This window comes from Phodopus roborovskii, unplaced genomic scaffold (assembly GCF_943737965.1).
Source record: "Phodopus roborovskii unplaced genomic scaffold, PHOROB, whole genome shotgun sequence".
Taxonomy (NCBI): domain Eukaryota; kingdom Metazoa; phylum Chordata; class Mammalia; order Rodentia; family Cricetidae; genus Phodopus; species Phodopus roborovskii.
The window spans coordinates 4,407,671-4,551,849 of record NW_026125489.1 but is presented as its reverse complement, the minus strand read 5'-3'; positions in this window follow the sequence as shown (position 1 = coordinate 4,551,849).

The window sequence follows — 144,179 nt, the reverse complement described above, 5'->3', positions numbered from 1 at the left end:
CCTAATATTTTTGGAATTATAATAATCTTAATTAGCATACTTGTTTTCATGCAGATATAGACTCATCTGTTTTAGGATGCTCCTATCAGAAATAGGGCAAGACTATATAAACACCCGTTTTGTTTCAGTATCTGTTTTCATGCATCCTATTTTGAGAAGACCCAAGAGAAGAAGAAATATCCTACTCTCTTCATGTTACAAGAGCAAAATATCTGAAATATGGAAATGTACAAGAGATAGAAATTTGTTTCTTACACAGCTCTGGTGTCTGGGAAGTCTAAAGTGAGGGTACCAGCGGTGTCTCTCAGCTCTGCTTTGGGATGCTGGCTTGGCTGCTGGTGTGTTCTCATGAGGCATAAGAAGGGAAAAAGATTCCCTTGTGCTTTTCCACCAAGGTCAATCACCCCCATCTTATCCCTATGAACTATTGAGCCCCTCCACTTTTCATAATGTTGTAACTAGAATTTTGGAAGGGGCATGAACTATTGCAATAGCCATCTCTAAAATTTATTGCACATCTGGAAACAGGGAATGAATCCAAGGTGATCGATTTGAAGCTGCAGCTTTCATCTTTCTAAGACATAAAGACACTTAGTAGAATTACCTTGCTCTAAGTGTCTTAGAAAAAACAAGCAAACAAAGGAACACCACCACCCAGGACTAGTCTTTGAAAATCATGGGTAGGAAAATTTCAAAAGTGTCAACTTCCTCTGTTTGTAAGCTGAGATCATTTGCATAGGTCTTTCGTGTTTTCTTTAGTGGAAGTTAAAAAAAAAAAAAGGCTATTTTGTCAAAGATACAAATGACGAATAATAAGATAAAGAATTTGAGTGGTCGCTCCTTGAATTGGTCATGCTACTGAATGTGAGCAATTTCATGGCCTTATTGTATCTAAGGTGAGGGCCAGTTTATCCAACACCTGTGTTTATGGTGTCTTTCCCTTTTACACAGTGTTTCATTCCCTTACTCTTTTTTCGTGTGTATCGTATGTGGTGTTTATGACGTCTACACATGGGTGTATGGGTATGTGTGACCATACACACATTAGAAAGCAAGAAAAGGATTACTCACTCTTTTCCTCTATCCTTTCTGCCACAATACCTCTTGACAAGCTTTCTCACTGAAGCCGAAATTGTTTATTACCCTGGATGACCATGACCTCCCAGCATCTGCCTGGCACCACTTCCCAATGCCGAGGTTTCCTTGACTTCTTATAGGCATGGGGGGGATCAGAACCCAGATTCTCTCGCTTGCACAGCAGCTGCTCTTTCTCACCTAGCCATCTCTGTAGCCCCAGTTTATTGACGGCCCTCTGAAACTGTTCTCAGAATAGAGCATACTTTAAAGCAACAGTCCCTTGCATATGCTTTAGAGGGCAGGACAACGTTGGGACCAGTCAGAAGTAATAGACCTAACAGAGACACTTAACTCTGAAGAGATATATTTATAAATGGATAAATAGTTGACAGTTGATGGAAGCTATGGTGGTATGCTTTTTGGGAATCCATGAGAAATATCATTGCCTGGCACTTGAATAATTCCTTCCCCACTTATTTCTGTGTCCTGTATCATGCACCACCACCACCCCTGTGAGTTTAGTGAATGCCTAACAGCCTCCTATGCCTTTCCCGCCTGCCCTCCTTCCTGCCCTCCCTCCCCTCCCTTCCTTCCTTTTTTCCTTGTTTTGCTTTGCTTTCTGAGTCAACTTCTGTTATGTGGCCTTGTTTGGCCTTGGGCTCACTATGTAGTCCAGACTACAACTCATAGGAATCTTCCTGCTTCAGCTTCTGAGTATTGGGATTATACGGTTCCTGCCTTCAATAGCAGAGCATTCTTGCCCAATTTAAATTGTGTATATGGAACCATTAAAGGCCCAACCTTGTACTTGCAGCCGGTGATATGTAAGATTAACCAGCCACTGGCTAATCCTCACAGTGTAGAGATCAGAGCAGGACAGCTTGCCTAAAGTAGTCTTGCTTGGGATGCGTACCTTGCTTTTCTCAAAGTTTCCCAAAAAACAGCAATTCAGATTATTCAAGTTTCCTTCGTAATTGCCTCTAGAAAAAAAGAGACAGTAAAAACCCTGGGTGAAGCTACCAATGTAATTGCACCAGAGACACCAGGATTAACTTCTTAGCATAGAAATCCAGCTACTTTTAAAGATAAGCCCAAAGCCCAACTTAATCGAATGCCACTTTGACAGCTGCAATGATAGTCTAGTTGCTTAGGTGCCTTTCCAGTCCTCAGTGAGTAGAGAGAGAGAGGATCAATAGCTAGCGTGGCATGTTAAAGGGGGACGTGATCTCTTATCTTTGTAATTCCTGAGCAACTTCCCTTGCATTAATACATCTTTCTCAGAATATAGACTGAGAATTTAAATGCTGTCCCTCGGGGAGATCTGTAACTTTGTCTCAGATATGCGATTCCAGACGTTGGTCTACCTCAGCCTAGATACATTCGCTGACTCTTTAGACCACTAGCAGGTGACCAGGAAGAGTGGCAGCAAATTAAAAGTCTGTAGTGCATACAAGGCTGTTTAAATCACCTGTTTTCCTTTTAAATCAGCTGTTTTCATTTATGAAATCAATGTATCAGTTTAGACAGCTGTGAAAAGGAACGTTTGTTTGTGTGTGTATGTGCATGTGAGATTAAGAGTGATTAACGAGGCTGGGGAGGGGGCTCCGTCAGAAAGTGTAATGTGAGCCTTCTGGCCCAGCAGGTCCCACGCCACCGTCGCCCTCCTCCAAAAAAAAAAAAAAAAAAAAAAAACACCATGATGCTACATTAGTTATAAAGCTGTTGGCCGTTGGCTAAGGTTTTCTTATTGGCTACCTCTGTCTTAATTATTAACCCATCACTGTTAATCCATGTATTTCCACAAGGTCTTGGCTTACTAGGGAGCACTCTACCTGCAACTCCTTTACCTGCCACAAGCTAACTGCTCAGCAGAAAAGAGAAGAAGAGAGTGATTCCTGTTTGTCCCAGCTTATATTCTGATTCTGCCCAGCTACCTTACTTTCCTGACTGGCCAACTAGCCAATCAGTGTTTCATGCATTAACCAATCAGAAACAAATATACAGAAGAACCCCCCCCCCCCAATAAGAATGCTTGCAGTGTGAGTGGGAAGAGCCAATTTCAGACCCTCAATGTAAAAGCCGAGTGGGTTTGCAGGCCGTTCCTGTAATTCCAGTGCCTGAGAGGTAGAGACCGTGCAGGCTGGCTAGTCAGGGAAGCTCTATCTGCCTGCTCTGGGCTAATGTGAGAGACAACCCCCCCCCCAGCCCCGGGTGAGAGGACACCCCCCCCCGGGTGAAAGAGACCCGCCTCTATGAATAATGTGCAGAAGGATTGAAGACAACTCATGACACCAACGCTGGGTCTCCATATGTAAGTGTATGCATATAATACATGTATTCATGGGCACACCTGCAAACACAGTATGCCCTGCCCGACACATGTGACCATGCATATACACATTTAAGCACGCACACAAGAGGAAACAAAAATGATTAACAGAGCATGGAAGAGATCACCTACACAGGACAGCAAACTCAATTATGTTTCTTAAGTTCACATAGAAACAAGTGCTTCCACTTTATATCAGTGTTTAGCCAAATATGATCTTTTACAGAAGTGAAACCCTTTTGATAGATGATTTTTTTAAAAAGATAATATAAAACATTTATTCTGCCAACTGCAGGTACTGTAATTATTGGTTCCAGTAAGCAGGTTTAATTAAATATAATTTATATCATCTTCTTTTACCCCCTCCTACCTCTTCTATGTATCCCCTTTGCTTCCTCCCTCATATTCATGTCCTCTGAACTCTTTATTGCATGTATGTATGCATGCATGCATGCATATATGTATCCCTAATATGTAAATATAATATGCTTCATCTGTATAATGTTACCTATGTAATGTTATTTTATGTTACTTGTGCATGTGATTCCAGAGCTAGTGTTCTTTACAAAAGTACTTTGAAAGTGGAATTACTTAAGTTACTTTTATATTTCACTAATTAAAAAAAGTTTGAACAGTTCTTTTAAAATCTTTTGAAATCCCTCAGTTTGGGAAAGGCGAGTTGTTTTTGCCATGAAAATTGTGCCCTTTTTTGTTATCGTTTAGCATTGAATACTTTTGCTTTTCTAGACCCAGCCAGCTGTTTAACAGTTATTTCTCTCCCTTCTGTGGCAAGTGTGGGGATAGGCTTTGGAAACACATCGATGTTTAAGAACGAAAGGAATTCCTTTCTTCCAGATTTACATTCCAATGGGAAAACAATGGAACAAAAAATAAACTGAACTGAAGATGTTAGGCTACTGGGTAAAGGCAACAGGTAACATACCAGTGACTGTGACTGCCAAGGGAAACTGAGATCAGTCAGCTTTCCCTGACTGACCAACTCCCCAAGGAAAACAACTGAAGGGAAAAACTTTATTCTGGCTCAGTTTCTTATGTTTCAGAAATGGTCAGAACATCCCCCATGCCTTGGGTATGTTTCTGTGTAGCTGATACCTCATGGTGACCAGGAAGAGCAGAGGAAATGGTCAGTGGACACATTTCACCCTTCAGAAGTCATGGCCCCACTCAACAGTGGTCTCCTCCTTTGTATACACCTTTCCTGAAGTTTCCACCTTCTCTATGGAAAAAGGCCTTCAACATATGAATATTCTAGACCTGAATTATAAGGCAGGGGGGTAACCCTATGTACCATGGTCATTTAGGGATGAAGACTAAATAAGGGGCCAATTGCAGAAGTCTCCGCTGATGCCAGAGCATGTTCCTGTTGACAGAGCAGGACCACAGAACAGGCCTACACACGCTCAGGCATCACTAAGGAGGTGAGGAACAAGAGTGTCTTAGTTGAGGTTTCTATTGCTGCAAAGAGACACCATGAACATGGTAACTCAAAGGGAATAATTTAACGTGGTGCTGGCCTACAGTTTCAGAGGTATAGTCCATTATCATGGTATAACACAGTGGTGTGCAGACAGATGTGGTGCTGGAGAAGTAGCCAAGTGTCCTATATCTTGACTTGCAGACAACACGAAGTGATCTGAGACACTGGGTGTGGCTTGAGCACACACATATGAATCCTCAAAGCCCATCTTCACAGTGACACACCTCCTCCAAGGCCACACCCACTTCAATGAGGCCACACCTCCTAATAGTGCCACCCCCCTATGGGCCAAGCATTCAAACATGAGTCAGTGGGGGGGGGCATACCTATCCAAACCATCACAAAAAAAGGCTAGGCCATATTTTCCCTGTTCCTTTCCTAAATTACTGATACTGTAATTTAAAAGAATTTCTTAGGATGGGGATTCGGGGAAATCCTTATATGCTCAGAAAGTCAGACAGAAATAGTTCTCTATCCTCAATAATCAATATGGGTTTCCTCCTCAAGAGAAAGAGAAGCAACTAGGAGGGGGTAAATTGAGCAAAGAACATCCTTTATGGTTTTGAAGAATCACCATGCTGCTTTCACACAGAGATTAGAGTGGCAGCAAGGGACTCAGTAGGAAGCAAGGTGCCCATTGGTGTGAGCCAGCAAAGGATGATTTCCAGGTCAGGGTTGTGGTTGTGATTAGAACAAACAAGACAGGTAGCTTAGGCAGAACCTGAACACAGCGGCTGCAGGAATAAGAATATTCTTGGTTCTCTACCAAGAATGCCACATAGGATGTTATGTATACACACACACACACACACACACACACACACACACACACACACACACACACACACACCCCTCTTCCTAAATAAACTCCTTTACCTAGAGGCTACACAGAGAATATGGCTGAATTATTAATCCAGACACCAATCCCTTCTGGTGAACAGCTTTGGAATTGCTTTTCTTAGTGAAAGTGGACTATATGTATTCCCCACTTTTTAATCCATCTCTATCTAATCCACCTCTGCAGAGGGTGGGTATTATAGTAGGCTTTGACCAGGGCTGTGTTGAGTCCCATTAAGGAAATCCTATATTTACTTGATTAAAGAAAGGAATAGATCTCTGGCCTTGAACAGAGACCTAATGCTCCATCCTAGAGTTATTTAAGAAGCCACTTTTCTTAGGATAGCTGATTCTTTCCAGCCAAGTTAAAGAGAGCAGAAGGAATGATTGATTTTCTCTTTTATGTAATTTTTATTTACATTAGAAACAATCTTATTTTACATATCGATCCCAGTTCCTTGTCCCTCCCATCCCACCAACCCCCCAATCCCCAATCCCCAATCCCATCCCCCATCCACTCCCCAGGGAGGGATAAGTCTTCTCATGGGGGGGATCATCAATGTCTGTCACATCATTTGGGGCAGGGCCTAGGCCTCCCCCCCCCCCATGTATCTAGGCTGAGAGAGTATCCCTCCATAGGGGATGGGCTCCCAAAGTCCATTTGTACACTAAGGATAATTGTTCCTTTTAATGTACTTTCCCTTCCCAGAAACCCTGGATTCAATGTAGTCATTTAGAGACATGATCTTGCTTTCCTAAGACCTGCCCACTTTTCTGAATTACTCCGAAAACCAGTACCTTCCCTTTATCCTAAAATCTGTTTTGACCTCTTATTACTTCCCCAAACCTGGGCTTTCCCACTCTGTTTCTAAAGCTATCCACCCATACCTCTTTGTGCCATATGGCTACTTACAAAAATCCACGGTTTCCCCTCCAGGTTGCTGCTGAAATGGAAAAGTTGCCTTTCCAAGAGTTTGTTTTGTTTTTCTATTGAACTTAAAATTATACTCTGGTGCCTTAGGATTTGTACTGATGCAACAAAACAGCATGACCAAAAAAGCAAGTCAGGAAGGAAAGGGTTTTTTTTTTTTTGTTTATGCTTCCATATCGCTGAAGAAGTCAGGACAGAAAATCAAGCAGGACAGGAACCTGGAGGCAGGAGCTGATACAGATGCCATGGAGGGATGCTGCTTACTGGATTGCTCCTCTAGCTTTTGTTTAGCCTGCTTTCTTATAGAACCCAGGACCACCAGCCCAGCGATGGCCCCACTCACCAAAATGCCTTGTAGCTGAGTCTCACCGAGACATTTCCTCAGCTAAGGCTCCTTCCTCTTCGATGACTCAAGCTTGTGTCAAGTTGACATAGAACCAACCAGTTCATTTTTCTTCCTTCAGAGTTTTAAGTCCCCTTAATGAGACTAAAAACCTAAACAGGGGACCCCAATTTATAATGTGACACATTTCATACACAGGAGATCACCTAAATTTCCAGTAACAAATTCTAGAGTAGTGAGAAGGGAATGAATTCTATGCTAATATTTACTAGCATGTAGGCTTACCTGTGGCTCCATTTTGATAGACTCTGAAATAGAAATGTTAAAATCCATGTCTTTTCCAACATAATCTAAAGTAGAAGATGAAGAGACTAAGACAAATAAGCTTTGTTGTAGAAGATAGATCCAAAGTGTTTCTTGATGGATGTGCTGTGGGATGAGGAGGAAATGGCAGGCATTACACACTCCTGATAACACTGATAAAGTCATCTCACATTCAACTACTGGCAGTCTGACTCTGCTGTGCACCTATTTATTTATTTATTTTTCTGACTCTAGTGACTATTGCTATGCTGCCTAGTTCAGCTTCCTTAAATCTGGCTTGCTTAATACCTACTGCTCCTTCAGGTTGTAATTAAAGTGTCACTTGCTCTGTAAAACCTCCCCAATCTGAATTAGATACTCCTCTTTGACCTTCTAAAGTCTCTGCACATGTACTCCCCTGAAAGCAATTACCATGCTGAATTACAATTGTTGATTTACATTTCAGGACCCCCACACCAGCTAGTATATCCCAGCGAACAGGGATTATGTCTTCTACACCTCCATTTTCTTACATTCCCTTGGAAGATGGTATAAGGTTATTATATGATTTCATTACTAAATTACCTCCTAATAATTTGTCCATTTTTATGGAATACAGATTCACTTTCATACAATATATTTTGATTATGGGTTTCCCTCCTTCGATTCCTCTTAGATCCCCTCCCCCTGCCCACCCAAATTTATACCTTCTTTCTCTTGCTCATTACAAAACAAGGGTCTAAAAATAACACAAAATAAAAGTAAGCAAACCAGTAAAGGACAAAAGAAACAAAAGCAAAAAAAAAAAAAAAACAAAATTAAAAAAAAAAAAACCATGAAAAACATACAAATGCTGAGACACATTTGCACATACAGACAACCCATAAAAATAAAATCAAATCATATATAAACAAAAGCTTTACAAGGTTTAAAAATGCCCTGACAAAGATAAAAGCACTGTTAGAAAAACAAGAACCTCCAATATCACCATTGAGTTTATGTTATGTTGACCGCCTATCACTGGGCATTGGAGCCTTTTCTTAAGTATGGTTTGTATATCCAGTGAGAGTCCCTTGGAGAAAACCCCTTGTCAGTGAAAAGTTAATTATCAGTTGGAGATAGCTTCTGGGTTAGGCATGGAAGCCGGTGTCTTTGTCCTTTCTCAGCACTGGGGTCAATCTGGTTTAGACAGGTGTAGGTTCTGTGCATGCTGCCACAATCTGTTCATATGGGCATCAATCCTGTTGTGTTCAGATGCTGTGCTTCCTTGGCATCTTACACTCCCACTGTCTTCTTCAAACAATCATTGCACCTCTTCCACAGAGGCCTGAAGGGGATTATCTGATGGAAAACATCCCATTTAGGACTGAGTGTTCCAATGTCTCCCTCTCTCTCCGTATAATGCCTGGCTGGGTGTCTCTGTTATTTCTTCCCATCTACTGCAGGAGCAAGCCTCTCTGATGATGGCTGAGCAAGACACTAAGCTAGGAGCACTGGACGATGTTAGAAGTGGTTTTGTTGCTACTTCCCTTAAGCAGAACAGTAAGGTTTGGTTTTCCTTTAGGCCTACGGCCTATCTTGTCTCAGGTTCTTAGCCCCTAAAGCAGTGTTGGGCATGGGCTCTGTTGCATGGAGTGGGGCTTAATTCTAATCAGATATTGATTGGTTACTATCAAAACTTCTCTGCCACTATTACACCAGCATGTCTTGCAGGTAGGTCACCCTTGTAGCTTGAAGGGTTCATGTCTGTTTTCCTTCCTCCTATGGTTTACAAATTACCTTCTAGTGTAGTGAGATAGTTCTGTGGCACTCACCACGCCCATTGGGGGGGTGGAGCCATGGGCGGAGTGACCTGTGGAAGGAGGTCGGAGGGGGCCAGGAAAGGCGCTCTCTTTCTGGCGTGACTTGGACAGGAGAGGATCGGGTTGAATTTCCTGGTGTTCACCTGTCTAGGTTGTAAGTTATTTCTCCCTGAATAAACATCTATTCAGCCTATTTGTTTATCCTGATCCTTATTTACCGCGATATTCTAGTACCACAAATGCCCACTTGGTAGGGGTGAAGGCTCTAGGGAGACACCAGCTCAAATTCTTCATTGTTTAGAGTGTTAGGTAGGTATTGTCTTCAGCAATTACTTTATGAAGAGCAACCAATAGCCTAGATTGTTTGAGATATTCCATTGTTAACAATTCAGATATAATTCCCAGCCCCGGTGGTTTTGTTTGGTTTTGTGTCTTCTGTTATTTTGTAGTTCCATTTAGATTTTGTTCATATACATACACATTTTAAGAAGCATCTACTCTACTGGGTTTCCATATGACCCCTTCAATGTCCCTTAGTTTTAGTTTTTCCGCCCTGCTTTCCCTTTCTTGTCCTCTATTGCCCATCTTTCTTTTTGATCCTCCTGTTTGTCCTTACCCCCAGTCTGCCCAGAACAATCTGTCCTTCCTTCCACAGACCCTTATTGTATACCTAACCTGTCATATGGATTGTAGCCTGCTCATTGAAGGCTTGACTCACATCCACATAAAAGTGGATTTATCATTTTTTTGCATGGATTACCCCACTCAAGAATTTTTTTTTTTTTGCCTAGCTTCATCTATTTCCTTTAAGTTTCATGGTTCCATTGCATACATCTACCACATTTTCCTCCATCCATTCATCCACTGATGGATATCTGGGTTGTTTCCAAGTTCTGGTTATTATGAACAGAGCAAGTAATGAGTGAACACAGTTGAGCAAGTGTCTCTGTGGTAGATGAAATTTCCTCTGGGTTTATTCCTTAGCATATCTATTTCCCCAGGTTCCTGAGGAACCAACACAGTGATTTACATAGTGGTTGTACTCCCACGAGTAATAAACGAGTGTTTCTTTTATCCCACATTCTTGTCAGCATCAGCTGTCATCTGTTTTGGCCATTTGGTCAGGTATAAAAATCTCAACGTCATCTTGATTTGTACTTCCCGGATGACTAAGATTGTTGAGCCTGTTAAAGAGTCTTTCAGCCACTGTACCCTAATTTTTAAAATGGGTCATTTGTTTTCTAAATTCCAGGGTTTTAGAGTATGTATGTAAGTGTCCAGGGTTTTAGAGTATGTATGTATTTGCATATATATTAGATATTAGCCCTCTGAGATGTGTAGTTAGTAAAGATCTTTGCCCATCCTGAAACCTGATGCTTTATCTGAATAATCGTGATGTTTGCTATACAAAATCTTGTCTGTTTCAAAGCTATCACTTAATAATTGTTATTAGTGCCTATGATATTGGTATTCTGTCCAGGAAATCTTTTCCTGTGTCAATGAGGTCAAGGCTATTTGCTACTTTCCTTCTATTAGATTTGGTCTATCTGATCCTATATTGAGGTCTTTGATCCATTTGTTATTGAGTTCTCTACAGGGTGATAAATACAGATCCATTGTTTTTTAACATGCAGAGCTATTCATTTTTACTAGCCCCATTTGTTGGAAATGCTATCTTTCTTCTAGTGTTTATTTCTGGCTCCTTTAAAAATCATGTGCATACAGATGTGTAGACTTATATCTTTGTCTTCATTTTGATTCCAGTGATCAACACCATGTTGCTTTTATTACTATAGTTCTGTAGCACAATTTGAGAACAGGGATAGTGATACCTTCAGCATTTCTCTAACCCAGAAGTTTTATATGTTCATTGTGATAGTAATATAGTTGTTAGGATCATTTGGGAAAACCCCCTTCTTGCTACTTTCCTTTAGTTTTACATGTGTTAGAGCATGTAGATGTGTTGACTTCATGATAATTTGCATAGTTAGGGATTTATGTCAAAACAAAAATTGTACTGTACAAATTCAGACAGATAGGTGTTACTAGTACTTTCCTGCCAGCCAGGTCCCAGAGCCTTGTCAGTCCCAAAATAACACACAGAGACTATTAATTATAAAGCTGTTGGTTGGTACCAGCATTTCTTATAGGCTATCTCTGTCTTAAATATTAACCCATAATCACTAATATATGGTCTCATCTTACCAAGAATGATACTCATCCTCTTCCTAAGTTTACATCTCAACTCTCCCGCATTTCCCAGAATCATCTCCCTCTCCTAGTCCCACCTATTTTGCTTTCCTATAGGCCAACAGTGCTTTATTCATTAACCAATAAGAACAAAATGCCATCTTCCATCATCTTTTTTCTGTTTAAAACAGTGTTTTAACTTCAACAGTAATATATATGAAAAACAGCTATCAAATAAGAACTATAGTTAATATTTAGTCCATTAATATTATCAGGAATTAAAAAAATCCTGTCATCTATTATCTTTGTGAGTCTAAAGTCTTATACGTAACATATTTTTAATCCTAAAGGAAAACTATAACCACAACTATCTTCAACTCCATCAAAGACCACAGAAGGATAATATATAAACTCTAGAATGACAGCGTCATCTTGCTGCCTGGTCAGTCACCTGAAGTTCTTCTGTAAGGTTTCATTTTCAGTCTATAGGCCGTAGTGTGTCTGGAAGTCTCCTCAGCAAAGCAGGGAACTTTAAAATATCCCCCTCTATTTGCAGTTACTTTTATTATGTGTCCTGTAAGACTGTCAGACTCTTCCATGAAGCAGAAACCCTATAGCAATGTCCATCTGGTGTCAGCAATCACTTTCCTGTGGGTTCTGTACATCTATTTTATAAAGTATATAGTTAAACAGTCTAGACAAGAGCAGTATCTTACCCAAATGGCTAGTCTTGCCATATTAGAAGCAAACTCCATAATGAATTTGATGTCCATCCTCCCTTCTGATACACTAGTGTTGCCAGGAGCAGTTGTGCCTAAATCTTTTTAAATACCATATTCTGTAGGTCTTTGAAAGGTTTGAAGCATGCCTATCCAATTGAAATATATCTCTATATCTATGAAAACCTAACAAACCTAACTATAAGTTTTAACTATTATAATCTGTACTAAATTATACATTACATTTTTATATGGGCTATATAACTACAATACTTAAACAAGAGGAGAAATATACATACCACAAAATTGACCTTAAACTTGTATCAATAAATGAAAATCAATTCCAAAACAAAGTATTCAGTTCTATACCACAATCCCCTCTTTACCTTTAAACAGATTGGTGATCATTAACAATTTATAACCAACCCCATTTAGATGAAAACAAGTATTTATAAATAATATTTGGGAATTTGGGCATCGTTCTTTCCAAATTGCTTTCTGCTGGTTGGGGAAGCTGTAATACATGAGAATCCTAAGAAGAGTCAGGAAGAAATCTTGGCTGTAGTCTGCAAGGTTGCCTTGTCCCAGCTGTTTAGAATGTTGGATCATCTGAGACACTGTTTCAGGGGGGATCTTGCTTGATCAAACCATGTTAGTCTGGAAGGAATCCACAGCTTATTTTCTGTGGAACAAAAATAGAAATTCTTTTCCCCAGTAACCTGTCCTTAGACTTAAATTTTTGAAGTCAAAGCACTATTAAAATATATAAGTTGAATTCAGCAGCATTGATAAGTGTGTTTTAGCAGTTGTTCATTTCTTATCAATTGAGCAACATAAAGGCAATGCAATAGCAGAACATCTCCCATCAGGTAGGGAATGTTTTGTTCAAAATTATCTCAGCAGCTAAGCAAGAGCAGAACTTACATGTGAGCTCAACATCACTGCAGCAAAAGGTGGAAGGGATTCTAAACTTTGAAGTGGGGAGATTAGGACACTCACCCAAAAAGCAAGCTTCCTCCAATCTGCATAGTAGGAAGTAGCCACACAATTAGGAGAAGGTACTAGGCAGAAGTTAGCCTTCCATATTCCTGCAGAGATTGGGAGATGTGGGATGACTATCCTTGAGGTTTACATTTAAACAGAGCTCACCCCCTGGAGAAATACTTCTGGTTTGTAAAATTGAACAGAGACTTTAACAAAGTCTCTACACACCAATAGGACAGAGGAATGTAATTGGCTCCCAGTATGCTAGGCAAATATTCCATCGCTGAGCTATGTTACCAGTCATATATTTGGTTTTTGTTTGTTTGTTTGTTTTTTAAAGACAAAGTCTATTTACATAATGCAGGCTGGCCAAATCATCCCGTCTCAGCATCCAGGATGCTGAGATAACAGGTATTAATTGCACCAATGCCTTCCTTGCCCAGGTAAAAAATTATATAGTGTTTATTAAGTTTTCTAATTGATGACTTCATACAGGTATAAATTATATTCTGATTGTTACTCCCACATCTCGTCACCTTCCCACTCCATTATTCCCCTCTTATTTATAAGTCCTTTCCAACATTAGTGTTGTAAAATGTTTTTTACTATATAGGTGCTTGCCTTTATTACAGTGTGCCTGGTTCTCTCAGACACCAGAAGAGGCGGTCACATTCTCTGAAACTGGACTTACAGATGTTTACGAGCCACTGTGTGGGTGCTAGGAAACTGACCCAGGTCTTCTGGCAGAGCAACACATGGCTATTAATGGGTTAGCCATCTCTCAAGACCCCATTCATGTCTTGTTTAATTCTGTGCCTGACCGAGTTCAACCAGAACTGTGTGTAACAATGGGTTCAGGAAAAGCTTTGGCACCCAGCAGGTGCATCTGTGAGCATGCAACTGAGAATGTCTGCATGGGTTGGCGACAGATTTACCTAAGTCCAGTGGGTCAATCACAAAGGCCCCTGGCTCTTCTAAAGTCAGAAGTTCACACCATCAGCGAATTAACTCACTGCCACATGTTTAATCTGTCTCTGCTTTCGAATCTACTCACTGAGTTTAAAAAACCCAAATTATCCCATTTTAAGACTCAGATAACCTGTGGGTTTTTCTACACGGCCTAGAGATTTCCAACCTGTGGGACTGACTACAGTCTCTGGCAAAAATAGAGTCTACTACTCACAGACCTACTTACTGCACTTTGGTTTTGCTTGTGGCTTATCCTAGAGAAGAGGTAAACTGTTTGGGATGCCAGGTTTTAAAATGTTGATTCAGAAATTCAGATTTGGAAAGAGGTTAAAACAAATAAACAGGATGTTCGGGGAAGGTAAACTCTCTTGATTGGATAGGAGACAGTGTTGGCCAGATTTAAAACAGGACAATTATGGATACACATGTGCTTCCTGGGACAGAGTGGCCCTTGGGGAGTCACGGACTAGAGCCCATCTTCCCTGTAAATCGGCCGAGGCTGCTTTTGAGTGGCCTGTGATATGGGAAACCCGAATTCCTTTACTGGGCTGCTTCGCCCCAATTCAAGTCTTCCCCTTTCTCTCTTTGGGTTTCTTTCTTACTGTCCACTAACAGTCTTACCCTGACTTATCATTTTCTTTCCTTAGTTTCCAATAAACTTGAAAAACATACAACTTTAAATAGAACTTCAGTGTAAGAGGAAATACTAGAATTGCTGAGTGGAAGAATCATTGCATACTGAAGAAACATTTCTAAGAACTGGGACACAGTGGGTCAATGCCACTGAAACTTAATTCAAAGTGTGGTAGCTCAGATATAGTTTTCTGTTACTCTAACAAACGATCTCAGAGGTCATGGCATTTAAAAAAAAGGCATATTTACATGTGCTATTTTTTAATTAAAACTTCACTTATGGTCTCATTGGGCTGAAATGAAAAGTATCCCCAATGCCTGAAGGGGTCTAGTTTCCTGGAGTTTGGGTTTCTCAAAGCTACTGGGATGCCTTGTTTTGTTACCCTTCCTTCTTCGAGCCAGCATGCTGCAGTTCAGTGAGCATTGTTCTCTGATCTGGTCACCTGCTGGCTGTAAGAAAGGTTCTTTGAAGGATTCATATCAGATACACCTGGATAATTCAATTCCAGATGCATTTTCCATCCCAAGTCCTGAGCCCTAGAAGCATCTGCAGTGTTCCATTTTCCCTGCGAAGTATCAGTCATAGGTTCAAGGGACTGAGGCCCGATGCCCTGCAGGTACTTTTGTCTGTCACAGCTGAAATTTCTGTCAACCACACCTGGGTGTCCCGTGGTTTGTGAGACATCCTTAGGTTTTACAATGCATCAGCAAAAGATGGAATTTTATTATGTGTCTTGAGTTAGTTTCCATTTAAGGAACTTTCCAGAAGTTGTGAAGTAGCTCATACCCTTGGCTTTATTCACTTTGAAAAATAAACTTGATTCAGACATGCCCTTTTCTGATTCTTTCCCTCATTTTGTGGACTACTCGTTCTTTATTTCTGATCGAATTGGGGTTGGGTTATCTTGGGAACTGAACAAATGTTTTGTGAAGAACACGCTCATCCACAGATGTAGAGGTCATGGAACTGTAGCATCATTTTTTTTAAACATCCTCAAACATAACTGATTTCTTAAAATGGATCTGAAATTTTCTCTTATTTTAGGCTAAAAATGTACCAAGTTCAAAGGAAATAACCTGTACCAAATGCTTGTTGACACAGTTTTAAATGGTCGTCGTTTTAAAAGTCAGAGCTCTACAGGCATGGGGAACTGAGTCTTCAGTGCCGGAAATTTTCCCAGTAAACCACAGTGGCTATCCAACAGCCTGTGAGTGGAAAGGGATTTACAATATGGAATCCAAAGTAATCCCTGCGCTTCTATAGACATACTGGGACATATTAAATTTCTGCCTTAAGTTGAATGTCTTATAGTAATAGATGTCATTTACATCATTGTTACCTTTAATTGTCACAGAAATATTCACTGAAAACTTAACGTGACTAATAGCGTATGAACAGACTAATATCCATAAATCATCATCCCCTAAGATTTTGCAAGGATAATTTCATATGTTCGGTAAAAACATGTAGCCCAAAGTTTTCAATATCAAATAATGGCCTACATTTGAATTAGATCAAATTTATTAGGATATCAAAATTTAAAGTAAATTCCTCAGATACTATGTATTTCTATGACATTCATAAGAAGAAAACCACAGTTAGGTGGAGAGTAGAGCAAAGGATTCTTAGACGAAATAAAACAGTGGATTTATTGAAGACGGCTGTGTTGCTCAGTGGACTGTAGGTTGTTGGGTAGTGACAATTCAGGAAGAGTGACTTGAAAGAATTTTGTCATTGAAATGATAGCCGATGAGACTTTTACTTTTTGAGCATTCACTCCTTTTTTATGTGTGCTTAGATGTTGATCAGTTGTTGACATTGCTTGTGAAACTACCGATGTCTTTTGGTAGGCACCACACTGAAAATATCTAGGAGTAAAATGGAAGCATTTATTCGGTTACTTTCTTTCAGGTGGGAAGAATGGGAGTAAATACATAATTGTCACAAGAATCAAAGTGACACAGAAAATAGAAAGTGAACAGTTCAAAACCAACTGATGGTCCCCACTGAAGTACAAGGTAAGTCCACTCACAAGCCAAAGCCGGAGATTCCTTGGTATCCATTGTTTCTTTCCTCCCGTGTGTTAACACTCCAAATATCTTGCCTGTCAATACCTTTCTCTGCAAGATGACCCTTTTAAAATCTCTACTTGTCCATATGATCATGTTCAACATGGGGCAGGAGTGTTGTGTGTGATTTCTGGATCATGTCAAAAGAATAGCAGATCCCCCCCCCCCACCTTTGTTCTAGCTCTGGCATACAAAAATTCAAAAGCTGGGAGAGTTATTTTGGCTGCAGGGTGAACTCTTCCTCTCAAGTGTGAGCCAGCTGAGGACAGGGGTAGCCAGTTTCTGAGGGTCACAGATCTATTCTACCATTCCACACTGCCTAATTTCCATTACATAAGGGATAACTTTTTCCCCTCTTTTTTCCTCTCCAATTAATGGCATCCATTTTGGATTTTCTGGGTCTAATGTCTGAACTAAATAATGCCTTATAGGGGAAGTTTTAAAATCTGATAGTTTTGCCAAGTGGTGGTGGCGGCGGCGCACGCCTTTTAATCCCAGCAGTCAGGAGGGCAGAAGCAAGTGGATCTCTGAATTTGAGGCCAGCCTGGTTTACAGAGCAAGTTCCAGGACAGGCTCCAAACTATCCAAACAGAGAGACCCTGTCTTAAAAAAACCAAAGCCAAAGCCAAAACCAAAACCAAAACCCTGATAGTTCTATTCGCTATTGATGCAGGAGCAAAAGGCACCTTCAGGAACAATTAGTAGTGATTGGATCAGTAGTAGTGAGCAAGGATGCAAAATGAGAATTTTATACTTGTATATGTTTTTTGTTGTTGTTGTTTATTCTCCCAAGGAGCTCTGCTCCTCCCTTCCAGTTGGTTGTGTTCCAGTGGCTATTATCAACCTCATACCTGCTTGTTCTCTTCCTCCTCCTTTCTAGCATCCAGCAATATGAATGGTAAGCAGGCTTCACAGTGTGAGCTAAGGTTTTATCTAGGCACCCTTTGCATGCATTGGGGATTTTAATTGGTCTTAAAAAGCCCTCATTTCGCATGTGTAGAATAGAAAACTAAAAGACACTCTGCATCTTAGTTCCTGGCAGAATTGTAGACAGAATCTAGGGCTCTCAAATTCGTGGCCAGTGTTCTTTTCACATTTCAATTTTGGGATTTCCTATTGATATGGGGCTTTCTCAACTTTTGCAGGCAAGTTTTGTAAGTTTTGTAAGTTTTGTAAGTTATTAAGGATGAAGTAGTATGTTAGAAGTGTTTCTTTAACCAGTTACATTTGAGAACTCAAGAACTACTACTAATCATGTAGTGCACACAGTGGTAGCCCTAACAGTGACCAGTACTTAAATTTGGTAATAGCTCCCTGCAGTATTTCTCCAAACAGAATTTTAGTGGAGTACAGACTATGGTAGAGGAGATATATGTGTCAGTGCAGGTCAGCTAAGGACTAGGTTGTCAGATTAGGAACTAGCTCTGAGTTTTCCAACCCAAGGGACCTAGAGCACTGAGAAGAAATGCCGAAGTGATAGAAATACCCTGGGTTGATTGGAAGCAGTGAATAAAGAATAGGAGAAAAATCTCTACTTTTCATAGGCCAATGCTTGTAATTCTCCAGCCTGGCCCCACCCTCCAGCAGCAAACTTTTAATAAATCACTGTAAAGGGTGAAGTGGCTTGACTCTCAGGAAAAATAAAATCATTGGGCCCCAGAAAACCAAAGCAGATGGCAATGCCTTAACAATTTCTTTCTTTCATTTTTCAATTGTTCAAAAATACCCTCTGTAAAGCTGGTGTGCGTTTTGTAAAGTGTTTTTACACAGTGAGAAAGTAGGACTAAACGAACCAGGGAAGGCAGGTTAGACTGCTTGAAGCATTTTATTTTCATTGCAATAGAAAGATTTTTAATTATTTATTTACAGTGTTTGACTTCAGACTGCCTGCTTATGTGCCAGAGAACACCTCAGCTTCCTTAGAAAGTGCGGACCGGTTTCCATGATTTTTTTTTAATGATATTTCAAAGTTAATTAAATTTTATGTTCCAACCATAGTTTTATTCACCATCTTTGATAGAATTTATACTCTTATCGAATGCCCATCACTGATGTTAAAATGATCATGAGCTTTTCTTATTGTACCGGGGGCTGTGCTTGATCCGAGAATAAGAAAGATGAGCTTGGTGATCTCAGGAGACTTAGAATGTGGTCAGTGGAGAGCATATGCATTCTGGAGGAAGAAGGGGGAGGGATGAGGTTTTCCTATAACAAGCAAAGATTGCTTGCCTGAATGAAGAAGGGAAGAGTCAAGTGAAAGTTTGCAAGGCAAATGAAACTTTAGGAACAGTGGAGCAGTATGGAAAGCAAGCATAAGCCATGTTTTGGTTATAGTACATCTTTCTATGTGTTAGAAAGTTTACCACTGAGAGGAGTTAAGGAGAAAGGCTTATGTCTCCTGTAGAAATTACACTATTCCTTTACCGAAACTCTGCATCTCCTAGGCTTATATTCCACCCTTCACCACCCTCTCTCAGCTTTCTGATCATGAACTCATTTCATGTTAAGTGAGGACAGTAAGCCATGAAACTGATAGTTCCATCATTCCATCACCGCCAAATTTTCAGATGTGCCTCAGCCAGGATCCAATGATTTCTTCTAAGAGAATGCTCACCAGAAAATTTATCAGTGGTCAGTTCTCCTGGCTGTTGGAATCTATTCCCTGTTGTGTTCTCAGAAAACATTGATGTTTGAAATATCTTACATTCATAGCATCCTCCACAGTCCGATCCCCGCTCAGATTTTTGCCATTGAATGTCAAGCGTGCTCATGACTCTCATCTTAACAATTGACAAAATAAACCAAGGGAAATGTCAAATGGTCCTTGCCCCTGAATCTTGTTTCCATGTCTTTGGAAGCAGCTGTATGTATATGTGTACAACAAATGCTCTCAGTGTACACTGGGAGAATTCTCAATTTCTCTGACTGTTTCTAGTCCATTGACTGAGTGACAGTAGCTAGTGGGCATCCTCCATGGATTCTTTCCTCCCACAGCGAACTTAGAGGCCACATATTCCAGATGGCAGAATCACAGGATGGGCTGTGGGGGGTCATGATCGAACACTGCATGAGCAAGACATAAACATTTATTATGTAAAGCCCTTGGGTTTGTCTATAATGGCAGCTTGCATAAATCATCCTGATTAATAGAATTACCAGTATTTCTCTGCTTGTTTCCATACTCAAACTTCTGAAGAGTTTTTGGAAAATTACTTCAGTCTTATTTCTGTGCACCATACGCCTTAGGTTTTAATTCTTCTTTTGTTAAAACATTTAAATGACTGCCAAGGTACAGACAGGGATCAGGGATCACTGAGGATGATGATGATGCTTGTGTGTTACTAGATCCAACACTGTGTAATATTGTTGAGCACTGTTCTTTGGAATAATATTTTTTCATGTTTTCTAGTGGTCCACTGACTTACTTTGTTTCTCCCCAACTTCACAATTCTCAAAAAATGGGTCCACAATGCTCTTGTTTTCTCTTTCTGTAACTCTTTCTCCTGATTAATTCAGGACTACTCTGTTGTGAAATCTATTGGATACTGATTCTTATTTTTCCAAGTCAGGCATGCATACTGAGTTATGCACTATGCATTCTTATAACCAAATAATTTCCCCATCTTCACCAGTATTCCTATAGGTCTTAAATTTATGCCAAAATAAGTTCAACATGCTTTGATATCCATTTCCTAGACTGAGTATATTTTTCCATGTAAGAAAATTTTGTTCCCATTGAATAAAGTTTTGATATCTGAAATGCTGGAGTCGTTCTTGTTAAATCTGTCAGTCTAGTTTATTAATGATCCTTTATTTCAGTTAAGTTCAAATGAGCTTTAAATCTACTTCATTTGCTTTTCCACTGTCTGAATACTGAACCATTAGGGTCTTTTGCCTGCTGTTTTTACTCCTGTCCCCATCAAACTCATTTCCCATTTGGCAACTGGTCTAATAGTTAACTCTCTAAGAATTTGATTGTTTTCAAGGAAATGGCATTATCACAAATAACCTGTTGTACGAGAGATCACTTTTGACAAAGTAGTAAATAATGAAAGGACTAGATGGCATAATTACTAAGGTGATCGGGAAATGCCATTAAATCTGCAAGCACTGCACCGTATTTAATGGTGTATGTCACCATAGTATATGCTCAATAGAAAGACAAAACATTTATCCTTTTTTTTGTCTAGACCATTTTGTATTTAATGTAGCAAAAGTTACATAGGACCTGACACAGTCAAATTTCCAACTATGAGATAGTATGTCTTGGGAACAAAGCATTATTGATCTGATGATGGTACCTAATTTCACATCCTTGATACTCTTCCCATGATATCAAATGGCAAGAGCTGTGCAACAAGTTGCCTCAAAATTACAATACAGATTGCTACACAAATAACTGAATGGTTGCCATTAATGTCTCCAACAAACTCAGAAATGTACAGCGAGCTGAGGTCATGATGCAGTAAGCTTTGATAGAGTCAAACTTTGTGGCAGCATAATCTGTGATAGAACTCGACATTTTTGAGGAGGATGTCACTGCTCTTTTGATATGATTCACACACAAAAGTGAGGCAATTTACATACATACTACTTGCTCTGAAAATTTCATCATGTATTAATAGTTTATTTCCCCCTCTGGGAGTGTTTCTAAAAAAAATATGTATGCGTTGGTGTCTTAGGCTAGTCTTCGCAGGGACATGTATCATCCTGTTAATTGTAATCAAATTTGTAAATCTTTATCTCTAATGGAATATTGTTTTCAATCAATTGAAAAATTTGACCTTTGTTCCCCAGAGGAAAAAATATAAAGTATGGAAATTTTCATAATTATTGCTAAAAATTACTGTTATATATCCTTCATTCTTCCTTCTAATCACACACAGTACAGACATAAGTACTGTCCAGCTCTCCTCCCCAAATCTTCCTATCTGTTGTTCGTCTCCATCCGTGTCTCTGAATAATGTAATAACAGTCTTTGTTAACATAATGGTGGGTGAACTACAATGCTGTATTTAAAAACTCTCTCACCTATTAGGGCCAGAAATGTGTTTCATCTCCTTTAGCCAGGTTATATAGATTTGCTTTTTGGTTTAGATATGAAGGTATAATAGATCTTATACATGTACCAGACTTTCCAAAAATGGTGAGCACTTAGCAAGTAGCATCATGTATTTCAGGATTTACATTCTGAAGAGATTGATAAAATTTTTTACAGATAGATTTGCTCTCCGTAGCCTTCACCTCTCCCAAGAACTGGGTCTTAATAGAGAAAATATAAATGCATGTGACCAGGAGACATTTGTATAGCCCTGAGAGAAGCACCAAGCATTGGCAGCACACCTAGATACAACCTAGATATATGATGGCTTTGTGACTTACAAGGATGTATTTTCTTTCAGACCATTGAAGACAACTAAATAATATGAAAAATAGAAATAGTGACAAATTATTCATGGGGTGGTTGGGAGGATAAAGTTCCTGCATATCTTGGAGAAATATTTAGCTGAATTCCTCTCATTTGGTGGGTTCTCGTAACATTGATCAAGAACAGATCTCATAGGACTGATGCTAAAATGTTTCATAACAGAAATGGAATGACAGCCTTTGGGAACTGTCAATCTTTGCATAATCCCAAATAGGAAACTATCAATTTATATTTTCCTTTCATGCTGCTTATCCACAGAAGCCATGGAAGGCAAGAGATGTGTTCTGGTGCTTGTTTTTGTTTTTTAGTGTTTAGCCACAGATAGGCAGAGCTGTCTGCCTGTCTATTTTAAGACCAAAACGACCTCCAAAGGGAGATTGCTTTTAATTGGCTCTATTTATATTCACCTTCATTTCAGTTGAGGCGCTGACCCATGCCAGGAGTACGTCTGCCTAGTGGCCTGCCCCAAATTGATACTGAACTTGACCCGTTACACTCCATTTCCTGAGCTCCAGTCCCGACAGGGTCTATTTCCATAACCCTCCATACCCGACACGACTGGGCTGGCACACTTTTCCATCTAGCAGTTGCCTTTCCTCAAACCCACTTCCTGTATAGCTACTCTATTATGAGCTATATATATATATATATATTTATATTACTACAGTTAGGTGATAGTGAAGTATTTTATAGAAGTTCCTTAAACTGAGGCTGTATTCTGCCTTCAGGCCTGTTCGATAGTGAGGGACTCCAGCAATATTTTGAGTCCCTTAGTTTTAAAGGTATATACTCATTTTTGAAACAACCCTTGATAGTTTTTTTTTTTTATAATCAAGACTGGAGGATATACAGCAAAATCTTGGTAGAGATTTTTATTATGGTGGCCACGTAGTGATAATGGTCACTAGTTTCAAAGCAAATTCTGATATTCTTACAATTGATCATAGGTGTTTTTCTCTTGGGGAGACATAGGTGTATACTGCTACATTATTACATAAGGAAAAAACACTTCCTCATTTAAAACAGACATACAGGTATACATATAGATCCAAATAACAAGCAAGATCCCAGTCATTTCTGTGGGATGTAATTAGGAGGGTATACTTTTCCTATCTTATGAGTTTAATAGTTTGAATATTTGTAGTGGGCAAGTCTCATAACTTAAAAAGTAGGTTTACATATGAAGACATAAGAATCTGGGGTTTTGAATAAGTGAGTACTGTTCTAAAGGGGTGTTTTACTCTTGAGACAGAGGGACTACAGTGGAGAACAAAAGGCATGTTAGCATTTCTTCCTTTAAATATTTATTTATGATTGTGTTTATATGTATATGTCTGGGTGTGGGTATGTGCATGTGACTGTGTGTGTTCGAGGCTTTGGATGCCCCAGTGCTGGAGTTACCTGTGGCTGTGAACTAACTGCCTTGTGCGGGTGCTGAGAGCTAAAATGGATGTCTGCAAGAGCAGTTTTATGCATTTAACCATTGAGATGTCTCTACAGCCCATGTTGCCTCTCTTTCACATCCCTCCTTCAGTTTCTCCTCCCTCTTCTACTCCCTCCTTCCTTCTTTTCTGCTGCTATCCCCCCCCACTCCTCCCTCCTTTCTCTTTAGAAAAGGGCAGGCCTACCATGGATATCAACCAAACTTATCAAGTTGCAGTGAGACTAGGCACCTCCCCATCCAATTAGGCTGGGCATAGCAACCAAGTAGGAAGTAAGGGTCCCAAAGAGGCAAAGACTCAAATAGCCCCTGCTCCCACAAGACGACCAAGATACACAAATTGCAGTTCAGTCCCATGATTGGTCCCATGCAGGCTCCTGGGTTGCCTGTTCAGACTTGGTAAGCGCCTATAAGCCAATGTTAGCAGATTCCTTGGGTTTCCCTGTGGTGTCCTTGAACCCTCTTGGCTCTACAAATCCAACCTCCTCTTCTGTATGTCAGCATTTCTTATGAGAGATTCTTAATAGTGACATTTTATTTTAAACTGTATTTGATTTTGAGCCCTTACTGTTATTCTTTTATACAAAAAACCATTTGGACATCTTTATGTAATTTAAAGTTATTTAGCTGGGCACTTGGTACACTTGGAATTTTTAAAACCTCTACCAGCATTGAATTTAGAGATGAAGAATATTAGTTGATGATTAAATATTCAGTGCATAAAATCATGGAAAAAAATCCTACTTCTAATTGCTCAAAAAAATAATTATGTTAAAGATTTCTACAATGAAATCTTGAAGACACTGTAACGCACTAATAAGTTAAAGGTGTCACTGATATTGAGTCTATGTATATATGAAGCCACTGGGCAGTGGGTCCAAGGTAACTCGAGTGCACAAACTGACTTATTGGAGCCTAGACACAGGGATGTGGGGAATGGAGAGGTGCCTTGGTTCTGCCTCATACACTTGAACTGGCAAAATTAGAATTGTAAAATTGGCCCAAGTTACAGCTGAAGAGTGTTTCTGAAATACTCCTTTTGTGTTTCATGAGCTCATGGTACTTCTAAAACCTTATATCTTCTTAATTTTAAAAACACATCAAGGACTAGAGAGATAGCTCAGACACTGAGAGCACTTGCCTCTCTAGCAGATAACCTGTGGTTCAGGTTCCTGTGGTTCAGGTTCCTGTACTTACATCTCACAATCATCCAGAAATCTAATTATGAGGAATATTATACCCTTCTTCTGGCTTCCATAGGAGTACCAGACATATACCCAGTACACATATATACATGTAGGCAGGCACTCACAATTAAAACAGCATAGTTATGTAACAGGTTAAGTTCAAATGGTGATTTTAGTATTTCATAGACACCTACACACAACAAATAGTGTGAGTGTTGTATGTGCATGTAGTGTATATGCACATATATGTAGTGATACATGCATCCCTGCATGAATCTGGAGGTCAGAGGAAGCTATTACGTACCCTATTCTTTCATTTTCTGCATTTCTCCTGTGAAGGGTCTTTCACTGAACACCTGGAGCCAAGCTGGCACCAGCAATCCCCTAAAATTCACCATTTTCTTACCTCAGTACTAGGATTACAGATGCATAAGGTCATGCCCAGATTTTTATATGGATGGTTGGGATTTGAACTCGAGACCTCAAAGTTTTGCTTAGCTGCTGACCCATAACTTTGCCTTTGTCTTCTTCAGCTCTGTATTTCATTGGTATGCTTTTGGATTAAATCAGATTACCTTTAGTCTGGATTTAAATGCTTAATATTGAAATTTTCTCTTTCAATATTGTTAAATTCATGTAAAGTGTTGGTCATAATTAAAAGCATTTATGAGGCCCTCGTGGCTAAAGTACTTGTTTTATACATAGGGCATTTGTTATAGAATCCCCCCTCTAAATCTCAGTGAGGATTTTATCAAAGGGAAGTAGAAGATGAGCGCTAAAAGATGAGAAAGGATGTGAAATACCATTATATGAGTGAGCTAATGGAAGACATCCTGGGATTGCACAAAACCAAGTTTCTCAACAGTAAGTCTTGTATTCTTAAAGGGACCACATGCCCACCACCCTGTCCCTGCTGAACCAGTGAACGCTGAAGGGTTCTGAAGGAGATCCTCATTGTCTTCCATTGTGCACCCATTGATAAACCCACCTGTATCTAATGCATTGTTTCAAATTCATGGCCACACAAACAGCTTTTGTTTTGTGACCCATCGATTGAACCAAACAGAAATGCATGTACAAAGGAAAGGGACTTGTAGGGAGTTAGAGTATTGATGTGGCCAGGATGAAGATAACAGTAGACATGAGAGCACTCACTGCTTTTTATTCCTTTTATTAACCATTGATTCTTTCCTCTTACTATATAATCTGACAATCTTGTTCCCTCCCCTCCACTCCTCCCAGTTTCTCCCTAACATCTCTCTCATCTGAATCCACTCCCTGTCTGTCTCATTAGAAAAGAACAGGCTTCTAAAGAGGAAACAAAATAGTAAGAAAATGTAAAAACCATACTATATCAGAGTTGGACAAGCCATGCCAACAGGAAAAAAAAGGAGCCCCAAGAGAAGGCACAAGACCAACTCATGTACACATTCAGAATGCTATTGTATGTATGTGTAGAGGTCTGGATGCAGACAAGAGAGCACCCAGAATGCACTAGATACATTCATGAGGTTGTCAAACAAACTAATGAAAATTGGTTCAAATTCTGGATAAATACAAACATTTTCCTAATCTACAGCTATCACTCAATGTGTGTTCTGCCTGTGTGAAAAGGACTACATTAGGACAACATAGGAGGCAACACTACGGTACTTCCTATAAAGTTGTGGTACTGGCATTTTCTCTTGCCAGCTCTCCCTTCTCTGGAAATGAAAGAACTAATTCCTACTGTTTTTTAGTCTGCTTTCTGAGTCTGATATGGACCTTTAGGATGAGCAACATTAACTCAAGTCTAGCCAAATTGAAAAGGCAGGTAAAGTTTCTAGCTTCAATGTGGAAGGTTGACAAGCCATTCAGTCAGGTCAGTCTGAACATTGGAAGACTGGAAAGTGACGGATATCCTTTTCACACTTTTACTTGCTGGAAAAGGATGAAGTCAGAACAGAATTAATGCAGCTGAGAATTCTTGACATTACTAGCCTTGTATCTGATCAGGCTTCAAGAAATATTTTCCTTTTAACTTAAGCCATCACAAGATTCTCTATAAATTTAAGGCAATAAAAATTATACTGAAAACTACCTGGGGGGGGGATCAGTTAACTCAATGTTGAGTCCTTCCTAACAAATACAGAAAAATTTTGGGAAATATTTTAGAGGGTTACAACCATTTCCCACTTGAATGATTGCTGGAAGTAAATGGCTCAACCTGTGAGGTTGAACAGCTGTCAAGACAATCACTGGAGGGTTCAGCCCTGCAAAGCCAAGAGAAGAGCATCAACAGCAATCCTTCACTTTCTGGAGAGGTTTTAGAATCAGTCTCATTTACGGTGTGTCCATTTGGAGGCAAAACTCAGATGTAACATAACTGTTACTTGGCTTTTAACGGTTAATAAGGCCACTGTAACAGTTGCAAAAAATGTCCAGTGGGCAATTTATAATGAAGAGGAACCACAATAGTTCTCTGTGCCTCAAACAGGACAACTGAGACCAATGTGTGTGTGCAATAGGAAAAAGACACTGCTATTCTGAATTAGGAGGATCTTTCCTGAAATCAGACTGTCTGATGTAGACTCTGGGTAGAGAAATGTCGCCACAGCATATTCTTTGTAGGCCCATCGGGTGTGAAGGCTAAATGATGATAGGGCTGAGATAAACATCTTCCCTACTCTTGTCTGTCCTGGACACCAAGTTCTGCAGGATTGGTAATTTAATTTGCATTGGAAGTAATTCTACCTAGAATTTGAAATTTCTCATTCTTTTAGGAAAAACATTTACATCAATGGTATTTTTCACATGTGTATTGAAATAAGTTAACATGGAGAAATAACAGATTTTTAATGCATGGTGAAATAAAATGACTAGTGAAATGTAAAACAATAGCAGCCTTAAAAGTCTCTAGCTGGTGTTTTAAGGCAATCTCACATATACATGGGTCAATAGAAACTGCCTAAAAGATTTAGGTAAATAAGTAATTTGGATAGTTAGGTCAATAAAATTAACCATGTAATTAGCATATTCTTATGCGTTATCATGCTGATAGTTGTTCAATTGCTATGCCACTTTTAACGTGTGAACCCCTGATTCTAATTAAAATTCTATGCTTAGTTATTAAAAGTAATAAGGACATGGATTTTTGAAGTGTATACTATAAATGTGAGAACATTGATTTAAATGTGTGCTTAGACTTTGTGGAGAAAGGCTACACCTTTTCAGAGTTTAAGGAACAGGTTGGAGTAAAATGGCTATAAGTTGAGTGTCATTTTCAACCAATTACACTGAATGGTTGGCTACTGAATCCAACCTCAGTTTCAGTATCTGAATTTCACTTTCTGACTCAGTTCTGAGAATACTGTAGACCCTTAGGGCATCCATTCCTCTGACTTTTGTCTGAGCCCCCCCCACATCTTAACGGCCAATGTTTTCATCTCTAGTCATATATCCACCAAATCACCCCCAACTGCTCTGTTTTTCAAAATTATTTTAATTATAACTTAACTACTCTTTGCTCTGATTGGAGTCTATCTGTCCTAATCCTTCTGATAAAAGTCACTTACACTGTGCACAGCATAGAATGGAGTAGTCAATATTCATTTGCAAAAAATAAAGGAGTAAAAATTCAACAAATGATGTGAAAAGGCATTTTATTCTTATGATAAACTGCTCTTGAAACAGATTCTCTTTTTTCCACCTAGAGTCTTGTCAGACATCTTGAAAGTATAAACAGCATCCAGTTAGAATTCACTACAAGTAACATTTATGAAACTTTTTTTTTTTTAAATCAGATCTGTAAATTGCAGAGCTTCTTATGCATTTATTCCCCTGCCCTTCAGGGAAGATTGCAAAGCCCTCTGAAGGTAGGGGTGGCATGTGTATTTCTCCTTGCTGTATTGCTAGTTTGTGGTAGAGTAGTATGTGGTAGAATTTGATTTTTCTTAAGGACAGTTGAAATCCCTCATACATGAGAAGCCTGTGCATGACAATATCGTACTCAGTAACCAAATAGACAACTCTAGTTGCTGCTACATCAACCTGGGTCTAAAGTGTTTATGCACAGAGCAGCTTGGGGATATTGCAACTTTCTATGTACGAAATTAGGATGACTCAGGTCAGAGTGTATGGGTGAGCCAGACTCAATCAGATTGAAGGTACTTGTTAGTAGGATAACAAATACAGTTTGTAACTTATAATGATAGAAGAGACATGTAAGTGATTAATTATTAACAGAAGTTCTAAGAGCTTAGATTTTTTTATGATTACTGGTTGCATATATCTGCCAAGGGGAGAGTTTATCAAGGAAATATTCATAAACATGTTTTATAGACACTAAAAAATGTAAGTAGGATCAGCAGCCAGGCTTCAAATAAGATTTTTTTAAAAATTAATAACAGCTTTCAGAGGTATAATTGATGATCTGAAAAGCAACCTGTCTCTGTACCCAGTTTTGAGGAGTTTGGACATGTGACTGTTTTCATGAAACCATCCCTACCATCACAAGAATTCTGCAGTTTTGCTCAATAAAATGTCTGCTTTTTGAAGTGTGAAGAGCACAAAACATAATACAGCTGTGGCATCATACAATAGGTCTTTGTATGACAGAAATGTTCCATTCTCGCATAACAGAAACATTACTACCTTCACAGAGTACTGAATGTACATTTCTCTTTACCCCAGACCCTGGCAACTTACTATCTACTTTAAGACCGTTTTTACATTGCCAGATTTCAAGAGCATAAAATAATCTTTAAATGGTGTGTGTACAGCATATGCTTAAGTATAAGGACACTGTTTTCTGTGTGCAAGAAATGGGTTATCCAGTAAATAGTCATTTCTGAAATAAACCCAGTGGGCTTCTCTTTCCTTCATTTTCCCCTGGGCAAACGAGGCTGGGCTCAGATGGAGACACAACCCTATGACTTGTGCATTTGGATGACTGGCATATCTAGGGTGAGAAAATATGAGCCCAAGGAGGTCACTGACATTCCCAAGACAATCAGTACTTTGCCAAAATAGACCTAGGGACCAAGGAAAGAGAAAAGGCAAAGATGGAAAAAAAAAAAAAAATGCTTTCTCTGAGGCTGTGGCCGGTTAGTGGGTAATGATGGGATAATGATGGGGTTCAATAGGGATTGGAGTCAATTTCACTGTGGAGGAGGCCAGGAGAGAACTGTGCATGGGATCCTCTGCTCCGTGACAGGTGGTTGACAAGATGTTTGCATTCACTGTCGAGTTCGGGCCGTGTTATATTCTTGTGCTAGGTTTCATTTCTATTTTGATATTCCCGATAAGGAAACAGATTCAGGCTAGTTTCGTCCCTTGCTTATGTTCACACATTACTCGAGTGGCAGAGGCTGGACTTGTTCCCAGGTTTGTCTAATTCTAAAGTGTCATAAAAAATTTTGTTTTTCAGTTGCCAACTAAAGATTCTTAAGAAAGGCGTGTAACACAAATGAGCAAACCTGGCTGGAGAATAAGGCACTGGGTGGAGGAGGACACTGTCAAACATGGAACGCCCTTGCTTCATTCACAAAGGGCAGCTGCAGTTAGCGACAGGAAGGCCCTGGCATGTGTGTGGGGGGAGGGGGGCGGGGGTTCAGTGTTGTCAGAACTTCAAACATCAGAAGACAAACTGAGAATTTGTGTTTCTGTGTGAAATCTCTTAATTTGTACATGCTGCTAATTAATTCGGTATTTCAGAAAGCCTTTGATCAAACAAAACTCACCGGGCTGAGCCCAGCTGGTTGACTGCAGTTCAGTGACAACATGCTTCACCTGCCGCTTGGGGGCCGCTTGGTAGTTTAGTACATTAAGCCCTTGTCACACCATGGCTGGAGACCTGCAGACAGCTCTGCGGTCCTGCCAAAACTGGGGACAAATGGAAAGGAGAGAACAAGAGAAGCAAAGCCCTCTGCACCTGTCGACGGGCGGATGCTGGCTGGAGCGAGAATGCACAGCAACAGCGCACCTACTCACAGCGGTCTATGCTTAACCTCGCTTCTGCTTTCTGTAGCTTCCGGCTCCTACAAGTTGACGACTCTGGTTTGTGAATACTAGATTGGCGCCTCACACGATTTTTCTCCTACAGCATGTTACAATGCTGCTCTCATGGTGTTAGTATTGTTAACATTCCTATGCCTCGCCTCTCAATGGAACAGAGTCGTAGCTCTGCAATAGGAAAATTGTAAATAGGGTATATACCTTCTAGTACTCCGCAGTTTTAGGCATCTGAACTGGGGTCTTGCCTTATATCTTTCATGCGAAAGGGACAGCCCTGAAAACATCTAGGAATGTTGTCAACCTACAACCAAAAACAGCTTAAAAAAACATGGCAGGAGAATTTATACAACAGCCATCTGCAAGCACTAAAAATTCGATTTTTTTTTTTTTTTTTAGTTTTATGGCTGGTTTGTCAGCACAGATCTATAACTTATGAAAACAATCGACTATTTGCTAAATAAGGCATTTAAAATGTACTTACACTATCATTTGGTTAGCCTCTAATAAGCCATGTGTCTCTCAAGTACCTACTCTTCATAAATATTCATGGATTTGTGCATGTTAACTCAGCTTATTGCCATGTTGGTGATGCTACAAGAATGATTTTGCGATGAAAGTTATAGAAGGAATTAAAACAAAAACTGTGGATCACACAGAATTCCTATTTTTAGTACCTGCTAATTTTATAACCTATGTCAATACTAGGCAATATGTACTTCTGAGAACATACTTATGGATTGTTGTGTGGTTTCTGTGGTAGCACTCTATAAGGCCCATATGCATGTGTTTTAGTGCATTTGTTGTTGCTGTACTCAGTGCAGACTGACAGATGTGATGGTGATAGGCGGTCTTGCTATATGCTTGGTCCTGAAGGCTAGCAGTTGGAGAAGAGCAGAGCTCATCGGTAGAAGTTAATTAGAGATTGGATACTTGTGTCTGCTTGCCTCTAATCATAAAAGCAATTTATTTGTTTTATGAAAAGAGATACCATCTGTGGCATTATTTCCTTCATTGAATTTAAGATTGATTTTATGCTGTTCAGTTACAAGCACCATAAACTCTCCTGTGACCTTGCCGTCTAGTCTCATGCAAACATACTTGGCTAGAGTCTAGGCATTGACAATGCATAATGCATTGCACGAAGTCATTGAAAATACGCCACCAGGCTTTGTTCCAAAGAGGTATGTTCACTGCTGTGTGGATGACTTTTCCTTGTTCAGTCCATGCTAGAAGACATGAGCTGCCCTGTTCTTCCTTCACACCCAAAGGGTACGTGCTTTTGAGAACTTATGTATGGGCCGATGGCACAGCAAATAAACAGGCAAAGTTTCTGTTGCGGACCCCCTCATTGCCATGGAAAAGTTCGAAGCTGTGTGTGCCAGATATGGTGTTATCTACTGACCACACCTTACTTCTAAAATACATGGATTGCAAGGTGATTGTGCCAGGAAATTTGTTCAGTTTTAAAAATAATCCACAATCGTTGCCAGGGCTTTTGCCTCAGAAAGGAAAATACATACTTTAGTGAGATACTTTATTACCATAGTAGAGCTATACACTATTCAAGGGATAAAGTCTTGCAACAATGAATTGAATGGACCTTGAGAAATCAGGACAGCTTCTGAGGTGATAAATTCAGTGGGTTCAGCGGGCAGCAGGGAGGACCTTAAGATTAAGCAAAAAGCTGAAGAGATGGTGCATCAGTTAAAAGCACTTGCTGCTCTTGCAGAGGACCTGACCTGGGTTCAGGTCTCAGCACCCACATTGAGTAGATCATAACTGCCTGGAACTATATTTCCAAGGGACCCAGTGTAATCTTCTGGTCTCTGGACACCAGGCATGGGTGTGAATGTGCGCGCGCGCACACACACACACTTTGTACTTTTAGTTATCAGTATCTTCTGGTAAGTGGGTTGCAAAGGGCTCGTTAACAACAGAACACATCAGCAGCACACTTTTGATTTACTTAGAACTACTGTGTCTCAATCTTAAGTTATTCATATCATAAGCTGACTACTTTCAATTGGAAGATCCCACTAACTATGAAAAGGTGGCACTTCAAGTATGGGATGTGTTGGAATACGACTATACACTTAACTCAGTTCAGACAGCCTTTAAAGAGCATCCACATTATCCTGTTTCCTATTCAGTGGTCTGACTGGCTGGCTGGACAGGAGTCTCAACTCATGCAAGCATTGTGTTAGCTACTGGAGTATCAAGATGATCAATGTTCCCCACAGTCAAGGTCTGTTGGACTGTATGTAACTGGCTGCAGGAGAACTACCATAGCCCTGAGTAATGTGCTCTGAGTAAATGATAATTTCAACCACAAAATATGGCGTGTATGTTTTAAACAAAAGATCATTGTAGTGAATGACGGTTTGATTAGGACCAAAGTACCAACATCATTAACAAGTTTAAGATCAGCCCAGAAGAGGTATTGTATCTGATGATTATCAGAGGTCTCTCTGCCTCCCTAGGACTTGCACTTGGTGGGGGGGGGGGATCTTCCAGGTGTGAAAGACTGTCTATTCAACCTGCATTCATAGATGTGTAGACAACTGTGGACCTTGTATTCATAGAATAGATGTGTAGATCCCTTGTGACACTGGCCTAGGCAGGACTGTGGTGGTCATCTGGGATCTATAGGTCTCATTCTCAATGAGGCCCACGATTGTATTTTAATTTTACATCAGTAGCAGTTATCTGTCTCATCTAAAGTCTTTCAAGAGATTTAGGTTCTTCTGTCCTACATGATAGTTTCTCCAATGAATGCATTTGGGTCACACTGGAAAAGAATACTGCTGTAATCTACTTACGAAATTTTCAGTTTCTTTCAGGCAAAACCTAGCTTCTATTTAGTTGGCCAATTTTGTGTTTCAGAACAGTCTTAGGTCCCTTCCCTTCTCTGTCAAGTTTCTGACCTTTATCATTGGAAGAAAGTTTCCAGGGCTCCGAGTCCTGCTACATTTGTAATGAAATCCTTGGAATCACATCTTGAGCCCGATTTCAGGCAAATCTTCCCTTTGCAGATGATGATCTCTTGATATCTGGCTTGTTTTTGTCATTTGGAGACATTTGGATAATGACATCTGCCTACCAACTCTGTAATGATTGTAATTACCAACGTCCCTTATCTTTTGTTGGCTAGAACATTACATGCAGCCTGTGCCTGCCTCCCATTGCATCTCACACAATGTGCTACAGTCAGATTGTTAATAACCTTGTTTCCCTCATGGTGCACATAGCAGTGACATCCTGTCTGTTGTCAGCTGATCTCATCTCCCCTATTTCCACCTTAAGGATTCTAGGTCCTAGGAATGCAAAGACCTCAACTGACTTAGACTAGGTTTTCCCCCAAAGATTACAAGACAGGTTGACATACAGTGTAGTGTATTGGAAGGGATCCTAAGAAGTATTGTTGGAGGAAAAGACAGGAAAAATAAGCAAAGGTTATGGGCAAACATCACAACACTGAGGTTCAGTTTGTCTGGGTTATCTGCTATGTTATCTCAAAAAGCAAGGGCATTGCTGTGCATTTATCTTCACTTGCTATCATTTATACATGACAGGCTACACTTTGCAAACAAGTTGGAATTACCCTATGTTCAACTTGAAATTTCTTCCATAGCCAGAAGCAATTATCAGGTAGAGTTATAGGAAACAGATACGTAGAAGCTATGTACAAGGGAATGACTGCTTCAACTAGGGTTCTGGTATTGTCTCAATTGGTCGTGACCAGCAAGGCTTGGGATACATACCAGGTGTGAGACTCGCAATGTGAACCTGTGCCATGGGCCGTGTGTGCTCCCTGCTAGTTCAGTGGAAGCTAGATGCTTCATATTGTCAAACTGCTGCCAACACTCTTTCCTCTGAGCCTGCAACTATGAGAACGGGACAGCAGGAATTCTTACCAAGCAAAAATTTTACAGAAAAGTAGATTAAAAACAAGGCAGTGAAAACACATCTTTAGTGCATGTTATTTCATAGTCTCTTAATATGTATGGAGTCTCCTTAGCATATTAAGTAGATTCTCTTTTGAGAATCCATGTTACTACCAATTATACTGCTTACATTGGCACAGACTATTTTTTAGTAGAACGATTATCTATTCACAGTGAAGGGTATCACACTTAACTTGGATTCCATGACCAAATGAACTGGCCAGAACAAGGGCATCACAGTTTAATCTAAAGAAATTGAAACAAAATTAGTATTTTTCAAGCACCTGCTATTTTTTCTCCCAGGCTATGTGACCAGAACCTCACATGACTTTTCACAATTCATATTAGTTCTTCGTATCTTGATGTAACCAAATACTATTGAGGGAACTTAGGGGAGTTGCTTTGGTTTACATTGGAAGAGGGTATCCTGCTTGTTATGTTTCAAAGTCACTCTGTTAGGAGCATCATTATTGCATTGCGTCAAGGAACAGACGATGGCTGTGTTCACTCTGGTTTTCTCATTTCCCCGTTTTTACTTAGTACATCACCCAAGCCAGTGGGCAGTGATGCCCACACTCAGGGTCATCTTATCTTTCCAGTTAAAACTCTTCTCACATCCTCACAGACATGCCCAGAGCTTTGCTGCAAGCCTAGGTGATTCTAAATGCAGCTTTGTTGATAATGACCATTAACCATCACAGTCCCAACTCTTGTCAACTTGACACCTACACATACCTCAAAACTGAGTCAACTTTCAGGCTACAAAGCAGAATGCATGTATTTCATCTCTTAATTTTGCCAAACTCTTCTAGTGTTACTTGAAGTTTAGGGTCCTTACTGAGATGTAGAAACTCTAAGTATGGGTGTTTCTGTAGAAGAATAAAAGATGGAAATAGACTCAATATGCAATGCCACAGAATGAATATTTCCATTCCAAATGGGAGGAATAAAAAGGAGGACTAAAAAAGACTAAAACCCATCAGGGCAAACAATAAACACTGCAGCTCCATGGCTGCCTCTGGGGATCTTGCTGGCATTTCTGTGTTCTGACAGTTTTAAGTAGCCATCTCTCTTAAGTTCTGGTGCCTGTACCACAGAGTTTTGCTCTTGGGCCAGTTTTACTCTATGCCTATAGCTTTCCTCAATGGATACCCTATGACTTCATCTGTAAAACTCTGGAGTCTTTCAGTGTAAGCCTCACCTTTATAGCTTGACTTAGTCATGGTTCTATTGCTGTGAAGATACACCGTGTTACCAAAGAAACTCATAAAAGAGGGACTTCTCGGTCTCAGAAGATTGGCCTGTTAGAGCTGTGAGCATGGCTACACACAGGCAGACCTGATGTGAGCAGTAGCTTAAACTCTACATCCCAATCAGGATGGGGGTGGCTTTTGAAGTCTCAAAGACCACCAACCCCAGTAACACACCTCTAACAAGGCCATACCTCCTAATCATTCCCCAATAATTCATCAATGGGGAAAGGGGGAGGGACACTAAGCCTGCAAATATGTATGAGTCACCTGTGGGGGCCATACTCATCCAAATCATACAGCTTCATGCAGCATAGCCTCTCATGGACTCCTTGAATGAAGCTAAACCTACCACCACAGCTTGCCTGACCTCAGAGCCTTTGTTGAGTGTTGGTGAAAGCCTTCATAATGCTGTCAGTCTTGTAATGTGTTCGTCTGCAAAAGTAGCAGGTTGAATGGAGATGCCTGCAGAGATCTGAGATTGAGATGGTGACTTGTGGCCTTCTGCCATACGCCTAGTGGCCTCTATGAGCCTTTCTGGGAAGATCTTGGTCACATAGTGGCCTCTATGAGCTTTTCTGGGAAGATCTTGGTCACAGTTTCCTAGATGATTGTTTTCCCACAGATAGGAACTCCCGCAGTTGGTGTCTCTCCTTCCAAATGTTTTATGGTTTTATAAGCTGGAATCTTTGATGCTGGTGGTGGTATGTGACTCGAGGCACCATTTCTGGTGTGTGACTCGAGGCACCATTTCTACTGTCCTGCTACAAATTGCAAGGGTTCTGCTGATGGGAGAGGTCATTCTGTAAATGTTTCTCGTATTGGTTAATGAATAAAGCACTGTTGGCCAATAAGAAAGCAAGATAGGTGTGATTAGGAGGCAAGGAGGAGAGAGGAAGGAGTAAGGGAGACCCAAGATGGGGGATGGGGAGAAGAATGCCAGCCCCTCCTTCCGGTAAGATGAGACCACGTGGGAAGTACTTAGATTAATAGAAATGGGTTAATATTTAAGACAGAGCCAGCAGATAAAAGAGTAACTGGCCAACAGCATTATATCAAACACAGTCTGTGTTATTTGGGGCTGGCACGGCTGTGGGGCCAGACCAGAGGGAAAAAAACATACTCGTAACATTCTGCCCTTTTATGCAAATCTCTAACAATCTCAGATTCCAGTCTCTATATATTCCAGATTCCCCGTCTTCCTTCCCTTCCATACCTCACTTTTCATACTTTTGTACCGTCATGGTAGACTAGTAGGAGTAGTGAGCCTCAATCATACCACAGTCTGAGCACCATATTGTTTCGAATTTTCCACTAAGTATTACTTTAAAATTTAGCTTCATTTGGAGTCGAATGCAGCCAGGTTGGTTGATAGACCATAATAAGATAAGCATGACCTCTACCCCTACTTCCCAGTACAACACTGCCCTTCCTTACCCCTCCCCACCAATCCCAATGAGCCTGACCTGTGTTGTTTACATTTCTTTCAGCATAGGGTCTTCTAATCTCCACTCAGATGATCCATTATCCTCTGCTGGCAGCATCCTAAGGCATTTACTCACCCAGGTCTCTTCCTACAAACTGGCTCAAAAGACCTATGGACCACAGAATCAGGTTTATCACAGTAGTTGTCCTATTTTTGGTATTAATTATCTCTTTCCTGTGTGGCTATCTCTATACAAGAGGCTAATTCAGAGAGAAAAGGCTGCTTTCTCTTCATCTTTCAAAATGGACAGTGGTTTACCAAGGCAGGAAGGTATGGTGGCTGGTCACAAGGGTCTGTAGATAGGAAGCAGAGAGACATGGATGCTGCTTATGAGCAGCAATGGTAGTAATTGCATGGTATGTAAAACAATGATCATGGTGTTGGATTGACTCTAACTTTATGCAAACCCCTTTCAGCTAGTATGAAATATTCCTGAGTAATTTTCTAGTTATTCTCATGATGTGTTTGCACAGTATGGTAGGCATGTTATTACACAGACATGAAGTTAGCAGTTGTCTGACATATCCCACAAAGACATGAATGTGATAGGATGAATATCATGTGCCCACAAGGCAAGGCTTCATCTTCAGGAGAAATTACAACATGAACATGTTCATAGGGAAATCTTCAAAATTAAGGAAAGCAACGTTTAACTTTATGGTTATTAGGAGGATATGTCGTTATGATCTTTGTCTTCTGTCGTCTCAGCATTTTTTTAAAAATAGATTTTTTAAAAATGTTATTTTTCTCCTAGATAGTCCCTGGTAATTTAAGAATTGCCTCTTCAAAATGTGCTCTTGCATGTGTGAGTCCATGCACCTTGAAGCATATAATGCATATTCTGATAACAGCACCTGCCCATTATCTGCATCACTGGCCTCCATGCTACTTAGGAAGATGATGTGGGAGGGTATGAGATATTTTAGCACTTGTGATATATCTTTCATACTCTCAGCAGATCTGATGAAAAATTATCAGGCTTTATATTGTAGTATATATTTTTGATTATTTATTTTCGATGTTATAACTTATTATTTCTTTATTCACTGACAGTTTTTCAGAATTAAGTCATATCTGAGAGGAGAGGAGACATCAGAGTAACTGGCTTGGCATCCTGTCTATTGCGGATAGAAGACACATTAGTAATGAAAAATGATTAATCAATATCTACAATAAAATGTTTTTTTTTATTAAGCTCTGTTATATCCACAATGTTTTCATTGCTACTTAAATGTTCATTGGGCATTTAATGCGTAACAAGTATCCAGGAAGTTTATATTGAGAATGTAGACAGATATATGTTGATACCATTGAGACTCACAATGGAGGTTGTGTGTATGATGGTTGGTATGGGGTTGCGGTGTGTGTGTGTACTTTTGTATGGAGATAGAAAAAAAGGACAATGGGCAAAGTATAATGGAGGATAAAAACATAGGGAGAGGGTGTGTGTAGTAGATTCTGGGGTCAAGGGAGAAAACAGCTTAATATTGGTATCTAGGCAAGCCACTAAGGTAGAGATCTGAAGGAAGAAATGTCTTAGGCAAGCTACGGTCTTTTGAGTGGTGCCAGGCAGAGAAACACAGGGCAAAGGCATTGAGGTGGCTCACACTTCCGAGTACCTTATGAACAGCGAAGTGGCCACCGTGGCAGGAGCAGATTGGTTGACAGAAATTAGTTTCTGACTGAATAAAAGGACAGATGGGGGAGAGGAGGGAAGGTTAGACAGAGCTTTTCAGGGCCCTGTCAGGACTTTGGTTTTTTATTCCAAGTGAAATGAAAACTACCGGAGAATTTTAGCTACACAGCGACAGATATATAGAACCATCTAGAAAAAACAAACATTTGAATGGGTGTTTGAGAATGAATGGTAAAGCACAGGAGCCTGCTGGAACCATCCAGGTCACCATGACCTGGATTGGGAGATTGTGAGTGTGTGTGTGTGTGTAGATGCTCTAAAGTATAATTCCTTGATAAGTATTTTATAAACATCTTATTTAACAGATTTTTATTAATTTGATGAAATGATTTTTCCAGTCTAAGGGACACAGTTTTCATCTTTCATGATATGAAGTGATTGTATTTTTTAATATCACTTGAAATGTGTACAGCTAACATACCTCCAAAAATAACAGCGTTGCATATTTTGATAAAGCTTAACGTGCTGATTGAGCCCTGAACGATGTGACAGGATGGAAGACAGCGTTAATAAAGAGCAGTACCTAGGAAAAAGAAGGGCTGACAGGTTAATTCTGTGCGAGCTTGTTAGTCTATGGCATGTTAAGACAGTTTCAGATATGTTTCTAAGAGAAAGCATAGGCAAGGGAAACTAAAAAGAATTACCATGGGAATGTACAGGCTGGTTGTATGTCAATTTGACAAAAGCTACAGTCAGAGGAAGGAGCCTCAATTGAGAAAATGCCTCTGTAAAATCTAGCTATTCGGCATTTTTTTTAAAAAAAATTAGTGATTGATGGAGGAGGGCCCAGATTGTTGGGGGTGGGGCCATCCACTGGGCTGGTGGTCCTGGCATCTTTAAGAACGTAGGCTGAGCAAGCCAGTAAGCAGCACCCGTGCATGATCTCTGCATCGTTTCCTTTGAGTTCCCATCCTGACTTCCTTTGAGTGATGGACAGCAATGTGGAAGTGTGAGCTGAATTTTTGGTCACGGCATTTTATTGTAGCAACAGAAACCCTAAGATAGAACATTGGAAAAAGGACAGTCTTTTCAGGTATTATATAGAAAGCTGGATATCCCTCATGCCAAAGGATGCAACTAGATCTCCATACCACACTAGTTACAACTAAAAGTGGATTAAAGATGTATACATAAGATTCGAAAGGGTGGAGAATCATTTCTATAACACTCAACTGGGCAAAGATTCTACTTTACAATAGTCCGGGAGCACACAAAGACACAAGTTATTGGAATTAGATGTACTTGCAAGCATTTTTTTTTTTTAAACAAGGAAGGCAACAACCAACAGCGTGAAGAGGTCATATACAGAGGGGGTAGAATATCTTTGAATTAAAACTCACATGCGGTTACTCCTGGTAGGAGAGAAAGGGAGACAGATTCAGAATGGATTGTCAATGAATACAGAATTAATGTGTCTCGTAAGATGTCTGACAGACTGTTATAGATAGTAGCCAGTATACTGTTTTCAGAAAGTTAAAAGGAAATCTGATTTTTCAACTATGAAGAAAATGGTAAATGTTTGAGGAAATAGTTACATTTTAAATTAATTTAAAAATTATAAGGGCTTGGTAAGGTGGCTCAGTAATTAAAGGGCTGGCCTCATTTTAGCCCCCAGAATGTGTTTACGAAGCTAGGTATATATACGTTGGTGGGCATATGTAGTCCCAGGGCCCTTGTGGAGAGGTGTGTTAATCACCCAGGGACTCGTGGGTCAACAAGGCTAGAGCATGCAGCACAGTAGAAACCCTACCTCAACAAGGTGGCAAAAGAACTCCTAAGTGTCATCATTTTATTATTTTCATAAATTGTGCAGTAGGAACACCACTATGCAGATACATGCAAGTGTCACATCTATGTATCAGCTTAAAATGAATTTAAAAATGGCACTGAAATGTCCGAATGAGACACTTGCAGAAGAACGCAATCAGAGTGCTAACCACAGAGCACTCTGTAACTTCCGATATCCGAGCTTTTGGGAATGGCAACAGAAAGCTCAGTAGATCTGTCATGTGACTTCCTGCAGAAGTCGCAAGGGAGTGGTTGGAACAAAGCATCGTCCTTTGCTCTGGAACCCTGAGGGGAAGTAACACTGGTACCAAGTATGCCTTCTTATATAGAAAGGATGTGTTATGTCACTGATAAAGTGAGAATCACTGATGACAGCAGATGTCCTTCACTATCCCTTCCCTGTCTTTCTTCCCAGAGGCTTCATCTTGACCTCTGAGAATCTGGCTAATGGGATCAAACTGTAGATTATAGGATGTGCAGTGAAATTAAAGGTCATCTGTAACTCCTAGAGGTCTACAGCTTGACAAATAACTGATACACTGAATGCCTTGGAATTATAAATATATGAAAACTGAATAATCAACTTATAAATATATGAAAACTGAATAATCAACTTATAATCAGGACAAATGTTAGGGAAATGATAGAGTCAAAACAAACCACCTTTCTCCCACACTGTGCTTGGACATTCCATCATTTACTCTCCAGCGTGCTTGTTCTTATCAAATCTTTGTATCAGTTTGTCTTTGGGAGAGCCTCTTGAGAGTTCCTTCCCTTGGTTTTCCTTAATAATAAAGCATCCTAAATTCTGCAACTCTTACTATTTCCTGTGAAAATTCCTTTGCCCACTCTAGCTTTAAATGCTTCTCATTATCATGGTCTTGGCATGCCATGTTTTCTTTTTAGTACTTATTTCACTCTGAAATGCCTTTAAAACAAGTCTAAGTAGGTGCTAATACGGTTGAAGTTGGGTGCCAAAGTGTCTTCCAATGAGTCACAAAAAATGCATCCAAAGCTAAAGAGGGTGGCTGGTAAATCTATAGAGAATGGAGATTCAACATAGAACATTTTTAGATGAGAAATGATCTTAGATCCCTGTGATAGCCTAGCCCAAAGGTCACATGAACTTTGCAGTAAGCAAAAGAGACTAAAAAGGCCACCCTGAGTAGTAGAAGATAAGGAGAAAGTGTCTCAGGAGTCAATGATAAAGGAGGGGTAAGTGTGGGCAGCCTGATGGGAGATGTCATTCTGTAAATGTGTTCCTCTTATTGGTTAATGAATAAAGCGCTGTTGGCTAATAGGAAAGCAAGATAGGCAGAACTAGGAAACAAGGAGGATTCTGGAAGTAGTAGGGAGTCAGCATGTAGAGACCAGAGAGCAGAACTCAGGCCCCACTCTCTGGTAAGATGAGACCACGTGGAAACACTTAGATTAATAGAAATGGGTTAATATTTAAGACAGCTATCCAACTAGTAACAGGCCAACAGCGTTGTATCTAATACAGCATCTGAGTGTTTTTGGGGGCTCAACACGGCTCTGGGCCCAGGCCGGGGGGAGGGGGAACCTTACTCCTAACATCAGCCCATGCTGAGAAGTGGAATGGAGACACTCCCAAGAGTGTCTGAGTTTAATGACACAGGACTCATAGGAAGCATCTTCTAAAAACTATTCCAGGAGCTGCTGTAGCAGAAGCTAGGTGAGAGCGATATAAAGATTGATGGGAAAATAATGGATTGGAGGTAGAAGCAGAAGGGAGCAGCTTCTTATGGTTTGAGGAGGATGAGGCTGTTAACATAACACAAAGTGCAGTTTAGAAGCACATTTAAGCGCTGTTGGAGTTTGGTTTGGAAAAGGAATTGTTCGCAAACACTTTGCTCTTTACAGGAAAAAAAAGCAACTGAAATTTTGCTCTTTACAGGAAAAAAAACCTGAAATAAACTAATTTATGTCTCTTCAGTGATGACACTGTGGTAATACTCTGAACAAAGTGGATGTGTTGCCTTTGGAAGGAATGGTAGTGATTAATGAACCACAAAATTTAGAAACTAGGTCACTGAAGAGGAAGATGTCTACAGGGTTGAATTTTCCATACCTCTAAATGGTTATATATCCTCAGAAACTTGACTTTTATAGAAGCCCTATCCCATAAAATCAACTATAGGTATAGGAAAGTCAAGAAGTGGAATTATACGGATCTGTGTGGATCTGTGTGGAGCCTGTGTGGTATTTGCTGGTCCTCTGCCCAGTCAGCATTGACAGGTAAGCCTGTCACATATCAATTTCAGATATCTAAGAAACTAAAGATAAAGCCTCTAGAAGACCCGCTACAACAGTTGTGAGGTATGTAGTATGAGGAATAGTCCTGGAAGGCATTTATACACAGTGTGTTATTTCATTAGGGTTGCAAAAACAAAGTGACTCAACTATCCCACTTTAGCAACCGAAGTTGAGTCTCTGGAAGTCACGTAGGATAGAAATTTGAGCTCAAGATGCCAGCAGAGTGAACTGTGGTTATCAACTTCCCTGAATTATTGCCTGAAAACTTCGCATTTCTTGTCCTGTAGAAGCATCACGTTTCTCGGCCTTTGTTTTATAAGTTGAACTCCCATGTGTGCATGTTTGGGTCCAAACTCCCTTTTATATGGACAATGAATATTGGGTTAAGGAATCCCATAATCTACTATGAGTTTGACTAATGACATCTGTTAGAGACAAGAAGGGACTTAACTTGGCTCCTTTAAGGGAGATTTCCTGACTCGGCATAAGCAGCAAAAAAAAAAAAAAAAAAAAACCTTAAGGCTTTTACAGAGCTCTGCTAACAACTTACTGCTGTATACAAGAGCTAGCAATGACGGTGACCACAGCTCCAAGCTGGCAGCATGCTGACTGATGGCAGTGCAGACCAAGGCAGTGAGCACAGTTCTCAGTACTGGCGGTAAAAGTACCCGCTGCCATCTTTGATAGACCGTGGCTGAAACAACTGTGGCTTTCATTTTAGCAATGTTGTTTACTAGATTAAAGACTCATGGCCAGAAAAAGAAAGATTTACAGTAAAGACAGATTCAGATTAAGAAAAACCGCTAAAGGTTTACAGTGCGTTTTAAAATATACATAGGCTTGGAAGAGAAAAAGAATAAAATGGTTTTAAAAAGAGAGGAGCTGGGTGTGGTGGCACAGACCTTTAATACCAGCACTCAGGAGGCAAAGAAAAGCAGATCTGTGATTTCAAAGTAAACCTGGTATGTAGAGTTATAATTCCAGGACAGATAAAATTTACACAGAGAAACCCTGTCTCAAAAAATGAATAAAATAAAATAAAATGGAATAATAAAACAGCCACATAAAGATGGAAAGCACAGAGAGAATCTGGACACTGTATGGTATTATATTGTCTTTGTATTATGGTATAGATATCAATGTTTTTGAAATGGATTTTCATTTATTGAATACAAATTTAAGGTCAATTTTGAGGTATGTATATTTCTCCCCTTGTTTGGGTATTGTGTTTATATAGTTCATTTAAAAATGTGTAACTTAGTACGGATTATAGTTACCTATGATAGTAAAAACTTAAGAGTGAAGTTATTAGGTTTTCAAGATGTATTTGAGGTAGATAAATATTCTTCACACCTTTCAAAGACCTACAGAATATGGCGTTTAAAATGGCTTAGTGTTTTTCTTGACAGTGAGACATAACTGCACCTGGCAACACCACCTGAATCAGAAAGGAAGATGGACATAGAAACTCTTATGGAGTTTGCTTTCAATATAGCAAGACTAGCCATTTGGGCAAGATACTACTGCTTTTGTCTAGATTGTTTGACTTTATGCTATATGAACTGGACATGCAGGACTCACAGGAAAGTGACTGCTGATACAAGATAGACATTGCTACAGGATTCCTGCTTCATGGAAGAGTCTGCCAGACAGTCTGCAGGACACAGAAAAGTGACAAACTGCCAATACAGATGGACAGTTTGAAGTTTCCTGCTTTGCTGAGGAGTCTGGCAGACACACTATGGCCTATAGGCTGAAGATGGAACATTACACAAAAACTTTGGGTGACTGATCAGGCAGTGAGTTGTCTGTCATTTCTAGAGTTTACATATTATCCTTTTGTGGTCTTTGATGGAGTTGGAGACAGTTATGGTTATAATTTTCCTTAGTCAGAATTAAAAATTACATAAAGACTTTAGACTCACAAAGATAAGATAGATGGAATATTTTCTTTAAATTTTACTAAATGTTAATGGACTTAACTGTGGTTCTTATTTGATAACTTATGTGATATATTATGCTAAGGTTAAAACCCTTTTTTATTTAGATAGAAGATGGGAGATGTCATTCTGTAAATATGTTTCTCTTACTGATTAATGAATAAAGCACTGTTGGCCAATAGGAAAGCAAGATAGGTGGGACTAGGAGACAAGGAGGATTCCGGAAGGAGTAGGGAGGAGATCCAAGATTGAGGAAAGAGCACAATGCCGGCCTCTCTGGTAAGTAAGACCACATGGAAGTACTTAGATTAATAGAAATGGGTTAATATTTAAGACAGAGCTAGCCAATTAGAAACTAGTAACTAGCTAACAACATTATAGCAAATACAGGGTCTCTGTGTATTAATTGGTGCTGGCGCAGTGGTGGGACCAGACAGGCTAGAGGAAAAAAACCTCGTAACAGACATCTATGATGGCTATTTTCCAACAAAATCCCTAACCCCAAGAGTTAGACATTCAAGCATTCAGACAACTTGTAGGGAGTATATCTTTCATAATTCAGATGTCAAACTTGAAGTATCCAGATATATTTTGAAGTCTCTAATATGTAGAAAAGGTCAAATCACTCTACATTTCACAAATTGTAAAGATCTTTCCCTCAAACAGTGACTTATTGGCCCTTCAATCCCTTAAAAATAAACCTGTAACCAAAGAAAATTAGTTTAGACATTTTGATTATGAAAAGGATTATAATGGGATGAAAGTATGCCATGTAATATGGAGGTAATGAACGAGACAGGTAATCTTCAATTTTCAAGATAGAAGACAATTTTGTATACTTTAGACAAGAGATGAAAGTAACACAAGAAATATCTTGTTGGTGTATGCTCAACATGTCATAGTTGGTATCTGTGACAGAAATATAGTAATTTTAAAAATATAACAAGAAATGTAAAAATGTTGGGATTACAAAACAAGAACTACAGAAAATAGACAAGGGTTTAGATACTAGAGAATAATCCTTCTGGTAACAAAGGGCAGGATAGACTGAAACATCTAGCACATAGATTTGTTGATGTTGCTAGAAGAATGACTTACAGATGTATTTTTACACTTTTACAGGAAGTATGGTAGAACACTGGACTCGAGTCAAACTGTCTGGATTTGAACCCTTGTTTCAACTTTCACTAGTGATACTGGGAAGCCGCTTCTTTGCTTGATTCAATTTGTTTATCTAAAAGGTAACATACAACATATTAACACATTCTCTTATGTTCTGAATGAGTCATTACAAACACTTGAAATGTGCTTGCCACCAGTGATGGTTCACACGTACTGTCAAATTGATGGGGTCCAAAATAACCTAGGAGATGCACCTCTGGTAGGTTACCTAGGTTAATTGAGGTAGGAAGAGATGGGTCATCAATGTAGATGGGACCATAGTATGAACTAGAACCCTTGATTGAGTAAAGAAAGCAAGCTAAGAAGTGTCATTTATCCCTGTCATTTATCCCTGTCTGCTCCTGGAGGTGGTACGCGTCTGTAGAAGTGTCCACACAACAACTTACCCGCCACAGCATAACCCCTTAAGTGACTTCCTGTTAGGTGTTGGATCTCAACCAGGAGAAAAGCAAATGAAACACGATAGAAGCAGCGTACGAATTGGACCTGCCATTATGACATGAAAATATTAACAGTAAGAGGTGGGTAGAGTGCAATGCAACTTCCGTAATGTTTCCATACAGTGACTGTTGACACAGGGACTTCAAACCTAACAGGAGAAAAGCTAAGCCAGTGATGGATTTCTAGAGTGGATTTCTCCACCAGCGCTCAGTGGTACATGGTGACAAAGAATATGTTAGGTAGATGGATTCCTCTGACTTGCTGCTGTCATTCATGTAGATGTTACATTTTCCAAATAGCACCAGAGAAGACCACAATGGGGTGGAAATTCCTTGGACTGGTCAGTAGTGGCGTTTTACCTTCACAGTGGTTGCACTTTAAACTAGTAGCATCCCCAGCTACAAAGGCCCTAGCCTGGAAGGAATTCTGTTCCTAGACAATAGCTCTGGTTGATGCCTTTAAGGTAGATTCAACTAAATCTCTATTCTAATAAAACTCAAGATTGAAAGGCTAGGGTGAAAACCTGCACACTCAGTGAATTAAAGTAGCATTTGGCTAATTTTCTCTGAACTGGCATCCTGGGACCCTCTCCACACTGCCCCCAACTAAATAAATGAGTCCCCAAACTAAGCTCCTTCCTGCTACTTCCTGTCAACTGGTTGCTAACCCCACCTCTGAGCCCAGGTCAATTTTAATTAGCACAAATGCAACACATCTTTACAAAGTTAAACAAATGTGGCATAAACAAGGTAACACATCTTTGCCCAGTTAAACAATATTCCACAATACAGTAGCGTGTATGAAGGATTATCAGGTTTCAAATGGATTGGGTGCCTTTGGATAAAGACGAAGTAGTGCAGAGAAGGAAAACTAAGTTGTAGAAATACAAGTCTGACCATATGAGGAATGTTGGTTGTAGGAATTTGAGGTAAAGCTATTTGGGGTGCTGCCAAGGATGGAGGAAGATTTGCAAAGGATATGGAGATAAAGCTTTGTGTTAGATCTCTCCAAGCAACTCATGTGCAACAAGAAAATAAATGCATTTGATAAACATGTACATATAGCTACGGAATCAACTCAAGGGCAGCTTGGCTTTAAAGCATGGTGTCAATGTGCATTTCATTCATACTCTGGTCCATGGATGAATCACAGGGGTTATCATTTTCAGCAGAGAGAGGAGATAGGAAGGTTAAGGGTACTTGCCATCATGAAGTGCTTTGTGAATATTTTGAAAATGTAGGCTTGCACAAGGGATTTTGGTCCATGGAAACAGAGGGGCAGGGGTAAGGTGAAAGAAGGGAGATGGTTGGAGAACAGCTGAGCGGTCTTCAGGTCTAGTCTACAGGTCCAGATGACAGATACACTAAAAGCAGTCTCAACCTGGAAATTGGGTCCATGAAAACTTAAGTCATCTGACATGGGCAGTCATTTCCTTAGAACTAGGGATGCAAAACACCCAGAGCGGTTCTTCTAATCCAGTAATATAATGGGAAGACAGGTGAAACCACAATACTCTGAAGCAAAAGATAGGCGAACCTTATTTTGATAGATTCTGCAGGTTGCCCTTATATACATTTGAATACCCAGGCTCAGATGTACACAACAAAGATAAAGAGGCTATCAAATTGACAGTAAGCGTGCAGTGGAGAGGTTGAAGAGAAGGTAGTGGGAGAGGCTATAGGGAAGAGAATGTTGCAAGTCTACTGCCATCTAAAAACTATTTAAAGACAAACATGGTAAAGGGACACTGGTCTCTTTAGGCTGAGCTGAGAGGATCCGTGAGAAGACTAATTGTTACTATTCCAGGCATCTGTGCTGGCCTGTCCTTGGGGTTGAGCTGTCCACAGCTGTAGACACTGAGCACCACCTGAGCACATTCACTACTTTCGCTTTTAAAAAACACCCTGCCTGTCTCCCAACCTCCCCCTTTCTATCTCCCCCACCCCCGCTTTTCCCCTAATAAAAAGCCCCTCCACCCAAGCTCTGCCACGTGAAGGGTCACGTGCAGCTTTTAAAAATTACATTAGTAATAGCATTCCAAAGAAATAGGAAGCTCCGGTGAGCATAAACAGGAACATGTGGTTTTAAACCCCTTACTGTAATTCTGGTTCAAAATTCTGCTTAACAGCAGTAGCAGGAACAACAGAATGCAAGCACAGCCCTAAGTGTCTGTTAACAGCTGCCCAACATATCAAGATTTAATCCGTGGAATCAAGTGACTTAGGATTCAAAGAATACAGGTCATCAAAATGAGTTTTCAGCAGTGAGACTTCATTGTTTCATTTTTGCCAGAGAGAGAGCCTCTGGGATGAGCTCAGATTTCCACTTCTGACAACGGATAGTGGATAACGAAGCAGAAACATGGACCGCAAACAGATTACAATGTGAGGGCACTAACGGAGAACTTGGCACACACAACCTTGAATCCCCTCTCCCTTTCCCTAAACCATTACACATGTGTAAGAGACCATAGGCAATGTAGCACACCTCGCCTTCAGACCATACAGAGAACGGCATTGATGGTACAGTGGTAAGCATACCTGCCCTTCCAAGCAATTGCACCGGGTTCGATTCCCAACCAGTGCAGCCTGTTTCACCTACTGCCAAGGTCCAGGGCCGATGGTGGCCAGTCTGGCACCTCTCACACCTTGTCCTGGAGACTGGGTCAGGCGGGCAATAGGTAAGTCACGGAAAGAACAGAGACTTCTAGCCATTTAGGTAGAGAAAGGGGAACAAATAGGACCTCTATCCCTCACCTATCAAGAGTTAGGGGCAAAATAACCACAAACAAACTTGTGGCCTCAGTAGCGGAAGAGGTTAAGATACTTTGTATCTTAAAAGCACCGCAAGTTACGCAGCCCACCCAGCCTTCCTCCATTTTTTATGACCTTCCCATCCCCCCCACGTTTCTGACATCTGTCACCAATTCTGAATCAGGCTTTCTCCTGGGTGTTCTTCACCTGAGTGAACTCAGTTCTGATTCCACAAAACCCTTTAGAAAGAACATGCCATGTGCTGATTGTCTGGAGGCACTTCAAGTGCTGATTGCCAGCTGCTTGATTTCTTGCTGGGACCCCAAGACCTCCTAAATATAGAGACCGTTTAGAGCGATAGTTTGGAGCTTTTGAACGTGCACTCAAATTTGGGAGTGATAAGTGGCTATTTCGAAGCTATCTCTCCCAGCCTTGTAAATTCTTATTGGCAACCTCAACTTTAAGTTCGTTTCTAACGGGTTACAAATGGGAGGGAATCTTTTGCATTCCTGCCTCTGTGAAAACTGCTTTCAAAGTGGAATTGCATTTCCCTCACACTCCCTGCAGTCTGTTCCTTCCTGCAGCATGGTCATGTCCCTTTCCTCTAGTCTCCTCGGTGGCCACCAGCTCCCGTCCCCCGCCCCACATCTTGTTCATATCTAGATTTTATTCAGCGAACTCCTTTTATGAGGCAGCTTTGGTAGAAGTCATGAGTGCAGACCTATTACTTATCACCACACAGTAAAGCGATTTTTCATATAGTCACCCCCCTCACATACACACCCCCGTTTTTTTTTCAAGACAGCATTTTCTCTGTAGCTTTGAGACCAGCCGGTCTACAGAATGAGTTAGAGGATAGGTTCCAAACTCAGATCTGCCTGCCTCTGCCTCCCGACTGCAGGAATTGAAGGCGTGCGCCAACAACCCCGTTATAGTCAATAATCTTGAACAGCAAGACGGATGGAAAAAAAATTGTCTGAGCCCAGAAAATGGCTGGTTCCCTCGCATACTGCACTGCCTGGGAACTCAGATGCTCTGGGGAATATGCAGAGGCGCTTAGGGCAACAGCCAGTTTAGAGATTCGGGTTACAAGCCACTGTCCTTGCTGCTGTTTGAAGACTATGAAACGCCTACAGCCTGTGTCCGAGAACTTCATGAACAGAGCTTTATTTCCTTCATGAAAGCAAATGGTACCAGAAGTTACCCTATGGCTTATATTTAAACCTGAGGCGATTTACTTCATATTACCCCATGTTTGTTTTTTAATTCTTTCTACTCTTTTGGCTTTGTGGGAGGAGTAGCCACCCAGCTTCTAAACACCTAGCCTTAGCTTTATAGCTTCTTGCCAGTTTTCTTAAATTATCCCGACTACCTTTTGCCCCTGGGCTCTTTTTCTTCTGTAAATCTTACTTTAAGCTTACTCTGTGGCTGCCCCCTGACACCATTCTCTCCTGTCCCCTTGCTCGTTTTTCGTCTTCTTGTTTCTCCTTTATTTATACTCTCTGCCGGCCAGCTCCGCCTACTCTCGCCCCTGCCTCGCTATTGGCTGTTCAGCTCTTTATTAGCCCACCAGCTGTTGTAGACAGGCAAAGGACCACAGCTTCACAGAGTTAAACAAGTGCAGCAGAAACAAAAGCAACACACCTTAAAATAATATTCCACAACAACTCTGGTTCCAGGGTCACTGACGTTTGGATTTCTAAAAAGTCTGGCACTTAGCCCTTTGGTTCTTACATAATGTGTTCCCTTTCCGTCCGTGTCTCTTCGTCCTTCCTTACTGGTATGCCTTGTCAGAAGCCGTGGAGTGCATTTGTAACCTCTGCACTTAGCTGCCTGAGGGTTAAAGATCACAAATCTGAGCTCATCCCAGAGGCTCGCTCTCAGGCAAAAATGAAACAATGAAGTCTCACTGTTGAAAAAATAAATCTCATTTTGATGACCTCCTTTGAATCCTAAGTCACTTGATTCCACGGATTAAATCTTGATATGTTGGGCAGTTATTAAGAGACACTTAGGGCTATGCTTGCATTTTGTTGTTCTTGCTACTGCTGTTAAGCAGAATATCAAGCCAGAATTACAGCAAGGGGTTTAAAACCACTCGTTCCTATTTATGCTCACAGGAGCTTCCTATTTCTTTGGAATGCTACTACTGATGTAATTTTTAAAAGCTGCACGTGACCCTTCACGTGGCAGAGCTTGGGTGGAGGGGGTCTTTATTAGGGGAAAAGCAGGGGTCCGGGGAGGAACTGGCCTCTGAGGCAGGGTGGGGGTGGGAGAGAAAGAAAGGGCTGAGGATGGGGGGCAGGCAGGGCGTTTTTAAAAGCGAAAGCAGTGATTGTGCACAGGTGGTGCTCTGAGTGGCCACAGCTGAGGCCGCACCCTGCAGGGACCCCAAAGGCCAGTAGGGATACTGTGGGCACTCCCGGGACCTTGGGCGTTCCTTAGGCTCAGGTTTTGAGTCAGGTCTTCAACCATTTCTTAGCGAGTGTTTCTTCCCCCCCCCCCCCTAGAATCCTTGTCTCAGCTTTTTTGTATCATTTCATCGAAGCGCCACTAGTATCTTCATCAGCTGTGCCAGTTGTTGCTCTTAGAAGGCAGCGTCCATGTCTGAGTGTTGTTCTAGAACCATGAGTTCTTAGAATGACTGGGAAAGTGGTACCTACAAACCTATCTGTTTATCAACACCCCAGGGGGGACATCATATCCACTGATTTATCAACAGACTCTTAAGAAAGATGATAAGGGATGCACACTCTCTTATCGCTTGTATCCTCATCACTGAACTCCTCTGTCTGTCTCTGCCTCTGTCTCTGTCTCTGTCTCTCACCCTTCCTCTCGCCCTCTGACTCTCTCTGTCTCTGTCTTTCTCTGTCTCTGTCTCTCTCTGTGTGTGCTTTCATAATAGCTTGGTTGCTTTTTTTTTTCATTGATGTTATAAGTCACTCATTATTATTTTATAAGTGGAGATGCTGTTTAGTTCCTTCTTCAATAACCATGAAGGACAGGAAATGCATTAAACATAAAACTAGGTTTATCTCTTCTAACTTCAAGGCCTGAATTTTTTTTTTTCTCCCCTGGCATCTCAGGGATGGGCTCAGTGCCTGGAACCTTTCTAGGATGCATGGCTACATAGCTCTCTCTGATGAAGATAAATTGTTACTCATCTTGGCCTTGTCTACTTGGAAACTTCAGCATCTCCTTTAGGTCTACTACCCAGTGTCTTCCAGCTCTTTCATACACAGTTCAAAGTGAAAACAAACTGAGGTTGATTCTACAATAGGGATTCACACGTTCATTGTTCTGCCAAACCATCCGTATGATTGCTTAGTGCCGTTACAGCAAATAGTGTGATACTACATTGACCTCTTGACCCCCAATGTGTTTCAGTTCATATGATTTGATTCCCCAGATCAGGTCTCAGATGGCTAAACCTTGTGATGACCAGAATTGCTCTCTTGGTTCAATCTGGCTTATAGACTCAGGCACTGTAGGACAAGATAAATTTCATTCATACCGTGCACTTACAGATCACTTGTAGTTGACCAAATGTGACATTTGAGTGCTGGTTTTTAAACCTTGGCTGTCTACCATTTGATTAGAACATGATGCCCTGTTATGAAAACATTTAGGAAATTAGACTTCAGTGGTCTTACTTTGACAAATGTTGTATGAAGAACTATTGTCATGGAAGAGTTCTCTTATTTGGTTTTTTTTTTTTTTTATGTCACTCTTCATTGGTTCTTCGAGAAGAATTTCAGAAATTCATTCGATATATTTTTATCTTATTCACCCTTCTGCTCCGTCTAGATCTTCCCACCCTCAGGCCAACCCAATGTTATGTTTTATTATTTAAATGACTCAGTGTTATGCCCGTAGGACAGTGCATCTCTTAACCAGCATCAGAAAAGCTTCTTCTGTCTTTTTTTTTTTTCCTTTCCTTTTTTTTTTCCAGTAGACTGTGACAAATACAGAGGCTCACAACTTGTCAAGACACAGAGAATCAGCAGATGTGGAATGTTCTGCTCCAAATGTGACGTCACTGCAAACCCTTTTCCTAAGGCTTAGGCATCATTGTAGGAGAGGGGCAGAGAGAAAATGTCAGAGCCAGGGACCACGTACACCAACAATGTTTTCCAGGCACAGCAGGGCACTTAAACGCATGAACTCAAAAGGGCTGTGCTACTGTGGAAATTCACTGGCAAAAAAGGGGAAGCGTTGAGGGAGTATGCACACCAGGCTGGCGAGCTATAAAATGCATTGAGCGTAGCTAGAGTGAGATTGTAGGTCAAGGTCTGTGTCCTGTCCTGTGTGTGTAGCCTTCCTTCAGTGATGCCACTGAAACCTGGTGGCCACTGAGACTTAATTTTAAAAAGGTCCCCCCTTTCCCTACTTTGCTTACTTGCATCTTCTCTTCTCCAGGCCCTCGGGCTTGTTATAGAACTTTCTAGTTTCCTTTCATGCACTCAGTCACTTCCCTCATTTCATCTTGGTGTCATACCTTCAATTTATTTTGCATGTTTCTACACTACAAATGTTGCTTCCTGATTCCTTGTTTAAAACCCTTTGATAATTTCCACTGGCATGGTTCTCTTTATAAGTCTCCCACTGTTGTCCAGTTATCTTAAGCATCTCTTGTTCGTTCGTTCATTCATTCATTCATTCATTCATTCATTCATTCATTCATTCAGACAGGGTCTTGCATGTTCCAGTTTACTCTTGAACTCACCTTGTAGCTAAGAAAGAGCTAGATTGTCTAATTCTTTCTAATTCGGTTGCCTGCTTTTTCCTCCACTTCCCAAACATCACTTGAGAATTATAGACGACACAGTGCTAGAGCCTAATGGCAGCGATTTCTGCACGCTCCCAAGTACTGTGCCAACTGAGCTGCTTCCCCAGCCACACCGCAACAGTCTCTTAACTAATCCATGTCAACACTTCATATCCTGGACACTCCGCAGTAGCAAAAACAGTAGGGGGATATTTTGAAGTCTAGTCGTGCCAATGATTGTTTAAGCCATGCGAAGGTCCTTGGCTTCAAAGCAAACATCTTTGTCTCAGCCTTGGGGTCCATTGGTCTGGCGTCTCCGCCGGTACCTACCATAACTCAGGCTAGGCAGCTGTTTGCTTTTTTCCAATCCACCAACACTAGCATTCTTTCAGGGTCTGTTGCACACTGTGCATCATCGTCTTTCTGCACGAGCTTGGTATATGCTATCGCTTTTGTTCCAGGGAAATCTCTCTTCCCGCTAGTCACGTTAATGCTTTCTGTCCCTGAACGGCAGCTATCATTACTGGATAGATGACACTTTTCCTGGCTGAGAGGTCTGAAGCCTCGGAGTGGCTTTTGAATCTTTGCAGCTGCCTGGGCAGTAGTGGAATTAGTTCTCTGGCAGTGGTTCTTATACTTCGAGTCCTCTGATACCTCTGAGTTTTGAATCAGTCAGTCCTAAGCATTAGGTCACAGTCAGGAAACCTTCGAGGAGTTTGCAAGGAGTGTGCCATTTATGACCTCCTCCTTAAATCTTGATTGAGTGTGTTCGTTCTTAACTCATTTGTTCATTCTTTTTAATAAAGACCAAGTATCCACGCAACATGGAGACATGGAGTTGTTACCAATGTTGTATAGTTATACCTACCGCTGTGGCTGTGTAAGAGTGAAGGCACATGCATGTACCCAGAGATAGCTGTGAACAGTCATATAGACAACATGTGTGTTCATGCTATGATACCTCTGTAAAGCTGAAGAAAGTCCTCATATTGACAAATGAGTATGTTAAAGTAAAATAAGATAAAAACTACATTAGGGCTTTTGGACACAGAACTTACTAGTAAATTTCTTGCTTGGTGAGAGTGAGTCCTAGGTTTGCTCATCAGCTATTAAAAAAAAAAAAATTCTTCACTGATTTCCTCCCCTTCTAATTACTTATACAGATAGACCCCGGTTGCCACCTTCCCCTGGAAATTGGGCAGCTGTTTAGAACTGTGAAGATCCGTTTTTAAAAAATTACTGTTCACCTAGTGAAAAGTTCTTTAGGTTTATATTATTAGCACATCTTTAACACCCATTTCCCTGTAAATAAGCGAAGGCACTGGGGAGAGATTTGGCTCACTAATTAGGAGGCATTGGCCCCTCTTACTGTCCCAGCTGTCTAGAACTAGGACTCCTAACAGTCAGTTGAAAGAGCCTCATGCCATCACCAGGCTCCTTAAACACTCCACGGATGTCTTGAGAAACAGCAGCCGATTACCCTGGCTTCTGAAAGCACAGCCCCATCCGGGGCTGGGTACACTGGAGTATGTAGTCAGAAGCCTACTGATCACTCCCCTCTCCCACCGCACCCACAGTGGAAAGGTTACTATGTGAAGCATGAATCCCCGAGACAGATGTTAGGGGGAAAAGCTGAAAGATCAGAGAAGCAAAGCAGTCAAACCACTAAAGAGTTCTTACCTCTGCCAAGGCTCAGAGCAGAAGCCGTGATCCTGCCCTCAGTGTGAATACCCTGCACTCCTGTCTCCAGAGACCCGCCTTATATTCCTCTCTAGTGCTGGGATTGAAGGGTGCACCGCCACTGCCTGGCTCTGTGGCTGACTTTTGTGGCTGCTGGGATTGAAGGTGTGTGCACCGCCACTGCCTGGCTCTATGGCTGACTACTGTGGCTGCTGGGATTGAAGGTGTGTGCTACCACTGCCTGGCTCTATGGCTGACTACTGTGGCTGCTGGGATTGAAGGTGTGTGCTACCACTGCCTGGCTCTGTGGCTGACTAGTGTGGCTGGCTTTGCACTCTGATCTTCAGGCAAGCTTTATTTGTTAGATCATAAACAAAATATCACAACTGTGACTAGTGGCAAGGCTATGACTGGTAAAAAAAACAAGCTTTAATGACTGTAATTGGTCCAAGCACAAGCTTTTAATGCTTGTGATTAGTCTAATACACATGTCTGTGATTGGTCCAAATAGTTCTCAGGCTAGAGATCAGGTTTCCCAGGGTGGCTCAGCACATCAGTTTGGAGATTTCTCTCCTTTGTCGTCTCTCCCAGGATTACACGAGGTTCAGCGAAGACTTCTCTAGTTGTAGCAGAGACAGCGGACGGTGGGAAGAAGCGTTAGCAATCACAACAGAAGTGGGATGGAGGCATGGACAGGCAGTTGCTGAACTTGGAAGCATGTCCTATCTAGAAGCATGCACCTTCCAGGTACCTTGATGCCTTTGGTAGCTAAGACCCAGCTGACAACACACCTCTGGTATTGACTGGAGACTTAGCATATGAATGAATGCAATGTCCGCCTTCCAGGATTTCACTTTAGATGTGGAATAGAATGTTCCATTTCTTCTAGAGAAACAGTGAAATTTATCAAGCAGATATAGTTTCTTCTAGAAATCAGAGAAGTGTTTATAAGATGGAATAGTCTATGAACAACCATGTTCCCTGCGTGTACCCAATGATGTACATGAACATTTCATTAGATTCCAGCCCAATAAAGTAAGAAACAGGTTCAAGAAGAGTTTTCATCCCAGCACCTCCTGTTCTTTGGGAGACATGGATCCTTGCCCTGGTAAGACACATCTAAGCCTCTACTAGAGTTAAATGGGAGTCAGCCCCAATGGGGCAAGATGCTAGACAAGTGACATATGGCTTTTAGGAAAAGAATGAAGCTCAGTATAGTTGGTGTGTATCTAGGCAAAAAAAAAAAAAAAAAAAAAAAAAAAACAAAACCAAACAAAAGATAAAGAAGAGTCTCACAACCCACCAGTAGACTGTGTTCTAGACTAGGTGTAACAGAAACATTGCAAGGTCTTACTTACCATAGGGAACGGGAGGACTCAGTGAGTTCCCCTGCAGCTCAGTCTGATGCTGGGAAGACTGCTGTAGGGAGAGGGTTGAACAGTAGAATGCTTAGGAAGCTTTTTCAGGAATCAAGATGAGAGAGAGAGGTTGGTGGCAGAACTTGATCACTATTAATGTTGGAGAGAAACAGGGACAGATCATTTCTTAAAGGGACTAGACTTCTAAGTACTGGCCTTTTAAGGTGAGAGACACTAAAGTCTAGCTGTGAAGTGTGTGCATTCTGGGGGACGGATTCTTTTAGACAAAAGCCCATCGTCATCATTATTCTTTTAGACAAAAGCCCATTGTCATCATTATTAGCTGTGTGTTATTGTAGGACATAAAGCTAGCTAGTGTGTCCATTTCCTTGTCTGTGAATGTTTTGTGGCAAGCGTCCTAAGCTGACAAGTACACAGCACTTGGAACCGCATCTAAGCATAGCAGGCCATTAGCATACCTTAGCTATGAGTTTGTGTGCTGGAATCTAGCCCTCTGCCTGGATTCATTCATTAACCAAGCCAGTTTCCAGTGCCTGCCACAGCCCAGTGGGGTCTATTCACTCTTTCAGCTTCAGTTTTCACATCTGCAAAATGACTGCCTTAGCGAAGGCTCCCTGGCAAACTTCAGTCTGAAATGTCTTTGGACTAATATTCATTAGCGCTGGGACTACCATGCTGATTAAGTTGCAGTTAAGAGAAAAGTGACTTCTCTCCCTAACCAGGCCTCTGTGTGTCGTTTGTCAATCCTTTTCCGTGGTGGGAAGAAGCAGGAGCAGGAATGCAATTGACTCTACCGCTCTGAGCAATTCCTTATTAAACCACAGAGCAATGGGATTTACTCTAGAGCCTTTAATGACTTAGCAAGAATGTGCCACGGGATAACAAAGTTTACCTGGGCTCACGGAAGTTTGCTTTCCGAGCTGCTATTGAGGTATTTTAAATAAAGAGGTTCGGGAGAAGGACAGTATGTGAGTGGCATGACTATTCACCAAGCTGGTCCGGGGTCTCACAGGAAGAATCAAAAGCCTGCCTATCTCCTACTTACTGCTCCCATCATCATACCAGGCAGATGCGCAGGCCAAGGAAACTCTAAGAGCTAAAGGCCTTTAAGTGGGTTTCCCACTGAGCTGGGAACAATTCCAGGTATGGCTGCTTGCTTTTCAGAGGTTGGGAAAATATTATTAAATTATAAAGCGCTGGCCATGGGGAATGTGTGATTAGTTCTCCTTGTAGAGCACCTACTCCGGGCTCTATTTTACTGGGCCATAGTTTTGTTTATTCACAGCTCTCACATCAGTGCTGCCGATTATCATTCCTAATTTTTACAGGGACAAACTAAAGTGCAGAGGGTGTATACAGTTTTCTAGGCTCACTTTGACTAGGGCATAACAGGATTTGCAAAAAGGATGGTCTACCTTTAAGGCAGTTTTCCCAAAATGGCATACTTTTGTTTAAATCATTAATTCCCTTTGCTCATAAAGACAGGGGTCTGTGATTACTTGGGGTAAACACAAACATGTCTGAAGAAGGTACATTTCTCTATTCCCGGGGTGATTTAACTACTGGTGATTGTTTCTAGATGGCACCCTCTTTCCCACATGGCGCCCCACCCCCACCCCGGACTTACTGTAGAGCAGTGAGTGCTGTGTATGGGGAAGAAAATGGGTAATGAGGTGAGAATTGAGTAAGAAAGAAACACAAATGCAGCTGTTTTATTTATTGCTTCATAATCACTATGGCCACAATCTGCAGGCTAGCTTGGAGGCTTGCAGAGCAAACTCATTGCAGCAATTAATTTACTGGGCAACGCCGAAGATGCTTATAGTGGCTGAGATTTGGGGTTTGAGCTGAAGTTCTGTGGATGTGCAGGACAGGTGAGAACATGGGGGCAGAGGGGACAGTCCCAAGGGTGAATTAGACCAACTCAGACATGATCTGTGACCTCTACTAAAGGTCTATTGTCTTAAAGAACCGAAATTATCACTTATAAATTTGATCTTGTCAGTGGACTACAGTATTTAATTTCCATGTTCAAGAAATTTTTCTTGAACTTCATTTTTGTAGTTATTCATGTAGATTTGTAACAACCATCTTAGAACATGTCTGGACTTTGAACAAAAAATAGTAGGCATGCAAATAAGCAACATCTTTCAAGATGACCTTGATTTCCAGTTTTCTATTATTATGGATAATATGGACTGTTTATATATTAAATTGTCAATTGTTGTTGTGGTATGCTTTGACAAAAAGACCTGCTGTTGCCTCTGAGTTCCACTATACTATAGCCAAGATATACGGTGAATGAGTCAACTTTCTATTACTGTAGCAAAATACTTAATGGTAATAAACTTATAAAGGTGGGAGGTAATTCTCATGGTTTCAGAAGTTTCATTCCATGATTACTTTTTAATCTATAGTGAGATTATCATATGTCAGAGAGTGTGGCAGAGAAAAATCTGCTTGCCTTGTATGCAGGACTTTACAAAGAAAGGAAGAAGCTGGGTTCCAGTGTCTCATTTAGGGGTATACATCAATGGCTAGAAGAATTCTTAAGGGTTCTGGAATCATCACAGAGTACCTGCGATGCATATAGTGTCAACTTGTCACTGATTAGAACCACCTGAGTAGAGAGACTCACCAGAAGAATTGTCCTAATTGATGTGAAAAAAATATTTTCTCAGTAAGTGCAGGACCCTCTGGTGGTAATCCAGAAAAATAAAAGGGTGTGGCAGAGGGAGATCCTTTGCCTTGTGCTTGCTTGGCATTCCTTTTTGCCCACATGACCCTCCTTGCTAAACAAACAGATCCCTGATAGAAGAATGGCTTTTATCATGGACTAAAAGAGTGGCTCTCTCTGGGGACTATAAAGATAGTTAGATGATAGATATAGATAGATAGATGAAAGATAGATAGATGGTAGATAAAAAGATATATGATAGATGTTAGGTAAATGATAGGTGGGTGATAGATACATGGGTATGTGATTGACAGGTAGGTGATAGATGATAGACAGATGACAGATAGATGATAGGTAGATGATGGATAGATGATAGATAGATGGTAGATAGACAGACAAGACAGATAGATAGATAATTTCACAAAATGTATTCTTCTAGATAACCCTGACTAATAAAGTGGTGTAATGACCCTTTAGCACTTTAGTCTTTGGAGGACATTTATCCAAACCAGGACACCCAAGGGTCAAGATTATCTCAATTTCTTTTTAAAGACTTGTCCCCTGTAAAATCTTCATAATAATTGCTTATTATGTTTTTGTAAACCTGTGATGGATAGAGTATGTACTCAAAGGAGATGCAGCACTGGCAGGGTTTTAGATCGAGTGAAAGATAGACCTACAAAATGTGAGTGTGTAGGCTGTGTAGTTTCACTTAAAACTCTTAATTCTGGTCACTTTTCAGAATTTTATATAGGTCTGTTTCCATTTACTACATATGAGTGTTGTCTCTTCATTATCCTTCTACATTGGATGTAAACATTATAAAATGTTTATTTATAAGTTAAGCAAGTGGCAATCCATTTTAATTTGAAGTCTTATTGATGTTAAATATCATGTCATATATTCTATTTTACAATTTATTTTTACATATTTTGATTTTTATCAAGACAGTTATTTGTTGTAGACATTTTGTCTGCTTTAATATAATAACTCTTTCCACATGCACACATACACACAAGCACACACACATACACACACAACACACACTTTAAAGACTCTTTTTAAATTTTACTCATTCTGTTTCTGGCCAGAAATGCCCTTTTACAAAGATAATTGATAAGCGCACCTACTTTCTGCTATATATTCCCTTAGACAGATCTTGCATTACCCTTACACATTTTCTAAATGCAGAGGGGACTTAGAAAAGATCACAGTGAGTTAGATGACAAGGCGCTATTTGTTTCTGTCTCAAACAATGGGACATGAGAGTCCGACCAAATGCCATACTTCACAGAAGTTCCAGGGTCTGGGGTTATTGATAAGATGCCCTGATGGGGGATGAAGTGTGACAAATGATAAAGTTGAGGCTACTTGAAGAAACTATGGGGAGCTGACTGCTACCAAGGTCGGCTCAGGAATCCTCCACCTTCAGAAAAGAGACCAGAGTGACGCCAGCAAGGCTTGGGAAACTGGAGCATCTAGGAGTACATTTGAAGAAAGCAGCACCCTGGGAGTCAGGGCAGGAAGGGCAGGCCCGGTGAGCATGGGGGGGTGGGGGGAAGCAAACTTTTACCAGCTGGGTGAAGGAGAACATAAAGAGTACTGTCTTGTTGCAGAGACACAAAGTAGAGTCCTTCTCTTTGCTACAGGAATGTTTGCACCTGCTAATAAAGGCAGCTCCGTGTGGTGAGGTGAGGCAAAATGCCAGAGCATGGTAATAGTTTTTTTCTTTCAGCTTTTCACACACACACACACACACACACACACACACACACACACACACATCCAAGTCCACTTAAATGAAAACAAACATTTATAGACAATATTTGGGAATTTGGGCATTGTTCTTTCCAAACTACTTCCTGCTGGTAAGGGGCGCTGTCATTGGGGATCCTAAGAAGATACAGAAATCCTGGCTGTAGTCTGTAAGACTGCTTTGTCCAGCTGTTTTGAATGTAGGATCACCTCCTACTCTGTTTCAGGCGGTCTGGCTTGATCGAACCACATTAGTCTGGAAGGAATCCACAACTTCTCATTTTCTGTGGAAACAAAAATAGAAATCCTTTTCCCCAGTAACTTGTCCTTGAACTTAAATTTTGGAGTCAAAGCATTTTTTTAATTTAATTTATTATTTTACATGTCGATCCCAGTTCCCTCTCCCTCCCTCCCTCCCCTCCTCCCTCCCTCCTTCACTGCTTCCCTCCCTTTTACCATCTCTGCCCTCTCACCTGCACTCTAACCACCTCCCATCCCCCCACCCCAATTCCATATGTAGGGGAATGCCATTTTTTTTTTTAAACCAGAAAATTTCATAAATGAAAGCCACAGGATATAGGTGGTTTACTATTACAAACACTTTTTTAAAAAGGTTATTTTATTAGCAATAAAGGAAATCAGCTAGAATTATGCAGTTGGGGTCCAAGCTCAGAGCACTGCTGAAAGGGATTTGATTGAAATATTGTAAACTTGTTGTTTGTGGTATTAAAGGATGCAGGTATTGTGGAGACTTTTCTGTTGTGTTCCTTAAGGATGTGAACGTGATTTTTGTATGATTTTTGTGTGTATACCTGAACACTCTCAGATATGTGAGCACCAATGTTCCTGGTAGCATTAATCCTAATAGGTAGAAAGTGGGAGGGCCCCAGGTGCTATCAGCAGGTGAATTAACAAGCAAAATGTGACCTGGGCACACAGTGGATTACTGTTTGTTCCTAATAAATTTCATACACAGGGCAGAATGGACGAGCTAGAGTCCTCTTGCATTCACAAAAGAATTCAAATAAACCAACCAATCAGATACTAGGATTCTGTGAACGTATAGGTACATATTAAGCATATGTGTGCACTGGTTTATAATTAGATTAAGGATTCTTGTGTCATTATATAACCACCCTACTCACCTGACATCCTTCTAAGGCTTAATTAGACAATCAGACTTACATTAACATTAAAGACCAAGTTCAACACTAGAAACATTCCAAAGGACAAGGGCAAGCCAGGAAGTGCAGTGTATTTCTATGAGAAGTCCATCCTGCAGATCATGAAATAGTTTAGGGATTAAGAGACAAGATTCTCATTACGGGGATGCCAAATAACCCAATAAAGATGTGTCCTGCACTGTAAGAGTTGGTGGCTCATGGAACACCACCATAGTTTCCAGGAGCCTTGTGTGAAAGATGCTAGATACAGAATCTTCATTAATTCAAGTCTGGACCTGTGTCCACATCATTAGATATTTATAGTTATTTCTTATCCATTTGCAAGTTGATAAGCTAGAGTTACCTGGCAGTGTTAATAAAAGGCTAAAATTTTATACTATAGAGAAAGGTATTTTACAAACTGTTTATCTATTGGTGCAAACTGATTGGGTAATTCACCTAAGGTCACAGCACTGGAAATTGGGAAGCCAGGAGCTGTTAAGACCTAAATTCAGATCTGTGTAATACAAAAAAGTTATCATTCTTTTGGACTGGCAGGTTTCCAACAGAGAATAACTCTTTGATGAGACAGACCAGGATGTCATAGAGACATTATCCATGAGAAAGGCCTGAGACAATTTTTCCTCTGAAACAGGAGGCAAGGAGGAGCAGAGAAATTAATTTGTAGATAATTAAGAATTGACAATGTTATTTTCAAGATTTATGAGTTTTAGAGTGGCAGGAGTCAAAACATCATCAGATCTCTTCCATTGACAGGTAAAATAATCTCTCAGTGTGATACATTTATTTCTAATTAACTTTAGTGAAAGCTAGTTTCCCCAACAGAGAAATGAGTGACACTAACTTAAAATTAGAAGATACAAACTTTATTACATAAACAGCAGTTCAACAGCTCTGGACAGATATATTTTTTAACCAGTGTAAAATATCTGATATGACAATTCTTTCATATTACCTATTGTAAACATTTATAATAAATAGGACACATCATCGCCACCCACTTCCCACCCTAGCATGTGAGGATGCGTTGCATGTTTGTGGGTTTGTGTTTGTGTCTATTCCAGCACACACAAGGCTAGTGAGCAGGCAGTTTGATGTGGCTTCCTCAACAGCTCAATTCCTCATATCCTTGAGATAAACTGGTACCATGAGGTCTCTCACTAAACTGGAAGCTTGCCATTTGGGCTGAGCTCACTGGGCTATAACTACCTCTTAATACTGGGACATATAGAAAGTCAGCTTTTTAAATAGATGTTGAGGCTTCAAAACTCAGCTCCTCATGCTGGTATAGCAAGTGTTTTTCCCATCCTGCTGTCTTCCCTAGCTCCAGACCAGAAGGTCTAATATGGTTGGCAAGGCCACTGGACAAATTTAACTTAAAATAAATTCATTTCATCTGAAAGGAACCTCATGCAAACAAACATGGATGGCTGTGTTAAACTGGAATAATGAGAGTCTCTCTGTCTAGGGAAGCTAGAATCTACTTTGTCAGACTTGCAATGGAACATGCTATATGAATACCATTATATTTGTCTGGAGATCTTGCAACATATCATGTTTTTTTTTCTCATAGTGTTAATATCAATAGACTTTCATTTGAGGAAATTAAATGTATGTGGTGCTTGAATGGGAAATAAGGGCGTTTAAAAATGCAGAAATGTGTGTATTCAGACATAACCTGATTTAAAATGAAGCTTCAGCAGTTTACAAAATGGGATTCTTACTCTATTAAAATGCAAATAAACAATGCTCATTGTCCTCCCCTTACTCCTTGTCCTCTCCCTAAATACCCAAGCCTAGTTATAGAAGAGCTTTAAAATATACTTGAGGCACTTGTCATTGTTGGGACCTGAATCTTTTTGTGCACAAATTTATGAAACATTTAGAAGAACATTGCCTTCCTTTTGCCATTTGTAGAAAGAAACTTATCAGATAAAGTTGAAGACTGGTAGTATTAAGGACAGGAATGAAGAAGCAATTCCCAGGGGCATTACAAACTGGGGAGAGAGAAGAAATGAAGGTTTATAGAATCATGAGAACCTGAGCTCTTAGCAGGATTAGGATTTTGCCTGGTGACTGCCTGTGTGTTGCTGCCTTTCAACCTCCTAAAATTTGGTAGAGACATGAAGTCCACTTTGATGGTGTCATAATCTAAATGTAAGCAACCAGCTCTGATTTTTCACTTTGTCGGTAATTATTTTTCCTAACCTCTAGATATTCTGTTTATATTTAGATGGCTTAGTCAATTCCCAGCAGGTGTTTTATTCTAATTTCTGTTTGGTTTGTAGGACTGAACCTTGATTCTGGAATACCCACGATTGAGGTGTGTAACTTCTTGGAGTCTAGCTTCTCCTAAATCATCCTTACTGTTGGCTGAGTCCCAGGCTGGTGCTGGGAAGCCACATTTGTGCCAGCTGGGACTGGATTGTTTCTCTTTCCCATCCTTATATTTGGCATCCTCATGTCACTAACCTGTTCATAAGCAGCTTTACTAACAGTTTTGGATATCATGGTTTAATGGAATTCAACCAAGAGTCATCTGTTCTTCTGCAAAGTACCTGGAGGAGCCTTCGAAATATGATGCCCATGACCATTACCAAGAGGAATCCCAAGTAGGTGAGGTCAGTGCTCAGACTCATGCAAACCTTCCCGAAGCTCCTTTACTCATGCATGTGGCGGTATTAGCCACACATCCTGCGGTAGTCTCTTCTACTTTCTCGTCAACTTACTTCTCTGTGTGCATGTGGTGTGTGGAGGCCAAAGACCAATGCCAGGATGTTTTCCATCTCCTCCACTTACGTCTTCTTTTACAGAATCTGGAGCTTCTCATTTTGACTAGATTGACTGGTGAGGGAGTACCCAGGGTCCATCTGACTCTACTTAGCCATCACTGGGGTTGTAGACACTTCCCTTGTGCTAGGCTCTTATGAGAACTCACATTCTGGTCCTGACTGTGTAGGAACACTCACTCAGCTGTCTCTCCAGCCTCTTCATCTCCCTCCTCCTCCCCTCCTTTCCTCCTTCCTCCTCGCCCTTCTCTTCCTCCTCCATTTAATAACTGTGTGCATCCCTTTAAAGACAGAGGGAACAACACATTCTAATGCAGCTGGGGAAGTTGGGGTACTCTTGAGTGTGACGTGAAAACTTAGTGTTGTGGGATATTCATACCCCACACACTGTATAAAAATGTATTTCTGTGATTCGTGTAATAACAAGCTGAATGGCCAATAGCTAGGCAGTAGGTATAGGTGGGTTGTCTGGGTAGAGAAGGAAGTCTGAGAAGGCAGAGCCACCAGCCAGACCAGGAGAAAGCGGCAAGAACAGAATAGAGAGACGAGGTAAGGAGCCATGTGACGGAATGTAGATTAAAATGATGGGTTAATGTAAACTATAAAAGTTTGTGGGACAAGCCTAAGGTAAGGCTGAGCTTTCATAATTAATAAGTCTGGGAGCTGGCTGGCGGGACAGAGAGACTCATTATGATTTAGTTCCTTCTGACATTTTTAAAGATAGGATTAGAAAACTGACAGGCTCTTTCTGTTTTGTTTCTTAGCCATACTTTAACGTTACGAAGCAAACTATGTCCATTCTCTTATGTGTGTCACAAAACCTCACCCCTAGACCGGGGTGAGGAAAGGAACCCTGTCCTAATGTGCCGAAATCAGCCCCTGGCTCTGGCACCCAAAACGTTTTTGTTGTTGTTGTCTCATTTCTCATGGATTTATTTTATTATTTAGAGCAAGGAAATACTTTCTAGTCTCTAGATAAGATAGGAATAGAATGGGGATAGTTTCCATTAGCCACCCACAGTATAACTAACCCTAACTTCCATTTTCCATTTCAATTACTGAGAGACCATTTCAAGGTTTTTTTTTTTTTTTTTTGTATGCCTGTGTGTTCTTTTAAACTCCTGAAATGGTAAAGATAAATATACCCAGGAGGTTTGGAAGGTGTTTTCCTTGAAGATTCCTGCCTGCCTATGCCAATAGTTCAGAAGGCTCTCTCTGCCAAGGACCTGTGCAGATGGGTCTGAGTTGGCAAGACTCATTGATTAGGTCCATACTCTGTCAACTTTGTTCCATTGAAATAGAGATTTCATAGAATTTTCCCTATTAAAACATAAAAAAATGAAGTTGAAGTTACCTCATAAATAGTAGATGTAAGTTATTGTAGTATTCATATCATCCTTTACTTCTGACACTCTCTATATAAAGGTGTACCAGGCAGAAGAAAACACTTTGCATATTTATTTTAGGGTTAGTGCTGACTGACTTTGTCATGTCATGACTAACACTGATTTAATAATTTGGTGACTGTCAAGAGAAATGGAGGTTGGCAGAAATTGTGTTACTGTTCACCGTATTCAGTAACTTTCAGATTAAAAAAAGAAGGCAAAAGAACAGAAATGCTCATGATTTTTAGAAATAATATAGGAGAAGTTGTACTTAGGAAATCAGAGAGACAGAATTTTAATTAGAACATGCCAGACAAATACTGTGACTCATGGCACTACCTTCTCTCTTCTCTTTACATTCCCTTCTTCTTTTCTTCCCTTATTCCCTCTTCCCCTCCTCTCTCTCTCTCTCTCTCTCTCTCATTCTCACACACACACACACACACACACAGTGACTAAATTTTGCAAACTAAAAGCAAGGATGCATATACTGACAAATATATATATTTGAGTGTCCTGGTGTAGCAGCATCACATAATTGTTTAAATAGATCTTCAGGCATATTTTCAGACTGAGTTAAGTTTCATGTGCATCGATATTGATCTTGAACACTTGAACAGAGCTAGTGATTAATAGTGGTCTCTAAACACATTCAGTAGCTTTTCCAGGAAGCTTCAATGCTGCCTGTGCAATGCTATCAGTTTCCAGTAGGTTGGGTCATGTTGGCAAGTATTATTGCATTTGACTATGACACATTTGTCTATGAAAGCATCGCATGCTGCAAATTTGTTATTAACTGGAAGGAAAATTTTGGAACAAAACACTCTAGAACTTTTTTATCTCCTTTTAATATAGTAAGCTAGCAAGTGAGCATTTTTCCTGTTCTACCTTTTCAAAGATGAAGAGGCATTCTTAACTGTTAAGGACTTTCATGAACAAGAAATGTTAAATTGTGGATCTTTACTGGTATCTTGTCAACACACAGGACAGACTCATACTTTTATGTTTTTGTCTATTGGATAATGTTGGTGCCCTTAGAAATTATTGGGTGGATATTTTATTGAGCTGCTGAACGGTTCTAACTCAGCACTTTTGAGTGGTTTAGCCAGGCATGTCTTGGCACACTGATGCACTGGCAAGCTGTGTGATTAGGTGACCCATTCACTATATTCGCATTGAAGTCCATAGTTTTGGCCACAAAAGCTGTGGAATGAGGTAGAATGCTGTGTCCTTCATACAGTTGACAAGTCCCTCCCCCACACCAGGGTAAAGTTGATAAGCATAAACAAAACCATTCTACAGGTTAAGGTTTACAAGAAGATGCTTAATGCATATCCTGTAAGTAGGATGAATTTATCAGTGTTCTCTTCACTCTCCCAAATTTTTAGGTACAGACTGTCATGTGGTCCCTGACGTATGCTCATGATGATAACCATGTAATCACTAAAGACATAGCTGTCATTTATGCCTCATATCCTAAAGGAAAACAAACTAGGCAGTTGTTACATAACACATTGTTACACAAATCATGATTCATACAAACTATGTAGTTGTTACATAAGGCATTGTTATACATATCAGGAGTCATACAAATTGAACAGTTGTTGACATATATTATTAATAATTAATAGTTTTACATCATTCTCTTTCACAGTGATTTGATTGAATTGATGCTAGTGTTTATGTACATAAATTATCTGTATGTAAAAATTATAACCCCTAGTAAAAATGAAGAAAAATAAGCTCAATTAGAAAGTAAACATTTTTCTAAGATTTAAATATTGTCCTCTGTTAAGAGTAGGTTTTCCCTGCCAGCCTGGGCCCACTGCCACACCAGCCCCAAATAATACACAGAGACTCTGTATTTGATATAATGTTGTTAGCCAGTTACTTATTTCTTATCGGCTAGCTCTGTCTTAAATATTAACCCAATTCTATTAATCTAAGTATTTCCTTGTGGTCTTATCTTATTGGAGAGAAGGCCCGGACCTCTGTTCTCTCCAGTCTCTACATCTTGACTCCTCCCTACTCCTTCCGGAATCCTCCTTGTCTCCTAGTCCTACCTATCTTGCTTTCCTATTGGCCAACAGTGCTTTATTCATTAACCAAGAAGAGAAACATATTTACAGAATGACATCTCCCATCAGTCCTCATGATTTGATAGATCATAAAAGTAGTCCCATGTACATACATTTTTAGAAACTAATTATATGTTTTGCATATCAAGTTGTTCAAATGATGTTTTATAATTATTACAAATGTAACCTTGTATATTAATAAATATAAATTGTAGATAAGTTTCTGAATTTTTCTATTGCAGCTTTTTTTCTTAGATTAGTTTAGTAATTTGGGTTGATGTGTTTTAATTACATTTATCCCAAGTCTATGAGCTCCTGATCCTACTTTAAGAACAGTTATCTTTAAAATAATAAAATACACTAAGAGCTTTCACAAAACTTTTTGCATGAATGTCTGGTGCTGTTAGTGAAATTGTGTAATTCTGATATGTCCACACGGAAAGAAGCAAGGCATAAACTGAGTAAGAGGAAGATACAAATCAATTATAAGAGAAGATGTTTATTAACCAAATGCCTTGAGGCATGGAACAAGGAGATTTGATGAATTTGTCACCATCCCCTTTTATACCCTTAATCAATACTCTATTAACTACTGCTACCTTTATATATTAAATTTAAGTCAATCAACTTTATTTTGCATTTCCATTTCACCTTCACTACCCAGAAAATAAAACTATTTGCCTTTTTAGATGAGGTTTTTTTTTTTTTTTTTTTGTTGTTGTTTATGTACAGTCTATGTAAAATCCTCATTAATCACAAAATTCATTTTATGTTATAAAAACCCATCAAAGATATAAATGAAATAATTGAGGCTTTTCAGTTGGGCAGAATGGGCCACAGAGCTGAAAGCACTTTGTGATTTCATTGCTGTGGGTAATCTCCATCACAGAAGCTTTCCATTTAATATGACACAGTTTCTGTCTTCACCAGGAACGCATGTTTGAGTAAGCATCCTCACTGCTCAGCTAGACAACAGTATCATGGCTGCTCTCCTACAGCTTGTGTGTGACTTAAAAGATGAATATAATGAGGAATCAGGGACGCAAATTCCTGATATACTTTATTTATTTTTTATTTTACACGTCGATCCTAGTTCCCTCTCCTTCCCTCCCTTCCTCCCTCTTACTATTCTTCCCCCTCACATGCAGCCTGACCACCCTCCCATCCCATCCCCCTACCCCAATTCCACATGTAGGGCAATGCTATCCAGGTAGGGTCATGTAAATCTGTCAAGTCATTTGAAGTAGGGACTAGGACTTCTCTCCTGTCTCTAGGATAAGGCAGGATATTGTTGACTGTCTAACATAACTTAAGCTTGCTTTTGTCTAATGATGACATAATTAAGAGTCTCTGCTGTTCTCCAAGTCAAGGCTTGATGTGCCATCAAAACTGTAAATTTTCTTGGAAATATGCTTTTGGTGGAATCAGTAAATTTTCTGAGACTGTGATCTTTGTTCAACAAGTATGAAATGCAAAAATAGCACACATGCTAACACATATACTTTCATTTATACAATACCAATCAGAATCTAATTTTAATGTCTTCCACTACAGTGAATTTTTGTAAACTAATGTCTTTTCAAATAGAAATTTTCAGCGTATTTCTCTCAAATTTGAATTCACAATAAAATTCACAATTAAGACCTGAATGTAATTTTTTTATCATATGAGCTGGAGAGATTGGCTAGTAGGTAAGAGCACTTAACTACTTCCAGAGGACCCAGGATAGGTTTCTAAAACTTATATGGAGACTCAAAGCTGTGCATAATTTCAGTTCTAAGCAATCTTTAATCCTCTTCTGGACTCTGTGGATACTGCATGCATGTGTCATACAAACAGACAAGCAGATACACATACATACAATATACAACTAATCTTAAAGTAAAATTTAATATTCTGTTTAATAATAAGAAACTTGTAGAGCAGTTCTCAAACTTACTAAAGCTGTAACCCTTTAATACAGTTCTTCATGTTGTGACTCAAAACCATAAAATTATGTCCTTACTACTTCCTAACTGTAATTTTGCTGCTATAGTGAATTATAATGTAAATATCTGGTATGCAGGATATCTGATATGTGACCCACAAAGTGGTCATGACCTCTAGGTTGAGAGCTATGGTTGTAAAGGAACTACACTGTAACACAGGGACTTACAGGAGAGGAAGGGATATGTACTGGAGAAACATTATTTACTTACTTGCATTTCTATGGGCTCAGATCATAGACTTCTCTCCTTTATTTTAACTCTTGTTGGAAGATAGATGGGCCCCACATTGTCACTCATGATGGAGTAAGTCAGAGAATTAGCTTAGTTGACTTTTGGGGGGATATTTTCCTTCAACAATATTATCTTCTAAAATGTTTAGTTTATTTGACTTCACATGATTGGAGTGGCTATGAGACAATCCTATGCAATAGAGATCACGTTGCCACCAAGACACCAAAAAGTAATGATTTATTAGTGTGGCTTTGAGTTCTTGGAATTGGAACAATATGCCTATCTATATATTTATAATTTTAAATTAATCATTAAATAGATGAAGAGCTAAATTTAGCAATATTAACTAAAATTGATTAAATCACATTTTATAAAATAGATGTACCTACTCTCGGTAGCTGAAGAAGTGGCTCATTGGATATTAATACTCAATACTCTTTCAGAAAACTCGAGTTTGGTTCCCAGCACTCAAGTTGGGTGGCTCACAAATGCCTGTAACTCTAATCCCAGAGGATCCAACCTTTTCCTGGCCTTTGACGGTACCCACACACTTGTGTACCTGTGACATACACTTACAAAGATTTCATCCGCCCCCCCACACATAAATAAAAACAAACCTTAAGAAATGTATCTTCTCTGAACTCAAAATCTTCCACTTAGAGCAAGAAGAGAAGACATTTCCTACAATAGTTGTAGTAATGGGGCACGTTTTGTATAACAGTACAATGTTGCTTATGGAAAATTCAAACCCAGATGTAAGCTTCCTGTCATCAGACACTGAAGATGGATCCTGTGCCCACTGCCATTTCCAACATGCTCACCATCTTTGACACGCTCTTTTGATGTTTTCAAAAGTGATCTCTCTAAACTTTTCACTAAGCAATTACCTTTTGGGGTCGATTTTCATAGAAAATGGCAAAAGCAAAATTTGAATTGAGCATCTTAAAACTCTACAACCTTGTGTATGTTCACACATTTATGACCAAAGTGAACCTGGAAATGCTCAGTGACTGATGTTGGAGCTGGTCCTGATGGGGGATATCTTTGCATATGGCCAGTTACTGGCTAAGTGGGAAAGCAAAAATTGGAAAATACATCTAAGCCTTAGGATTTGTTTCTGTTCGTTATGGAGAAAAATTTAAATTGGTACAATTATTCAGAAGTACTATTCCCAAAATATCAGCGCTTATTAAACTAGGTGAATTTACAGTGACAAATGCCTTGTTATAATTAGGCAAAATGTGCTCTTCTAATAACTGCTTTTCATTGTTTTAAATAGTTATTTCAATTTCTTGATAGAAGTGCTATGTGAAGCACAGACTTTACCTTAAGTCCCTGTAAAAATCTCACTTAAAATTGCAATTTGTGAGAGCAAGTCTGCTCAGAGCATTGAAATCTGAAAAGTGTGGTCATGTAGTCAGGATTAAAACACAGTAGAAGGTACATATGGATCTCAAGTGATTGAGAGGGGAAGCTGAGAAATAATCTTTGTAAGGTGAAGTTAGATGTCTAGATTCACTTTAACTTAGCTCATAGTTTCCATGTGGTCTATGAGAGCTTATTCTACAATGGTGTAGAATGGTAGCTCGAGATTTCATACGATGAAAACTTGGAGATTTTAACATCAGATTTCTCAGAGAAATGATCTACAGCAAAGCCTGCAACCATGACGCTTGTCATGCCAAAGGCATTCTGTGGCCTTTCAGTCCCACGTAAAATGTGATTAGACCTTAATGTGCAGTCTAATATCTCTAGACACTTCAAAAATGACCTCTAAACCTTGAAAATAGAAGAACAAAAGATAAGGTTCCATTTCATCATAAATACCATTGGCCTTACTTTATAAGAAGTATTATTTTAGGCATTTTAAAATATTAGTCACTTAGTGTGAGGAACAGCTATTGTTGGTAATCATCATACATAAGGGACTTGAAACATTGAAAGGACAACCTCCTTAAAGTCATGTGACTAGTAATGAGTTAGTCTGGGACATTGCTGTAGATGTGTGGATGCCCATTGCAGTCAGGCATTATGGAACCCAGGAAATATGCCCTGAGAAATGAAACATTGTGTCAGTGTGTAAATATTCAACCTACTTACACAAACCTAGGTAGTAAAGATTAATCACCCCATGTGATTCCTTTTTTAAAATATTTTTATTAATTCTTTGAGAATTTCATACAATGTATTTTCATCATATGTATACCTGTTACTTTCCCTAATTCTATCCATATCCACTTTTGATTTCATGTCCTCAACCGAAAAAGGGATGATAACCCACATAGTCTAATTCATCCTGGCCACATACACAGGAGTGTGGAATGCTCCACGGGCTGTAATTGATTTACCAGGGGTAACACCCTTAAAAACAAAAAGACAAACAAACAAAATGCAAACCTGACTCTCCCTGGCTCAAAGTTATCAATTGTCAGTAACTCCTCAGTTAGTGATGCAGACTTCTGAATCTCTTCCCTTGCATGCTGAGGTTTCGAGTGGCTTTTTCTTGTGCAGATCTTGTGCAGACTGCTGTGAGTTCATCAGTACAGTGGTCCCTTCAATTCCAAAGACTGTTTCACTCCAATCACCTACAACCCCTGGCTATTAGAATTTTTCTGACCCTTCATCAAGGGTCCTTAATTTAGAAATTCACAACTGAGCAAAGTTGAGAAAATAAGTGTCAATGGAAGAAATTAGTCACAAATGGAACATGTATAACCCCTCTACACATGGCTTTTGATGCAATTAAACGATGTGAAAACCCAAGCTGCCCAAGACTGATGCTGGTTTCATATCACATTTTGTGATACGTTCTTATAATTTCAAGGAGAACATCCAAAATATTTGTTAAAGGTATAGAATAGAATAGAAAATATGCAAACCAGTAAGTCACATGGTTGTTTTCTGTGATTTTCAAGTAGTATGTACTGTACAGACGAATGTAAGTGTATGCATTATACTTTTACTTGTACACACCTCATGATCATGAACAAATGGATGGTACATGCACTGGGATAACATGATTGCTGCAGTGTCACAAGATGATAGCTTTCCAGTGATGTATAATCTCAGGGAACCACTATCTTATAAACGACTTATTGTCCACAGTTTAATTTATGTGATATGTGATTATACAATCAAGTATGAATGGGGACTTTTAAGAGAAAAGAAAATGTTGTAACTATATTGGTACTTTTCAGAAAGATAAGATTTTGCATTCACAAAATAATAACAAACCTTATCACAAGGTACATGTCTGTGCTAAAGTGAGCAATGTTCTCTAGGCAGAGTTCTCAAAAGCTGGCAGGAGAATGACAAGATGATCAAACTAGAGAAAGGAAGAGGGTGGGAATTATGTAGACATGGTGTTAAGATTTGAACTTTTCAAAAAAATTTAAGGAAATTTGTAAAGCAATAAACAAAGTACAGACTTAATGTACTAACTCAGGAAGGAAGAGGGTGGGAGTTATGTAGGCATAGTGCTAAGATATGAACTTTTCAAAAAAATTTAAGGAAATTTGTAAAGCCATAAACAAAGTAAAGACTTGAAGTACTAACTCAGGACAGCCAAAATCAGAATATGAGTATAAAAAGGAAAGGGTAAGCTAAGAAATAGACAGCATTCAGTGAAATAACAAGGCAAATATGTGGAGGTGATTATCAGCTCTAATTATTTCACATCTCCCACCAGATGTATGATATACAGATTTAAAACAAACAAATCCATTATGATGGGTGCTCTCAACAGCATGACTTCTGAGCAGTATAATCAAGAAGGTCCAGATCTCCAGTGTTTGGAACAGCAACGGATGTCACAAAAGCCAACTGGAATTGGAAAGTAATAGAACTGGCTTTACACATTTCCATGGGAAATTAGAGCTTCTAATTCCATTCCTGGGAATATATAGTCTTCAGCACAGAAGATAACAAAGGGAATGCCAATGGTAGCAGGATGATAGGTTCCCAGGAAAATCAGACTAAAACAGCCAACACAGGGCAGCGTTCTGGGAGATGCATCCTTTAAAAATAAAGTTCTTGTGCCAGGTAGTAGTGGCATACTCCTTCACTACCAGCACCCTGAAGGCAAACACAGCTGGATCTCTGAGTTCAAGTTCTGTAGATATTAAGTGTAATCTACTATCATTAAAATATTAGAAATCCTTCTCGACAATTCTAGCCCTGTATTGCTATTCATGGGTTTACAAAAATCACTGCTGATCTTTTGAACTACAAATACTATATAATTGCATTGTTAAAATTTAGTTATCCCTTCATTTTCTTTTTGTTATTTTTCCATAAATGTTACACTGTCATCTCTTTGGTTTTTTTCCTAGTGTTAATATTAAAATTTACTTAACAGTTATTTCATAATCTATGCTATGTATTATTCTAAATATATATTGTAAATTGCGTTTGACATTGTTGCTATGAGCTTTCCACATGTGGTTTTTTTTTAATATGTATATTTTGAGACACATGAACAGGCTATTTTCCCATTCTTCAAGAAAATATTTTATAAACTTTAGAATGCAGATCTACAGTGGCTAAAGTGTACACTAGTGTAAAGCAGTTCTCTTCACCTTCACACTTAACACTGACTTGTCAGGTAACATTCAGTCCTGACGTTGCATTCAATGTAAGTGCCCTTCAATGGGCACAGTATCTATCATTATGTCAGGGTGACATACAAATAGTAACGATGGTTGTTTGTGCCCACAGACACACTGCTCATGTCCTTGTTACACGTAGTTACCACTTTTGCTTGAGGGATTGACTGACCCAACATCCTAGCATTGTGAAAGCCCAGGTCCTCAGAACATGAAGAGCTTTGAGTTCTTGCTTTCATATTCTCGCAGCAGTCAGTTTAAGACAATATTTTATTGATCAATATACCTTTCTAAGATTAGTAGCAAGTATGAACTGTTTGAACGGTGGTGTTGTTTGAGTTTTCTTACTTGCTAATAACCTGTGTATGATTCTCGCCTGTCCACATATTTTGGGAAGCCTTGCTGTTAAACTTTGTTGTATATAGACATGTATTTCCAGGTTTTTCTTTTTTCTTTCTGTTTTATTTTTTTGGTTCAGTTTTACCAGCATTTATTTTAAAGATGTTTAAGTGTGTTTTGAGCTGGTCCTGATAGGCTTACAAAATCTAAAATTGAAATAAACTTGCAATGAGCAGCAATAGTCAGGCTCACTTATGAATTGACATCACTCCCTCTTCCCTAGTCTTCCTTTCTCTGCCCCTCTTGTCTCCCTGGGTCCTATTCCATTTCCTCTTATTTCGATTCCATACATGTTGTACATGCTAATGGACGAGAAAGGGAAAAACAATTACAAAAAAAAAAAAAGCGTTGGTCTTAGCATGCCATTGCCACAGAGCTGGTGTTCCCTTTGCAACTAGTCATTACTGCTTATTAATATAAAGAACATAAACGGTGCAGGAGAGGGCTGTACATTGTGGTCTATTAGCCAATCGATTAAAGTCATCAATTGGCGTTAGCTTGCTTATGTCTACAATGCTGATATCTCCTTTATAGTTCACTACCGCTTACTGGAGGCAAAAAAAGAGAAAATAAATAAACTATACGTTCTTTTAATTCCTGGTTGAAGACTACCCTTAATATTAACTCGTTAGAATGAGAGTTATTAGGGAGGCATAGAATTAACTGGTATGCAGAACCTTAGGCCTCTTAATGGATAATCTCTAGGGGGTGGTATTTAACAACTTTCACATACCTATGCTCTATGTAGTAGAATTTTGACACGGCCCCTTGGGAAAAGTGAGTGATTACTGTGTCAGTCAGCTATATTTTAATAGTTTCTCTTTTCATTAATTATTAGCTCTTTATTTCATATTTGGTTCTTTTATCTCCTTGGTTTGTTTGGGGGCTGTTGTAAACCCTTCTTTTATACAAGGTTCCACTCAGTTCCTTGTATTGCTTTCCTCTTGTTGCTATTCTCTTCCCCCTTGGGTATTTGGTAGAAATGCATGTATTGTAGCCCTGAAACATTAAATGGGGGGGTGGAGGTGGGGAATTAAACAAGTCTTTCTCTAAGGTAGGAGGCCAAAAAAAAAAAAAATAAAAAAATAAAAGAAAAGAAAAAGGAAAGAAAGAAAGAAAGAAAAAATCGAAATCTTCACAGAGTTATTCACATGGGATTAATCTCAATTCAGTATTTCCAGATCAGTTCTTTTTAATTAAAGGAATCAATAGCTCCTGGTTCTGGGGTGGTAAGGAAAGATAAGTAAAGATGCAGCAGTGGAAATTCTCACTTTAATCAGATCCCCTTCATCTCTGCTGTAGATCATAGACTGTCTCTGTGTGACCTCAGGATTATTTCCTCTTTGACTGGAAGAGTTGTAAAACCATCTTACCTTTCTTTTAATGGTTCTAGGACAGTTGAAAAGGGGAGAGGAAAGCAAATGAATAGGAAGAGGCTACTTTTGATTCGCTCTCTGGAGACAGTGTGATACATGAAGTTAGACTATATGGTTATTTTCGGACTATGGAGGAAATTATACTCATCTGAAAAAGAAGGGCGATAAGGTGACTTTATCACTCTTCTGTTTCATAAGAAAAAGGACATTCCCTTTGCTTACTCCACATGGCCCTTTCTGAAGATTCCTGGGTCCGTAAAATCAACTGAAGCTCTACATAGGATTCGGTGTCTATGGCTTTCACAAGATACCCCGAGACTGAGAATAAATTGTATACATGCAACTAGTGTTCAGAAAAATCTTCCTCCTTTTTCTGTGCCTGCCTTCTCTGTAGGGCACACGAGCCAGTCAAAGATGGCACCGAGGGGAAGTCAGATGGGTGAGGCCTGAGTTGTTTGCAAACAAGATGGTTGGTTGCCTAGGTAGAACCAGATGAGGTTGCTGCATGAAGAGCTCGCGTTCACTAGGTTCACTAGGTTCACTGGGTTCCCTAGGGCGTCTAGGCACATGATAGGCTGACCTTTAAAGTAACTGGCTGGCTGCTTTTCCCGCTCTGTGGTTTTTTTCCTTTAAGAGATGCTTGCTATGGAACAATAAATGAGTTCCTTCCTTACTAGACCCCCTGCTGGGCCTGATTATCTCCATGATCCTGGGAGGCTGAGAAATGGGTGACCCAGCTCAGCCTTCCATGGTTGGGCTGAGACCCTGCATTCTCCCTAGGGCTTGTGACCTTGTTTCTTTATGTTCCTCTGTGGGTGTCATGTTAGTCCACTTTCTGACGTGCCGCTGTATTAAAATCAGATTTCTATGAAACCAGGCCTTAGATTTCACCATAAGCCTTCAACTTCAGGACTTCCGGATTTCCTCACTGATAGCAGAGATACGTCAGATTATGTTTTATTGTCTGATTTTTTTTTTTTTTTTGCTTCCTGTACTTCTTCTATGTGGGCTCAGAAAATTATTGACAAGCTTGATCAAAAATCTTGATTAAAAAAATAAAAAAATCTCCCATTCTATGAGTCTATGGGAAAAAGAGCTTATGTAAGTTTGTTCTGCTGTTCCAAGAGTGTGCATTTTTAATGTTGTAGTTCCTGGTAAAAACACCCTGTGGTTTTTTTTTTTAATTCTAGTCTCTTACTTCATTTAGTAAATATTTAATCTGTATCTGGTAAAAGCCGTGCACTGTGCAAAGTGATACATACATAATGGTAAACCAAATATGTGAGAACTTTTCACTTCTCCTTGCAAACTCTCTTTCTCCTACTGTGTCTGATGGTAACTGCACAGCTGATGCTGAGCCAGCTTACCGAGTTCTGCTCTCCTTCAAGGCACTGGCCAAATTTACCTTAAGTAATCGGTTATGTGATGAGTAGCTTCACATCTCGTATCGGGAGTAAACTGCTCTTTCAGATAAAGCCCTACCATCCTTTTTCTGCTGTTCCTTCACCTGCAACATCACTTGTTCATGTCATGTAGGGTGAATGACTAGAGGAGTGTCTTAGCCCACTATCGGTAAGGCTTAGTCTCACTGTCGGCAACAGAATTTGGATAATTTACAAAGACTGCGTCATTTTAGACAGGCACTGTCTTTAGCATTACTCTTTAAAGGGGCATCTTTAAAACTTAGAAGCAGCTCATAATTGATAGAAAATCAGAAGTAGTTTCTTTTGTGTCTCCCATGAAAATGACGCTTTAGCCATTTATTCACAATAGGCTGCTGTGATTGGTGCGCTTGGGTTACCTGCTGTGATTGTAGGAAGGGAATTGTGTTCATCACATGGAATAGTTAAAGAAAAGTAAAAAGAATGGCCGAATGAGTCCTACTCGCCTCTGCTCTCTCCTCCTCATGATGAGTTTCTGAAAATGTTGATACAGTACGTTGTGTTGCAATTTCTAATCTCTGTCTCCCAGTGAACCAAGCCTTTTATCCCTTTGTTTTTTTTTAACTGTAATTATTCATTTATTTTTGAGGTCAATATAATTACACAATCCTCCTTTCCCCTTCTTCCTCCTCGCTCTTTCATATCCGTGTGCATGTACACATATACTTACACGCAATACACATTCCTAAACATGTAAATACAATCAGACATTACTTGTATGTATGTTTTTAGAGCTGACCATTTTGTTCTCTCTCTCTCTGTCTCTCTCTCTCTCCTTCCCTCTCTCCTCTGTGTATGTGTGTCTATCTGTCTCTGTGTATATATGCCTGGATCTCCTGCATAGCTGTGAGCACTCAGTTGTCGTAACATGGGACACAGATGCAGCTCAGAGGAGAACCTGGGTCTTCGATCCTCCTCTTCCACATTGTTTGGAAAAGAAAGATTCTCTTCTATACCAAGTGCAATCCAGAGTAGCCGTTCCATAAGCTTCCACCCCACTGTAGGAGTCCTCGGATCACAGGTGTGCATTACTGAACCCAGCTGTTATGGTTGCCAGGGAGGTGCTTTATTTGCTGTGATATCTCCCCAGCCTAGACTGAGTTTGAGAGATAGTTCCATCTGTTAGACATTGCCCTGTCATCGAACACAGTGCCTGCTACCAGATACAAGGCATTACTGATGGATGTTGGCAAGAAACATATTGGTTGGTGGTATTACTTCAAATAATGGGGAGTTTGACATGGATAGAATGCTCAAACAAAGCAGAAAGGAGAGGTTGGGGAACTGGAGGCAGCCACTGAGATGGTGTTGATGAGACAAGTGGACAGAAGGAGCATGACTGTGTGTGGGAATCAGGAGAGAGGGATAAGGAGCATGCTCCTTTTGAGGAGGATGCACAGAGAGAAAAACTGCTTAATGCTGGGTACCATTTGAACTACTTAGTATTTCTTCTGCCAGAAAGACCATTTTGCTTGGCCCCCGTGACCCCTATGAAGTCTCAGCTTTTTACTTTTCTGCAAGCTCTGCATATTAAATATTTTAGTACATCCTCAGATCATTTAAATTTTTAGCCTGTTTCGTCTAGAGGAAACCACCATAGAAATCTAACTTAGTCTTTAATTGGCAATATCCATTTACTTGTTATTAGGTGATTTTTTTTTTCTTTTTTCTTAAGGTAGAGTAAAATACTGTCCTGGCATCTTTAACTACTTTAAGGATTACAAAAAGACCAATTAGAGGAAATAATCTTTTTATGGTACTTTATATTCACATAATAACTTTTAGGAATTCTGGTTAGAACCAGCAGTGAGAGCTGCATCTACTGTTTCATTAATTGGTATTTAGGATTGTTATTTTTAACTTTTGCTGTTTCTTCATTTATATGTATCACTACCTGGGTTGAAAGAAATAAAACAGAACAATTCAAACCTACATCTTTGTTGATCTAGCACTCTTATGTGTGAGTAGTGGCACATGGGAACACCTGGCTATACCTTTTTTCTTTCTCTTTCATCTATTAACTTGCTCTTATCCTTCCTTATTTCTGAGGATAGGCATTTCCCTCCAAAGCCTTCACTGAAATATCAGGGTTCATCTCTCCAGACTGTGGAGGCATAGGAGGCTTGTAGCACACCAGAAGGTTTCGTCTTTGTTTCCATTGTGGGTTGGCTTGCATGTATACTCTACTAGTGTTCCTTTTTATATTCTTACCAACTATTATGTTTCCTAAGATCTATTATGCATTTGAAACTCTTGAGTGGAAGATTGAGTACTAATATAAAGCAAAATTGGAAAAAAAGCAAAGAAGCAAATTAATAGTTTGTGATCTCATGCTATGCCAATTTGGGCTGAGTTATATTTCTTTTAATATCTCAAGGTATTATTATGCTATGGACATTTTCCTTGAAAGTAGACCAAAACACAAAAAACATTTTAAAGTCATTATTGTATGTAACATTATGTCAGTAAACTATGTATTGAAAGATGTACTATATTCTATCTATGCATTTTTTAAGAGTTGATATAGACTGTAATTAACCTGTTTCATGGTAATTTATCTCATAGAGATCTAAACACTATTAGGGCAAACAAAATATAGAACATAAAGAAGTTAAATAAAGAGCATTACTTTATTAATTGTGAGCACTTATACATTGTACCCAAAAGTTTCTGACCATTTCTAGAACCCTCTGTGAGTTCCTATGTATGGAGGTTGTGCCTTTATTAGAAGACCTTGTTGTCTTGGTGTCCTCCATCCCCTCAGGCTCTTACACTTCTTGACTCCTCTTCTGCAGAGTTCCCTGGGGCCTGATGGAAACATCACTGGAATGAATGTCCTGTGGTCTCTAGTCTCTGCATGTTTGGGGGTTGTGGGTCTGTGTTTGTCCCGTGTGTTGGAAGAGGATGCTTCTCTGATGGTGGCTGAGTAAGGCATTGACATAGAAGTATAGCAGAATGCTTTTAGGGGTCCTTTATCACTATACATTTGTTAAAGAAGATTTTCCTTGACCAGCTTGCCGCAGATTCCCAGTCACTTGGTCAGTGTTGGGTGTAGGTCTTAAGTCATCTCATGGCGTAGGTCTTAAGTCAAATCAGATGTTGGTTGGTTACTCCTATGGGCTTTGTATTACCCTCTCCCTGATAGACCTTTCAAGCAGAATAGCATTTTACATCAAATGGTTTGGGGCTGGTTTTCTGTTTATATTCCTCTATTGGTGGCATGCAGAGTACTGTCCAGTACCATGAGCACTGGTCAATAGAGTGAAGGCTACATGTGTTTCTCCATCTTGCTTTCTCCGTGTTCAGTGGTGTAGGTGTTGCCTGCAGCAACTGAACCTTGCTGTCAGCTTGTGGAGAACAAGCTATAGTCTTGGGAACAGCCTGGGTCATGTGTAGATTTCCACAGGACCCCTTTGGCCAACAACTCAATTAAATGTAACCTAAACTGGGTACGGGAAACTTCATTTAGAGGCAAGAGATAATGAATTGGGGTTACCCTATCATTATTTGCTGACTTCATTTATATTCATTATATAACATATATATTCGTTATATATCATATATATTCATAGTTTGGTAAAATTCTACTGTATTAGGTATCCATACCATCCTTCAAATGGTCCTTAGATTTAGCTGTCGCTCTCCCTTTTTATTCCCTGCACCACCCCATTTTCTGCTTCTTCTCCATTTGATCTTCCTGTTCTAACAACTTACCCACTCTATTAATACTACCCACCTATACTATTTTATTCCACTTTTCTAGGGGAACCCAGTTTAAGAATCATCTGGTCCTTTCTAAATTATGGTGGACCAAACTTGAACTTACTCTAATATAGAATTCCAAGGGGAATAACTAATTTTCTGAACCTTTGACTTCATCACATACCAATTAAAACAAACAAACAAAAAGGTGACATCTACAGTCAATTTATAGACTGATGGGCTTGAAACATTTTCTCAGAAGATCAAGTGCCCAATGCCTAGAGCCACTGTTCTGTATATAAAAGAAACGTCTTTAATTTTATACACGGCTATTTAAAAATAGCTTCTCTGAAGATTTGCCATTGAGGCCTTTCACAGGATTCATTTAAAATGGAGAGCACCAGTCACTGTTACAGCGCATTGGATGTAGGCCACAGCTGTTCGCTCCGCTACAGTTTGACACTCTTATTTTTCATGGTTTCTCTCTCCTGGCTCTTTACACAGTGTCTGCTTTAAACTGAGGCAGTGTTAATCACAAAGCATTTAACCAACAGCTTCTACTCAACTTAAGAGTGTGGAGAACATTATTTTCTGCATATTTCAAACATTAGTGTGTCTGGGGATGTTCAGAGCTCACTGAAAGGTTGATAGCTGAGCAGAGGATGGGTGGAGTAGGCTCTGCTTATGTTAAATCACCCCCATTTGGTTTGCTGAGAATAGAGTTTCAGTATTGGAGATCTCGGATTGCATCCTGGCAGTTCAGGACCAAGTAGAAAGGAATGCCTTTCCAGATCTTAACCTCAGGAAGGTTAGAGGCCGGGCACAGGTCAGCCAGCATTAGAACATCCATGTCAATGTTAGGTTAGATTGTAAATCCTGAAAGGCCTGGGCAAGCTGGAAAGAAACTGTAATAATCTAAACTCAGACTACAAATCATAGCCCAATGAATATGCTAAACACAAGGAAAGCCAAATAATCAATATCATTCAGAGACTATTTCTCATGGCAGTGATTCTGAACATGACCTTTGAGCAAAATAAAAGCCAAATATTGTAAGTGATTTCTGTGCAAAGATGAATATATGCTCTGTTGAGTACATCAAGAGCCAATGACCTTGCTTAGTGATAGGTTACCTTTTTTGCCTCAGCATAGGAGACAAGATAAAAGGACTTTGCATTTTTCTCCTGAGCAAAATCCAGTTCATAAATGAGACTTGCCCGAGTCAGATGTTAGAAAGCAGAGACAACGCAGCAAAAGGAGGAATAAGTAACTAATTGCTTCCCAGTCAGTTATGGCAGTGGTACCGCAAAATATAAGTTCATCCACAGCGAGAAGGCACTGATTTCTTTGATGGGAAAAATATTTCTAGACACTAGCTGATGTAAACACAGTAGTCTCAGATTGTCATTTTTGTTTCTCTGTAAATGGAGCTCTTCATTGGCACAAGTAATGAAATCTCAGAGGCAGATATAGAAAAAAATGCTGACATTTCAGAGAGAAGAAGGAGCAGACCACCGCCACACCTTACCAAGGGAGGGAGTTCCTGTTTCTCTCTGCTTATATCCTGTTTATGCCCTGCTACCTCACTTCCTGTCTGTCTGTACAGACCTCCAGACTTCTAGGGTTAGCTAGTGGCAAGCTCCATTCTCTGACCCTCAGACAGACTATTTATACAATCAAGATATCACCACATATCCCCCCTTTTGGTCTAAAATTTAAAAACGGTTATAACTAAGAAAAATTATATACAATAAGTAAAATAACTATATACAAGCAATACATGCATAAATAATGCCTAGTCCACTAGCACCAGACAAAATCAGAGAAAGTACTCCATTATGTACAAGCAAAATATCACCACATTTCCCTCCCAAATTACCCCAAAGCAGTAAGACATATTAACTATATAATTAAAAATTGGTTGTTCTGGAACTAGAATGGAGTGGGGTTTAGTTTAAAAAAACAAAAACAAAAACAAAAACAGAGGGGTAGGAAATGCCTTGGATGACAGATCAAGGAGGAAGGTGCATGGGAAGAAAGGAAGAAATGGATGTCACCTCTCTGAAGGTCTCCAGAGGGGCTACCATGATTCTGGGGTCTGGTACATCCTTGGGTTACAAACCAGAATCTCTAAAAGTAGAAGAGTGTTTTGTTGTTTCTTTTTTAGAAGTCATACAAATAATGTCTGTGGAATTCTGTTTTTGTTTGTTTGTTTGCTTGCTTGCTTGTTTATTTTGTTTTGTTTTTGTAACCTGAGAAAAGAATCCTTCATTACTCACACAGACATAACCGAGGTAACCTGAATGCACACTCAAAGCCCAGGTGAGCAAGACAATTCTAACCAGCTGGGCATAAAGTGTTTAGTTGAAGCCCTAAAGGAGGGTTACTTTGTAATAACCTGTAGATTTACTAATAATTTTTCAAAACTGAAAATGTCCCAATACCTAAAGTTATTCATTATAATTTTTATATGGCATTTATACATGTTTACATTCTAAAGGTCAAGCAGTCTTCATGGGAAAATAAATATTAAAATGTTACTTAATAGAAGGCCTCTATTCTAATATGTAAAGACAAGTACATATGCGTATTCACATATACTTATTATGTAAAGCAGATATATAGTTTTAAATTCAAGAAAATTAGTTCTTGTAAAAATACCTGTTATCATTGGGAAAAATGAAAATTAAATAGGAAAAGAGGAACAAATATTTCCTTTTTAAATTAAGCACTTAAAGATAATTTATTTGTTCATAAAATATAAGTAGTTGTTCTTAATTTAAAATATTTATTTCTACTTTTGAAATTGTATGTGTGTATATTGCAGGCCCTCCTAGAACCCAGAATAGGGTATGATTTCCCCTGGTGCTAGTGTTACAGGCAGTTGTAAGTTGCCAGATGTGGGTCCTGGTCACCCATCCTGGGTCCTGGGCACAAAATTAATTCAACTCCCCAACAAGAACAGTATGTACTCTTAACTTAGCTTTTCCTCAGCTCCGGTGAGTGCTTGTTCTGTATTTATGTGAGAAACAGAGAGCAAGGTACTGAAGTATTTGCATGTACTCTTGACTAAAAAGCACAGTTTTAACCAGCGCTGTCAGAGCTCTCACACAGTGATATGAGAACTTTTACCAAAAGGATCAGCATCTCCTATCTCTAACCTCATGCTGCTCAGTACAGGCAATAGGTTCCAGCCTCTCAAATAATACCTTTTAGTAAAGGGATTTAGGATAATCACATTTCCCTGAAGTTAAATTACTATCTCTCTGCTTTAAGGGGCACCACAATATCTTGAGTTGGTAAAGTGTGTACAGAAATGCATTCAAGAAACAGAAAAAGCATGCATCCAGAAAATACAGAGGGAGATCTCTTAGGAAGCCTGGGAAACACACCTATTCTATCCTAGCCCATTAATGTGGTATCTGCTTTGTCATCTGATACTATCCACACTTGCCTACTTTGTCTGTAAATGTAGTTATTATTATTATTATTAAATTTTTGTTAATCACCAAAAGCTACAATTATCTGAACATGTTGCTTAGAGTTCAGATAACTATGGCTAAGAGATGGATTGATACATTTTGAGCTGGAAGTTGGTGGCTCACGCCTTTAATCCCAGCACTCAGGCAGATTTCTGTGAGTTCGAGTCCATCCTGGTCTACAGAGAGAGTTCCAGGACAGGCTCCAAAGCAATACAGAAAAAAGAGACACCCTGTCTCAAAAAGCCAAAAAAAAAAAAAAAAAAAAAAAAAAAACCCAAAACCACAAAACAAAAACAAAAAAGATACATATGTATCTTTCACCTTTAACTAAATACATTCAGTTGTCTGAATGCCATTTAAAAATCTCAATAATAACAAGAGAGCCAAATTGTGGTTTCACAAGTAAATTTTTGATAGCATATGCTTCTTCTGTGACTTCCTATTCTTGAAGGTGTTATAAAATTTATGCATTTTGTATGGTACAAGGAGATAAAAATTTTATGTTAGTAGGAACAAATTATAAAAGGAAGAAAAATTTGTATTGTTACTGAAATGTCAAACACAGGAAAAATCATATTAATTCTAAAACACTTTTTAGTCAGATTATTTTATTTAAAAAGTTCTAGTGGATAAGTTTCCATCTGTTTTGCTTGAAAGTCAAATAATCAATAGTATTATTTATTTACTTATATGGACATCCTGGTAATAAACTCTTGGAATAATTCAGGATAACCATTGATTTAATATAAGTTGTTTTCTAAAACTTACTTATAGATCTCATTAATATTAAAGTAATGAGACAGTTAATGATGAAATGGGCTGAGCTTTGCTCTTTAAAAAAAAAATCACCATGTGTTTATTCATATAGAGCCATATTTCTTTCCCCAGATTCTGGCAGAGTAATTTCTACACTGCTTGCTTAAGGACATCAAATAGACCACACATCTGTGATTAAGATAAATCATAACTTGACTTCCTTCTACTACAGGATGAGTGTGTTGGCATTTCACTATAATATCACTTGTTACACACAACAGATCTTTGGTTTTTAACCTAGGATGTTTACATTTCTTCAACAAGACAAAGTAAGACAAATTAAAACAAAACAAACAAAAAAACCCAAGCATTTGTAAAGATAAACCTAAAATCATCTGCTCATTTTATTTCAGTATTACTTGTTATGAACACCTCATCAGTTTACCTAGTAGCAGGCCAGGGAAGAGTCAGCATTTCGTATTTCCTTTGGATTGGCTTCTTAGTGGGAAGATGAGATCAAACTGATAATCACTCTGGGGGCCTGAAAAACTGTTAAAGGCAAAGCCCCCCCAGGAGATGTCCCCAAGAGAGGAGGGAGTATTGGAAGTAATAAATGTCACTTGTACACGGTGTGCTCCAGTTTTGTCCCAGTGTGCCCTGGAAACTAAAGTTTTTTAAAGAGTTTTAAATAGTTAATAAGTTAATCTCTCTCTCTCTCACACACACACACACATCTTTCTCTCTCACATCTCTCTCTTTCTCTCTCTCTCTCACACACACACAGATATTCAGTTGCATAAGGTAAAAACATTAGATGCTGTTCCTTAGGCTAGTCCGGAACAGTGATTATTTCAATATATTTACAGCCATGATAAAGGAAAGCTAAAGCATCATCTCTTAAAGATGAAGCTTGTCTGAGATTTGTTGTCATGTGATGATGAGTTCTAAGGAATAAACGCAATATAACCTAATGAACTAGGTCACTGTATACACTTAACATTGGCCTTGGCTTCCATAATTAGAGGTAAAGGATAGTCCTTAGAGAGCTGGCGCCAATGTCCTACATGTGCAATTTATACATCAAACTTTGGTCTACCGTCTAAATGTATGCACAACCTGTCCACTCCTCACCACCTATCCTGCACCCGCTCTAGTCTAAGCCATTGGTGTCTCTTGCCTGTACTATAATTACTCTGCTAAATTTCTGCTTGTTTCCATACAGGAAGAGTCAGGTTTTACACTATGTATGACTTTCACTCCCTGCCCTGCCCTTCCGATATTCTGCAATTCTTCTTCGTTTTACTAGACCACACCAGGAGCTCTCTGGATCAGGCTGTTTATATTAGTTGTTATCTGTGCCGGGAGCAACCCTACCCAGATTGTGTACTCTGCCCCCATCTACATTGTCCCTAGCATGGCAGCCTTGCCCTTCCTATGTCCATGCCTTATCATATCTCTTGGACTATTGCTATTTAATAGGCTATCTACATCATTTTGCTATTTCTCCTTGGTGTGTGTGTGTGTGTGTGTGTGTGTGTGTGTGTGTGTGTGTGAAATTTTATCCCGTTTGTTCAATGTTGCATTTCTATATCCCAGAGTAGTGACTTTCACGAAGGTCAGTAAACATCAACTTATACTGAAAGGTGGATCTTGATGAGGAGCCATCTAAAATCAATTATAATGTGAGAAAACAATGGAAAGGGAGCTACAAAATGGTTTGGGTGTTGATAATGGTATTTCTGACCTCCCAGCATTGTTCAGCAAAAGTTTAAATGCCATGTGACACTTTTGGTCAGCAGCCATATGTCCATTTCAGTTGATAAAACCTTCATGAATGGGCAGAGTCCTTTGAAATCAATTGATGATTCTCCCCCCACTCTGAAAATAATAACTTATGATACAGATGAAGTTACTTACTCTAACTTCACTTTTCTTAATTGTTTTGTATTACTTAATTGGTGTCATACCATACCACGTTTCTAAAAAAGCAAATGACTAAAAATATTTAGGAAACTCTTCCAAATAATGTGACTGGAACTCAAGCTCACATGACTTTTCTTCTGAGCCTAAGCTTGTCACAGGATCAGTCTGTTGGACTCCCAAGGGTCTCTCACCTCAGACTTTTCAGTCATTCTGTCTTGGTCCAAGGAAAGCTTTCTCCGTCACCTGACTAATAGTGCAGTGCCTGCCATAGGGACCCACTCTTGTAGTCCTGCATTATGTTATTTCAGACTCTTTACTCCTTCACTGTGCAATGACATTCCCATCAAAATACAGACTGGCATGGCTGCCATCAAAAAATAATAGTAAACAAGCCTGTATTCCTCTACGTATTCGTACGGCTCTTCCTGCTTGTGTGTGCCATGGCGTGCAGGTGGAGGTCGGAGGGAAACTTGCAAGAGTCAGTTCTATCCTTCCACCATGGGGCGCCTGTGGACCATACCCAGTGGACCCTTCTGCACACTAAGACATCTTGCCAGCCCCTCCCCTCAGTCCCTAAGACTTTCCTGCTCTTTCTGCTAGAACTACTCACACATCTAATTGTAAGCAAATGTCTTTCCTTTAGACAGAATGTTTCATCTGCTGCTCTTCGAATCTCTCCCCTTTGAGGTCCCATCATTTCTACATTCCAGGGTCTCGTTCTCTCCTGATCATTTTTGTTTCAGTTGTCTTTCTGACGCTTTCAGACATTTTCTTGTACCACTCACCCATCTTAGGGCTAGCACAACTGAACCTTAGCTGACATATTCTCCTTCCTCGCTACTCTCTTTCATGTTCCTTTTTTTTTTTTTTTTTTTTGTTTCTGCTTTTTCCCTCATGGTTTTAAGTTCAAATTTTATGGGGTCCTATTTATGACTTCCAATTTTATGACTCAAATTTATGTCTCCAATATCTCTCACTCAGGTCTCTTCCCTCAGGCCCACATCTGTACTGCTCGTTGCCTATTGGACATCGTAACATAGATGGCAACAGTCACTGAAAGTCAACATGTGTAAATATCAACACCTCATCTCCCCTGTCATCCTTCAGTTAACAAGAACAATGCAGAACTATTCTTTATTTTCCCAGCTTCTGACAACATTTGGTATTATCATTCTCTTACTTAGTCCTTCCATGGATTCACACTCTGGTCTGATAACCCTCTTCTCAAAATGCTTTTGCCCTTCAGGTGTGACTCTGATCTGTCGCTGCCTCTTCATGCTTATTGATGGCTACTGGAAACACAAGTTACTTCTTGGTTTAATTTTGCAATATTGAATACCATTGTTTTGATTTGTTTGATTTCATTCATATCCCCCTTCCAAATTCATCTGTCTTTAATAATATCCCAGGGTTATTATTTTTTTTTTCCAGAAAACTATTTTGCTCTGTTGTGGTTTGTCTTGGTTATTCTCTATCATTTTGAGGATAAAGCCCAGCGTCCTCATCCGGGAGATAGAGTGCTATTTATTAGGACCCTTTTCTACTTCTTCAGATTTACATTACATAACTTCTCTTCTGTTACCCACCACACAGAGCAGAGTTCATGTAACAGCATGTGTCTATACACATAACCCTGTCCTGTGCTAATTAACCTACAGTGAAATATGGTGGCCAGGTAGCTCTGATTCTGCACACTCTGATGTCAGTGGTAAGCATGAGATTTCTACTCAGACTGTTTCAAATGCTAAAGGCCCATATGTAAATACAATTAAAAACTGTATTTTAGTATCTCTCATTTCTAGTTTATGTGCTATGCTATTCTTACATAAGAAAAAAGCATTCCTAGACCTGAGACTTTGATTTCTCTCTTTACAGGGAGGCATGTCTCAGAACACATTGCAGGAGTTGTATTGTCTCAGTAACACCTTTGCCTTCTGCCGTCTAATAATCTTAGCAGGCAGCTCCCCCCACCCCCACCTCTAACCCACCCCCACCCCCCACCCCGGACTATCGATTTTGCACTATAAACTCAAATTCAGATTTTTGTTATCAAGAGCTCTTGGCAACTGAACTCACCACACCTGATTCTTGCTTTTCAGGAATGAGAGAGATTATTATTAGGGGCAACAAAATTACTCTCTCTTTAAAGAAATTTTGATGCTAATTCAAACAAATGAATGGTCATTTGGAGACACTGATATGAGAAACAACAGTCAGTTCTGAGAGTACTTCACCACAAACTTACAACCCTTTGATTTCTCTCTTTTTGTCAGAGAGTTAGAAGGATTCAAAATAAGACCTTAAGTCAGTGGTTCTCACCCTTCCTAATGCTGAGATGCTTTAATACAGTTCCTCACAGTGTAGTGACCCTCAACCATAAAACTGTTTTCATTGCTACTTCATAAGTGCAATGTTGCTACTGTTATGAATTGAGTTTAAATATTCGAAATGCCGAATATCCAATTTGAGACCCTGTGAAAGGATAATTCAACGCCCAAGGCGTTCATGACCCACAGGGTTAAACCATTGGGTTCTTAACCTGTAGTTTAACATAAGTTCCTATAGAAGGAAGATGAAGATGGAGGTTTCTGTTCCACCTGGTCACACAGCTGATTAGCCCCAACTAAGCACATAGAGACTTATTAATTATTAAACTGTTGGCCAATGGTTCAGGCTTCTTACTGGCTAGCTCTCTCTTAGTATTAACCCGTTTCTATTTAACTGTGTATTGCAACAAGGCTTACCTGTAATCCGTCATGTTACTCAGCAAGGCGTCTCTTTGCCACCTCTCTCTGACTTCCTCTCGCCAGCCTTCTCCTTTTCTCCTAGCCCCACCTCTCTTCCTGCCTGGCTGCTGACAAATCAGTGTTTCATTCATCAACCAATAAGAGAAACATATAAAGAAGAGCATGCCCTCATCATCTCCTCTTTTCTGTCTAAATAAAAATAAAGGTTTTTAACTTTAACATAGTAATATTATATCTATAACAAAACAGTTATCGAACAAGAACTATAGTTATCAATAGTACGTTAACATTTGGAAATTTTTAAAGAAAATATTCCATCTTCTATCCTATCTTTGTGAGTCTAAAGTTTTATATGTAATTTATCTTTTATCATAACTAAGGAAAACCATAACCATATCTATGTGTCTTCAACTCTACCAAAGACCTCAGAAAGATAATGGAGGATTTCTTGTATGGGACTCAAAATGCTTTCGTTTCTAGTGCAAAGAAGAACAAAGCACCCAAACCTAGAAAAGTACAATACTTTCACTCACATATGGGAGCTTTAAGAATCTGGTTATGACAGAATTCAATATATGCAGAAACAATATTCAATCATTACTTGTTATAATAATTATCAACCCACCTGGTGGTTAGAGGTTAGAGGTTAGCCTACATATGATCCCCCTGCAATAAGTCATAGGCAGAGTTTCTTGGAAATATTCCTCCTATAGGAGCTTAGGTCGTATAGCCTTCCTTCTTCTCATCTCTACTAAGCTAGAAGATGCCTTGTGCAGTGACATGACAGTATGTCTTACCGTATTTAAGATACCACACCAAGACTACTTATTATTGTTTCTTACTACTCTACCGGGATAAAAGGAAAGATTTATGGAGTTCAGTACAGAATTGTTAGCTGTTTCTGGTTGTTTTGATTCATTTTATTTTGTAGGAGAGATATCATTGTTGCTGGTTCTGATTTCTTTGGAAATAAATACTCTCCCTCCTGATATTTTTTACTGATTTTATTCTTTCATTACTTCCTACATGTGTTCTGATCATTCTCTCCCTCTTAATCATCTCTTATGGTTCTCCCATCCTCCCAACCCCACCCTACCAGTCTGTTTCCCAAAGTCATGCTTTACTTTCGGTTTTGCTTTGTGACTCAGTTTAACCCAGGGAATCTGTGTGACCACTGGAATGGAATTGTACATTGATACATAGCCAAAGAAAATACCTCAGCACCCCATCCGCACAGAGATAAAGCAAGAAGATAAGTAAGAAAATGAGAGGAAAGGAGAAGAGGCAGAAAGATTGAAGTGGGAAGGAAGTTAAGACAGTGGGCTTAATTCATAAACGTAACAAAATACCTCCTCCTTGAGCATCCAACTCACCCTCACATGTATTCATTTCTGTCAAGATTCTGATGTTCCAGTGTTACAGGATTACTTATATCTGCCCTCCGGACTGACTTTCTATGACAGAATGAACTGATCTCAGTTTTTACGAGGCTTTACCTGGATAGTAGATGACATACCATAACTCTACCAAAGCCATTGCTACGGTCAATTAAGTGAATAATTATTCTGTTACAAAGGCATTAAATGGTTTTAATGATAGACATTAATAGCTCTTTTGGATCTGTTAGCTGGATCAATATAGCTCATTTTAAAAAATACTCAGAACATATTTTTTCATTAGATTAATAGAGCTTTCTTAGTCAACATATTTTGAAGAAATTGATTAGTTAAATTTTGTTCTAGGAATTTGGTATATTTTTATATTGCTCAAAAGGATATTATAAAGAAAATTAAGTAACCAAATCTCTCAGAACCTACCAGTCATGGAAATAAAAAACACACAGTCGATGAAGCAAAGTCAAGAAATCTTGTATTTTATAAATTTTTTGATATTGAAGTATATTTGAAAGTTAGTAAAAGTTTTTCTTTAAAATAGCCCTGTTTTAAACATATGATAAATGTAATCAATTGAATTATGTTCCTTTTGAGGTTTCTTTAGAGTAAATTTGAAGATATATGTTATTTTACATTGTAAAAAATTTTATGTACAAAAAGACAATTTTGGCAATTAAAATTATTGGACTCTTTTTGACCTAGTTTTCACTAATGAAAAAAAGTTGTTACATTTAATTGTATTTCTATGAATTCAGTATGTGTAATTTGGAATCAGAAAAAAAAATTACTGATTTATGTACTAAGTGTTAATGTTTGTACAAACTCACCTTCAGTACAATTATTATTTGCTTAACCAGCATAGTAACCCAGGATGTTTAATTATGTTAGGTTATGAGTTTCCTAGTAAGAACATTTAAGCTTTATGAAATATTATGACTGCATCAAAAGTGGCATAAAGCTCCAGACTTGGAACTTGGCATGAGCGGTGTTTTCAGTTGGAGGGGTGAAGAGGGGTTGTTACAGGAAAAGTCCTAAGACCACCTTATTTTACTTGACAGCAAGGCATGTGTTTACAAAAACAAAGATCTTCCTTCTCTTTAACAAGGATACAAGTTGTTCACAGGAAGCAAAGTCAAGGCCATTTTCAATCTGGAGATAACAGCAAAGGTATCTATCTTCATAAATTATAATAAACACTTTGTAAATGCCATGTATTTGCTTTATCCCATCCTTCTGCCTCTAGCAAAGCAAAGGCTTGGGGGTAGAACATAAGAGAACTTACATCTTGATCTTCAAATAGGGGAGAGAGAGGAACAGAGAAAGACAGAGGGAGAGAGAGGGGCAGAGGGAGGGAGGGAGAGACAGAGAGATAGAGAATGGGAAGAATGTGTGGGCTTTTTGAGATATCAAAGCCCAGCCCCAGTGTTAGACCTCCTCTAAGGCTACATACACCTCCTAATTATTTTCAAACAGTTCTATCAACTGGGGATCAAGTCTTGAAATAGATGAGCCTGTGGGGCCATTCTCATTCCAAACTATGACTTTATTTGTTCCAGGTTTTGCTTTCTAACACCTCTTTTACTTGTTAAAATTGTCATATTTTATTTTGTGTAACTGTTTTCTCTGTCTCTCCTGTTTTAATGTGTTTTTTTTTGGTTTGTTTGTTTGTTTGGTTTGTTTTGTTTTGTTTTTGTTTGGTTTTATTTATTTATTGCTTTACTTTTCTGTCCGTGCAGGTTTGTTGTTGTTTGTTTATTTGCTTGTTTGGTTGGTTTTCTTTCTTTTCTTTTCCTTTCCTTTTCTGTGGGAACTCATCTTTGTGGGCCTTTAGTTGGATCCAGCCAACTAACCTGGTTTGTACCTGAGAGAGGCAGTGTGGATTGAGAAAGAGCAGGTAAAGATGCTAAGAAAAAGACAGAGACACAGGATAGGGTCAGAAGGGCAATCCAGTGAATACTGAATGTCCCAGGTTTATTCTTCAACATTCTTAAGTGTCCCAGCCAAAAAGGGGGACATGGCAGAAGACTTCTACTATCATGTGTAAGGACCAAACAGATTTTGTCCCCTTAATCCTCCAAGCATTTGGTAACCACACCTATTATCTGGCCTTGAGGGTCAAGAGAAAACCCACCTGAGCCATGCCTGTCCTTATTTAGATAAGACATCCACTACAAGGCCAAACATTCTTCAGTAGCTAATCTTTAGATCTTTAGGTCTTTTGACTTGTTAAGGACAATTTTGATCTCTCTGACCTTGAGGCAAGGTGAAGAGGAGCCATCTTTATGGGCCACAACACTTTCTCCCACACTTCTGTCCTACAGCCCCCACTTTCCCTAAGAACCACACCCTTCTTTCTCTTTTTATGTGGAATTATCAGCTCAGTTTTACCTTTGAATCCAACATACCAACATACTTGAAAGTCTTCTAAAATATTTTAGGAGGTAGACCCTAAGAAACCAGATTAATGGCCCTCTTTCATTCTGAGTAAGTTAACACTAGACAAAAGGAGAAGGCAAAGGGTCAGTGGTGGGCAAAAAATGAAGAGTGGGGGGGGCTGGCTATAATAAATACTTTCTTAAGGTGGTCCTATGGAGTTCTGTATGTTTATGATGTGGCTGTGGCCTTCCCGAACTCTTAGAGGCTATAATTAACCCATAGTTCTGTGCATAGTTAGGTCCATTAACTTTCACTCATGGAGTAAAAAGGACACACAAAACTCTACTCCCCTCTCCAAAGAGTTAAAGCAGTTATGAGCTGTTAAGAGAGAAGAACTCATGAACTTCCCATCCCAGGTAGACCTGGGAAATTAATGTTGCTGGAGAAAGAAACATTTTGTCCTTCATCAGAATAGCTGCCCATAAGGAAACCTTGTCAAACTTCCTGACTCATGGAGATACATGTCTGTATAGTGCTTTTGTGGATTCTGTTCATGGTGCCCTATCTGAGGTGAGTAGAGTTTGCTCTTGTCTCCTCAGGAAGAGTTTACACTCCCTCAGAAGGAGGAGTCTCCCAGTTTCGGTCAGTACCCCTAAGAACTCAATGTCCATTCCAGTTGCTGCAACAGGCAAGTGGCTTTAATGAACAGGAATTGTTCACCAACGCGCTCCCTCAGCAGGCAGGCCAGAAAGGTGCATCATTCCCGAGATACAGGCGTTTTAAAGGCAAAACCCACAAGCTTAGGGAGGGGATGTGACCTTCTGTCCATTGAATATGTGACCCTTTGAGGCCAGATGGTCTTGCTGTTCAAGTCAGCAGACCTTAGGGCTTCAGGGTATGCTAATTAATCTTGTTTGGGCAAACCAAAGTTGCAGCTATCTCTTTGTTTCTTAAGGACCCTATTTACCACCCGCTGACTCATAGAAAGGAGGGGCAGTGTGAATTCTTGGTATCCTGATATCTCAGGGCCAATGGTTAGCAAATTCCACCCAACATTCCACTTATTTGAGCTTCATTTCATTTCTTTGCTAGTTTAAGTCTTTCAACACATCAGTGAAAAACCACTGAGCAAAATATTTTTTATTGTTAGGTAATGTGGTTAAACTTACGGCAACATGTTAATAGTCATGTACACTGTCTTTTTCTGGTAACAAATAATCACATAAAACTCTCATTCACATTCTTACAGTTGAAAATACCTAAAAGGTTAAGTAGACTTTTTCTATAACAGTATTATCAAGCTAACTACCGTTTCCATTGCTTAGGTTTTTTTTTTTTTTTCTATAATAAACACACATAAACCCACAAACATAAAACATAAGTGTGTAAGTGTACTTAAAACAAAATGGGCCAAACCAAAACTACCCTTACAGAATGTGAGTTTTAAAAGGTGACAGAATTACAAGGCACTTTTAGAACCAATGTCTTTATTAAAATCAGCTCATTTTTTATTTGATGTGGTAGTGTATTACAAGGGGCAATGTTATAGTTCAGTTCACCAGTTACCTACTGATAATTATCTTGTATCCAATTTTCATGCTCTAGTAGGTCTCTTAGATAAAGCATTGAATGATTTCCTTATATTATAGGTCTAAATGGAATTTCAGACCAAAATACACACACACACACACACACACTCACACACACACGTATGTACTTAAAACCTCATACTCATAAGCATCATGTTAATCAATTCTGTGACAAAGATATAAACAGACAGAATTACTTAACAAAGCAAAAACCCAATAGGAGCTCTAAAGCTGTTAATGAATGAAAGTTGTATATAACACATAGGTTTTAGAGCGCATCCACTCAAACCAAAACTTTGAATAAAGCTCATTTGCCCATAATTTATTTGTACACTGATCCCAATAAGTAAAGGATAACTAGCACTTGAACAGAGCTAGTTCAGCATAAGGGTGTTTATCAGGTGTCCACCATGATAAGTGGCGGCTCTTCAACTCTAAATCACTTGGGGGAGGAACCATTGGAAGTATCATAGAATTCTCTTCCAAAGGGATGCAAGAAGAGGGTTCTTACACATGTTCTAACCCCAACAATCAGGAGTTATTTATGTGGACTAATAATAGTTACAGAATGTACAACCTAGGCTCTGAAGGTGGTGCTAAGTAAGCCAAGAGTTGACCTAACCAAAACTTATCTCTTCATATTACTTAGGAAGACATTAGACTTGTATAGGATTTAACATGATGAATGTGTCCTTTATTAAGTACTCAATGTCATGACGTCTCATTTAATTTGTTGGCCAACATAAACTCCGTCAAGATCACTGTAGGGCGCTTATCATAAGAACAGTCTCCATTGCAGTAGACCTGGTGGCTATAAATAATAACATTCATTTCTGTCTCCATCGACACCAACTGGCAGATTGACTGGCATATTGTCCTGCTTAGTGGGAGGATGCCAAGAAAATGTTATATGGGATCCTATACCAAATCAATCATTCATCCTCTAAGTTCAGGTCGTTTCAGCAGAAGAACTGTGAGGAATAAATGCAAATATGTATCCACATCAGGTCTCAGCGTCAATAAGGGCACATCAATGCCCCTTTAGGTTGAAGGACTCCATGCAAGAGACTTGCTCCTAAGAGGTCAAGGGGTCTCCTTGAGGGATGGTAACTTGTTCAGTGATCAGTGATAGATAGAGTCACTAGGGAAGGCTGCAGTTTTATCAGTGATATTAGCTTGCATAGCTTGATGAAGGAAGCTCATGATGGCAACCTCACACATAGCCTCTTCTCTAAAAGCTTAGCTGGTTTGGGGCCCAATACGCTATCAGAAGGGGATGGCCGTGTCTTCCTACCCTTCCTTCAGGGACTCCCTTTCCCACATGTCCTCTTGGGATACTGACACGGCATACAGCAGAGGACTCATCACACTCTGGCCCCCTCTCATATGTCTGACTGTGTGTTTCTTCCTCGGGTGTCTTTGGTTTAAGTATCCATTTTATCTTTTAGCTGGAAGCCAATTCTTTTGCTAGACCTAGGGATTTATCTTATTTTAGACAACTCCTCCAAAGGACTTGAATAGCTATATATACTAACTATGCCTCTCCTCCCTGGGATAGTTCCCTTTGCTAACATTTTCTAGGGCTTTTTCTGATGGTGTTCTTGTGTGGCTGCTGTCCTACACGGCAATTGCACATTGTAATGATTCTGTCCATTCGGGTTTTGAAAATGATATATTCCCCTTCCATTAAGAAATTTCCCATAATCCAAATGACTATGTTGAAAAAGGGGGCATCATTGAGGCAGGGGTGGTTGAGTGCTTTCTAATGTGATTTGTTTGTAATTTCAGTGTGTCTTGAGTTTAATTTTGAGTGCTCAGTAATACCCACTTACAGTCCATGGTTGTGGGGTCCCCATACCAACATCTAATATGACACAGTATTTTTATGCCCAGGTTTTCCTTTCCTCCTTCCTTATCATGCAATCCCGTGCGTTGTTAACACGCGCCTGATCTGGAGATTCATGTCATACATGAAGTTTTTACTTTTCAATTAGGAGAGAAGACCTGGCCTTTTCCCAAAATCCTAGTGCTGTTGTGAGGAGTTCCCCTTCTCAGAGATTTCACAGTATCCTCAACTACCACGACTGCCTCCATCTAACCTAGGAGTGATTCCTCAGGGAACACTGCAGCAGCTAGAGAGGCTGAGCCTGCTAGCCAGCCTTCTCCTTCTCAAAATGTGGCTACAGTTGGTGCATGGAAGGTGTCATTTCTTTGGAATTACGATCTTAAAGGGTGATCAATGTCACAGACTTCGTAATACCAGTTTCATATTATTTTCATGCCAGAGTTGCTGTGTTCACAGTTCTGACAGAACAAGAGAGTGGCAAGGAGAACCTCAGTGGCCCACTCCTGTTTCCTATGCTTTCTTCTGCCTTTGCATGGAAACAGCACTTTATTCTCTGGACACTAGAGTACATTAGTTAGTAAAGGATGGCATCCCTTTCCCACATGCTCATTCCTAGATGCAGAAATACAGATGTTAGTCTTAGTGTGTTACTTGTCATGTCGGGGGATGGAGGGTACCAGGAGAACACGATCCATGGAATCAAGTTAGTGGAGCTGACTGTGGGCTCACAGAGACTGAAGAAGCAATCACAGGGCCTGCTTATGTCTGTACCAGCTCTTCTGTGTGTATGTTATGGCTGTTAGCCTGGTGTTTCTGTGACACTCCTAACAGAGGGAGCTGGTGTGTCTCTGACGCCTGCCTGCTCTTGAGATACTTTTCTGGCTGTTGGTGTCCCATGTCCAGCATCAATATGAGTGCTCTTGCCTTGTCTTATTGTATCGGGTTCCGTCATGTTTGGCTGTTGTCTTTTGGAGACCTGCTGGTTTTTGAAGAGAAATTATAGGGGAGATGGGAGGGGTGAATGGAGTACAAACTGTGGTGGAGGGGTTACTGCATGAAGGAAGAATCTATTTTCAGTAAATAAAAAATAAAATTATGATATTAAAAAAAGAAAATAGGAAAGAAAAGAAAAGAAATGTACTCCCTCAGAGATCAGGCTTTTCAGGCTTCCACACCCCAGAAGTGAGGGCATAATAAGCCATCCCAGACAATGTGCCTCCCCAAACTAAGGAAATCCCCATCTTCTTGGACCATTTCTACCTCCTGATTAAGGTGCCCAACTCAAACACCTTTAAACTTTCCATTCCCTGAACAATCCAGATGTCTCCCTAACTTCCCTTCTCAGAAAAAACCATTTAAACCCTTAACCCAACCCCCACTCTGGTTTTCTGTAAAATCCTGGCTCACCGATTGCCACAGGGCACAGCCATCACTCCAGAGAAGGTTGCCTGGCCCTTAAGTGTGGAGTGCCACTCTTCCTGTCGAGGTAGATTTCAGTCTCCCTGCCTTGATAAATCCCTATCTAAGAAGTCCTACATCAACTCTCAAGGATGCCAACCACTCCTGCTCCTGCTCCCCCACACTTTGTTTCTGCCTGTGGTGATATCTTGCTTGTACAAATGAAGCCTGTCTGAAGGCCAGAGAATGGAGCTCGCTACTAACTAACCATAGAGGTCTGGAGGTCTGTATAGACAGACAGGAAGTGAAATAGCAGGGCAGAAACAGGATATAAGCAGGGAGAAACAGGAAGGCACTCCAGTTTGCTGAGACGCTAAGGAGGTGAGGTGTGGCTGAGGCTTGCTCCCTCTCTCTGATCTCTCAGCATGCTTCTCTATATCTGACTCCAGGTTTTTATTACTTAGCCCAATTAAGCACTTCTTTTACATTGCTGTTGTGTCTTCTGTTTTGGGGGAACAACACCTTATACTATGTCTTACTTGACACCTTGTTTCATCTCCCGAGAAAAGGTGGTCCATCGTTTCAGAATGTGTCTCTGAAATGGCAGAACAGCTAACGCTTGGGAGGGCACTTGCTGTGTTCTTTGGAGACTAGCTCCTTCTGATACCTTAAAGAAAAGTAAAGGGGAAGGAAGGAAAAGAGCAATCGCTTCCATGGCTGCTAGGACATTTTTACCAGTTTTATTTGTCCCTATACCATGGCTCTCGCCTTTGCTTTTCATGCATGTACTATATACATTCTTTGTATGAGCAAGGTTGCCATGGGAATTTTATCCCGAAATGGATATGAAAGTTTTGGGAAGGGTTCTCATTTAAATTCTAGTTTGTTTTTTAATTTAGGGAGGAATTGTTTTTTAAATGTAACAATTGAAAGGAGATGAGAGAAGCTTCCAGGCAGAAAGCAGTTAATTAATAAACTAACCCTTGTGTAGCCAACAGTGGATTGCGTGTTTCCTTATTTAAATGGTCCTAAAGCCATCGTGCAGTTGTCAGAGTTTTCAGGAGGTCTGCAGTGATTGGTCTTGACAATGACTTCCAGAGTCTCCACATTGTAAATAGGATCATGTAAGTGAAGTGACAGTTTTACTGGGTTTACAGAGAACCTTTCCATCATTTAGCTCTGCCCTGGGATGTCATAATTCCCAATTCATTTAGGCCATGCTGCTTCACAGAAATTCAGTTAATTAATTGTGATTGGTTGGGATTTGAGCATTCATTGAAATTTGCATTTTCTTTCTGGCATTTAGAAAATGGTATCAGTATTGACAAATGGGCTCTTTGGGCTTTGTAAAGGGAGAAGAAATACCTCAGAGGGAATAGAATTCCTTATGTATATGGGCTCTATATTTTTGTCTCTTTATTGAATGCACTTTCCAGTGCAGGTACTGTCAGGAATTTTTATACAGCACATGTGATAGGAAACTGTTCCCAGTAAAAATGGGACCAAATATTTCAGAAGCAAAAAAACAAAACAAAAAACAAACAAACAAACAAAAAACAAAAACAAAAACAAAAAAAAACAAAAAACAAAAAAACAAAACAACATGAGAAAGTTATTCCTGAAGACAGCTGGACAGACTCAAGTGGTTTTCTGCTAGTTTCTCATTCCTCAAGGAGCTCATAAAATTTTGAAACAGCCACTGGAAGAGAACAGAACCTGGCCTCCATTGATGTGACCTTCACCAGAGGGTCCATCTTCAAACCATACAGAGACAGCTTGCAGGCAGCAGGACTGCTTCAGTTTGATATTAGGAGGTGCTAGATATTGATATTAAATATTAGAAACATGATATACAAACATGTTTCTTCAAGGGGGTTCTAAATAAAACGTTTGTCCTTTCTCCAATTATTCTGGTCTCTTGGAGTTTGCATCCTTACTGGGATCTAGGTCCTGTGATGACATAAATTATTTTAAGAATGTGATGGTCTATTTGCATTTTATAGAAGATGTTTGTTTTACTTTTGTAACGTTCAAGGTTATTTCATTCTGTGTAACCATGAGCACTCACCATTTGTCTCAGTGTTTGCTCACATGCCACATAGAAACAAAGCAACAAAATGGAAAATAGTTATAGCAAATAAAAAGAAAAAAAAATCTGATCATAGATCAGTGGCATGTCCTTCTGTACATAGCGAATATGTGTTGCTTTTATTAGTTGGTGAATAAAGCGCCTTTGGCCTATGGCAGGGCAGAATATAGCTAGGCAGGAAATCCAAACACATACAAGGAGAAAGAAGGCAGAGTTAAAGATAGGCAATCCAGCTGCCAAGCATCAACAGTAAGATGCAGGCCTTATGATGATACACAGATGAATAGAAATTAGTTAATTTAGTTGTAAGAGCTAGTAAATAAGAAGCCTGAGCCAAAAGGCCAAACAGTTTGTAATTAATATTAAGCCTCTGTGTGATTACTTTATAAGCAGCTATGCATTATTTGTAGTAGCGAATTTTAATATTTTTAACATTGCCTTAATGTATGACAATTCCTTATAGTTAATGCTTTTGTTTTATTTTTCATTTATTTCTATTTCCAAAATAAATTCTTTATGTGAAGAAAACCTAACTCATATGTACATATGTATGCATTACACATATGTACATGTATAGATTATATACCCATTTAAATTAAGTAAAAGCTGTGTTTCTGTGAAGTTGCAAATTAATAATCTGTAATTACAACCAACTGTATACCTTTAAAATGCTATTGATACAATCAGGTGATCAGATGTTGTCTAAAATGAGAATCTTTGTTTGTAATATCCAAAGGCTCTAGGTTGATTTTAAAAAAAAAATATAACCCAAAATTATGATGAAAAAACTATCTGCTTAGTAAACATAAAATAAATGTCCCAAACATACGTGGAACATTTAGAGTGATAGCATTCTGGCTTTTTAGTACATCAGTTTTCCTCTTTCTGATTCTGTGTCAGTACAGGTGGGTCTTCTAGATGAGTATATTGTGGTCATGAAAACTCTAGGTCTCCAAGGAAACCGCATTGAGCCTTCCACGTTTTCATCAGATTTTTTTTCAAACTCATGAAGTTGATCTTAGCAATTATCATCTCATTTTGATCCTGATTTCTACTTCTTAACCTAATCACAGGTTGAAATTCATCTTAGCGATTTGCTTGTTGTTTTGACTGGCATTTGTCTCAGCGACATTCTTATATGTTTTGTGACCTACAGCCTACCTCTTCTCCCTCCTCGGGCACTTGATCTTCAAGGCACAGCTCCCAGAGAAGGTGTTGGGGGAGCTGCATACGTTAAAACAGAAAAATAATACCAGGGGTCTTAAACATCAAAGGTCTAACGAAACTCATGGCAGTTGAATTATGGAACGGTGGGTCTTTATGAACAATCTCAACAACACGTTTTGGACACGTATGCATGCTCACATATCTAACACATGTGTGCGTTGCTGGTATAAGTGCTAGAGTTGCTCATGAGTCTGCCCTTCTCTTCGCTTGGGAGAGTTGGGTTTAGAAACAGTGACAGTCTCTGTATGCTTTGGTCCGTGGGGACATTGAAGAGATGGCTCAGCAGAAGGCAAGGGAGGGAAATTGTTCTACACCAGTGGTTTTCATCACTGGATGCATGTGAAGTTCACCTGGGGAGCTTTTAAAAATTAATGTCTGGACCCAATTTCAGACCAATTATTTTTGGTTCTCTGGCGGGTAGGGCTGCAGTAATAGCGGTGTTTTACTTAAAAGCTCTCCAGACACTTCTACTTTGTAGCCAGGGTTGAAACAGCTTTTGCTTTACTGTTGAATCTTCTAGTGTCCACACATTTAACCCAGACAGTGAGGCAATATAAGGTTCTGCTTGTTGACACGTGTTTAGCTAATTTTACCTCCGTATTCTTATATTCTTATTTACTTTTTACTTTTTTTGCTTTTCGAAACCAGGGTTTCTTTGTGTAGCCCTGGCTGTTCTGGAACTCGCTCCATAGACCAGGCTGGCCTTGAACTCAGAGATCAACCTGCCTCTACCTGCTGAGTGTTGGGATTAAAGGCTAGCTAACATTATTTTAACACCTATGAGAGGTTGCAAAGAGCTTTGAGCAAAGCAAATGAATGAAGCAAAGCTCCTGCATGCTTGACTGTCCAGTAAAGACAGGCAATACACTAGTTAACAAGTACACATAGAGTGTGTCAGGTGGAGGAAAAATACAGACTTCCAAGATGTTGAGAGTATCAGGGTACAGGGAAAGGTAAGCTGTGTTAGATGAGTTGGCATGGAAAGTAACTGCCATAAGATGACCATCCACAGTAGTCTCAAGGAGGTATATGAATCAAAATGAAACATGCTTTCTGGCAAAACAAACCACAGACTCTGTAGACCTTGAAGACAGGCATTTTTAAATGGTGTTCAGTGACAGATGTTTAAGTGGCATGCCTATCAGAATGTAGATGGCTGTTGCATCATCCTTTTTAAAATTCACCCTGTAGAAACAACATAAGAAAATTAGGTACATTGGGTGGTGGTGGCATAAGCCTTTAATCCCAGAATGTGGGAGGCAGAAGCAGGTAGGTCTTTGAGTTTGAGGCCAGCAGGGTTTACAGAGTGAATTTCAGGACTGTTACACAGATAAAACCTGCTTAAAAAAATAAATAAATAAAAATAAAAAAAGTGTAAGAAGAAGGAAATAAAGGTACACATAAAATTTTGACAAGTACTCCACCCATTTAATCTTTACAAACTGAAGTTATAGGAAGTTCCCTTGTGAGCCCTTTATATTCACAGTGTCTGCCTCTTTATAGGCTACTGATGATAAGGTCTATCATTATGTATTCAGTTTCATAGAAGCATATCAATAGACTTTTGGGATGGCAAGTGGCCTCTCTACCACTGAATTTATATAAATGGAGACTGTCCTGCAATGTGACTATTTGTGGAGAAGGGGGATTTGTTTTCATAGCTTTCTCCTCTGAACTGAAGCAGTCCTTGCTAGAGGGAAATGAAAGATTCAAAGGGCTCTGGAAGCCCTGACCTCACATCATTAAGGATACTCATAACGTGGCAATACCCCTATGGCCTTTCCAGAGGATATATAAGCAGTATGAAGAGATTTTTTTTTTTTTTTTTTTATGAAGCTGCCAGTAAGCTGGGGTGGAAGCTCTAGGAATGTAGCTTTTGCAAGTTATCACCAATTTGGGGGCGGCATTTTCCATGATGTAGATGTATTTGAGTTATCCATGTTCCTGAAGCTACTCTAATAAACATATTAGTTCTCTAAGGTAGACTTAGGAGAAAACATTTCTTTGTTCTGCCTTTGTACCTCTCTGGGCTGAGTAGGCATTGTTTATAACCTCTCAGGGAAAGTTACACAACAGGCTATGAAGGAGAAAAAGCAAGCTTGTAAAAATTAACAGTTAAAAGATGCCTGTTCATGGGAATTGATTGTGAATGTGGAACATGTTTAAATTTTTTCATTGTGAATTATTAACTGGGAGACTTAAAATTACATGAATTATAATACCAACAGATACAGATGTAAATATAATTTTACACTATATTCATTCATATGTTCAAGAAGGCACAGGAGAAAGACCGACTCAGGAAGAAACCTGGAAATATAAAATTATATTTACTTGTAGAGACAAGGACTATATTTCCTGAAATAATGATAAAAAACCATTTTGGGAGGGATTTTTAGAAACAATTACAAGAAAGGAGGGGTTTGGAAAACTCAGAAACAGATTAATTAAACTATATGGAAGGAGAGAGAGATAAAAATAAATAGGAAAATTCAATGTCCCATATAGTATTAACCATTTACAAATATTACTACTTTACCAGGACCTAAGGGAATACAAGTAAGGTAGTGTTATCATCTGTGTTCTACACATGAAGTGTCTGAGACAAAGTAATCAGGTCAGTGAAGACAGTCAGGCTTCAGGTGAGGGCTGTGCATACAGCTGATTCCGGATGTCACAGCTGATTCCAGATGTCCGGTCTTTGTATGACTTTAAAAGCAGAATCGGAAGAATAAGTCTAAGGCTAGAACATTAGCCTTAAATTCCCAAACCACTGAGTAACCAAGAAACATATTGCAGAGTGGTATTGAGATATTGATGGGAATTTTCAAGAACAGCTACTTGCTCTGTGTTTTGGGTTGACTTTGCAACATTGCATTCCAATTCATAAACTCTCCCTTGTAACTATAGAACTAAAAGAAATATTGTTTTGCCACAATAGGTTTTTTCTTATAGTTTATTCTTATCTCTATCTATTCTTTATATGTTTTCTCTTAAAATTAATTCACTAGAAAACGATGATACAGGTAACAATAAGAACACAACAGATAAAACAAATAACTTATTCTCACCATTCCATGAATATTCCCATGTTTGAATGGCAGGTCAGGTCTTCATGGGTTGTTACCACTGTAACTTCAAAGGATGCTATTTATGCCCCTTTCACTGAACATGCATGTGTTTCTTCAGGGTAAATGACTAGTCTGGGATTGTCTATCCTATGTCACGAGTTTGTCTGACAATGCCATCTCATTTTCAAAAGGTATTTTCATCAATTTATACTTCCACAGTGTGTAAGGGTTCCTATTGGCCCCGATTTTATTAAAAACACAGTGTTTTCTTATTTACAGATTATTTCCACGTGGATGGGTATGGGAAGATCATGGCTTCTGTGTGTGCATTGTCTCATACAACTGCTTTATTCCCAAATCCTAGGACGTTTATAGAAAGACTCTGGTGGCATTTGTAGAGTACATTCATCAACTAAATAAATACTGCTTGGAATTCAGGGTTGCTTTAAAAAGAGCACGGTCATGTGAGAGGAAAATGGGGAGACAGCTTCTCTGTGTAGGGAAAGAGATGTAAGAGTTAAATCAAGTACTGTCACTTGAAAGCCACTACAGTCAAGTCAGGAAAAAAAAATCCTGTATTCTCTTTATACAACTGACTGTCAACATTTCATAAACTTCTATCAAGATTTGTTTTATTTTCATGAGTAGACAAAGGAGCAATTATTTAAAATTTTTAAAACTTGGCAAGAAAACACAAAATGTGTGCATGTATGTGTAGATGTGTGTGTGTGTATTATTGTGTATATATGGTATATGTATTGGGAGGTATTGTCTTTAATGAGCCATCACTGGTGGTGTTAACTTGAAGTTGTTATGATTAAGACTGCATGCTGAAAAAATGTCATTTGCAAGACATTAGTTCTGATGCTAAGTCACCTCCTATATTTAAGGGAATGGGGGCAATACCAACGTGCACTTCAGTGTAAGGACTTTCTCATTATCACAAAGAGTCTTTAGAATTAGGAAGAAAACAACGTTTAAAGAAAATAGAAGGACCTGAAGCTGCAATAAAATTGACTTTGCCATTGTTGCTTACAAAGCAGAGTTTCAGAATTACCAGCGGATTAATAAATGCTTATGTAACGGAACATTTTATTGCCTTCGTTTGTTTAAAGCAGCTTTTTGTGTGCAGGGAAGACCTGTACAGCTCTCCCTTTAATTTTGTGATGCCTGCCTGGGTGCATCAGCATTTAGTATGCCTTTCAAATTGTCACATTCTCACAGATATTCCTATTTTCTTGTTAAGCAAATAATGGCTTATGAATTCTTTCATGCTAGCTTTAGTAAAGCTTGAAAGAAAAATTCTTCAAATACGTAGTGTTTGCTCATGCACACTGTTAAAAAAACTCACAATATTTTCAATATTTAGTAACAACTGGTTCTTTAGAGTAAAGTTTGTGTTTAGGACAGTAATAGATATCTGTATAAATGAAAGATGTAGTTTGAGAAATTTGATGGAGGCAAATGAGCATATTTGTAAATTTATGCATAGTGTAATTAGTGCAAAATGACTGACTTTCAGAAACAAAACCATAGACATGGCAAAGGGATAACTGATTGTGTTCTTACTTTTATTCCCTTACTCATCCAATTTTTCCAGTCAGTTCTTAACCTCCTGTGATTTAAAACAGTCTCTATTCTATGCAAAGTTTCATATTAGGCATATTATTGGCTTCATCCCCCCCCCCAAATTTCATGTGTTGAAAACCCAACCGCATATCCCTGAGGGTGTGTCATCATTTGAGGCATATTGAGTTCAGCTGAGTTGAGTTCATGCTAACGTAGGAAGGCCCCTTAACTGTGCAATAAAATTCACAGTTCCATACTAGGTCATTAAAGGAATGTAATGTCTGTCTTAACCGGAGGCCCACCATTCTTTAGTATTGATGATATGTATATTTGTTTTTAAAGGGGTATTTTAACACTAATGTCATAAACTTAGTAAGTGCCAGAAACTGAGAAAGCCTGAGACCAGAATCTTTTGTGACACTATTAGTGACTGACCCAAAGATTCCGGTCGCCCAAAGTATGGTTTCAAACACTTTTTTTGTTCTAAGCTGCATTAGTTTTTTTTTTTTTTTTTTTTTGATTTCTCTTATGGCCTTTCTCTTGGATATCAAATGCAGAAAGACTTTGCACTGTAAAGAATTCCTTGGGAGCTGGAAATATATAATTAAAATAAAGTTCAGCACAGGTCATAGCTTAATGGAACAGCACAAAGGAAGTCCTGGGGTTATGGAGAAAGGGATGAATAGATGGAAATTGATGTCATCTCTCTACAGAGTACCCAAGAGTCTTAGCTAGAGGGACATAGGCAATAGCTATTTCGGTGTTAGGTAGTTATATTCTTTCTAAGAAACATTTTTCTTCTAATCACAAAACTTAATTAAAATTTCATATGTGCTCCCACTGGCAACATATTTATTGCCCTTTGTGTGTAACACATTCTATATAACTCCCAGGTCTCAACACCCATGAACTCTGTCCTGTATTCTTTGCTTCCTCATACTCTGTAGCCTTAAAATCACTTTGCCTTAATGATTTTTTTAAAACATGTTCTTCAAAACTACCCCTATGTGAACCTCAACACAGTAGGTCAAATGTGAGGGACCCTTGAAAACTTGGCATAATATGATATTGGAGGAGGAGAAGTTAAAGGGTGGTCGAGGCCATGATATGGCCACCACTGAGAAACTTGATACTTGGCTTCTAGGCAGAGCAATGTGCACACAGTTTCAGGTCAGAGACATACAAGGGTACCATTGAGACTGCTATGTTCTCTTACATCCATGGCAGATGACACACGTTCCTCTGTGTCCACTGGAAGTATATGTATATGTATATATATACATATACACACACAAACATATATATACACATATACATATACATACACATACACACACAAACACACACACACACACACACACACACACACACACACACATATATATATATATATATATATATATATATATATATTAAACAAAGACAAATATTCAACCAGGGCCAATAGACAAAACTCGTAGTATATGGTAATTCAAATTCATTAATGCTGACATACAAGAGGAAGGGAAATTCTACAGTATCACCAGGGCTGGATAAGGGGAAACCAACTTGAAAAAAGTCTGGGTGTTACTGATTTTTAAAAAAAGTGTTGGTGAGGAAATGCATAAATGCTCACAATAATTTCTTTAAATCTAAAACCAAACCAAAAATCCCACACATTTTCCATCTTTTGGCATTGAGTCTTACTGTTTCCACTGACTGGAATTTAGTATCATCCTTTTGACCTCAACCATACTTCTCTAGCTGAATTTCAGATTTCTAGACTGAGCAAATCTTAACCAGAACAACACTATACACATAATAGAGAAGCTCCTGGGTGAATTTGTGCATTTTTCTCCTCAGTCTTTTATAGTTAGAAGCCAGTAATAGTGTTTCTGACTATAAATTCCATTCATCAAATCTCTGAATATTAATTAGTTTTCACAGAAATAGCACTCTTTCCTTTTATACCATTATTTTGATTTTTGTCATCATAACAAATCACATATTTGGATTCAGTCCAACTGGCAGAAACGGATTGTGAACTAAAGTTCTTGATTTAGTTTTAGAAATAAGTCATAGGAATGGAATATTATCTAGTATTCAATAGAGTTAGTTGTTTTATCAACATCAACCTTTATAGAAAAAAATGTGTGCTATTAGTTATTCTGTGGAGTGAATTGATAGAGATTTATTTAAAGCATGCCCAGTAGAGTTTTCAAAGGTTTGAAGTCTAGAGCAGGAGAGCTGTGAGTAGGTGAGCCGGAAAGAATCTATCATTAGTGGACAAGTATGAATTACATGTTACTGTGCTCTTCTCATTGGAGTTCTATCATGGAAGGAATACATGTTTTTCAGGGAGCTAAATTTACAATAAACAGATATATAGTTAGTAATGATGACTATTGGGAAGATAAATCAGGAAAAGGAGAGAGAAAAGGATTGTTAATTGAAGTAATGAGGGCCATTGTGATACTGTGGTCTTTGAGTACAGCCATGATGAAGTCATAGTAAAATCCCTCAGAGCATCCTAAAAGGACTGCCCCGGGCTAGCTCAGGAAGTACTTAGTAGGGTCAGGGGCCCAGAAGGGGGGGGGTGTTGGGCAGACAGAAGTAAAGGTGTGAGGGAGAAGGAAGTAGGAGAAATGAATACAGAGGCTTGGAAGGAGTGTGGGTGATCAGGAAAGACCATGGGGGAAGGTGGGGTTCACTGTGGAGATTTAAGAGTAGTAAACTAACACACTTACATCTGAAAGGACAGCCCTCTCAGTTGTGTGGAAGCAGGGGTTGCAGCACTGGGGTACGCATTTGAAAAACAAGATTCTTCTATGCATAGACCATGTTACTGCGGACACATTCATCATATGAACACCTACCTCTCACCCAGAATTCAAACCTGCTTTGAGTTAATGAATGCTAGAGGTTGATTGTATCAGACAAAAACCCATTCCTGACTTACTCTGACCCTGTGTTCACCGACATAGCTACCTGGCTGGCTTGGGTCTATGCCTGCTGTAACGACCAGTACAACCCTTCTTTTCAAGTCTAACACATTCCCTCTTTCTCTGCTCTATTAAATGCTCAATTACCTTCCAAAGCATGGAAGTTCTAAAACTTTCCTAAAGGGCATTTAATTTTCCTGTTTCAAACCTTTCTCTAGTTGTCCATTATTTTATACCAAAAGAAAGACCGTTTCTTCAGATGATCCACAGAGCCCTTTGTGGTTTTTATCCTTCTTATTCACCTACTTCCTCAGACTCTCTTCTTCTTTTTCTGTATGCAACTATTCTTTGATTAGCTTTTCTTTTGTTAAATATCCTAAGATCTTTTCTGTGTAAAGATCTTTTCTGAATTACCATGAAATAACCAATGGTCTCTTGTCTTGTCCGTTCTTATTCTTGCTCTCAAAAAAAATCAGGATTGTTCTTATCAAACTGCTCTGACATCTAGTTTAGATCTTCATTCATTTATGCTTCCTTCAGAGCACACCAACCGACCCCTCCAGACCTACTTCCAAAGACAGGGAGACTTTGCTTCTATGCTGTTACCAGAATTGCTTGATGCTATTACTCAATAAGTATGGCAATTAACGAAGGAATCATTCTTTCATCAAGAATCAGTAGTCTTCACTTACAACGTTTTGTCCTTCCCATGGCTGAGAATTCACAATGCTCTGGGTAGCCTCAATCTTTATTTCCTTGAAGACATTGCTAAGAAGGTCTTCAGCTTAAAATAGTGTTCTGAATTCAGTGTTAGCATAGGAAGGGTAAAATGATGCAGGTTAAAGTTGAGGATCACACACCATATTTCTCTCCACATCAGGACACTAGAGGAGGAAGGGAACCATCTAGTTCTTGTATAAAACTATAGCTACTCATGAATCTTTACTGTATTGTTTAAAATCGATGTCTATTCTCTATTGTTTAAAATTGATGTCTTTATCATCCTCATCACTTTGATTCCTTAATTTTCCATTTTTGATGCGCTTTATTTCACTGGGTTTGACATCACATGACACACATGTATGTTCCATGTATGTGTACTATGCTTTGCCTTGCATCTATATACATCTCTGTGTTATGTATGTATCTGTCTTCCTCTACTGAATGCTGTGATTCTACCAGCTTTTGTAGCATTCACTTTGTTGACAAAGCACATGTCAGTCATTGTAATCACCTGTGATACTCGATTGTAGAGCAAGGCCTCCAACTGGGGAGGGGTGAGTATGAGGGAAGAGTGAAGACTTCTGTGTGATCTAGGGTTCTTCTTTGTGTGGGTCAAACTGTAGAGTTGAGGAAGATTTGGAACTGTTTATGGAACACTCATTGTAGTACATTAGGAAGCAAACTGTGGAGGCATTGGTGGAAGGTGACAATCTGGTAGCCAGATAAGAATAGTTTAGGTCTCTGAGAACAGAAAACTAGGAAATAGTACCAGAACCATTCAACTGTAGAAAATCAGCTCTTTAATCTTCAATAGCCTTTGTTAAGCCAGATCTTCACTGTTTCCCATTTATTTTTAAGAATTTTCAATGTGGTGCAATCTAACATGTGGTTTTCATAGAACTCCAAAGTAGACTTCTTAAAGGCATCATGAATTAATCATTCTAATTTAGAATAATCTCATTCCTCTAACAACCTATTATAGGATGCTGAACTGTATTAATATATTGTTGTTATGAAAGTTTTGTGGCATTATATCCTGCTCTTCAGTTTTGATTTCCCCCGATGATAGGTTTATCTCCACTGGGAGCACATTATGCCTTAAACAGTAATGATCAATACCGGTATGATAAATTAACTAAACATCCTTCTGGGATTGAGTGAGCACTTGCAAAGCTTTCAAAACGAAACAAAACAAACAAACAAACAAAAAAAGTCAGCTGATGGGAGATGTCATTCTGTATATGTTTCTTATACAGGTTAATGAACAAAGCACTGTTGGCCAATAGGAAAGGAAGATAGGAGGGACTAGGAGACAAGGAGGAAAGAGGAAGTAGTAAGGAGGAGTCAATTTGGAGAATCTGGAGAGAACAGAACCGCCATTCCTCTGCTCTCGGTAAGACCATGTGGAAATACACAGAAATGGGTTAATAATTAAGATAGAGCTAGCCGATAAGAAACTAGTAACTGGCCCACAGGATTATATCAAATACAGAGTTCCTGTGTGTTAATTGGGGCTGGCACGGTGGTGGGACAAGACCAGGAGGCGGGCGGAAAAACTATACTCCTTACAGTCAGCCCTTCCAACTGAATGCTAGTGGCTTCAGGTACACTAGCCTCACACTGATGTGTATTCTTTACTGCCTGGTAGGAAGGGCTATTCAGGAAATGCCACAAGGTCACCCAGTAAGCAATTCAGACAGGGGAAGCTGGGGGAATAAAATGACTTCATCGTTTTAAGGAGGGTTTGATGATTTCTGTGGTTTCTTTAAGGACAATTTATTTTATGATTTTTTTTCTCTCTCTGTGAGTAGAAAATGATAAAAAAATTTGCAGTTTCATTTTATTGCTACGTCTCTCATTATTTCAGCAAAGAGTGTGGGCCAAATCTAAATTTAGAATAATATATGTGAGATTATAACTTGTCCCACAGTAAATCTGTGACCTCTGTGTGACAAAGGGAAGGAATGTGGAATGCAGGCGGTTCCAGCCTGAACTAAAAAAGTTCTCCTCACGGAATGGAAGTGCCATGCTACACAAAGTATAAATTTGCAAACGAACTTGCTGCTCACATTTCTTTTTTTTATTTTGCATTTATTTATTTTTTTAATGCCGGAAAAAATGCTTTCACACTTCCACCTGGAGATGACTTTCTCTGAAGGGCCATAAAACTGCGTTTGTGATGTCTATAAGATGTCCGATCACCTTGTCTCAGAAGTGCCTATTAAATTAGATGGTTGTGTGTTTACTCTTAACCTTTTATATAGCCACACATTCCCCTCTTTTTGAAAGTTTTAAAAAAAATTTCAAATAAATTGATGATTTTATTATGACATTTCTATATGTACTTTGTTCTTATTCAATCTCACCCCCCCCATATCTCTTCTTTCTTCCATTCCAAAAACATGTCATATTTAGGTTTCTGAACCTGAACTGTGTACTCAACATATGATTCTTAACTTTACCCCTTCTTAACACATGTCCTGATTTAATTTTTCTTTACAGTTGAATAAACTTCCCTTGTGTGTATACATACACTCCAATTTTGCCATCTAATTTGTTGATGGACTTTTAGGATGGTTATTATGAGGACGGCAACAGTAAACACGGAGTATTAAAGACCTGTGTGTATTTCACAGAAGTGGTAAGAACAAGACAATACTGTTTTCACTTGATTGTGGAACCTTCATTCTGATTTCCATAGCAACTGCATTAATTCACATGATATAGGCTCCCTCTTGCCCCAGGTACAAGCAGACCTTTGAGATTCCTCGAGGCTCTCTATGCTGAATGATGCCTGATGGAATCTCAGAGTAGTTTTTAATTTGCATTGCCTTCATTTCCCAGATTATTTCATACTGTTTCAAATATTATTGGCTGTTTGTATTACCTCTTTTAGAACAATATCGTCAGTATATTAGCTCATTTGTTAAGTCAAACTCTTGGGGTTTGGGTATCTAAGTTTTATATGTTCTAGACATCAACCAGGCAATGTTTTTCTCCCACCATATGCTAGGTATATATATTGAGGTTTGTGTCCTTTGCTATTTAGAAGTATTTTATCTTAGTACAATCCCATGAGTTGGTTCTTGAGATCATTTATTATGCTGTTTGAGACCTGTTCAGAAGTCTTTTCCTGTGTACCCATCTTGGAGGGGTTTCCTTATGCTTTCTCTATGAACATCTCTGATACATTTGGATTTTTTTCACAGTGTTAGAAGTGGTATAGCTGGCTGCATTATTATACATGTGAATATCCAGTTTTCCCAGGAATTTTTGTGAAGAAAATTTTCACTTTTCCAAAGTATAGTTTTAACATCATTATCAAAATATAGCTTGTTGTAGATGTGTGAATTAATTACTCAGTTTTCCGTATTGTTCACTCATTCTACACAGTCTACCTGACTGTTTTGTGGTGGTACTGTGTCATTGCTTTTATTATTACTCTGTAGTGTAATTTGAGAACAGTTATATATAATTTCCGCTTTACTCGTTTTCTTTTTAGCATTGTTTTAGCTGTTCATAAACTTTTCTGATTCTATTTGAATTTTATTATATGAAGACCCAGTTTAAATTTTAATGAATATTGTGGTAAGCCTGTAGACTATTTTTGATAAATACATCCATTCTCAAAATATTGTGATGGTTCATTAGCATGGGAGACCCTTCCAATTAGTGCCTTCTTCAGTTTATTTCTTAAGTGTCTCTAATTTTCACCATAGACAGCTTTCATTTCCTTGGCTAGGTATATTAATGTTTTTGAAATTATGAATGAGACTGTTTCCTGATTTCTACTCAGAAAGAACATAGGAAACTTACTTTTTTTGGTAAGTTTAGAAACTTTGCTGAAAGTATTTATCAGAACTGAGAATTTTCTGCTGGGTTGTAATGGATTGAGGACAATCTGACTTCTTTATTTGTATTACCTTTATTTTTTCTCATCTCATTAGACTTCAAGCATTATATTTAATTAAAATGAAGATAGTGGCCACCTTGCTTTTTTGTACATATTTTATTTCATTTTAATCTATTTTTTTCCTCTAGGTTTTTTTGGTCTCATCCTTATTGGTTCTTTGAGAGAATTTACACATTTCCTTTTGGTCCTATCCACCCTTCCCTCCAGATCTCCCAAATCTATCCACCTAAGTTTGTGTTCTTTTGTCCCCATCAAGGACAGTTTGTCCCCATATCCTCCTGGATATATGGCCTTGCAGGGGCCACACACTCATGTAAGACTGACTTTCCCTCCCCTTGCCTCTATCAATTGTCAATCACTCCTTAGCAATGGATAGGACTCCAGCCCATTCCCCCTCCTTCTACTCTTTAGTGCTATTATCATTGAAGAGATAGGCAATTTTGTAAAATGATATTTCTGTACCTCCTGAGATGACCTTGGGATTTTTCTACCCAAAATTTTGAAGTCTCCTACTTTGACTATATGTGGGCCTTGTTTCCTAATTGTTTATGAGATTGGGAGCCCCAAAGCATAGACATACATATAATCATTTCCTTGGTGACTCAGTCCCTTCATTAAAATGTAATGACCTTTTTCTTTCTTTCTTTTTTTAAATCCCTTCTGACTAATTTTGGTTTGATGTCTACTTACTAAGACATGAGAGCATCTATCTGAATTTTGGGTGTTCCATTTGCTTAGGAAGTTCGTGCCCATCCTCTGGCTCCCAGTTTGTGTATGGGCACTCAGTGAGCTACTTCTTCGATTTCACCATAAACCTAGTTTGCCTGACTTAATCTGTGACTTCATGCCTTTGTATTTTTAAGATTATTGTTTCAAATGGTTTGTTTTTTCCTGTTTGTTGGCTGTTGTTTTATTTGGCTGGATTTTTAATGTATTTTATCTCTTCCACTAATTTTAGGGGTTTTGTGGATTACTATGTTGGGCATGATTTATTCCATCTGAATACACCTGTTTCTCTTATGCAACTTACTCTTTACTGTGCATTTGCAATTCAGAAAACTCTTCTCATTTCCTCTTGTGACTAGAAATCCTCTGAGTATATTCTTTTATTATTATTATTATTATTATTATTGATTGTCATGTCCTGAATTGCTTTAATCTCTATTTATGCTGAAATGCTTGCATTTATTCAGAATTTTAAAACATTTGGGAGGGGGCTGTGTATTGGAATTTTGGAGGTACTTATATATTTCGGGGCCTTGAAATATGCTATTCAATGCTTTCTTGACCATGATTATCATTACTGATTGCCAACTTGAGAAGTCCAGGAATTATCTAAGTGACAAACATCTGAGCACATCTGTCATCAGAATGCTAGCCCTAAATGTTAGTGGCATCATTTTGTTATTTAAGGTTATGGACTGAAGAAGTAGGAGAAGCTCAGTGGAACACCAATAATGTGGACCAATGCCTTTGTCCAATGTGAAGATGTGTTGCTCTCGTTGGTTAATAAAGAGCCAGTTGGCCAGGAGCTAGGCAAGAAGAGGTTAGGCTGGAGAGCCAGACTGAGAGAATGCTGGGAAAAAGAAGGGCAGATTCACCAGGGAACATGGGGAGAAGATGAATATGCCATGCTGTAAAAAGGTTAGGTACCAATCAACATGATAGAGCACAGATAGGAAGTCTTGGTTAATTTAAGATGGAAGAGCTACTCAGTAACAAGCCTGAGCTATCAGCTAAGCTTTTGTAATTAATAATAAGTCTCTGTGTGGTTATTTGGGAGCCAGCTGGCAGTACAGAGCTGACTGCTGGGAAAGAAAAGTTGGACAGTACATCAGTGTTCATCTCTTTCTGCTTCGTGAATGGATGCCTTGTGGCTACTGCCTTATGCGTCTGTTGACATCTTCTAGGACTTCTCCATCACAATGAAGTGGGCCTTCAAACTGTAATGAAACATGAGCCAAGAACTTCAGTTCTTTGTATTCATCTTGTCAGGACACTGAGAACAATAGTGAGGACATTAACTAGTACATCGACTTTCAAGGGCCAGTGAGAGAATTGTTATGAGAGACTTGATGCTGTTCTTCTGTGTTTACCTTTGTAGGTGAGCTGGTGTTTCTCTCCTACAGCGTTCAATTTTCTTTGCTTTGAATTTTTGACACTCTGATGATTTGTTATTTAGGTATTCTCCTTTGATCATGTCTGTTTGGCTTTCAAAATCCTCTGATGTCTACTTGTCAATTTCTTCTCTATACCTGGGTAAATTTCCACTATAATTTCATTGGCTACTTGGTCTATGATTTTAGCTTTCCCTCAGCATCTTCTTCTACCCAATGGATGCTTACATCTGCTCTCTTGAATGGACATCAGAATTTTTGGAAGTTTTGTTCATGTTCATTAACTTCCCTTTTGTATTCCTGAAACTCCCTTTCTGCTGGGTTCTGTCTGTCAATGCTGCTTCCCAGCATGTTGTCAACTGCACTGACAGAGTCTTAACCTACAATATTTCCATTTGTTTCTTTTACGGAGTCTTACTTTTCTTGCTGACTTTGCCTCCGTGGTTCTGAATTTCTCCTCCAAATTTCTGACTGATTAGTCTATTTTGGGATACCCTCATAAAAGTGTTGTTTGACTTCCTCACTTCATCAACCTGAGCCATTTAGTGGTTGCCACTCTTCTCCCAGGCAGGCCTCTGAAATGTTTACCTGGCAAGTGGGCTGCCCCAAGAGCTTTGATTTTTGTGGACATGTGCAGGTGATATAACAACACTTGTTTTCTCAGTTTTTTTCCTTTTAAAAAAATTGATATTTTTGAGAGTTTTGAATATCACAAATACATTTTGATTATGTTCATCCTCATAATTCTTCCCAGATCCACCTTTCCCTATGCACTCAACTTTTGTCCCCTGCCACACACACACTTTTTAACTCTTCAAGACCAATTTGTGATGCTCAAAATACTCTTGGATGACTGTTCTTGCACTGGATTATGGTCTAATTACCGGGGGTAAACCTTTAGAGAAATCTGACCCTTCCTTACCTAGCAGCTACTAACTTTTTCTCATGTTTTGCATCGCTGGGTATAAGTGTATCATTTACTTTTTAATTGTCCCATTTCCTAACCTTTTTCATTATTTTATTGTATGAGTCCTTTCAGTGAGTAAGCTTCCCTACTTATTGCCTTCGTTCCTTACTTTCTTTCTTCTTTCTTCTCCTTTTCATGTGTTTACATTATGTATCAAGCCATTGATTATATATCTGCAGTCTTGTTTTATATGTACACCTTTGGAGTTATCAGAGAAATCAACTGCTTCCTGGCTTCTGAAATGGTCTGGTGTCCTCTCTAGGATTCCCCCAGCACTAAGAGTTTACAGAGTGACAGAAGCTGCCAAAGAGAGTTTTAGGGTAGATCCTAAACATATTTTCCCAGAAGATTCCAAGTTTTCTCCTTTTGGGGTGCCCATGGGTGAGTATGTGTGGTTGCTCATGGAGGCTACAGACATCACAAGCCTCTGGGGCTGATAAATAAACTCTGGCTCTTAGCTGTTGAGCCATCTATCTAAGACTCACTCCCTTTGTCGCCACAGTTTCCAGCGTTAGGACTCAGTATTATAACCCCAGGTCTCATATAACCTCTCCCCGCTTTGAACCATGATCTTTCAGTTTCAGCCTCCTGAGTGCTTAGCTTGGAGGCATGTGCTGCCTTACCTGGACTTGTATCTATAATAACTCTCATTGCTATTTTCTACTCACCCTTAATAATAAATGCTTTCTCTGAGGTAGCCACAGAATTACTGTGCTATAGAAAATCATGGACTCACTGTTTTTGTTTTTTCCTTCTGATTAATTGAACCTCTTATCAACATCTTTGCTTGAGGCTGTATGAGATGTTTGGCATAATAACATATCTGTGAATAAAGATGATTTCAATGGAAGGGAAGGTACACTGGGCCCGGCATGATGGACCTCATTCTGGAGCATGAAATACTGTGGGTGTTATAGAAATGTACAGCTTGCATATTGATCTGCTCCAGGAGAATATTCATTCACTTCGTTGGGCCAGATAGTTGCTAACGCACTTCCCCAGTGGCATGAGTTCTATTAATTCTCTTTTAATTTGCTTCCATATGTCACTTGTCATTTCCTTTATGTTTTAGAATATGACATTTTCAGTAAGCAGGTCAGCAATATATCAGGAAATGCCTTTAGCCTAATGAAATTTCTTACAATAGGGAGAAGTATTGAAGTTCTTTTATAACACCATAGAACCAAGATTCACAGATTTCATAATTCTCCTCATCAGGCAAAATAACCCCTTGTCCTTCTATAACCAGGCTTTTAAATAGAGGATTTTTTAAAAATAAGGACATATTCAATTCCATTCTTCCAGTGATAGAAAAGGAAGAATGCTCATTATATTTTATCAAGATTTCACATTATAATTATGATAATTTTCAGTGAGTATGAAGGCATCAGTAAGATGTTAGGGGAAAGCCTGTTGCTAAACTCAGCAAGACTGACTTTAAGTGATGACTCTACCAAGAGCTCCATACCCACCATATTACAGGGTTATCTCAAACAAACCATGTAACCTAGGAACACAAAATCCATTCCCTTTAGGAAGGGAGGAGACAATGCATTCTGTATAAATTCACTGAAAAGTTAGAGACAGCTTGTTTTAAGTGTCATGAATCACAAAAGATCTTAAACATATAATAATATGGTTTCATGGGTCTTTGAAGGGTTCCGACTGTCATGTCAATTATTTTATAATAAATTTTTACAGTCCTACAATGTTTTCTCTCTGCACTCCATGATATCATCCACTTTCCATTCATTTATTCATTCTCCCTTCAATGGCTGAGAAGGATGTAAGAGGTCAGATTCTCTTCTTGAAGAAACTCAGACCTCAGCTGGGGAGATGGGCAACAGAAGGGGCATCCACAAGGAAACTCAACACTTTCTCCCAGATTCTGAGATTCCAGAAGCTTTTTTCCCATTACTCTCTTTGTTCTCTTCAATGTTCTTTACCTGTCACCATCTATCAACCTGGTTAAGATTAATCAATTTATTTGCTTTATCCCAAACAGTTCACATATATTCTGCAATGAACCAAACAACTTTCCTATCTGCTTAAAATAGAGTTTGTTTGTTTGTTTACGTATATCTGTATTTGCCTTTGAGGGAAGTTTTGCCTGTGTGAATGAAGGTACCCGTGGAGGCCAGAGACTGCTATCAGCTTCCCTGGAGCTGGACTTATAAGCAGTGGTAACCCACCCAACGTGGGTGCCGTGGCCCAAATTCTGGTCATTTTTAAGCAGCAAGCGTAATTAACCTCTGAGCTATTTCTCAATCCCCATTCTCACTTTTTAATGCTTTAAATTCATTTATGTAAAATGAACATAATACAACTAATTAATTTACTGGTATTTGTGGAGTTTAGATACTTTTATGAAAAGTCCTAACACAGTCCAAATTTATAATGAGTTTTCCTTTCATATTAGCTCTTGTCATTTTATAATTATAGCTGTTGTACATTCTACAGGGTCAAATATAAATGAATATAAATACATTTTAAAGTTAAAAAATAGAAATGTACCATAAAATGTATATTTAGGGGTATTAAGTATTCATAAGTTTACATTAATCCTACTATAGAGGGTTCTTTGAACATGGGTATACTGAGTTGTTGCTATATTTATCTTAGTTACCTTCTAAGTCAAATCTTTAGAGTCCCATTTATTAAAATTGGTCCTCACTATAGTATCATCCTATGTGTTTATTGATGAGCATAGTGAGTGTAATATCAGCTAAATTTTCAGTGTATTTATATTTTGAATTTTAAACAAAAAAATAAATCAAGTTTCTTTATTTCCTTCCTTACTCCCTCCCCCTTCCCTTCCTTCCTTCTTTCTTTTTGTTTTTATGAGATGGGACCTTTCCATGTAGTAATGGGTGTCCTGGAACTTACTATGTAGACCAATCTGCCCTTGAACTCACAGATCACCACCTGCCTCTGCTCCAGGGTAAAGGTGTGTGCTATCATATGTGGCCTAATTTGGATTTTTACCTAGTTAAAATCAAATAAAATAATAAAAAATTATACCTAATTTTAAGACATTGAAACAAAATCGATTGTTTTAGTAGAAATATTATTATTATCTTACATTTTCAATTTTCCATGTGGTGAAGCAGAACACAGGAAGCATTTACTTACAAATAGCAAGAAATATGAAAATACATCAAGTGGTTACAGAGCTCAGTTGAGCAAGATGTTGAGTAAAATTGGCTGGACATTGAAGATGTTAAGATCGAAAGCAGGAGTTAGAACACAGACAGGGCAATCAGAAGACTGATGTCTCAATGCAGCCCATAGGCTGATGGACCTGCCCAACCTGCCCATCATACATCACTGGAACATCTATGGCAGTTCTTAGTATTCATTTACCAGTGTACTGGAGGAGGATATATATATTTCAATTTATAAGGAATACTTTTGATCATCAATTACAAGACATAAGCCTCATTGCCTTTTTAACTTTTATTTGAAAATGGTATATAAACACGATTTACCTGATCTATTTTGCTTTAATGTATGTTTTATTGTTTTAGCCTGGGTCATGAATGCTTAGCGTATGCATATTTGTGTGAGCGTGTGTATGTGTATGAAAATGTAATTCCAGCTCCAAGGGATACAATGGTTCTTGCCTCCATAAATACTTGCTCTCATGTACATATACCCCACCCCAACAAATATATAGTACAAATAGTTAAAATGAGGGTAGAGATACAGTTTTGTGGGTAAAATATTTGCCTCCCAAGCATGATGATCAGAGTTGATCCACAGGATCCACAGTGGAGGAAGAGAATTGACTGAAAGTTGTTCCCTGAGCACCACACATGCAAACACACACACACACACACACACACACACACACACACACACACACACACACTGAAAATGATATAAAGAAGCCCATAGAATGAGTAGGACAGCTGGTCTGATGATGTGCTGGCATGTGTAATCTTTAGCTTCCAAACAGTGCATGTGCAGTGGGTACCCTTTATCCAATTCACTCATCTACCACCTCTGGATCTCCAAACGGTAGTTACCCCAGCACTGTTGTGAGACAATGTATCAGGTGGTTTCCGGGTGGCTCTGGTCGCTCTCTCTAAGGCTTCTCACTGTGACTGTGTGTGCCAGTGGACTCTCCCGATTGACATTATTTACTAACTTCATGTTTTCTGTTGATTCTTTGCTCTTCTGGGTTTGCCTGGGATGTGTGTGTCAAAAAAGAAACATGTGCTGTCCTGCTTGCCCCATTCCCAGCTACTTCATTCATCATCTCTTACAGATGGTAATCTATTGACGTCAAGAGTGCTCTCAGTGTTGAAACCATTACTCTGTAGGAATGCGGGGCTAGGCATGCGGTGATGTCAGACCAGTGAATTCAAAAGGAGGAATGAGCTTAATTCCAGCACTGGGGGCACCCAGCCTGGTGGATCTCTGTGAATTCCAGGCCATCAAAGGTTACATAGAGAGACTTTGTTTCCAAAACAGAAACAAAACAAAGAGAAAGATAAAGGAAAAATAATAATGTAACCCTTGACTTCAAGCTTCTAGATTCAAAGGTGACAATCAAACAGTATAACCTCTGACAAGACTGACTTGTGATGTGCCCATTAATTTTGTGTTAGACACATGACAGAAGGAAAGTGGAGAAGGGGGTTGAAATTTTATCAGTGATTACTAATAAATTCCATAACCCATACTAAATATGCCAATATTCAAGATGCTAAAAAGCAGTGAGCAAAAGCACATTTCGTGTTCAGCCAGATTAAAGGATACATTGTGAACTAGGGAATAAAAATAATGTCCAACAATCATTGGTGCAGAGTCAAAAAAAATATTAGGATGATATTGATAACTTGCCGAGAAAAATATTATCCCAGAATTACAGATTCTTCACAAATTATGGCACAATATATGTTTTCAGAAAAACTCAAGGCCACCAAATATGTGAACAATAAAACAGAACAACACGGTTGAACCTATATCCTCAAATGTATATTCCCAAAATAAAAGGATAAATATATACAGATATAGATGAGCTCATCATTAAGTTTTAATTCTCATGTTTAATTTCAACAAGTGAGGATTTGCAATGGCATTACTGACATTTTAAGTGTGTTGATTACCTATTAGTTTGAAAGCTATTGCTTGGAAATGTGCTCTATATCCAATAGGCAGCTCTCAGGTGAGTAAGCATAAAAGGAACTCTGTATACAACAGGAACTTGTTGCCCAAAATTCATTAACAGTTTACTTAATTTTGCAAATTTATTTCTATTAGTTCAATTAAGACTTCCATGTTTTACTACATAAAACGGGACAGTTTAGCTATTATCTATCATCTATCTACAGTAATACTAGGTTTATACCAATTACAACTGTAATTGTTTGGTATAAAACAAAGCAAAAAGTGAACTTAAGTATTTCATTTCACTGTAATAATTCCTGGACCTGTTTAAAGTGTTCTTTCAAATACAAAATATGAAATTCAGATTCACTGGGTAGATTTGGATAATAATTTTAGTGTAATTTATTGTCCATTATTTTTAACATTTAAAGCAATATATGTCAATACAATGAATATGCTAAAATGGCCATGTATTCCTTCAACTGTTATTTACTTTAAATAGTTTTTTTACCAAGCAATATATATTACATATACTTTTTAAATGTCTATATACTTATTTTTTTACAACAACTACATCTGAAGCATAACTGCATAGTTCATTTTAAAGAGAATTCAGAAATTTCATTTGAGAAATCAGGTTGTATACAAATCTACTTTGTGGATTTTTGTTCATAGAACCATAGAACTTTTTTTAAAAAAAATTTCAAATATATTGTGTTGTGTGAACATCACATAAAGAGTAAAAAGTAGCTCATTTCATCTGTTCAGACAGCTCTCCTTGGAAGATTTTCCTTTCAGCCAAAATGGAAACAACTTAACGTGATAAATGATTCTGAGAATTGAGTCTGTCCACCACAGGAAACTTGATAAATTCATGAACTCTTATGTATATATACTCTGATTTCTGTGAGATTTTTGACACTATCAAGCACAGCTTCAAAGATTTCCTCCAATTCAGAAAGCTATATTTTACGAAAAAGAATCTGAATGTATTTACTTTTTATCTTGAAGGAAAGACATTGCTTTTATGTTCTGTTTCCCAGGTAAGTATTTAGGTGAGACTACTGTATTCTTTTAGCAGATGGTTATTGGCTATGGTCTTTTCTACCCTGTACTACATAAGTAATAATCTATTTGTTATTTCAAGTGATACATTTTTTTTACATGTACTTGCCCCAAAGCTATTCAGTTAATGTATGCATAGAAAATTCAAAATGATTTGAAAAAAAAGTAGGAAAATAGCATGCACACATATTTAACGTGTATGCCATGAGCCTCCTGGTATGTGTGCTGGGAATTAAACTCAGGTCCTCTGGAAGAACAACAAGCACTCTTAATCACTAATCCATCCCTCCAGACCCCTTGTGCGTGTTTGTGGTGGACTTTGTGTAGTCTAGAGATGATGAAATTTTCCAAACATGAATTATAGTCTCAATGAATCATCCTCTGTGTATTATGTCAGGCACTTAATCTCACTGAAAATGTGAATAATAATAGTAAAGAATGATAATAATGTACTAGGAGTGATAAGATTACCCATGGGAAACATACAACATTTAGACAGTTGTGTAGACACTAGTTCTAGAATTGCTTAGGGCATCTCATTGACCCATGTGTGGAAAAGTTCTGAGACAAACGGAGGAAATGGATGGAGAGGGTACAGTTCTGGTAGGACTCTACCAACACTCCCATTATGTCTCACACCCAGCTCCAGCTGCTTCCAGGAAGTGGTGGGGGTCTTCCCTTAGAAGACAAATAACAGAGCTCTTCCGAGGCTTAGGAGTCCTTTCTGAGTTAGGGCCCTTTTCCCATATCTGAAGACAGCATGGTTGTGACCTTTGGTGGTTAACCCTTTGCTGTGGAGGATGGCCCTGTACGTTTGAAGATAACAGTGAACCTGAATACCATTCAATAAATATCAGGAGTACCCCCAAATCATTCTCTAAATTAACAAGCAGACTATACCCACACATTTCTGAATGTTTTCTGGAGTAGAAAACCTTGTCTGGCTGAGGACTGCTATTTTAATGTTCATTGGGTTTTATTACTATCGTCTCACCTTCTGTTTCTATCAGTCTGTGCGGATTTAGAAAGCTCTGCCTTTTTTATGTTTTCTCTCTTCTCCAGGCCCATAGGAGCCCAGGTTACTAAGTGAACATTCTTGATAACACAAAATGAATCTGAGCTCCTTCTGTGCCATGGTAATTAGTGTTCTAGACTTCCTACTACTTTTCTAAGAATGTCTTTGTTGTAAGTAATTGACTCCAGCTACTAGATTAGACCCAGGTACCCGCACTGAGCTATAGACTTTTATATTCATCTGTGACCTTGACAGTACTACTAAGGAAACAGAACAACAAAGGTAGTGTATCCCTTATTTTTCTACCGCAGTGACAAAACAACATGCCGAGGCAGCTTTTAGAAGGAAGGGGTTCTTTCTGGCTTCCATTGGCAGAGGGTTAGCATCCATGATGGCAGAGCAAAGGCATGGTGGCTGGACCAGCAGCCAAGGCAGCTTTTAGAAGGAAGGGTTCTTTCTGGCTTTTATTGACAGAGGGTTAGCATCCATGATGGCAGAGAAAATGCGTTGAGCAGCAGCTGAGAGAAGCCTCTCAAACTATAAGCAGGAGGCAGACAACTAACTCGAAATGACACGGGTCTTTTGAACCCTCACTGACCATCCTCAGTGACACACTTCTTCCAGAAAAACCCACTCCTTAGTCTTCCCAAAGAGCCAACAACTGAGGACCAAGTATTCAAATTCCCTAGACTTAAGGAGGCATCCCACTGACATCACCTCAGGTGGTGTTCCCAGGGTAATCACAGGAGTGTTCTTCCTGAGTTCCTCATCCATCCGGATGTGTTAACACCAAGAGACTCCTTCACCAACCTCAAAGCTGCTCCATACCATCTATCATAATTTAGTCAGTCAACCGATCCTTCTAAATATCCTGTAAGCCTGTTGAAGATTTCCCTGTTACCTCTGACATCCAGTAGAGTCCATTGCTTTGTTAATAGAGCTTTCTCATCCCTAGTTCATATCGTCTGTCTCAACTCTGCAGCCAGAGAGGCACAAAAGCCACAATAGTTCCAATAATATCCACTTAAGTGTATTGGGTGACATCCAATTCCTCTTAGAATAAAGTAAAAAAATCTTTAAATACATTTTACAGGGACTTTCCGGAACTCTCTGCTTGTCTATGATTGCCATCTAGTCACGCTGACTGGTTTTAGTTTTTTTTGGACCAAATACTTTTCCTTTTTTACAAACTCAGGTGCTTACACTGGGACTGCCCTGGAGACATCGCTGCCTGCGTCAACTCTTTCTTTTCCCGGTAACTATACACAATGCATTTACTGTCTTCTCACCTACGATCTCAGGCAGGATGTTATTTTCTAAAGAGAATTGTCATAAAAATAAGCCTCATCAGCAACTTTTCTTTTCAAAAGAGCATAAAACAGCACTTTGGGAAAGTTTGTGCGTCTAATCTCTATAGCAATTTAGTTCATAATTATTGCTGTAATCATTCGATGGATTCTATGACAAGTACATCTGAATCACCTTTAGATAGGTTTTCTGTTGTGGTGCTTGAGGGGCACATAATTTGTTGGACACAATGAAGGGATATAACCCAGATGAACGGATGCTGGAGTCCTAACAGAAGCACGATAACAGATATGCCTTCAAAAGAATCGAATATGGTTGTGATATATGTAGAATTGTCTTCAATGTAGCCTAAAGAATTGATGGATCTGTATCCTTTTCTGTTATTTGCTGCTTCTGAGCACTCATTTTTCTGAGCTGTTGTGTTTTTAAGGAACATAGTGAAAACGTGTTTTAATGCTGTGCTATTACATGGCTATTACAGAGTCTTCCAGAATCAATTCTTCACCCTCTTTACTTTCCTTGAAGGAATTACTCCTGCTGCTTTCCTTGGGGCTGAGTTGGCTACAGATCTTTGGAAAGGCACAGCCTGGTTGTGAGGCCCTACTCAGGATAGTCTGTTTCTTCCTCAACTTCTCCCCATGTCGTAGCAAGTACATACAGTAAGTCACCACAGAATCCATGGCATTTTGCTTATTATAGCCTTGCCAATATTTGAACATTCCCGCTTATCCTTTGCTGCTCTTGTTTTCTTCATGACCCTTCTCCAACCACTCCAATATTAGCCTTATTTTAAGAAGTAAACTCATGCCTTAATTGGTTGTTCCCAGTCCAAGAGATAAAAATTGTTAATTTCCCCTGTAGTTCACTGAAATACATGCTTTGATATTGTGTGTGTGTGTGTGTGTGTGTGTGTGTGTGTGTCTGTGTTTTATAGATAATAGACTGGACTTCTGAGGTACCTCTGCCTTCCCTTTAAAGTACTTTCCTTGCATGTTGTGAATTTTTATTTTTTATAATACCTTGCTAGATGTACATGCATCATATAGACATTGCATAGGTGTATGATATGTTGGGATTGCTGAAATTTTAAGAGAAGAAGAAAGAGAGATAAAAGCCAAGTGAGAACACAGTAGTGTCCCGGTACTCAGGTAGATAGTTGACATTGCTAGATCACCAACAGTAACTGAGTCCTTATGCTTCTAACAGCTGAATTTATTTTCATACCCCAAACCCACATGCTAGGAAGTTCCCACTTACCTCCAAGTTCCCAAGTCCCTTGCCAGACTGCCTACCGTCTTTTAACATTCTGTTTCCTTTCACGGTGATGGCCACCTGCCTTCTTGGAAATATCTGTTTCATGACGGTGTTCATCTGTTACCGCTTTTCACTGTTTTCTGGAAGCCATTTCCTTTCTCTGCTTTATTGGACTTTATTCCTCTCTTTCTTCGACTGGGGAATGGTTATTTTTCACAGATGTGTATTTCCTTCATTTCTGTTTCCTTTGCATTAGGCTCTTCAACTCATTCCATGTCGATTGCCTCCTAGTATTTGGGCCTTGTTTCAGAGCTTGTTCTACTCTGTCTCCTGTTTCTAATCGTAGCATACACTGGCATGTTTTTCTCAAGCTTTCAACATATTGTTTCTAAACAACTATCCTATACTTGCAGATGCAGCCATTTCTTAATTACATTATTCTTGAAAGGGAAGAGGTAGTTTCTGAGGCAGACATGTTTGGGGATATGTAACTTACTTCCCTCCTGCAGTCAGTAAATCCTGGTGACTCTATTCTCACAGCATCATTTATATATTCCACCCACACTTTATATGCGTTGTTTAGAGTTTCATTATCTTTCATGTACACTGATGCTCTGTGTACAAATAGCTTGGTAATTGATTCTCTTACGTTCGCTCTTCCTCTCATTTTCATCCATCCTAGCATGCAAATCAGATAAATTTTGCTAAAATATAGCTTCAGCACAGCCATGTTGTTGCTTCACAAAGAGAAAAAGAATATTCTTTAATGATTTCCCCTTGTCACTGATCAAAGTACAGACTCCTCGCACACTAAATAAAGCTCACAGCTAATGCTCCTTTCTTATTTACCCTCGGTCCATTATACATGCCCTTTGCTTCCAATTACACTCCTCCCAAGTCTGTGGACACACTCTGCCTCATGTGCCATGCTCATCAATCTCTGACTTTAAAGTCTATCTTACGAAGTGTCAGTAAATCCATTTTATCACAGAGCTGCAAGCCCTGAGTGGTAAAATTAATAACTTTCCCTTCAGTGTTCTAGACCCTGCCTTTGTGGTACTGCCTGTAATACTGTGTTGAGTTATTGTATAATTATCTATCTCTCTAACTAAACTGTAAAGTTTTGAAGGCTGAAAATAGTATTTGCTCACATTTGAATTTCTATTACTACCCAGCTCGATAGCTGTCACCGAGCAGTCATTTAGTAAATATTTTAGAAATGTATTTGGCTAGGTATATTGGGTATAGTATTCTAGTTTATTAAAACCAAGTCTCTTATGCTTGCAATTGGATTTTTTAACCACAACTGACATCTTTTGCTAATACATATTAAGAAGACACTGCTATAAAGATTTGACAAATCTTCTAATAATGTATTTTGCTTTATTAATTTTTTGAGGCAGAATTTTATGTATCCTAGGTAGCTGAGGCTAGCCTTGAACTCCTTATTGTCATTTCTCTACCTCCAAAGTTGTTAGATGATGTGTGGTACTGTGCCTGACTATCAGTTTCCTTAAAGGATAATTTTAATTATGCTACTCAAGATTCACAAATTCTTCTGGTCTCATATGTTAACTCATTTAATGATAATGATGCTAAGAGAGATGCATTATAACTCCCTTCACATACTGAGAACTCAAACTATAAAGACAGTTTGTAACAAATCCATTGCTGTGACTTAAATGTTTCCATTTCACCTAGCTTCACACCTCAGAATTAACTCTCAGGGTGCTGGCAGTAAGAAACAGGGCCCTTAGGTGCTGTATGGAATGAATGCTCTTATAAAAGAACCAGGTAGAGGGACTAGGTCACTCAGTTAAGTTGTATTTTTTATCTTCTTTGCCTGTATCCCACAAGTACACAAGCAAGTTGCCATACTAGATGCATAGAGCAAGCTCTTGCCAGACAGCAAATCTTCTCACGCCTTGAGCTCTGACTTCCTTGCCTCCAGAACTATAGGAAATAATTTTTACAATTTATGAACCTATCAGTTTGTTGTATTTTGCTATAAAGTCTTATATGAACTAAGACATCTTTGGAGACAGTGTCAGTTAACTAGTAGATTCAGGGTTCCAACCTATCTTAGCATAAATGTGTTGTGTTAAATCTAGGAGAGTTGTCATTGCTTGCCTGAAGCAGATGCTATTTTTCACTTGTAAGGTGGACCAACCCAAAAGATCCACATTTGCTGTATTTAAACGTTGCTGTGAGGGTGACTAAGAACTAGAAACAGTTGTGTCTATTGTTTCATCTAAGTCATGCTCTCCTCTCATCTCCTGGCCTGCACAAATTATCATGAGTTCATACACATTTTTAAGAACATCAATTTTACAGCAAATGTATTTACAATAAAGGTTCTTTTCTGATTGGTGATTGATATTGGTTACTCAATAACTCAACTGTGATATGCACTTTTACTTTTGATATGCAAATCTACACAAATAAAGATTAATTTAAGAATATCCACAATGTTTTATATGTTCTAACTCACCATGTTAAGGGCAAACTCATGATTGTTGATTATTTATTATCCATTAGTTACATATGTGTGCCTTTGATTTAATAAGGTATTAAAATTAGGAAATGTTTTAAGTTGCCATTATCATACTGTTTTGGTGATGTATGGAATTGAAATGAATAAAGTATCCTATGGATGTAATCTTTACAAGCACACACAATGCTGTCATGACACACACATTTTTAACAGTATAGGACTTTATGAAGACTAGCTAACAACTAACCAGAGAAATCTTTGTGCGTTTGACATATGATCATCTGGCTGTCTTTCTTTGAGGGTAAGATAAGCCTTCTTGTACAGTTTACGTCTTAGTGTTACTACTGCTGTGACAAAACACTGTGTCCAAAAACAACCAGTGGAGGAGAGGGTCTGGTCTGTTTGGCTTATTCTACCACATCACCAGTCATCATGAAGGAAGTCAGGGCAGGAACTCAAACAGGAGGAAGGAGCTGATGCACAAGCCGTTGAGGAGTGTTGCTTGCTGGCTTGCTCTTCATGGCTTACTCAGCTTATTTCCATATAGAACCCAGGACCACTAGCCAAGGGTTGGCACCACCCATTATGGGCTGGGCTCTCCCACTTAATCAGTAGTTAAGAAAATGGCCTTAGGGCTTGTCCACGCTCAGTCTTACAGAACCATTTTCTTACTTAGGGTTCCCTCCTCTTAGATGACTCTAGCTTGTGTCGAGTTCACATGAGACTAGCCAACACAGTTTACAATCTCATTCTCATATTCTGCCACAACTTAAAATTCTACAGCCTAGTTCTTTTTACTTGTGGTATTCTCCTTTGTCATGGTAAGCTAAATTGCATGCTTTGGACAGATGTTTCCAACTTTTAACTCTTCTCCTTGAACACTAAATTGACAGTTGTGTGTTTGTGTGTAACAGAAGATCTTAACTTAGCCCAGTTACTTATGGCGAATGTGAGGAGACACAGCATAAGTACAGCAAATTTCAGGATTATCTCCCTCTTCTGTGTGTCTGTTTCTAATTCCTCCAAACCTGCACTCATGATCTTAGTTGGGGAAAGGACCTTTGTAGACATTATTGAGTATCCCCAGGGCAGACGAGATGTTGGATTGAATTGAGCCTATAATCCACATTGCAGTAGGATATGCAGTGGCAAATGCTTCTAGGAGAGGATGATAGACATCTAACACAGAAGAGACAGAATAGGAGGAGATGAAGGAATCAGGGAAAGCACAGAAATATGAGTGCAGGCCACCACATCCAACTTAAGGAGTATAGACAGACATTGGAAACTCAGAAAAAGCAAAGGAAAGGTGGTAGTCCCCTACACTGTCAGTAATGTTCAGTACACAACAATCAGCCAAAGCAACAGCTTTGGTTTGGCCTCCTGTGCTCCAAAATTACACAACAGGAAACAGAAGTCATTTAAAATGCCAATTTCATGGTAAGTTGTTAAAGTATCCAAAGAAAACTAATATAAAGGGGCTTCAGTTAACAAGGTACCATATAACTTTCTAACTGCATGTCTATTAATGGCATATTGCTTTGTATTCTTTTACTGTCTAACTTCGTATTTTCCTATATAAGCCTTCATATGATATGGAATGATACATAGTTTTATAAACCATCCTAGTCTGTGGGAAATAAATTCCACATCATTAGAGAGACATTGGCTGTAGGGATTACCTTTTGAAATGAATGCCCTTTCTAGCCTTTTTTTTACACTTTGTTTGCTTGGCTGTGTGCATGAATGAGAACTTGACATGCTATATGAACTTGAAATCACATCTTGCTAAAAGGTTATTGCCTCAAGGCTAAATGCCCCCAATTAGCCTAAGTCTCTTTGATAGACAAAACTTCCCAAATATTTACTCATTATTTTGTTCTTTATATAAATTGGTTGTCTCTTGTGGAAGACCCTTCTTCGATCCATATTCATAGAACCTCAAAAATTTCCAAACCTGCCTCTAATTGTTATCATTGGCATATTTTCAGCAAATCTTTATTCTTGATACTGTATAAATACACCAAAATTCAGCCTTTATTTATATGGTTTCAACAAAGTTGTTTCTTTTCTATTTGTCCTGGCACTCAGTAAAAATAACTATAGAGAAGATGAAAAAAAAAATACAAAGATGAAGAATGGGTAATATATATAAATAGAACATTTGTGGATTTGTACGAAAATCAAGGAGGATGAACTTTCAGAATTAAATTTGTTCATCCTTAGGGGAATGAGAAGAAATCATTTCATGTGGGATCTGGCCATCAAACTTAGGTCCTCATGATTGTTTGAGGACAGAACAATATCAATGTGGAGTGTGTGGGGGAGGAACGGGATGGGAGGGTGGTGGTGGGGGCATGGGAGGGTGGAAGAGAAGGAGGGAGGGACAGAGAGGGAACTGGAATCAATATGTAAAATAAAAAAAATAAATAAAATAAAATTAAGACACAGAGCTAAAAAAAAAATTTAACCCATCTACCTAGCCTAATAATGAATATTTACACAGTGTTACATTATTTATTTCACCTAACCATTATTGGTTCCCCATTCAACCTTGAATATAAATTTGTTGAAAAACAAAGATGAATTAGGAATCTACAACATTGGCCATATATCAAAATACACACATTGCTTCATTTACAAATTTTTGTGAGTTTAGTGGTGAGAAAAACTGAGATTACAAATGCTTGAAGTCCATATCCAAAAGTCAATGAGTGATGCAGTCAGGACAAAAGCAGGTCCGTCTTCCTCTGTCTGATCTCTGAGGCCTCACAGCTGACTCTACCAGCAAGTGGCTTCTGCTCTCAAAAGACAGGAAAGATTATCCTTCTGAGAGGACAGACATCAGGTTTCACCTTACATCAAAGAAGTATAAGCACTATCAAATCAGCAGTCCAATGTCCTCTGTGGCAAGTTGAGTGTTGTCAAGGAACAAGCTGCTCTGTGTCAAGCTGGAGTAAAAGAAAAATATCGTTACTGCTAAGGGAAAGCTGACAGCCATAGGACTGGAAACACACATCCCATGGGCAGGATGGAAAAAACCCCACTAGGTTCCAGTTGCTATGAAAAACTATGCGGAAAAATGTATGATATTGTTAAGGCTATACCATGTTCATGTCCCCAAAACTAAAAATAAAAAGAAGGAGACAAAACTGTCCTGATAATGTAACACAAGCCTTTAGCACCATGACTGTAGGAACTAGCTTGAGAAAATTATAAAAGTGCTAGTTAGCAAAGGATAAACGCTGGTGGAAGAGTGAATCATCCCCACATATAGAAGCATATGAAGCATATAATGATATCTATACAAGCACTAAAAACAACAGTCAACATTGTAAGTGAGCTTGTTTCAAATTTAAATAAAAACATTTAAAATAAAAAATAAAAATAAAATTGAATATTTACTTCTAAACGTTTCTGCTTTTGAGAATTCTCTGCCAAGCTCAATAGTCCATTTTGTATATAACTATTTTTATTTAAATTTGAAACAAGCTTGTTTTACATATCAATGCCAGTTCCTGAACTCTCCCCTCCTCCCCTGTCCCTACCAACTCCCATCCCATCCCCTTTCTGTTTCCCAGCGAGGGTGAGGCCTTTTTTGGGAGTTTTCAAAGTCTGTCATTATTTGGAGCAGGGCCTAGGCCCTCCCCTATGTGTCTAGGCTGAGGGAGCATTCCTCTATGTGGAATGGGCTCCCAAAGTCCATTCATATACTAGGGATAAATACTGATCCACTACCAGAGGCCCCATAGACTGCCCAGTCCTCCCAACTAACACCATATTCATGGGGTCTGGGTTGATCCTATGCTGGTTTCCCAGCTATTAGTCTGGAGTCCATGAGCTTCCCCTTGTTCAGGTCAGCAGTTTGTGTGGGTTTCTCCAGCCTGGTCTTGACCACTTTGCTCATCACTCTTCTCTTTCTACAACTGGATTCCAGGAGTTCAACTCATTGTTCATCTGTGGGTGTCTGCTTCTGTTTCCATCAGCTACTGGATGAAGGCTCTAGGATGGCATGTAAGGTAGTCATCAATTTCATTATCGGGAAAGGGCATTTAAGGTAGCCTCTCCACTATTGCTCAGATTGTTAGTTGGGGTCATCCTTGTAGGTCTCTGGACATTTCCCTAGTGCCAGATTTCGCTTTAAACCTACAATGGCCCCTTCTATTATGGTTTCTCTTTTCTTGCTCTCCTCTCCTCTTCCCCTGATTCAATCTCCCTGCTCCTTCATGTCCACCTCTCCCCTCCTCTTCCACCTAACTCCTTCTCCCCTTTTAAAATTGATTTTTGTTGCATGTTTTATATTTTGAGTACTTCATGCATTCTAGACAGTCATCCTCTGTAGGCTGCCTCTTCACCCGACAGTTTCCTTTACTGTACAGAAGCTTTCCAATGTCATCAAGTTCAATTTTCAGTTGAAAATTGGCTGCATTTCCTTAGTTACTCGGGTCCTATTTCGAAAGATCCTTCCTTTTCCCATGTCTTATAGTGTATTCCCTGAGCTGAAATACTTCCATACCCACCAGTTACATTTCACAGCTTTACATGTTGATGATGGAGAAGAGACATCAGTGATCTTACCCAACTCTGAACCTGATGATCCTTAATATAACACGGCATACAAAAGTGTACCTATTTGCAAAATCATAACATACATTTTATGGTGGTAGCCAGTCATCCTCTTGTTATAGCTGAGTCCTGTTCCACAGAAGGAGATTCACACCTGACACTTGAAAAACCAACCTGAAGCCTGTCACATGGCTTCAGTTGTTTGACTAAATTGTCAAGATACCAAATTGTTTGTGAAAGATGCTAAGAATGAGTGAAGATTGAGAGCTCATGCCTAAATAGAACATTTGTGCCACACCATCTAAGGATCAAGGAATATCATGGAAATGGGAACGGAAGGAATACAATAATCAGAAGACCAGCTGGTTGATGGTGGCTCATGCCTTTAATCCCAGCACTCAGGAGGCAGAGGCAGGTGAATCTCTATGAGTTTGATGCAAGCCTGGTCTACAAAGCTACAGAGAAAATCCATGTCTTGAAAGAAAAAAAAAAAAACTCAGAAGATCTAGAGAAATGCTGACAACCATTGTGCACATAAACTCACAGCATCTGTTGTTGCCTGCACAGGGTCTACACAAGACTGGACCTATCAACATTCAATCACAGGACCATATCTCTCCTTGCTTAGTGTTGCCTACTGGTGAATTCTGGAGAAGGGGCAGTTGTTGTCTTTAGTTTTGTGCATACACATTAGCCAACTATGCTAATAAATGGTTTAAGAGCTGTGACCACATAGATATCTCTGGTTAAATTTAGTGTGTTGCAAGATGAAATAAGATATTAATATCTGAAAGTGATTTATAAGGAGAATGGGGGATTCTGATGGAGGGCATGGTGAAAATACAGGTTAAAGAGTGAGGGCATTATATACACGTAAGAGATTGTCAAAAAAGAAATCTAATGAATGTTACATAAGAAAGAAAATTGAGCAATATGAAACTGACTAAATATAAATCTGTTGATGATCCATGAGAAAGAAGAAATGGGATCCAGGATGAAAACTACATATTATGCAGCAAACAAAATGTTTAGAAACAGCAGAAGGAAATGAACACAAAGAAGAGTTGTAATTCCTAGAAATGGAATTGAAACGCCTTGAAAAATGAAGTGAAAAACCCTCAATGTCTACAATATAAAATTTACATGATGTGGACAAACATCAACTGCTGTGCTTATCCAGGTTTTTGGTTCTTTGTTATTATAAACCACATGGCGGAGGGTGGCATTGCGTTAATAAACCGAGGACAGAAGAGTCAGGACCTTCATTCAGACTCAGTAACGATAACAAAATATTTAACCTTGAATTCCGTGCCTCCTCAATGTCTTGTCCGGTGATAAGTAGATTAATGGCATCCAGTAGTGGCACTTGTCACTCACTATAGTTAACTGACAGATAATCAGAACTTCTCCATAAACATTTTTCTCTGTGTATTTGAAAAACAAGGGCTCTTTTGAGATATTGTAGAATAGAATGTTTTAGCATAATAAAAAAAGGAGCTGATAATAACCCATCCTGCCTTTCTGGATGTTCCTTTTTTGTCTGTTTAAAGTATTTGTTGGCTTTTGTGAAGCTAGCGGCTTAGTCAGGGATTCAAACAATGGCGGTGGAAGAGAGGAAGGTCTTTTGATAATACTGTAGATTGTAGATTTTTTTTTCTCTACCTCTTCTTTCTGAACTGTAAGTGCCTATACAATAGTCCCAATGCATGTGTCAACATGTTTATTGGGACACTTGAAATTGCTGCTATTATCTACCCTTGAATCAAATATTTTCTATTTGCAATATAAAACATTTAATTACAATACAAATTATATGGTACAATCATGTAACTGTAAACAAAGAACTCATTTCTGTCCCTCTGTACTTCTCGTTTGTTGACTAATTAGTTTCTCTATGAGACACCAAGTGACTCTTATAAATATAAACCTCCGGAGGATACAAAGGTTAATTTTAAAGTGGCTGCAAATATCCAGTAATGTTATAATTAAGAGTGGGTTTTGCCATCCCAATGTCTTCTAACACACCAGCAAGTAGACTGTGTAAATTTTTGCTAAGATAGGAATAATTTAGAATGTTTTTGGGTTGTTCCTTTCATTCAGACAACTGGATTTTGCATAAAATGGGAACAAGCGTGAGAGTAACCATTATTTTAAAACTGTATCCTCTGTGAATGGGTGTATATGCATGTTTAGTTGTACATGTACCACACACAAAAACACACATACACATTGTATGTGTGCACGCCGACAATCCATGCCCGCACCAGGATCCTGAGTTTTGAAAATTACAGAGACCAGGCATGATTTAGAATGATTCACTAAGTTACATAAGAGACACAAAACCCTCTGATGGCTTCTAGATTTAACCTACAAGATGAGAGGTTACCTTTCAAAAAAAAAAAAAACAGTAACCAAAGGCTCTGTGAATCCCCACTGTGATTCAGACCATACCCTGCATGGATTTATAAGCAGGTCTTAGGAAGCACAGGCTCTATGACATTAAAACTGGAGGGCACTGAACTTTTCCTTCACAGCGTTAAATTACCATTGATTAGATTTTACTCTGTTAGTTCAGTTCTTAATTTGTGGCAATTTTTGAAAGGGTCACGTGGTGTCTTTTTGTAATGGTAGATAAAGAAGAAATGGGGTTGGGTGCTAACTTAGGGATATTGTGTTTACTGTTTCAAGTTAGTCTCAAGTCACTTAGCTGCAAATATCAACATACTTTCTTGAATGAGAAAGTTTGAAATGTATCAATAATGACTTTCAAAACTACAGACTAGTCTGCAATTGATCTTTACCCAGCCCACCTTTGATCCGTAATATCGAAGACAGCGATATTGCTGTTTTTATGCTGTCATTCTAGAGTTACCTCATTTTCCCTTTAAGTTTTACCAGTTGAGTAAATTATTAATCAGAAAGAAAGCGAAGATTGATTACAAGCAGAGGGTTTAATTAAATCTGTACTGAAAATATACTTGTAATTTAAGAAAAGTGGCACGCAGAGGGGATTTTTATTAGGGAAAATTTCATAAAAGGGGGGAAGAAGGGGGTTCTGGTCTCTAGAGACAGCAGCAGCAGGAGAGGAGGATGGAAAAAGGGGGAGGGAGATAGGAAAGAGGTGGGAGAGAGGGAGAGAAAGAGAGAGATGGAATGGAGATGGGCAGGTTCCTTTAAAAGGGAACGTAGTGAATGTGCACAGGTGGTGCTCTTAGTGGTTGCAGCTGAGGGCGCATCCTGTCAGGACCCCAAGGGCAGGCCAGTACAGATGCCTGAATGCTAACAATACCCAAGAATCCTACTGCTTCTCAGGAGATACATGAGCACACTTTTTACACGGAGATGCGCTCTTTCTCAGATGTCAGAAATGCCCTTTTCAGAGTGCTCCCTTTTCCCTGTCCTCTCCCACTACTTTCCCATCCCCCCTGTGAATCCACACTGAGCTCAGCTCTAGAGTGACCTCTGAAAGCACAAGTTTAGGTTTATTGAATGCCCAGTGTCCACAAGTATCTCTCAAATTCATGTGAGAGTAAAATCTGCAGTCTTTCGTTGTGAGTCCAACCGCACTGCAGGTTCTCGATTTGTATATTACTTCTTTGAATTTATCTCATACTTACTTCTTTCTCTATCAAATGATCAAAGTACCTCAAAGCACTGGATTCTTGCTTCAATTTTTTTCCTCAAAGAAAAGAATTCAGCTGAGAGACACAGACTACAACAAAGCTAGGTATACGTCAGAGAAAGAGTAGAGTAGGATGACTTGATGAGTTGGAGTCTAACATGTTGGGTTCTGTTTCGTGAATTTCAAAGGTTTTAATGAATAGTCATGATGCAGAGTGACCTTTTGTCCTATCACAAATCTTGTAGGTTGTATCTCTATTTTAGTGTATTTTAACGTGAAAATCCCACCATTGTGTGTGTGTGTGTGTGTGTGTGTGTGTGTGTGTGTGTGAGAGAGAGAGAGAGAGAGAGAGAGAGAGAGAGAGAGAGAGTAATGGAAATGGCATTGCAAAGCCATGATTCAAATGATGTTATAATTAGCATAAGGTCTTTTGAGGATATGCACTTTCAGTTAATGACCACACATGGATATTGAGAAAGTCTCTTGAGGAGGTAATTTCTGTTTAATTGGGAAGAACCTAACCATAGCCTCCAATGTATCACAAAGGGGCATTCTGAACTAGGAGACACATCTGACAAGATGTAGCTTCTATTTTCCATATCTATTCCCTGCTCATTTAGTCTCAAAAACACACCGGTCTCTTGGCTATTGTCAATAACCACACAGACATGTTTTATTTGAAGTTATTTATTTGATCAAGTGACAACTTCATATGAAATTGCATCCTATCTCATCTTAAAGCCAATAACCGGTATCCACATTTCACAGATGTTATTTTTCTCTTGGCATTTTTTATGTATTATTTATTTTATTTACCTTTCCTTTATCACTTTGCAGGAAATATACAATCTGTGAGAGAAGGACCTTAACATTTAATTCTATTACTTCCCCTTCCCTTCTCTACCCTCCACTCCTCTGTGTAATCCTACTTGCTATCTCTCTTTTTGTAGTTGTTGTTTTTTTGAGACAGGGTGTAGCTTTGGAGCCTGTCCTGGGACTCACTCTGAAGATCAGCATCAGGCTGGTCTGGAACACACCTCTGTCTCCAAAGTGCAAAGTGCTGGGACTAAAGGCATGTACCACCTCTGCCTGGCTCTTACTCTCAAATTTATGTTCTCTTTTTACTTAGTAGTTCACACACACACACAAACACACACACACACACACATACACACACACTCACACACACTCACCTAAATATATGAATACAACTTGGGAAAAAAAACATTTATTACATCAAACCTAAAATATGAACAAGTTGTATTATGCAACTTTACATTGTGACTCAAAAAATGTTTGAGATCAGCTGTCTCCATGAGTTTCTGTAACCTGGTCTTGTTCTTCCTCTCTGCATCTAGATTCCAGTTCTGCTCAGTGTTTAGTTGTGGGTGTTTGCTTCTGTTTCCATCAGTTACTAGATGAGGGCTCTATGATGGTGGATAAGTTAGTCATCGATCTCATTATCAGGGAAGGGCATTTATGATAGCCTTTCGACTGTTGCTCAAATTAGGAAGTCAGGACAGGAACTCAAACAGGACAGGATACTGGAGGCAAGGGCTGACGCAGAGGCCATGGAAGGGTACTGCTTATTGGCCTGATCCCTGTGGCTTTCTCCATCTGCTTTTTTATAGAATGAAGGACTACCAGCTCAGGGATGGTACCTCCCGCCAAGGGCAGGGCCTTCCACCATCAGTCACTAATTAAGACTTACCTTAATTAGATTAGCTATTTCACTAATTCTAGAAATCAGAGGTTTTCCTGTTGGTTTTGAATAAATAGGCTCAATGTATTACATGGTTGAAAGGAAATACATTAATCCAATAACCATTCTGAGTCATAATAACCATGATGGGTCCAGGTAACTCTGGCCTCTTTCATTGAGTCGTTTCCTATAATATTATATATAAACAAAACATTAAAGTGATATTTAGAGATGCATAACTCTACTTTGATGCTATCAATATTCAAAAAAGTGATTATGCATGTTTCATCTTCAGTGACAGCCAATTTTGTTCCAAATTTTAGATAAGTCCTTCCTTCTGATCCAAGTTGCAAGGATACACCTGTCTTGATGACATCCCTGACCACTCTTCTGTCTTTCTCTAATGAATCGCACTCTGTGCGATCTTAAATCTGTTTGACTTTTACTTCAACGAATGGTACCTTCTGTTCACACCAGAACTGCCTTGTAAAATGGATCCTGAACTCGAGGAGAAGCCCTGCTCCCTGGCATCATCTTTATCTCACTATTGTGAGATTCTGGGCAGGAAATCCAGTCAATATGCTGAAGTACCATTGACAGCACCTGTGAGGCAGACAGTGAGTGATATCCTAAGTTTTTAAGTTTGCTACAATTTATTCTTCAATGATTGATAACCCACTGGTCTACATTCATGACACACTAAAAGCAACCGAAACTATTAACCCCTAAAGTACTCAGTCTCATCTAGAGTTTAATTTGGGGATCTTAGTGACTTAAGGTAGCACAGCTACTAAAAAATGATGTCATTATTTTAGTTCAGATGGTCTAGATGTAGTGTTCATTCCTCCTTCTCCTTGTTCTAAAGAGTTGATGGCTGCACTGGCAAAATTTCTAACTACACTCTAAATGTTCTGATTCACACAGATGAGTGTAGTTTTTATCCTTCATCATGGAAACTTCTCCTTGCAATGGAAGGAGACTATGTACAGAAAACTACAACCAATCAAAATCACAGCCAATTCAAATGAACACATCTACAAAACAATCACTCCCACATCTAAGACTCAGGGCACATTGCCAAAGAGGGAGCAGAGAGAGAGTATAAGCCAAAATACCAGGGGCTTTGTTATGAGATTGTGTCTCCTGGTAATGTTAGAAGCTACATACATCTGGTGTCACCAACCTAACTTTTTAAACATGAGCTGGACAAAGACAAATAGCAGTATGTCTTTGTAGAGAGGGGGAAATGTCTATGCCGAGAGGGGAGAGCTCCTGAGGTCTTCTACCTACACAAAGATCTGTAGGCAGCTAGGAATGCTGGAATTTGTGTGCATTAATGTGGTTTTTGCAACTGAATAAAAAACTAAATACTGATTCTTCTGACACATGACCAACACTACACAGTACATCAGGGTCTCTCTCCTTCACTTATTTATAACTCTGCTGTATGATCATGATAACCCTGGATCCCATTATGTATTACACATTTACTTATTTTTCTCAAACCTAGAGTTGAATAGTTTTAGAACTCTGAGTCCATGTATCTTCAATAACCCTATATACTAAGACATGCTGTTTTTTTCCTCCCTTTTAGTTGTACAGAGAATTGACAAGATAGTAATTTTATTATGATAATATCCTTGTGCCTTTAGTTAGTTATTCTGTAACACTATATTTAAGTTCATTCGCCTTCATAGTCTACTTTGACCTCCATACTCTATCCCTGCTGAATTAAAGTATTTATTTTCAGGTGCTAGCATCTTTAAAGTATGTAAAACTTAGATAGTTGACCAACTCTCAGGTTGATTCTTTCTTTCTTTCTTTCTTTCTTTCTCCCTTTTTTTTGTTATAATTTGGTGGGTTTTTTTTTTTTTTGCTATTTTGGGGTTATTTTATCTTTTTTTTCTTGGTTTTGAGGTGTTTTGTTGTTATATTGGGTTTTAGTTTGTTTTTTAGAGATAACTAAAAGTTGGGTGGGTAGGGTGAGGGAGAGAATCTAGAAGAACTTAGGAAAAGGAAGAATCTGATCAAAATATATTTAAAATTAAAAACTGTTTCAAATAATAAAAACTTAATAAAAGATAAATATATGAAGCAGAAAGGCTGTAGCACAAATTTGAGTACTGGTCCTATGGCTGCATCTACATTGTTTCATTGGCTGACTTATCCTTCTGCTTTCCTTGCTTACCCTTCTACGGGACAAATATTATGAGTTTTTGTTTTGCCACTTCTGTAGATCTATTTGCCTTGTCAGATATGTGCACATATCACTGCCTTATTTATGCCATCAAACCATTTTCTCTCTTTTTTTCTGTTTTGTTTTGGTTTTTTGTGGAATATGGCGAAATTGTGAAAATTCCGTGTCAATTCAGAAATCACCTTCATTCTTTATAGGTACACATACTATGTTTTATTCAAGAATTGTCCCACTTATTTGAGCCCAACACATTATAATTTCATACTGCAGTGTCTGTGCTTGTTCAGTTTTTAACTGTGAATAGAAGTCTGGGAGTTGTGTGAGTGCAATTTTGTTTCATGTCACTGAATTGTACTATCAGAGATCTACACTCGCATACATTCCCAGCAACATGTTGGAGAGTTTTTTTTTTTCCTTCAAGCCTCATCAACATTATCTGTTCATCAGGTGTAAGCCAAACAGTGATATTACATTTTTCCCCCATTCCATGAAGTTCATGTTTCTATCACAGGGATGGGTGCTTTTGATATATATCAATCCCCGTCTCTCTCCTTCTGCTTTTTGCTTTTTGGTAAAGCAGGATTGCCAGACGTTGTAATCATAAGCCAGTCAAAAGGAAAATGAAGACATGAAGACGGGAAAGGAGGAAGGGAGAGAGGGAGAACAGAAAGGCAGAGAGAGGCGTGAAAGAAAGTAAGGGAAGCCATCCGTTTGTGACAACCCTAGGGACAGCGACAATCCGTTGACTTCTTTTTCTGTTTATGATTGATATTAAGCATATTAAGCATTTGTTTTCCTTCTCTT